The sequence below is a fragment of the Pyxicephalus adspersus genome, chromosome 6, assembly GCF_032062135.1.
Source record: "Pyxicephalus adspersus chromosome 6, UCB_Pads_2.0, whole genome shotgun sequence".
In the NCBI taxonomy this organism is placed as follows: Eukaryota; Metazoa; Chordata; class Amphibia; order Anura; family Pyxicephalidae; genus Pyxicephalus; species Pyxicephalus adspersus.
In genome coordinates this window covers 64,924,267-65,068,445 of record NC_092863.1, presented here as the reverse complement: position 1 = coordinate 65,068,445, position 144,179 = coordinate 64,924,267, and the positions used below count along the sequence as shown (strand labels likewise).

Below are 144,179 nucleotides of genomic sequence, written 5' to 3'. Positions count from 1 at the left end.
CTCCACAATGTCTAATGCTTGCAGCATCCATTGACTTTTTGAAGGTGAGGTGAACTATAAGCTCATTATTATTACACACTATTCTTTTAGCGCTGACATATTACACAGCGCTTTACAATGTCTATAGTCATGTGAGTAGCTGTCCTTATCAAAGTCATGTGTCATTACCACAACCCAAAGTCAATTTTGGGGAAAGCCAATTAACCTAACTGCATGTTTAGGAGCCTATTCATTTTGAATGGACTGGCTAATACAATGCTCATAAGCACACACAATGTGTGGGATGCAGTGCGTCTACATGAGAATCAGCCCTATAGCATTATGCCAATTTTGATATTCAATCTTACTTCGGACTCTAGGGTCTCAATTATAACAATGTTTGAACATGTCTGTGTGTCTCTTTGCAACCCTAGGACCAAGTTAAGAAAAAAAAAATATGTCTGGTTGCTCAGGTATTATATATATCATAGGTGCTATACTGTTACATAGAGAATGCTAAGGTGAATAAGACAGGTTGTGATTTCAACCCATTATGTAAAGTGCACAAAATAACTGATCTACCATGCATTATCACAGCACAAAATTGGCTGCAAATACACGGTCTACACCAGAAACAGTATTTTTTTAATGTTAGGGTCTAATTTTCCTGCACTGCGCCATCGCATGTGTAATAATGGCAGCATAATATTTTGAATTGGCTATCCACTCACCAATGTAGGTGGAAGCATACAATTTATTTTTATCATAGCGCAACACAACGCACATGGGCTCATATCTGTATATTTATATAAAGCACACATGGGTATTATGTGCACTGCTCAGACGCGTTGAGGTGCAGAACGAAGGGCACTTCAACATACTGAACTTTGTTTTGTAAGCTTCAGTAATGGAAAAAAAAGTGTATTTTGCTGCCTGTTAGTGCTAAACACAGGTTTATATATAGACCTAAAGGCTGATGATTACACAACCATTAGTAATTCCCTTGTACAACAATACCAGACACTGAATCTCTCTACAACACAAAGCTTTAGGCAGCTTACAGTATCCGTTGCTCTTCTTTAAAGGCACTGATAGCATTGTCTACTTCTTCCATCATTTCTCTAAGCTTCTCTACAACTGCAAAATAAAAGCAACATAGTAAGTTTGGCATTCCAGCTACATTTCAACAAACTTACTATACAAATAGGTACATTATTAACAAAATATATTTTAACTAATATAATATACAAAGATACATAAACCAAACAATAAAATTTGTAGGTGAGGTAGTCCAGGATGGAATAAACACATGAATCAAGATGTCCCTCACCAGTGTAAGGAAGGAATAAGGCATATTTAGGGGTTTTCTATGCCAGCGGTGGGGGAGGTTTATCCCCTCTGATTGGCACCTGGCCCCCCGCGCATGCATGGTCAGGAGCCTGTAATGTTAGTGATCTGCTGCACTGAAAAGGTTGGCAAACACTGTTCCATGCTGTACAACCTTTGGTTCTTCATCAATACAAAGTCCAAGCATAGCTCTTTAATATTCACTATGAAAAAGATACTTTCCGTCTATGCTTCTAGGGTGGCAAAAAACAACCTAATTCTAAATGATCTACCCTCATTCATCTTTATAGAGCTTGCAGTTACATATACACACTGTAGCAAATGTGTTAAGGGGTAAATCATAACAAGGAGCAGTTTAAAGTGGGACTGCACCGCATCCATATTCTGTGTATTAGGAAGGGGTTGTAAAACCTGCACATTTTTTATTATCAAAAGTACACATTCTCCATTCATTTAACCATTTCACTGCCGAAGCAATTTGTATTAATACATCTTTGATTAAAACATACACAACATAATAATTTTTGTACACAATGAAAGGTAAAGTTTTGTTGAGTAAACTGACACTAAAATATGTCAGGGTGTTGTTTTAGATAATTCTACATGAACACCAAACTCAAAGAAGTGCTTAAAATTTGACTTGTGTAAGCGAAACACAAGCATGAAATGACATTCTGGTTACATTTTTGTACACCTACAGTGTACAGACTCTGTCCCTAGGTTGCCATATCAAATTTTTTTTGACCATTTTAGAAAAGTCAGACCTCGACAGTTTACATTGGGAAAATGTACAATTAGCAGAAAAGCAGTGTGGTAACAGACAAATCTTTATATACAAAAAATTTTATGTATACATTTCTAATAACAGCCAAACAGATTTCCCTACATAAACTGAAAACAGTGTCCTCTAAAAAAAATAATCTGTTGGGAAACAACATTCTTATTTCTGCTATTGAAAAGCCCAAAGTCTGTGTTTTGATAATAGGGTACATGACACAGGAAAAGATATACTTACACTCTGGAGTGGGCTTGACATCCTTTAATTGGAGTTGAAGTCGCTTAACATGGTTATGGATTTTTGAAAGATGCTGCTGAGTTTTCATTTCTGTTAAGTAAAATATATTACAAGGGTAAGTGCTATCAAACATTTATAATTTATATGTTCTATATTTATTTAATAATAAATTCAAAAAAGTGAAACCAGCAAAAGATCAGTAAATGCCCCCCACTACTCACTTCCTTCTAAAAACAAAAAAGGATGTAACTGACGGATGGTTTATGTTGATTACTAGCCAGTCTGACACCTGCAAGTTAGTTATCTGGTTAAGGTTACAAGGTATCAGAGCAGATGTCCCCAACATAAGGGCTCGGTTTTTACCAATGCAGCTCATTCCTACTTTAAGAATGGTCCCTTAATTTGGCTAATATAGTTCACTGTGTCACAATTCTCCAGTAATCTCGGCTTTACCAACCTGACGCATTCATACTGGACACTGGGGCAGCACACCAGGAATACAAGGGGACAGGGGAAAATGGGTAAGCATAATTCCTATGAAGAAGCTTTGAAGCTTTACTTCATCAGAATAGTCCAGAATTCTGCAAAGCAGGGGGATCTTAAAGCTCCTGTACATTTTTAATTGCACTTCTAGATGCATGCGCTACATGTAAAATGTGAACAAAATCACTTTATTTGGCTATGTTTGTTTTTTAGTTATTTAGATGAATAAACGTATTACTTAGTTATTTAGATGAATAAACGAATTCCTTTACTCTAAAAGTAAAACCAAGAAAAATCATTACTTTCTGTTCTTCTGTTGTTTGTCAACTTTTGCTCGTATTCTTCAAGTGTACTGTACTCAGCCCGGAAATCATTTTTCTTGTTATAAAGAAGCCCATTTCTGTCCTTCTCAATCAGTGTTATTCTGAAAGCAGAAAGATATTTATTTAACAAAAAATAAATCTGAATTTTGTGTGCATAACAACCTTCTTAACATTCTGCTCTTTGCCGTTATTTTCTTTTCTTTCTTTTCTTCCACATAAGAAGAAAATAACCAAAAAAGAAAACTTTTACATTAGCAAATAATTTTGTCTCACTTTATAAAAATTCTTCTATAATTTGTCGCATTTAAAAAGACACATTTCTAGTACACATTTAATCCACAGTAACACTGATCAAAAGAGAAGACAAAATATGTTTGTTTCCTTTTTTGCATTGTTGTCTATACATTACATGGAAAATACAACTGTGTCTTAAGAAAGCCTAGTTTGTTCCAAAACTATCTTTATCTGTGACAATAGCTGTCAACAGTCCTGATTTGAGGGACCTTCTTTCAGAACCTTTGTCTCCCTTTTCATTGTTTCTCTTTTTTTGAGTACAGCGTACAAAGGAGAAGAGGGCACTTTTTGCGTCTGGAGAAAAAGAAGTTTAAACTCCAGATAAGGAAGGGATTCTTTACTGTAAGGTCTGTGAAAATGTGGAATAGGCTCCATCAGGAAGTAGTTTCAGCAACTACTATAGATTGCTTTAAGAGAAAGCTGGATGCTTTTCCAGAAACACAGAATATAACTGGGTATTAGAGCTTTAAAGTAACAATACCAGAAACTGTTGATCCAGGGAACATGTATCTGAAAGGATTTTTTTCCCATTGGAGCAAATTGAACCAAAGTTTTTTAGCCTTCCTCTGGATCCACTATGTCCATACAGTTTTATAATCAGGATATGTTTATTTCCCTAGTGGTTGAACTTGATGGAGTTATCTTTTTGTAGCCTAACTATGTAGCTGCCTATATAATTTATCAAATCATTTTAACAAATTGTCATTAATCACATTTTCACCTTTTGTCTAGGAGGTGTCCCATTCAGTTGTAAATTCAGAAGTTTTTTCTATTTCAAGTTCTTTAAAAGTAGTTAAATGATCACTTACTGATGTTTAAGTTTTTCAGCCTCACGGAGAAAATCTGATTTTTTTGCTTGCTCTGCTTTGATCTTCCAGTTTTGTACATTATACTCTCTCTCCACACCAGTGAAAAAACTCCCGTCATCCTGTGCAAATAAATAAAAAATTTTAATGATGATGTGGTAATCTTACAACACAAAAGTACAGGATCTTCTGTATGGATGTGCCACTGAAATCAACAGGCTGCCATAGTAGACTGGTTGTCACTCCATGATGCCCCATCATCAATAATTTTTGGGTCACTGACATTGAGCAAGTAGGCAGACTTGACAACTTCTAGCTGCAGACATCTAATGGTCCATCACCAGCACCATTTACTTGTCATCTACTAGAGTCAGGATCTCAGTCCAAGAAGTAAAGGCTGATCCTATGTAATGCCTAAACAAAGGTGGCTCCATTCTTCTGATGGTGGGAAAAATGGAACCACCTAACTAAGCATCCGACACGCTATGCTGGATATAGAAGATATCAGGATGGGTAAGTGATAACTCCTCTTGGGTGTCCTTTGTCTAAATTTTATGTGATTAGTGACTTTAAAACATTATAGTGTTTTTGTATTTTAGGCCATGCCAGGCATTTATCCATGCAGACTTGTGCCATCAATAGCTCTGTACATAAAGCTTGGAGAAGTGTTTCCCAAACAGGCTTCTGGGAAACCCCAGGGTTCCTCCAGAGAATATTAGGGGTTCCATGAATAAAAGTTTTATGAATAAAAAGTTTGTGCCTCTCAGGGTATTCTGTAACGGACACTGATCTTTTTGGGTATCTGTAAGGGTGACATTCTTCCCACTGGCAAGCAGTGTAAGAGGCATTATTCCTAATGACCACCACACTACCGGTGTGCATGTACCATGAGCTGTGGATATAGTAATTTTAGTAGGGGTTCCCTGAAGACCTGAACATTATTTCAAGAGGTTACTCCATGTTAAAAAGGTCCAGAAACAATAGCTTAGATAATTGTTATTTAGAATGAGCCCCCCATCAAGGAGAAATTGCAAAGAATGATATAACAACCCACAATGTTATACACATGGTGACAACATGATTGTGGAAGACTTCTCTATTCATTGAATGCAAAAAAATAAATAAAGAACACTTACCTTTACTGGTGAAAAGCCCTGATCCCCCTGCAAACCCAGTCCAGTAGGTCCCGCACTGTCCAAGCTTCTTTCAAGCGTGGATGGGACAGTGGGCACCTCCATCTTCTGCTCATGTTACCAGATCTCACACTGCGCAGGTGCAAGATTGGGTGACATGTTTTGTTGAAAATGTAAAAAGAAAAAAGTGCTGATCTTTCATGGCATGCATGTGATGGGCACTTTGTTCTGTTTAACATTCCAGGAATGGCACATACCCAGTCTAGGGCACTACAGAAGGAGCGGCCTGTGGCCTCTGGAATACTTACAGCTGTGGGTTTCCCCTTCTCTTCACTGAAGTCTCCCCAAATTGTAATAAAAAAACATTTTCTGTAATGTTACAAATGTGTGATAGGTCCACTTTAACACGTGTGATTGTGTACATGATTATTCCAAGTCTATGACATCTGTACAGGGCAGATAATCACCAGAATGAATCATTCACCATACACAAGAATCAATGTGGCTCTTCACCCTTTGACCTCTTTGTCAATATTGACTGGTTTTGAAGGATAATTATATCAAATGTGTAATAATACAATATACACACAACATACACTGCATTACAACACAAGTGTGAATGTGGCAGTCTGCAGACATCTTTACAAACTGTGCAGAACCAGACTTTAGTTTCTAGGAGTCTCATACACTACAATACACATCCCAATCACTACAGAACCCCCTGAACTGACCCATGTACCCCCATACCGGCACCCCCCTCCACACACTGCACGGGGCCGCTCTCACCCCGGACACGGCTCATTATACTCTATGTACCTGCTGGCTGTCTTCTGCCGTATCCCGCACGGTTGCTAGGGCGGCCATGTTTCTCCAACCGTCTCATGAAACTTGATGGAGATGACAACAAATGGCCGGGGAGGAGCAGGAGGAGAGGGGAGGCGGGAGGTGCGGGTTACCTCACACAGAGGTGAATGGGGCTGCTGGGATATGGGACTTCCCACTACTTTTTACTATTATATTTATATTTAAATGTCATATTTTTTATTTATTTATTCAGTATAGGAACACTTTATAACAATAAAGCTATCACTAAAGAGGCCCTAACACTACCCCATGTACTGCAAGTAACAGTATGGTAGGTAAATAAACCACCACACCAAAAAGTTTTCATTTCTTACGTTAAAAAACTTAAATTATGAATCATTTTATAGTTTTTGCTCACACTTTAGCCAAAATGCATTCTAACCACGCTGCATTTGCCAAACTGCACCACACACAACCCTAGGGCTGGATGCATTTTTTAATGCAGCATGTTCCTGTGACAATGACAATGAATGGCATACCAGCGCACCAACACACATGCTATGTACTGCAATAGCACACACATTTCTGCAACGCATTAGAAGGAACAAACCCTGAATGGGCTGCAAAATGAAGTGCACAGCAAACAAAACTAGCACAGTCTGCATGTTTTAGAGCGCTCTGTGTGTCCTGCATGGCGTGTGGCATTGCAACCCTTGGAGTGCCAATACCAATGAATGGCATATCAGCTCATCCAACGTATGTTCTATGTGTTGCAATAACACACACTTTAGTATGAGCACCACATACAAACCTAGCACAGTTTCCATGTTTGAAGCACACTGTGTTCCCATTTGGGGTGCCAATAACAATAACTGCAAAGCAGTGCACCAAAACATGTGTTGTGTGTGATATAACACACACATTCACACAATGCAGTAATATGAATGAGCCCTAACATTCAGGAGTGCCAGTGGCCGGAGAAGTCTCCGGTGATTGTGCAGCCATTACAGATCACACTAAGGTTATAGACACAGGCTGATTTGTAATTCTATTCTGATAAAAATGATCTGATCAGAAGGTAATGCAGCAAATAACCGCTCGAAAGAGACATTTGCAAAAGGACATAGGTTCTATAGTGGGAACACATAGAATTCTGATTGCCTTCTTTCTGGGGAAAACAATTGGTGAGGCAGAATATCAGACTCGTGTGTTCGGTGTTTTGGGACTTTCTATCAGTTAGGGCCATTTCAGACTCATGGTAAATCCACAGTCCCAACCTCTCCTACTCAAGTGAATGGGAGACGTTAGGACCCTTTTTTTTTACAAGCAGCTGTGACCATGGCTGCAACAGATTGCAGCGTGGTTCCAAAAAGTGGCAAGTTGCTTTTGGCTGCTGTTTAGGATTTGCACTGCAGCCATGTGCAAATGTGGTAGCCTGCTATGTGTGTTCCCTCTCTCAGCTGCACTGTTTGAAATATCAGTTTCTGTTGAGAGCAACACAGTGCCCAGCTGAGCAAACTATCAACAGTCAGTTGCAAGAAAAATTGGAATCTAATCTGCATGTGTGTACACTGGGCTTCAGTCCAGGGCCCAAGGTGCAATTAACCGTTTTGCTGCTGTGTTCTTCCCCCTATATTTTTTTGTAACTAAAAGAACTCTACAATACATAAGCAATATTTTTGCAACAAAATATTTGAGCAGTTTATCAAACTTATATTTTAATTAAAAATGGCACCTAGTTTAATTTTCGTGCAGAGCAACACAATACCCCCCCCCCCCCCCCTCCATTTTTTTTTTTAAATAATTTAAAGGTGAGATTGTTTTGAGTAAACAGATACAAAACATATCAAGGCCTAAAACTGTGTGCAGACATAACATGGAAATAAATGTCATACTCAGAAATGTTTCCTAGGTGATGCTTTAAAAGCATTTACAGCTCATCAGGTTAGATTTAGAATGTATGAATAAAGAAAGAAATATTTCTCCCAGACCTGCACTGCAATACTTTATATTTGTTACACAATTGTTGTGCATGTCCTGTGCACATTTGCATTCTTTTTTTAATGTTGTATTTCTATTTTATTAAAAAATATTTTCAATAAACCTTTTTTCTATCACCAGGGCCTCCTAAATGATATACAGCATATATGATGTGACAGGTACTTTCTATGAAGGTACGAGGTGTCTGTCAGTTTTCTGCTCGATCTTCCTTTGAAGGACATCGTGATCTGGGGAGCAACCTAGTAGTACCAACACTGTACATTCTTTTTTAAATTTATAAGAAGTAGAAAGTGTACGGTAGTACTAAGACCTTCCTCAGATCAGACTGTGCCTTAAATTTGGATGGAAGATCAAGGAGGAAGTTGGACTATGGCAGCTTTCAAACAGGAATTTATGGCAAAGATTGGTCATGGTGTGCATGTGACAACAGTGTTACAAGAGATCCAGAAAGGTGTCCAAACGTGTGTTGCCAAAACACACCTTAAGGCTATGTGGAAAACATAGACCAAATGGTCACAAGACCAAAATGGAACAACACCACCAAACAGTACATCTGGACAAGGCAATACAGCTCACCCAAAGACACCATATCTGCAGTAAATGATAAAGGTGGTAGACTTCTGTGGTAGAGGTGTTTTCAAAGGGAAGAAAGTGTATCGTCCTACATGACACACAGTGAATTGACCACACAGAGGCTAAAGGAAAAATTGTGAATTTCCTGGTGCAGCCTAGTTGGGGCCCAGACCATTGGAAATTTGTGGAATGATTTGTGGTCTATTGAGTGGGCAAAAACTGCACAGTCTAGATGTGCAAAAATGGTAGAGAACTGTCCCAGCAGTCTGTAGATATAGAAAAAATGTTCCACAAAGTACTGGCAATTCTTCATTCATTTAGGTTTTTGAACTATTTTTATTTTATTTTGCAATTGGATGGTTTAAGTTGAATTAGGTAAATGCAGCTGGAAAATTGTTGGTGGTGTGTAGACAGGTGTAGCTGGAACACGCGTTCCTTTCAAGTTCCTTCTGAGTTTCTTCAGCGTTCCCCTCATTTGTTTTCCTTTTTTCCTTCACATATCTGTGCCTTTAGATTAACCTGTACAGAGCAGAAAATGTTTGAAATGCATCTGTGTATGTAAGAGGAGCATCTTACACAGCAGTGTTTAGCATTTTTTATGGTTTATACAGACATGGGATGGCTCAAAATGATATAGGCATTTCAACTTTGCAGTGTGAGTTTATACCTACTTGGATGTCATTCCAAAAGGTAAGACCGGCCCTTTTCTTAGACGACCTGGATATTTATTACTATATATATATTTTTTTATCTTTCTTATTATAGGATTGATTGATCTAGGATGCAGTGCCACATATAAAGTGAAGCTCTACACTGTGTGTAAGAATTAAACAAACAGCCACCAGGAACCAGGGCATTTTTGAAAATGGAGACTTTGTATGCCTTTATTTGGTAAGTAGTTTTACCTCCTGGTGCTTTTTTTGCTTTTTTAAGTTTAGGTCCGATTTAAGGACCTGTGTAGGTCTTTTGTTTGCTTCAGATGGATTTTGCAATCCTATCCCCAAATCTCTTGAAGTAGGACAAATGTGATCAGTTGCTCAATTGTCAATGTTCTCTCAATCATCTCTAAGTGATACTCACCGATCAGCGCAAGCCCATAACCCATTGACACAAAACATAAAGCTGCTAACCACAATACAAATGACTAATTGCTGTGTAACTTATGTTATATCTCTTTATAGAAGAATTTGTTTATATTAACAATTTATAAAGCCATTGATTGCCCTGACCCTGGATCCCAGCTTGCTAAGCAGACTTATAATTACATCCACAAAAGAAATCTGCACACAATGATTGCCAGTTTTTAGAACATTTATTGATATTTAAAGCCTTTATGACTAAGCATGCTAAAGTGTGAAATGTGTCACAACAGTTTAACTGTAACAAGCTATAAGACTTCAAAAAACACTGCAAAGTATATGTCACAAAATAGTAGTTTGGGCACTTTTATACAGTTTAAAAGTGGCATGTTAAAAGCTCAAGCTCTTCTTTATGGCCTTGGTTGTCATAGCAAACTAATCTAGAAATGAATAGCTGATCCAGTATCAGTCTGTAAGGTACAAAAGCAACTGATAATTGTCTTTTATTATCATATTTCACTTATTTCATATTGCATTGTAAGAATTATCAATGCATTGGTGATCATTTTCTATCATATTTGATTGCATTGTTTACCATTATTAATTGGTAAGGAAGCACTTTCAAAATGTTCAGCTATTGTTGCAGATGAAATGTGTGTGCTGTTTAATATCTATGACTTTCCTCTTTTTATACAAGCTTATGAAGCAAAAAGTCTTTTAAGAAAAAAATACATGCAAGCACTTACACACATACATACATATGGATCTTCCTTCTTTTCATTTTCCTCCTTGCAATCCTAATTGGCCATCCTGGGATGATACAACTTCCACCCAGTGACATGGGAGTTTGTTCATTCCTGGTATGCACAAAAGGAAGCCAGGATTGCCAGGTTTCCCCGGCAACCACCAGTGTGCTGCGTATGCGCAGCTCAGCAAACATTGACAGCTGGGCAGCCATTATTCCTTGGACTTAATAGCTGGTATTGCTTCCTAAAGAGTTTTTAATAACTCACCACTCGCCACTCTTTGAAATCAAGTTGGTTAAGTTTGTGGCTATTTTCTCATGCAACATTTTTTAAAAAGGTGTTTGCGGGTTTCCTTAGATGTACTGGCAATTCTAACTATTTAATCCCCGCCGCATTCCAATGGGATTCAGGTCAGGTCTTTAAGTAGGCCAGTCTATACCTCTATCATTTCCTCCCATTAAGCCATTCCTTGATAGACTTGCTCCTGTGCTTCAGATGATTGTTCAGCTAAAAGATCTATTTCTGGTTTCTGGTCAACTCAGAAACTACTGTAAGCTGCCCAGGCATACACCTTGAAAGGCATTTTATTGTGGAGACCAAACCAGACCGCCTAGGTATGCCATAGGCATGCTATGCTCTGTCTATTCTTTCATAATTACAATTTGCTGTGAGCTAGTGTAACTTTCACACATCTACTTTATTTAAAGCATGTGAAGCTGAGCTACACAATGCAGCCTTACAAAAGGGATGCTGGGAATCCCCAAAAAGTATTGTATTGTAGAATATTTTTTAGCAATGCATTACAGCTCAAGAACACATCAAAGTACACCAATGTGCCCAGTTCATGCCGCCATGCCTTGTTGGTAAGCAGCATTTAAATGTAACACCGCACACGTTACAATATGCCACAATGCAATGCTATGCTCTTAAAACCTTTTGCTGTGTCCTGTGCGCAATAGTATATTCTAATTGTGATGTGTTACAAAAAAATTATTGCTTAAAATTAAAAATTTGGAACTGTCATGTTGAGTTCTCTTTTGCGAATGTTGTTTTGCAGGCTGTGGAATTGTGGGATTATATACACACCTAGAAGGCTGACATGTTATAAATGACATAGCCATGCAAACAATAAATTAAGGCAGGATTCATAACATTTATTATCTCTGGACATTTTATGCTACATTTATTAGGTCAGTAACTGTGCCCTAAATCTGCAACACAGCCGTACTTTAGGAAACTTTAGGAGTCCAATAGATCTGCAGTATTGTTAGCTTACTGCAGGTCAATGCAGTACATTCAGTGCACCTCTGTGTGTGATAAACTTAACTCTTGTGTTGTGAATTTAGCCTAAAATTTCAAATAAGTGAAACACATGAATTGGAGAATTTCTGAATCATTATGGGTTGTGTTATGTCATGACAAGCACCTGCAACTTTATTTGGCTCTCATGTTTATAAGAAGTAATGCTGCTTCATGAACTATGTTATCAAATAGAACTTCACTGTAGTCTTGAGGCAGAAGTTAGAGATAGTCTATATTGTGAATATGTGTAATAATAATCATTTGAATTGTACATGCATTTGTAGTAACAAGTATTTAAATAACATGTGATTTGGTAAAATTGAGCATCTGCATTTATATTATAAAGTAATCACTTGTGGGAAATGTACAGTACTGTATATAGAAAAAATATGTTTCTTAAGACTGAGCTACTATAGAAAGCAAGAAGTTATGTGGCATTAAGATCTTACATATTTATTAGATATCTTGATTAAAAGTCAATAGTGACAATATTAACAACAATGTACACATTTTCAAATAACACGTGTCACATTTCGCAGGTCACCCGCTTTTTCAGGGAATTTACCAAGCAAAAAAATTGTTTTTCATACACAACCATATGTGTATATGGTTAAACAACATGGCTCCCACTATTTCATGTCTGATTCCACAAATTTCCCTCTCCGCTTGTTTATGAAAAGCGATTTCTGCACTGGGTAAATTCCCTAAAGAAGCGGGTCTCCGGCGAAACACTTCAGAGGCTACCAATGTTATTTAAAAATGTATACATTGTTGTTATTATTGTCATTTATGACTTATAATCAAGGTATCCAATAAATATATTCGATTTTAATGCCACATAACTTCTTGCTTTTTTTAGTAGTTCAGCCTTAAGGAACTATATTTTTTCCTGACATTTTCTGATATTTACTAAATCTATCCAGTTACTACCATTGAAATGCATAGACCTGGAAGATTCCCCATTAGGAAATGTTTCAGTGAATGTCAGATTCACTTCTTTATAAACAGAACCCATGAAGTAAAGATTCCATTAACTGACCCTTCTGTTATTTGAGGCCTAAGTACAGGAGCTGTAATTGCTCAAGCAAAGATATGTAATAGAAAAAAAAAGTAATACGGAAACTAAATATTCATCATCTACTTAAATGTTCTGTACAAATTCTCTAACAAATGCAGCAATGTATAATTATAAGCAGCCACAGATGAAAAAACTGCATACATGCAAAGAATGACATGGGAGGAAGGAAGGATCCTGCCCAAAACATGTAGGGCCCATTAGCATATTTGTTTGTGGAAATGAGCATAACCTTCTGTGTTGCAGTTTTGTTAATTTTGACAACACACTAAGGCAACATACTTGAGTGGTAGCGAACTAACCAACATTGCAGTGCTTTGCTTTAGAAAAAAAAAATGGTCTCGTACTTTTTTAGCATGTTAAGGTGCATAGGAAGCCCATTCAATTTTAGTGGGCTGCTATAATGCAATGTATATTAGCTCACAACATTGGCCCCTGTTTATAAATGATTCCCCTGTCAATTCGCTCTAGATTCGTTCAGGGTTTTCCTTTGTACAGATATTGTACACAGTGCACTTTTGAGATTGACCACTAGGCGGCAGAACAAGTCATTGTTTTTCTAGGAGCTGAAATGAGACGTGTAGAGAGATTCGACCATCTGTCAGAAAATGTCAGAGAAATTGACAGGGGAATAATTTATAAATAGAGCCCATAATGTGCTTCACATATATTGTGGATATACACACACAGCTCTAAACAGGTGCTCTGAGAATTACATATTTTTCATGTGCCTTAATTTATTGTGGTGTAAATGAAAACCCATTTTGCAGTGCTTTGACCCCTAAACAAAAGAAATATACTTGATTTATTTATTTTTGTAGAATGTGATTGGATACTGGTTTAGTTGCCTTTTTGAGATGTAAAAGATCTGCACACACTGCTCTCGATTAGTGACTGTAGATTGTCGCAGGCAGGGGATATGTATAACTCGGACAACTAACATTTTAAGGAGGAGTTTAGCAATGGCAGCAGATGTATATGTCTCATACTAGGTTTACTTAAAAAAAAACAGCTGCCTTACTGAGATCAGTGACATGACCAGTGTAGCTCTTACCTTCTATCCCTTCCCTCCCCCTTCTTTACTCCCCAAATTTCCCCCATCCCCATCAACATGCTTACCAACCACCCCACAACCTCCAAAAATACACAAACACAAGAATGTGAACTTAAATTGGTGGGCAAGCAGCCATTTATTTAACAACAACTAAATAATGAAGCATTCAAATATAAATAAGAAATAAAAAACAACATAAATAACAAATTTAATAACTAAATTTAAAACCTTCATATGAAACAAGCATAAATTATTATAATCTTGATTAAACATAACCTAATTAAATAACACTATAACCCCCCTTTTAACAATAAACCACAATAAACAACAATATCATTTGTCTTTTAAAACTTCACAACATCCCTGTTATACATCCGAACAACCAGGCTGCAAGTCTCAGAAGGCAAATTCTGACCCCTTCAGGATTTTACTCCAACATCTCCAAATTGACCCCTAGCCGCCCAGCACTGCCTCAGGAGCCATGACCTTCAGTTAATTTGTCAAAATCCATGAACAGGATCCTTGCCTTACAAGACCACAACCGCCATAACCACCTAAAAATTCCCAAATTTTCTACCACTGTAAAAATTGGGTGGGTGGGTGGAAACTTTTTCTTTCTAAAAGGGGGCCTCCCACTTCTGTTCACCCCTTTTAAAACTTTCCTTTGCCCCACTCTCCTCCCACCTCTAGCTCCACTCTACTACTGTCCCTCACTAACCATTCTAATTAACCTTTACCATCCCTGGGCTAGCCTCGCACCCTGTCATGCAGGCCCTGCGCCTAATATTCTTAGGGCTACTGGCCTCTAGTTTTAGACTTGTATATATAAATGAAACTAAAGTGAACTTCATGATGTGAGATTCAAGCTTCCTCTCCTTACATTGTTGCTGGGGCTTCCCTCTTTATATAGATTTATATAGATTTTTTATGTTTGGCTCCTTTGTTCTTCTTGATTGCCTTCAAGTGTACAGGAATTCATTCCTCGTTCGACAGCTAAGGCATGCCAAGATGGTACACTGGGTTTCTGCCATAAGAACCTTTTTGCTAGATCCACTTTATTTACAAAAACAGCTGATAAAGCAGTGTCATTTCCAGATGTGGGAATTGCTTTGTTATAATAATTTGCAAGCTATATTGTTTAAGAGGAGTTTAGATTTTCCAGCAATTTAGGACATTATGTACTGGGAACAGAAAATGGCAAACTCCTCTGCTGTACTGCTACCAAGGGCTGATCCACCTGCAAAACAAAGCTCTTGAATACTCATACAGAGTGAAATAAATAACACATTCAAAAAGCTTGGAATCTTTTAGAGACTTGCATGTGTTTATACACAATTGACATTGATTACACTTATTGTACTTTGCTAGACTTTTGTATGGATGTATCAGTCGTAAATGACTAACAGAAAATGTTTCAACTTCAAACGTTTCCATGGGAACTGGTGATTCCATGGTTCTTTGTTCTATAATTTTTTTTTTCTAGGACAGATTATAGTAAATTAAAACTAAATTTAAGACAGATATTAAAAATATACAATGTAGTCATTTTATGTGATCATTAGAACATGACACATATTTTTATATAAGGCTAGTAGGAATAAGTGAATGTATACTGATACTAGTCACCTGTAATTCACACAGCACCAGTGACAATTAGAAAATAAATTCAGAACTGTTTAGAACCAGTCAGAGTTCTATTCCTTTGCTTTCACTGGTTAATTGGGTTATTCTTGTAACAGGAGGGAACAGAGTAAAGACCTCAGAGGTTCAGTCACAAGTTGGGGAGCAAGTGATATAGCTAATGTAGAGAAACCAGAAGGGGTGAGTTCACTAATCTGTCCATGTTCAGATTTTTACTGGCCCGCAGCCTGTCATAAAATCAATAATAGGCGTCCCAGCAGCATTGTTGACCACAGTATAAAATACATGCATACAAAAAAACTATTTTATATTTTATTAGAGTTTATCAACTGCCTTGCAAGTATCGGCCCGCTACTCGGTGGGCATAATCGGCAGGCCGGGAGTCCCCATGTGTGCACAGGGAATCCCCTACGTCAATTTAGTGGGCGTGTGCCGTGTGGGACCTGCACGGACCACACCCACGCTGATTCCAAGAATGTGGTCTGGACGGAGCCCGCACTGACACTGGACTCTGTGCACAGGGAATCCCTCACGTCACCCTGGTGGGCGTGTGCTTTGCGGGACCCGCACAGACCATGCCTAGACTAACCCTGAGTAGTGCTGAATGGTCCTCACCAAATCTGACCCTCTTTGCAAAAAGTTTTGACACCCCTGTTTTAGGGCAACAGAAACATTTGTAGAGGAAGATGGTTGATGCCACAAATTCTTGCTGTGCAAATGGCTTTTTTATGTATCCCAAAATGAGATGCATCTGCTAAATTCCTATAGCTGTCCAGATGGCAGTTCAGTAGAATAATGGAGATATATCAAGCAACAACAAGGAAGAGCAGAAGTGGTTTATTATTTGGTATATTATTTGAAACAGATTGAAGGATCAGTTTTTTTTGTTTTGTTTTTTACTTTTAAGAATGAAATTTACCTCTTGTTTCCCAACTGCCTTAGGTTTAATGTTTATTTATAATGAGAAACCTGTTAAACCGTATGCTCACAAGTCATTCAAGTCTGCATGTGAAGAAGTGTCAAATTTGCTGATTTCCCAAGTCACGCCTTTTATTTATTAAAAAAAACAAATTAGTCTCATCAGAGCAGTTCAGCACAAGCAGTAGGTGAGAATGCTGAAGTCTATGTGGTCCACGGCAGACTATTGTCGTGGTCACCTGACATGTTTAAAGAAAAGGAAGTGGCATTCTATTCTATTCTATTCTATTCTATTCTATTCTATTCTATTCTATTCTGTATAGTGCTCCTGTTCCTGCCAGGAACACACCAGGGACGCTGGGGATGTGGGATATTGGGCCCAAAAAGTGCTTGGCGTTCATCTATAGGACTGTTAGGCTGGGTCTATACAGATGGTTTTAAAAACGCATGTAAACGTTTTTACTGCATTTATATGTGTTGTTTATGCACCTTTACTAGCAATTTAAAGCTTGCTTTAAACCAATGGAAAACGCTGTAAAATGTCTAAACTGTGCTTTCTTGCGTTTTTACCCCGTTTACATTTCAAGCACTTATAAATGCAGGAAAACGCCAAAAAAAACATGGTAAAACTTCCCCCATTAAAATCAATCGATGCATTTACCTGCGTTGAGGCTGGGTGGCAGGACATTGCCAATCCACATGGCTGAAAATCTGACAAGGTGAAGAGGAGTTAATGAAGATTGCAGTGCCCACGAAGGAGTGAGGACAGGTGAGTGTAAATAGAAAATTTTGATCAGGCAAGTAAGTTTTTCTTTTTATTGCAGAAGGGACAGTGCTTTTCCCTTTTGTAGTAAGGGACCTGTCTGAATATTAATATTAAACAGGACTTATATAGCGCCAATATATTACACAGCGCTGTACATAAAAAGGGGATGCAAATGACAGACTAATACAGACAGTGACACAGGAGGAAATGAGTGAGAGAAATAACACACAATAGGAGGAAAGATAAGTACTGGTGGGAAGTAGTGATGGTTTCAAAAGACAAAAGAAGATGGGTAGGCAAGTTTGAAAAAATGGGTTTTGAGTGCTCCTCTAAATGAGCTAAATATTGCAGCCTGCATATTTACATTAGTGCAGTGCTCCTTTATATACCATTGCAGCATGCATATTTCTATCTGTGCAGTGCTCCTTTCATATACTATTGCAACATGAATATTTCTATCTGTGCAGTGCTCCTTTCATATAACATTGCAGCATGCAAATTCCTATCTATACAGTTCTCCTTTCATATTACACTGCAGCATGCATATTTCTGTCTGTACAGTGCTCCTTTATATAACATTGCGGCACGCATATTTCTATCTGTACAGTGCTCCTTTATAAAATATTGCAGCATGCATATTTCTATCTGTACAGTGCTCCTTTATATAACATTGCAGCATGCATATTTCTATCTGTACAGTGCTTCTCCTTTCATATGACATTGAAGCATGCATGTGCCCACGAGTATAGCACTCCTAGCAGTTAAATTGCAGGATATTTTTCCAACACTGGGCTTAGCCAGAAATTCTCAGTGTATGTTTCCACAGGTCTCACTCACCTCTATCACACAAGTATGGGTGAAACAATCCACTTTAAAGATGCTACATGCAGTGTTTCTTTAAAGTGGATCACTCTCCTCCCACGCACTTCTCATAGAACACTATGCTGACACGATGTTGAAGCTTTGCCAAGGTAACAGAAGCTATGTTTAATTTAAAAATGTATAACTTTTAAAACAACTTGCCATCTTTTTTTTATTTATTACAAGCAACATAATAGTCACATACATGTATAGAAAGGCTGAAATGTTCTCATCTTGTTGAACGATGATAGGCTAAGGTAAAATGAGGACGAAGATAAATATAAAAAAAGTCAAAAGTAAAATACAACTGGGAAAGAAATCTCCATGAATAAAAGAAAAGGGGGGGGGGGCATAAATGGGGCTGACCTAATAGGAAAATATGATAATGGAAAAATAGGAACTGTTTTTTTAGTTGATTTTTAAAGATACATTAACTTATAATATATACCTAATTATCTTTACCCAATAAATCTAACCAGCATGCAAGACAGGAGTGCAGACTATTTAGATTTTGCTGTCTGCACTGTCTGTCTTATTGGTGCCCTGAAAAAGCAACTATTGTGGAATTCCTATGTGTAATATCTTCTGGGTGTATCTGCAAAAATTTGTCATGGTGTGCCTAGTACCATGTGCATGTTTAAGGACCTTCTCCAGGTTTTTAAGTTGTCAGTACAGTTAAGCATACCATTGTCACCAGGATTGGAGAGAAAAGACTGCAACAAAAAATATTTAGGTTCCCTGGAAATAAAGTAAATACTTTTCCTGCTTGTGATTCCATTAAAGGGCCACTGAGTGCTGCAGAGGACCAAGATATCAACACTAGAAATGAAACTTTAGCTGGGGCTTTCTCACTAGGGAAATTATATTCAGCATTACTTTCTTAGAGATTGATTATACTGCGAAGTTTAGTCTTTTGAGTTTTTTACACCTACCATTACCATTAGTGGCCATATTATGTCATTGTGAAAGCATTGTGCAATGTAACAAAGCCCTATTGTTTAACAATGATGGTTTTCCATCATAGGAACATGAATTATAAACATAAACATAGGCATTTTTTTTAAATATCAGTGAATCTGACATTCACAAAACACTCTCTGGTGGGGGATCATTCAGGTTCATGTGTTTTTAATTGCAGTAATAAATTATCTACCAAAGAATGTTTGGAGACTCAGATTCACCGCTTTAAAAATAGACCTCATAAATTTTAGGTTGCATACTATCAGTATTTAAAAGTACTATTTATAAAGGTGTATTTATTTCTCTCTTCAAAATATTGCATTGGAAATTCTAGAAAATGTTCACCGATGCATGTATATCAAAAGTTGTATTCATATTTTTTAATCTACCGTTTCCTTAAAATTATATTAAGTCTGGCAAGTCCTATGTCCCTGTCCAGGCACTAACTGTTGTGGGGTGACATTGTTCTATCCCCTTCTTCAATTTATTCTCTTGCATTGTCACCCTGTCACATGTGCTTCCAGTGGAGACCTAAAGGTCACCACACCAATGCTTTCCATTGTGTTTTACTGGTATAATCATCAGGAAATGATCAATCTTGAGAAGAGACACGCAGCTACCACTAGTTGTGATCTCAAAAACTTAGGACTTCTGCCAAACACTATGAGTAGTTGGAAATCACACACTGTATACAAATATTATATCAGTTATACATCATATTGTTTATGCAGCTATAGCTTTTACATAAACATCACAAAAATATATATATATTTATATATACATGATAATATTTCATTAGTAGTTGTCAGGCACAGTACATATGATTATACCAAACATGTGCTGATCACTCCCTAATGCATGTGGAATCTGCTGTGTTAAGCGTTGCAATGTCTTTGCCCGTAAAATGATAACTTATCTGGAATGTTTATCACAAGTGTCATCAGCTATAACTATATAACATATGGTGCCAGTGACTATCATAAACAAATAAGAAGATAAATAGGCAAATATGACATTTATAAAAAGAAATCAGGCAATAATTTGTATTACGTGACATTTAATCAAGTTTGGGTTTTAGAGTATATACTGAGCTATGCAGTGTTTTGAAAAAAGGGTAATTTGGTTAACTTCGGGTAGCCTAGTCTGATACATGTTTAATAAGAAACCTTTGCTTTTTCTTTGCAGTGCCCAGGAAAGATTTTTCTATATTGTAATATCTGGGACCATGTGCCCCTCTCTTCCTGAAAGAGCTTAAAACCTGTTCTCATGCAAACACATGAGTTGGCTGAGTTAAAGTGATGGCACCATAATAACACAAGTATCTTGACATTTTCATAAAACAGAGTTAACACATCTAATATAAATCTCTGAAAGTTGAGCAGGCAGGCCACATAAGGTTGTCTCGCCACCTGTCAATGTCTATTGTGGCCTGTCATATTTCATCCTTGGCCAGTAGCTCACTATTATATTCTCTCTGTAGTTTGTAGTAGCAATCCTGTATGTCAAACTCCTCACAATTTTATGTCTAACCATAAGCCATTGCTTTGGTTACGGGTTATGTTAAGATAACTTGTTTGTTAATGTAAGGAAGGACCAAAATGGTTTTCCACAGAGAACAGACAGAACACTCTGCACAGGCCAAATGCCTAATGCTCGATATCCTCTGCTTCAGTGGGATGCTTCCCATTATACACACTATCCAGCTGCACACTTTGTAGAGCACATGTCAGGCTTTAAGGAAATGGGCAGCCATGGCCCTCTGGAGATGGGCAAGTGGGGCCCTTCACATTCCTGGACTCACCAGGTCAAACTCTTGCATTATATATCTTGGGCAAAAGAGTTCCCTCCCAAAGTGCACTGTAGTCCAGTATGGTGACTCTCAGAACTCCTGCACTTCTACATTCCAAGTGAACACTTTACTTACTTGATATGATTTCCCAAGGTTCAGTTTTTTCTCTGTCTGTCTTGCACAGGAAATTAAGTGAATGTCTACACAGGAAAGCCATTTTAAAATCAAAGCTGTACATACATGTTTAGGAGATTACATTTGTCATCCTTTATTTTCTATAATCTATATACACATTTACTTTCCAACACAAAGCACTGATTTGCAGGGTAATCCTTTAGGAAAGTGGAACATCAAACCAGTTTTCCTTTTTCTGCTCTAACAGGGCTTAATTACCTTGAAAAGTATTACTGAGCTTACTGAAAGGATCTGCAGGTTCCTTGGCTCTATTCCTCTTAGATCTCTCACCATCCCAGTGTCTCGGTGTATCAGAACAGGCACCCGGGAAGAATCACTCAACGACGCATACACTTGTATGGTATCAAGCAATCTTCAACTTTATTGTAACAAACATCTAGTTTTTATAACATAACAAAATATCACTGCTCATGCTCATTTACCACAGTAGAGAAATAANAGTATCCTTGTTCTAATACAAAACTGCTTTGCTACATTGTTTCAGACTCGTACAAGACATCCTGTTATTAATTAATTGTCAGCGATATATGAATTTAGCAGATGTCAGCAAGGACACTTGTTTGGCAGAACAATAACAAGGAATACGTCTATCTCTTATAACTAAAAACTAGAATGGAAAACAAAATGGAGTGTCTCAGGTAACAAAATGGAGTGTCTCAGACCCTTTCACTTACCAATAGAAAACATGCAAGGTGACCAGAACACCACACAAGTTAACACTATAATATTAGATGTGCAAAATGTAACAACAGGCTATCTGTACACATGAACAAGGAACCTTGGTGTTCGCTTCACTCACTGTTCATTAAAATGCAAAGCGGATAATTTCCCTGCCGACATCTGTACTAAATGCACAATATAATCAAAATCATCAGTCAACTGAATTGCATTTGACAGGAATCATAGAAGTATATTCTGTTCATGTAGCCAGTCAATACATGAAATAAAAAGGCAGGTACATTTTATTTGCAATTACCTGTAATATTGCTAATGTGGTATAAACAGGTCTTTAATAGGTAGTGCTTCCCATGTAAATATACTTTTAACTCATTTACCCATACAGAAAACCCATACAGGATTAAAAAGAAAAACAAGAACTGGTTCTCTCCCCATTAAGTTCTTGAAATATGGCAGTCAGCAGGATGGGCTTAAGCAATATAAACCTCATCTAAATTGTGAGTTAAAGAGAAACTAAACTCAAAACAGCAGCAAAAAAAAAAATACACTTACCTTCATACCCGCAGGGCAGTCTGATCCCTCCAGGGGTGTCCTGCATCGGGTCCCATGTCGTCCCAGGCATTTGTCCTGGAGCCAGCGCTCCAGTGCCGCCATCTTCTCTTATTCTTCCTGTTTTTCATCCTGCTTCACCTGACCCAGGCGCAATATCAGGTAACATAGGATGAAATAAATTTTTACCAATCTCACTGCCCATGTGTGAGATTGGAAAATTTTATTTTTGTGCAAAAAGGCTCCTTTTGAGCATGCCCGAGATGCTCAGGCATGGGCAGAAGGAGTGCCCAAGAGCTTCCTGGAATGCCTGACATAGGTATCCTGGGAGGCTTTGCAGTCCCATTCATTCCTGATCGCCTAGGCCAGAGGTAGGCAAACCCTGGCCTTTGACCGGATACGGATACTGGGATCCACATTGAGGCCGTTATGATTTGCATCAATATATCATTCTTAGTTCAAGGTTTTTGATTATGGAATGATATTGAAATTCCCTGCTCTTTACAGAGTGGTCTGGTTGTAATTGATATCCCTGTGTCCTTTTATCATGTCCTCATAGATTAATTTTACATTGCAACATCCCTGATTGTACTTGTTACATATAATTCAGTACACATCATAGTTGAAGTTATGGTTGTTTCTGATCCCGTAATACCGAAAGTTTATTTTGCACGTGACACTTTTGATGACCAATGTAAAATAATAAGATATTGCTATGGCTCCCCAAATGAACATATTTCAGGACAATACTTACATACATACATACAAGACAGAGAAGATTTATGATTTTTCATTTTAAATATTTGACAGACTTGCACTATAACATGTAGATGTCAAACATTCCATACAAATGGCTCAGGCGTAAGTTGACACTCATGAACAAATTTATAGCACAGCTGCGTCACAGAGGACCAGCTTCCTTTCATAGCATTTTTATGGTTCAGGGTTTCTGCCAACTTATTCTGTTACTTGCAAAGTGTGCTTCTAATCAAGTGACATCCTTTGAATCCCTTATTAAAAAGTGTTAAGGAATCGGGATTGAGGAGAATTAAGTTCCCTGAGAGTAATAACACAGCATTACCATTCAGTCATTACCAAAACTGAATACTTTTCTGTTGTTAGCGTCTTTATAGTTGTATAATAAACAAATCCTCTAAATTTGGGTTTGATTGCCTTAACAACACAGTGGACAGTAGTTACAACACCTTCCTAAATTAGACAGTACCGAACAGTACCAAACCAAACTTGCAATGTGATGCACATGCCTAATAAAGTAAAACAAAAACTGAAACTGAAATGACTGAACAAAAATGACTAAACTGAAACAAAAACTGACTGAGCCTAATCTACCTTCATTTGCATCTGATGTGCTTCCCCTCCAACACACTACAGCTGGGAATTTATTAAAAGAGGCTCTGCTGTCAATGCAAAGAGCTAATACTTGTTACATAGTACCTGGTGTGCCCAGGTACTAAGTGACAAATTTCAGGTTTATGACTTGGTAGTAACAATGCTGACATCCACACCCTTTCATCCCACAGTAGTGGAAGGTAAAGCCTACATGAAATTGGCACTGAATTTCAGTATGTAGACTGCACTGGCAGGTATACGTAGCACTAATAGAACATTGTATTTGAAAAATGCAGGTATTTTTTTCTCTCAATAGGCCAAAGTTGTAATTTAAAGGTAGCCGATAAAAGGGTATGACTTAAACTTCAAACTCTTACTGCTGTGTGTCTTTTTCAGAATGGTCCCTTGTGTCACATACATTATATTTCTATGTTATTGAATAACAAAGTGGCACAAATTATAGTGGATATTAGTTTTTTTATGTTTTTAGCAAGACTTTATGAAAAAGCTATATTTTTATTATACCATATTACCTACATATTAATCTAACACACAATGTAATTTAAAAATGTAAAATTATAATAAATAAATAAAAAACTAAAAAAAAGTTAGTTTGAATTTTAACCCCTTAAGTCCTAATTAGTCAATTTTATATTGAAAAACACTGCGTACTTCTGTAAAGTTTAAATTGTGAAACCAGCAGATAATGACTATGCACTGAATAAAGGGTGCTTGGAATGTAAACCCTACAGCAGGCTTCAGAGAACTGCGGAATAATATACCGCCTCCACACCTTGCGGGAAAGGACTGGTAGGCTGAGAATAATTCTGCTGCTAATGGGATCTGCTCCAGTTTTGTGTTCTTCTTTTAGTGTATTAATTTATGAATATTCAGCACACAGCAATAATAAGGATAGTAGTTCTGGACTCATATATGACATTTCAACTCATAGCAACTTATTACATTTCAACTGTCATTTCTGCAGTCCATGTTTCTATCTGGAACAAGGAGAGGGTCTGTTTCAAAGTTAAAATGTTATTTCAATAAATACTAAAACACCAAGTGTGTGCTAAACAATAAAGACCATAACAAAATATTCAGGTTAACTTTTAAACTGCCAGTTTATTTCTATAGGTCACATAGATGGTAAAAAAGAACATGCATAGGAAAAGTGAAGTGCAGAAGAGCTGTTAAGGGTATAATTAAGTCATGATGTTTGTAACCACTCCGCAATAAAATAACATAAGGAATGAGATATAGTATTACAATTAGTGATTGAAATAAAGTGAAGTAAAAAGACAAATAATAAAATCAGTGAACGTTAAAAAAACTAATAAAATATATAACATAAATAAAGACATATAAAGATACAGCCAGTATATAATATTGCATATCCTAGACTATCTATTTACTCGACACATCCCATCTTTAGATATGGTAATTTATTGTGTTGTGTGCCCCAAAATAATTTTAGTGTTTTTCTTACTGAAAATATGCATCCAAGTTGCACAAATATCACGTGACATAAAAATTTGTGACTACAACCATCTATCCACCAAGCCTTCAAAAATGTAAAGTTTGGGTTTTTTTTAATCTGTCAATAAAAATTCACTAATTTCACTAGCATTAGAAATCTATGAACAAGCAGATAACACTGACAAATTGCAGTCTTTTTTGCACCCTACTCCATATAACTACTCTCTTTTTTATTTTATTTTCAGCCTCGTTCAATGTAAGGCATCTACAGGATGTATATTATTGAGGTCAAGATAGCAGCCATATAAACACAGAGGGCCTTGTTTTGATTTATTTGGCTGATCTGTCTAAATAAAATGCAGTGTTTATCGAATATGTAAAAAAAAATTAAGAAACTAATTGCTTTCATTTAAATTGCTACTCAGTCATTTTAAAGGCAATAACGCCTCCAGTGTGGCTAATAAATATAGTTTTTCATTTCTGTACAGAACATTCTAATTAGTTCCCCATTACACTCTGCCATGCTTATAATCAATACTTATAATGTAGGACATTACATAGACCACTGACTATTAAAGCCAGCAAAATCATATGTGGAAATTTGGACCTATATTACAATGATGTTTTTTTTAAACTAAAGAGTGCATGTAATGTAATATAGTGAATTGTTACTAAACAGAAATTATTTCCAATATGCAAAAGTCTGAAGCGCATCTCAGTCTATCCCTAAGCCCAAATCCACTTTACTGGTTTTATCATTTAAGTCCTCCCCCCCCAAAAAAAAAAAAATTAATATAAATGTTTCAAGACACAAAAAAAGTCTGTAGTACTTCTGTATACACGTATCAAAACTGTATCAAAAACAGTTGGACGCTGTTACCTAGTGAGTTGTCTCAGTTATCTTGTTCTTAAGATGCTATGTTCCCAAAGGGAACATGGGAACAAAATATCTATTTAAAGAAAATCATCCAGAAACAGTCTATGAAACTGAGGCTGAACTGACTCAAGAATAGGTGATCACTCCCTTAGGCAAAAAAAAAAAATGTTTGCCTTTTTTTGAAAGAGTCATCAATCCCTCCACCATCCGATTCCAGTAGGTCATATGACATCCTGGCCTCCTTCTGCTTTTTGACCCAGATTGGACAGCGGACTCTCCCATCTCCCTCCCACTTCCGGGTTCTTCTTCATGTCAAAAGGGTGTATTTATATACAATTAGTTAAACAAAAAAGTACAAACAAGTCAATACCCCATACCTGTTTAACAATGCACAGGATATGGGTTGCTTACTGACCATACATATGTATTTCTAGCAATACAATAAATGTAGGCGAAAATAATGAAGGGGACCGTGCTTAAGCTGTAGAGAATCCAACACATTTCGCCACCAATGGGCTTCCTCAGGGATATAATATTAGGCAATCTTACCTGTCTATATATCTACATAGAGATTAAAAAAATTGGGAGACAAAGAAAACGTTTTTTTTTTTTAAAGAAAAAATCAGTAGTATATATGTACATAAAAATTAAACATAATATCATTGAAACAGCAAATAACGTTTCAATCAAATAAAGTTATGTTCAATAAATTAAACATAATGTAATTGAAACAGCAAACAAAGTATAACATGAATGCCACAATAGTCCTAGATGATGTGTAAAAACATATTTTGCACATATACGGGAGAATCAGTGATATTCTTTTAGTACAAATATATATACGGTGTAATCAATTTGTTACCTACGTGCTGATGTGAAAAAGATCAGAAGGTTTAATCTTTAAAACGCATCAGTCCAACACTCACTCTTAAGCCCCAACTAGACTCATCACGACATTCAACCAAAAGCACAAATTCATTTATAGAACTCTTTGTAATAATTGGCATATTCTCCAATCTGACCCTAGAGTCAACAAATTTATCAGTGACAAAGCATTTATCACATACAGGTAATCCAGATCCATAAAGGATCATCTTGTTTCAAGTCACTACCATAGTGACAAAGGTGACTTGAAACAAGACACAGTTCATGGTACTTTCAAATGTGGCTTCTGCAAACAATGCGCTTGGATTAAAGATTCCTTAGTAATTACCTTACCGAATGGCATGAACCATAGGCCAAACCACTATATCAATTGCAAGACAGCAGGTGTAATTTACATGATTACCTGTATTTGTGGCTAATTTTATATAGGGAAGACAAAGCATCCTTTTAAACAAAGAATATATGAGCATATACATTCAATAGAGGTAGGAAGAATTACTACACTAGTATGCCACCATGTTGGCACACGTCACCAATACGATGCACAGGTCCTACAGTTCTCTGGCCTTGAACACCTGCCCAATAATCAGAGAGGTGGGGACCTAGATAAGAGATTATTACAGTGTGAAACCTGTTTGGTCGTTTTTTTTACCAAAAGAAAAAAATTATGCAATCCCCTTTAACTCCCAGTTTTTCTGTCAGGAAAAAAAGCAAAATATTGTACACATGTGTAGTGTTTTGGGGCTTCAGACTGAATACTGATCATAAAACTTATCAGAATTGATAGTCCAAAACTGGCCTACCTGTGAGCATCTTGCCCCTACATGTACTCCCCTGAGACTTGGATTCTTACGGTTTTATCTTTGTTATATCATCTAAGGAAACATGTGTTTTTTGTGTGAACAAACATAAAAAAATAAAATTTAAATAAACAAGCAGATTGCCAGTATCAAAATCATTATGCACAAGGTACAAATTAAGCAATTATAAACATTAATGAGCTTTGAATATTTCATTCAGCACATAATATACTGTATATATATATATGAACATTTGCAGCAGATTTTACTAATGTGTGAATTGATTTGCTTATCTTTGTTCTGGCATGCAACAAGTAACACATGAGGCTGCAAACCCTTATCGGGTTACCTACAAATAGAATAGGACATCATTCTATATTTGTAAGCTAGAAGAGCTCTGGTATTGCTGTGTGAGTCCCTGCTGATTTACTCATAAATCCTGTGTTGGTGACAACGGTAATAAGAACTGTTTACCAAAAAGGGGAAATACTAGAATCTCCATCAGATTAAAATGGCTTTTTGTGTCCCTTTTTGTGTCCCTGCTGAAGATTTCCCTTCACTTTCTGTCCCAGTGACAATGTTGCTACTTACAGTCAGGAGAAAAAGAAAGTACACCCTTTTTCAAAGTATGTATTTTAAGTATCAGACATAATAATAACAAAAATGATCAGGTTTTTAGTAGGTTTTAAAATTACTTAAATTCAATCTGAAGTGTAAAATAACACACGACAGATTCCATTATGTTACTAATAATTTAACAAATCCAAAGTTAAAATAGAGAAGCTAAAAGCAGTTAGCAGTTGTATTACTTTATCAAACTCTCACATTGTTGTGGAGGAATTTGGCCCACTTTTCATTGCAACCTTGCATCAGGTCATTGAGGTTCTTTTATGCGCAGCTCTTTTAAGTTCCCACCACATTTGAATCAGGTTGATGTCTGGACTTTTACTGGGTCATTGCAACACTTTGTTTTTTTCTTTGTCAGCAATCCTGGACCAATTCCACCCTAGTTTACACTTGATAGTCTATCCTCTCTAGTCATGGAGGGCTTTATTAAATCAGACCCGGTGTAAGATATAATTTGTTGTTTTTCATCTGGTGTTATATTTACCTAAGTTTAAGACCTGCAAATTACAATTTTTTTCATGACTGTATATAAGAATTAAGTAGATCTCCTAATGGACCCACAGACAGCAATAAACAAACAAGAATCTACAACTCTGACTAAAACATAAAAAAAAATCACTTGGTGGAATTTACACTCAAAAAACAACATTGTTTATTTTTAGTAATACCCTTGAAATCTCTCTTCCCTGTTTAAAATATTTTTTTTTTTTTTACAATTGTTTATATTGGTGCATGTGCCCCTTGTCTGTGCCCAGCTCCTTGTGCATATTGTACTGTAATGTACACCCTATAGATGGCCAGAATTTACCCACCATAGGCTTCAATGCTAAGCTCCTCCAAGTTTGGCTTTTTCAAACAAGATTTGCCATCACTACTTGTCCTGAAGTTTTACTCACAATTTGTGAGGCCAAAGGAAGATAATCTACAGGCAAACATTTGATGCATTGTATGGCCCTTAAAAACTTTATCCTTGTTTAGAAAAAAAGTACTGCAGAGCTTTTATTTATTTTAAAATGTGAGGGGAAATGTATGTCAGTGCTAGTCAGTGTTTCTTACACTGCACAACACTATATAGCAACATACAAACACACAAAGTATTTGCTAAATGTTAACCTTTCCAACATTACCACTATGAGCTGGAGAGAAAGAATTCATGACGCTAGTTAGAGCCACAGCTGCTATACTGTTATCCCCAGGCCCAATCATTAAAGCACCGTTGTGGCTTCTGGCTCTTATTGACTGGTAACTTAAGCTTCTGTTATTTGAACTATGTATTCTGCCAAAAAGCAAGAGTAGATATAGCAAGGTGTACTTTTCTAGTACTTCAAGCTATAAGTCTGTAACAATAAAAAAAAACATATACTAAATTCTCCTCAAGTATTACTTTCAGGGTTTATTTATATGTAGAGATAGGAAAATAACTTCCAAGCTTCCAAAAAGTTGCCGCAAATTTGGATGGTTTGCTTCAAGGTGCACCACACCAGAAAGCAGCAATTCAGTCCAGTGACCAGTAAAATTGTCTACATAACCATTTATTTCTCAAATTGGATGATGAGTAACTACTGATAAGTTTGTTTAAACTTCAGGTTTATTTACTGTATTAAAAACATTGGAGAGCTCTTCCAACAATAACCTGTGTCAGAGTTGCACATTAGTACAATTATATGGATCAAAAGAATAGACAGAGAACAGGGGTTTTGGCTTGGAGTGATATACAATTCAAATGTACAATTACATTCCTTGTTAAGTCTCAAATGAGCACAATAAAGAGCAAAAAACATCTTCTAATACAAAAGTGTGTATTATCATATTTAATCATGAATAGCATCATATGCTACATAAAATATCAGTATATTGTATGCTGTTGAGGGATAGATTGTGTCACATATTAAATAGATAAGAATCTGGTCTCCAACAGGTTTCCAAAAAGGTATATCAATGAGAATACACTTACAATACAGACTTGACTTATAGTGGCTTATGAAGCAGTGCAAATCTGGATGTTCTGATATACACTTTAAAAACAATTATGATCTTTTTCAATAAAGAGGAAAAATAAGCTAATAGCTGACATCTATTGTGTGTTTAGGACAACAAACTTTGTGTCAATGAAAACTTACATGAATTATTATGTTGGTGTCTGCTTGTATTTGTTCCCAAGTAAGAAGGTGAGTATTGTTATGAATATGTTTTAGAGCATATTATATGAAACAAGAAACTGACAAAATACCCTGTAAGATGAACCAGAGCAAACATTGGAGATATTTCCATGTTCATAAGTCCCCTTACACCCCTGCTAGATATAGTACCTACATGTTTATATGATGCTAAGGATGTTTCAGAACCAATACATGTAAGGGAGGGTTTGTAAATCAGTCTAGAGAATGGATGAGTATTGTCATCACAAAGTTTCGATGGTGGTGAAACTGATTCCTATGGGTGAGATACTCACAGATAGTGGAGGAGGTATCATGTACATCCTACTGGATACCTATACTATCAAAAATGTTTAATCAAAAATGTATATACTTTGAGAGTATTCTTTAAGTGCCACTGGAAAAGCCTTCTATCTTGCTCCTATCCTCTATCTAAGAGATTAGAATATTCCTTGAGTGTTCAGAAACAAATGATACACAGAAAAGGTAGGTGTAGATCCTTTTCAGCAGTGTGAGGTTGTAACTTTAGATTTAACCTGTAAAAAACACAATATTGTAACTTTGTAAACATTAAAAAAAAATGCTTTATTGCGGATGGGAAAGATGAAGTATGCACTAAATATGAGGATATCACTAGTCTTATATATTAAAAAACTTTCAGCCAGATATGGGGAACTAAATGCTGCAGTATGCTGAGCTGCACATGCTGAGCTGCACAAGAAGCTGTAAATCCCCCATAGACTCACTGGAAAACTGAAGCACACATATTGCTGAGTATGGAGATTATGTAATGCAGTCATATGAGGCTGTACTACTCTTAATTTCCATTGTCTGTCCTCATGTGATCAGCATACCAGACTTTAACTGAAATCAAAAGCCGCTGTTTAAACAGGACACATTCCAGAATGCTCATTGTCATGTGTTCTTTTCAACCTGTTGGTAACTAGACTAATTTCACACCATAAACCTATTATTTTTTTTTCTTTTTGGATTCTTTAGGAAATTGCATACATGTAGTACTGAGAGAAAGACAGAGATCGAATCTATAGTGAAAGCATATGTAGTATGCATTTTTCTTTTTACACAAAATGTGACAGGTTGTTCAACAAATGAACCAGGAGTCAGAAATTGAAGTCATTGTGCTTCAGGTTTGTCACATTTTCATATAAAGAAGCAAATTTAGAGAATTATTTGTGCACAAAATTGTAGTCTATTGGATCATCGGTTCTTTAATGCACTGCTTAGTGTTTCCTCTTAACACATGTCACACTCACAAGTTGTCACCATCAACAGGGTTGTACAAAGAGCAACTACTGAACTTGTCCTCTAGCCAGACCAGGGAGGCATTGTTGGTAAAAACACTGCAAAATTCTTCACCAACAAAAAAGCAGCATCCTGCAGATCTAGCCAACCAGGAAGAAACACGGTGGAAACATGTAGTTTATGTATCCTTTGTAGTGACTATATTTGTTACAGAAGTTAAAAAAAAACAAAACAAGAAAACAAGCATGCAAACTTGATTCAGTCATGTAAAATTGCAGTTCACTTTGAGAACCTAATCATGCGTTTTTAGCATGATTTGACAACTGGAGTAAATATTCAATTGATTTGTTAGTTTGAGTGAAGATTCCCAACTGCTTAGTAAATCAGCCACAAAGTGAGAGTTTGTGCCAAGCATAGATATGTTTTATGTGGAACAGTCAGAGACAGGCACCCCATGGTAGTGTCAGCCATGTCAGCTCACCCTAAAATCCAAGTACTCACCCTATTTTTTAGATATAACAAAGAGGGGGACTCTCTGGACTTTAGACTAAGTGCCTCCACACAATGTACAGATCACCCTTGATTCCTTCCATGTACCAGAGACCATTCCCTGCGTATATGCCAGATGACCTATGTTGTAAATGACCTATGTTGTAAATGTGTAAAATGCAATAAATGTTTATTTCACTGATGTGATTACTGTCTTTAAAGGGTTGGCACCATTGACATGACATTGCAAAGGACTACTTTTGTTGTTCTCATTTAATTCTCTAAATGTGGTTCTTTATATACAAATGTGACATTACAAGTGCTGTGATCAGACTCCACAGATGAAGCTGCTGGGTTCTAGAACAGGTTATCTATGGCTAATACACAACACCTCCCTGTCCCAATCTGTATATGGAGGAGGAAGGGGGAGTAGCAACTTTGGTATACAGCCCAGTGATGGCATGGATTTAAAAAAGACAAAGTAATTTCAAAATACTTAGGTGTGATGCATTCTTGATGATGTAGGAAAACCTTATTAAAATATGTAAATATGATAAAATATCTGATGGGCATATGATGGTGAAAAAGTGGTGAGTGACTGACAAACTGGTCATGTGTGCCACTGCCAATATAATATAATAATAATATTGTACAATAAAAATGAACATTCCTATTTGGACACAAATATATTTGCATCTGCATAAAAAGCTAAACATAAAACACTGGCCTACTAACATGCTGACTGAAAAATATGACATATTGGCACATATACCTTCCTCTAGGTTTACTTGGCTGGTGTAGCTGTAATTCTAACAGCTGAATTCCCCATGTCAGCTGTCATATGATTGACATAGAAAACATCTAGAGTGTCCAGTAGTGTCGTATTTGGAAGGATCAGGTGACTGCAAGCAATGAAACTTGTTAATCTGCTTTTCATGTGTCTTTTCCTGAGAAGAGAAATCTCTATCACTGGTGCTGGATAAAATTAAGAGTACAAGGATTAGTATTTTGTACCTTGTTAGTAACCTGAAGAAAATAGCGTGGATAGTTATCTTTATAGAATACATTCCTTTAAAGAGTATAGTAGATTTATATTACTGGAATGTGTGGCTGGCATTTATTGATGACGTTACAGGGCAGTAAGGGATACTGGCTGTGTCATGCACCACTGGACCAATGATAAAATAAGGATGGCAGTAGGGTGGGCTGTCCCAGCTTTCTCCTATCCTAATTGGTGTTTTACTGTTTAGGACAAAGCACGTTTTCATGGTTGTTGGAAAAACTTTTTGAACCCATTGAGATGTTCTAAAGAATATTTTTTAATTAACCTCTTTATTTTCTTTTGAGTGAATGGTTGTGTGATCTAATATTTAAGAAGACTTCTCTACTCCCTACAGTAGGCCTTCATGTACACTATTGATTACGAAAAGGGGGGGGGGGCTATTTGCTAGCAAATAGCAAATGATTTTAAAGAAATCCATATCCAGAATGCCAGATTTGCTGGATCACTTAGATTTACTGATGAAAGTGTATCCTCTCCACCCTTGGAGAATTTTAATATATCTGGTCCATTAATACAGCCAGGGTTCTTTCTGCAGTAATGTGCCCTACCTGCCTGGTTGCTTCAGGTTTCTGGCAATAATGCTAAGCTGTAAGTGTATGCCAGAGTGAACTCCTGCACGGAAGCTACGCCATCCCGGCACAACCAATCAAGACTCATCTCTGGTAATAAGTGAAGAAAGATGGTGGCTCCCATCTATGTTGTGAGTCATGCAACTTTAGCTCCGCTTTAAACCTGCTAGACTGCATTGCATTTTAAATTTTAACTCCACCAAAAACAAGAGCAAATACTTTTAAATTTCATTCCATTCTTTGTTTTTGTGAAAGGGGGAGAACGACCCAGATTTAAAATCTGGGTGTGATAGGAAGAGATGTCAACAGCCTGAATATGACACAAGCCAGTAAAGACTTGGGAGGACCCATTGGTTTTATATTTATTCATTTGTAATAAATCGGTTTGCTGCAGCACAGAGTAGCTGATGGTTCTGCTATGTTTTAAAGGCATTTTCAAAACATAAAATCCTGTATGTTCATTGTTCTATAACCTTAAAGACCTGTAGAATTGTATGTATGACATTTAGTATTCTGACATTTGCCATGGTGTTTTTCTGCTTTTGTTCAGTAAATTATTCTCACTTGTTCAGTATCCATGGTGATTAAAGACATTTCTTGACTATTCAAACCCATGCCTTATTATTAGTTAACAATAATAGCTAGCAATGTATAGAGAAAAAATATATACCAATAATGAACAACTGCATTTCATAGCAAACACATTACATTTAAATGTATTAGAAAAGAACAACATAAATAAACTAATACAATACACATATAAGTGGAAATCTATAGGTAAAAATTTTGTTACAATTATTTTGAGGGATTAAAAAAAAAATTAACCTAACCAGGTCTGGTAACCATCTCTATGTTTGGGAAAAGTCCAGTCAATTTAATTCCAAAATACATACAGATAAACAATGTTACTTTAAAAACATACATAACTCTGTTGAGTTCTCTTCTAAAATCCCTGCCACAGTGTAGACTGGGGAGTGACAGCACTACTGAAATAGAGATTTGTGTCTACCTCTAAAACTCCATGGACAATACATTATCTCCTTGTGGTGACAATCCGCCTGTACTTTCCTTCTTTTGGTAGTTGTCTCTATGGATGCAATTTAGGATGACCTCATTTTGCACGACAAAGGAGCAGGTAGTGCTGGCACTTCCACTCGCAGTCTGATTTCTAGTGAGCAGAGTTTTGTGGTAAGTTGATAGAAAAACAGATTTTAGTTTCTTACACAATTTATGATTTTAAGACGGGCCATTCAAGACCTTAGTAATGGGCCATATGTTGCAAAACTCATGGTGGTTTATCCATTGCAGAAGCCTAGGCCACAATTGGGCGTCAGCAGGAGAAAACAAGTGAAGTTTGGAGGGAACCTAGAAGATCAACGCTACCCGAGGTTGCTTTTCCTGCAGACTTCACAAAATGAGCTTTCTGAATTGAAGCAGTGTTTGGTGGCATGAATAGCAGGAAAGTAAAGTTTTTTTTTCGGTGCAGTTTTATTTTACAGGTATGAAGTAATAAACTACTGATTTCCCTTTACCTCACATAAATATAATATTCCTTAATGCAAATCCGTATAAATGAATATATAAAATAGATTTAATGAATTCCTTTTCTTCTAACAATCTATAAATACTGGTATGTTCCAGAGATCTGCAATCTTGTTATTCTTGTTATATGACATGTCGGGTATTTCAAACCAAGCAAGAAATAAAATAATAATAGTGTAGTAAATGTAATAAAATTACAACCTAAATAAAATAATATTCACTAGATTCAAGTGCACAAAATAAAAATTCACAAAGTGTCAGTATTCTGACTGGCATGTTTCATATATTATGACTTCCTCAAAAGATTTATATAGTTCTACTGGTAAACCTTGACAGGGTAGACTAAGTACTTCGTTTTAGGGTTATGAAAAAAGTTTTGTTTCAAGTACTTCGTTCAAAAACTAACCTGATGTAGAGTAGGTTCTTGGAGGGGAAAGCAAGCAACAACATCACATAACTCCTGGAAGCCCAGAGTACTTTATTCTGCAAGAGTTTACTATTTTGTTTCTCTCTAGCAGTGCAAAAACTTTGCTCATCTTTTTTCCCATTTATTTGGGGTTCAAGACCTTGCTGCTTTGATTGGCTGCAGCATGAATAGACTTCCATTCACTTGCCTTAAAATGCCTTTTCACTTGGGCCTAGTACAGTTCCACCCCAGTGTTCTGGGCTGTTATAAAAAAAAAAAACTTGTGATCACCCCTAGTTAAGGCCTGTAGTGCTAAGGAAGAGAGGGGGTTTGTCTGACCAGGTTTCCTAGATATTAGGCAGTGTAGCCTATTATCTACACTCCCCTCTCTTAGCACGTCAAAGCTTTACAAGGACAGCGTGGTTAAGGAGTATTTTAGGCCAAAAAGGTACCTATCCTTTTGTAAACTTACACTTTAAGTACCCAGGCAACAAACCCATCAATGGCCTTCACATATATGCATAGAAACATTTAGTGAATACACCCTTATTTTACAAAAAAGTGCTATATAAGTGCAAATTAACAATTGAATGTGTTTTAATTGATGATCATAAAAGGTGATGAATCTACTGGAGTCGGTACAATTGTAGTTGTGAAGTTCTTCTAAGGAAGCAGAAGGAAGTAGCTGCGAAATGTGTCAAGAACACATGGGTTTTTGATAAATGTAATTACATCCAAAGGTATCATTGTTAAAGTTATATTATTTTAAAGTTTAGTTTGAAATGAACCACAGTTTTTACCAATTGATGTCTTTATTTCAGGTGCCCCAAAGTCCCACAAACTTTTTTCCATTTCTTGAAAAAAGAACTCATGCTCTGGTACTAAATACTATGTCAATTAAGGTGGTTAGTGCAATGCCTAACAGACGTAGAATCTAATTTCAAGACTTTGGTTGGCCTTTACATTATTTCCAACCACAATCTAAAGCAACTCTGTCATTTAAAGCTCTAAAACTTTCTAGGAAAATGAAAAATCCTCTATTCCCTCCTGACATTTTGCATTTAAATTGGCCGAATCACTATGACTTGCTGAACAATATATTTATATGTGGGAAGATGTGGGCAAGTTTTGACATTGCTAAAGGATCCTAAAGTTTTGCCCACCAGAGCGCCCTGCAATTTGAGCACATCAGCAGGGCCTAAAGGTTGCTGGTACTTTTCCATGATACCTGACAGCAGTATTTTCTTTTTTTAAAAAGCAGAGTTGCTTTTATTCTGTGGCGTACAGATTGAAAGGGCTATGACAATTGAAGATAAACAATTTTAAAACTGCACAGTACCTGTTCTTGCTTTATTCAGAAGTACTTGGCACAAAAACCTAAATTAATTTTCACAGCTTCTGAGTGGGCGTCTTTTTCACAAAAAATCAATCTCTCACAACAGTGTTAAGCAAATGCCCAATAAATAACATAAGTAGGCTACAGTCAAAGCTGCTAATATTCTGAAACTTCACCACCACATGCAAAGTTTCTAAAGCAGCCTAAAATGGCTTCACAAGCTTGTTACAATTTTGAGTTGAAGAAGGAGAATGAAATGTAAATAGGATTTAAATGAAAGTCGGGAAAATTACTATTTTCTAAAAAACTAAAAAAAATACTTTTACAGTCATCAGAAACAGGTTTTAAAACTGAGCAGAAGAATGAAATTGCATAGTATATTGTATTCACATGTGTATGTGTAATGTAATCACATGTGTATTATATTATATGTATTATATTACATAGTATATATATATCCAGAAAAAGCTTAGCATGGTGAATGATGAGCAAGGACAATATTTTCATTAGGACATTCAGTCAAAAAAGTGATATATATATATATATATATATATATATATATATATACATACATACATACATACATACACACATATACACACATACATATACACACACACACATAAAGAAGTAAAATTTTATGATCCAAATGCTGCATTACATCCTATTTATCTCATCATTTAGCTAATGGCAAGGCCAATCACGTGTGACCATGTGACATTCAAGGGAGGAAGGACAATAGAAGCCAGGCTACATTTTCAGCATCCCTGCATTATATTTTAAATCACATGTCTACAAGGAGAAGGGCTAGATTTTTTTAATCATGGGAAGTGGGAGCTGAGCAACTTGTCCGATTTAGATCCAAAATGCATTGAGAGTCCACAATCCAAATTTTAGAGCACTCTGTTTGTACTCCAAAACACCTAACTTGCAGGGGATCAGCAACATCACAGTCAGAAAAACAACTTCAATTTCAGTTTTCTTGCTCTCTCTGACACACTCAAGAGTTGTTGATCCAACAGACCCAATTTTAGACTTCCTCATCTCTCCGAGTTTCCATGGATTTGCACAACCTTCTTTCTTTCATTTAGATACCACACAACCTTCTGCTTCAGCCACCTGGTCTCAGGCTTCAACTTCCTATAGCCTAAAAAATACACAGCCTTTTATCATTATCAGCCAGGTGCTTCCTAGCTACCTTCAACTTCCTATGTGGACTCTGGGACTAGATCCCAAAAAAAGAGCTTTGAATTTGCACTGACACACTTACTTATATCCTTATTCTATATATAATTCTATTGTCATTTAGGATATTGTGGTTAAAGTACATCTAAACTCAATAACAAATTTTACTATATTACTGCTAAAATGTGGTGGCTGCCTTAATACATTTTTCACAGGTACAAAAAAATCTGGACTGAACTGAAATATCAAACAATGTTATCCCGCCTCAAGGTTGGGTACCTGACAACAAGGAAAGGTAGGTGTCCGTTACATGAGGCTAGGCCTGCTCCATGAAAGAGAAGAGCAGGGTAGGAGAGCTTTATGTTTTGAGACTACCACCCACTATTGACACCTCCACTTGGCCCATAGAAACAAAGTGTGAGTAAAAGTAGCTTATCACTGGAATCTGCCTGTTACCGGTGAATGTCACTGCCATTACAGTCTTGTTACTGATGTATCTGCCTATTATTGGTAAATGTCATTGTCACTGCTGGGCCTGCCATTGTTGAATGTCACTGTCATTAAGGGACCTGCTATGGGTGGATATCACAGTCACCACAGGGCCTGTTACTTTTGCAGTACCCTTGCCCACTTCAGTGTGGCAGCCACCAAAATTTTACCACAGGGCACACGTGTGTTTGCAACAAACAGCCCTCCCTTCGTATGAACATGGGTATGAACATGGCAGTGCTTGCTGACCAGGGTGTGATAACTCATCCTTTTCTTTATTCGGAGTGTTTTTGGTAGATCATTTTGGTGTTACCCAGTTTGCAATTTGAGATAGAAAGTAGTTCCATGCAGGTAAAGTTTACCTGTATGGTACATCAAATGAAATGCCTTTTTGCAACTCACATTAAAATAATGTAAATGGACCCTAAGTGTTGATTCTGTTTATTATTTTAACATGAGCTTTACCTGTATGTAACTATTTTCTATCTCGGATTGCATGACTAAACCATATTTTCTGTTTTTGATGTCAGCATTGCTTTAGAGAAAGAAACATTTTTTTGTACAATAACCCTGGAATCTATTCATGACTCAATTTGAAGCTAGAAGGCATATGTTGATAGTAATACAAAATACACATATGAGCAACAGGAACATAGTGTGCAATATAATTATTATTTATTTTCTTTGCCTTCTTACAAAGTTCTCTTTTCCTATGTGGGATAATCCCTGGGGATGCTTACACGAATATACATAAGATTAGGCTTTTTTGCTTGTTCGTTATGCTTGGTCAGATGGAGCAGAAAGAGTAGGCAGTGACTGGCAACTCTGATTAACCATCTCACTAGTACAAGCTGTTTTATGCTCCTGCCTGCAGGAAAATGTTGCAGTTTACAACCCACGTACCCTGGTCTTTCGTCATCAAATTAGTTATTTAACCAGTAGTAGACAGCAACAACACTATCCTTCAGATAGCAGTGTCATTTCTTGACTCTGTGAAGACAAAGTAGAATGGAGAAAAAAATGCTATATTAACCATGATTGCAATTTTAAAGGAATTTTAGCTCCCACTTGCCTGTTACACTATACTTATACACAACTTAAATTTTTTCGTGTGCATAAATTGTACTGCTTAAAAGCTAAACTTCAGGCAGTGTTTTGCAAAAGCATTTATCATCCTAGGTGTTTTCCTTGTTTTATCAAATTACAACCTGGAATTAAAATGGATTTATATTTGTATTTTATGAAATGGACCTAACAATATAGTGTAAATTGTTGTAGTGGAATGATAACAAAATTGTATATATACTTGTTTGTATGTGTGTATATTGCCTGCATGCAATCAAAGAATCAAATAATTTGTCACAATTTGTCTTTATACACACTGTAAATACATATGTTCTACAACACCACTGACACATAATATAGATAAGCACTACAAACAGGTCAGAGACAAAGTTCTGGAGCAGTATGGGTCGGGGTTTGATTATAAGAAAATCACAAACTTTAAAAATCGCACAATCCCACAAAGCCCTATTATAGTCATTATAACAAAATGGAAAGAATATGGCACCACTACAAACCTGAAAAAAGAAGGATATTCATCAAACTCACAAGCTGGGTAAGGAAGGCATTCATCAGAGATGCAACCAAGACATCAGGGAAAGCATTGGAGTTTGCCCAACTAGAAGTGACAGACTCCCAAACACATGGAAAAATTCTCTGGTTAGATGAGACTAACATTTAATTTTTTTCTATCATTGGAAAAGCCATGTGTGTCAAAAAGCCAACAACTCCCATCACCCAAAGAACACCATCCCCATGTTAGTGGCAGCACCATGATGCAAGAATATTATTGATCAGCAAAGGAAAGAAAGAAAAATGGGTGTCACTACATGCAGGGCAGCTTGCTGAGATTTGAGACTGGTTCACCTCTGTCAAACAGGGCAATGACTCTTTTAAAATACTTCTAAAGCTACACTGAAGTGTTTTAAAGGGAAACATTGAAATGTCTTGGAAAGGCCTAGTCAATGCCCAGGTCTCAGTCCAATTAAGTTGACTTGATCGTTGTGCACAATCTTCTTTTTTACTCCGCTTTTGCTTTGCCTAACAATCAAATGTGTAGGATGTAACAAGACTATTTTTTCCATTACTAGCATGTTAGAGAAAAGTCAGGTCTCTAGGCTGGTTGTAATGTGTTCAGGCTTTCTAAATCTTGTAATTAAGCTTTACATGAAAGATAAATATGTTCCTAGGATCATTTTTAGAGGCTTTTTAGCCTCTCATAGCTCTATAGTGAACTATTCTGTCCCAACTGAAGATGAAGGGAAATTGCTCCAACTGAAATGCAGACCAAATAATATGTTTTTTTTTAAATTTTTCCTACTCTGTTCAAAACAAACAAAAAAGTTTTGGCTGAAATCTGCCTTTAATTTGTGCATTAGATAGTTTGATTTATTTAGATTCAGCAGACTTTGGGGGCCTCATTTACCATAGTTTTCTACTGTGCACAAGGCTTGTAGTCAAAGCTAGGAATGCACTGACATACAGTACACGTATAAAGGCTCAGAACCTAGGGCTATACTATAGATCACAGAATTGGCAATACAGACATTTGACCTGCAGGTCAGCAATGTTCACACAAAGAATACAAAGTTGGAAGCTGAACCAACTCAGCATGTATGTTGTGTGCCCTGAGTCAGATTAAATTCAAGGTATTTATTTTTGGCTGATGTATACCTTTAATAACCTGCAATGCCTTTCTTGGGTATAAAGTAATTACTGCTAGGAGAAAGAAGGTTTAAGCATAGAGCATGATTTAACCATAGAAAATAAATCTTAAAAAAAAGCATTTGCATTATTGGTAACACTGGCCAAAATGCTCCATTAACACGTAGACATATGGTTTAAAAGAAGTATGAAAGATAATGTAATTTACCAGCTTGCTTTGTCTTGGCAGCAAACTGCACCTCCTATTGTCAGATATTTGCATCGTGACCATGTTTTTCTTAAGCCAACAAAATATCTCTGATTGTTTCTGGTATACATATTTACTTTTATTGTGGATCCAGACGTATATGAAACAGTAAGAAATATACTCACTTTATTCTTTCATTTTGTTGCTTGTTGCATCTGTAAGTTGGACATTAAACTACCTGACCTAAAAAGTATTTTTTTCTCCAGAGTATGTTCGATGATAGAGGTAGTTATCCAGGCTCTATACAATCCCTAGCTAAAACAGGTGTAATGAATCGGAGTAGTCAGGGCCAGGGGTAAAGTATAAGCAGAGCACCACACTTCCTACAAACTAGACCATGTTGCCAGTTTTAAACTTTAAATTAGAGGGTTTGCTTTTAGTTACTTTTACTGTAGGTAGGGAAGCCAGGGAAGCATAATTATGCAAATATTAAGCATGGCTTAAACAATGACCTATGGCCAGCCCCTACAACAACTTATTACTGGATGCTAAATATCATGGACACCTGACTAACCAGTAGGGAGGAGTAAAAGATAGGAGAAATGGGCCAGCTCCACTTTTTCCTGATCTTGAACCTGTTGGTATTTGCAAAACTGAACAACTCAGGAACATTGTGCTAAAAATGTAAAGTTCTGTACTGGCAATTGAACATGTCTGCTAATAAGTTAAACCTGTCATTATATAAATATGAATATCATACTTTTATTGTGTAAAATATTTTTCTTGAGAGACGTGGGATGTTTTAAGCCTTCAAGTTGTATGGCCACTTACAGGTGGATTAGACATTTGCAAAAAAAAATGAAGTCTCAGTTTAATGGCAAAGCAGAACCAAGACCATGAACCTGTGTCCTAAACAGGTTTCAATAAATTGATTTTACGGTTAGTATAAAAATCCTAGTGTCTTTCTTGTCCATTGAGGGAAACAGGAAGTTTTAAACCTTTGGGACTTCCAAAGTCATTCCAACTGATGGGTGGGCAACACAGCCAAGAATTATCTAATGGGCTCAATATAGAACAAGAACAGAGGACTGCCTACAGCTCAAACAGCAACCTAGAGAAGCGTATGTCTGGAGCTTGTTTTACAAATCATCCACCTGATACAGTTTGCAAAATTGTAGATTAAAGACCACATAGCAGTCTTGCGACCTGGGAAACAGAAGCCAGATGTTGAAACAACCATGAAGCACTAACGGCCCTGGTGGACTGAGCTTTGACAGGAAAGTGGGGAACCGGTCGAAACTATAAGCATGAACAATGGCCTATCTCAGCTACAGGGAAAAGGTGAAACTAAAAACCTTCTTTGGTACATTTGAATGACAAAAAGTAAAAGATGTGGCAAAAGTAAAGAAAAATCTCCTTCTTTTTAACTGGAGCTGGATACAAAGAGAGAATGACAATGTTATGAATAAGACAGAGAAGCATGGAAGGAAAGAAAGTTTAGGTGGTACCACCACTTGGTCCCTTTGTAGGATCAAAAAGTGTTCCTTGCAGGGTAAAGTTGCCAGTATATTATTCACCTAGCCGAAAGTGTTAGCAACAATAGAAACAACCTTAAAGAAGAGCAGAAAGCTCTAATGTGTAGGAAAAATGGGTACATGTAGGTAGGCATACATTATGTCCAAAAAAAGGATTGCATTCAGAATTTTTGAATACACTGTAGGCATTTAGGCGCAGACTAACCAAGTACCAATATGAGCAGCAGGCAGAACACTTCCAGTAAGCCATTACAGCCTGAAAGGATAGCAGGCCCAGTAACACAGCCAGAGGGGACTAAATAATGCGAAACGAGTTCATGCTATGCCATGATCAAGGGGTTTGGTGCAGGTGAACCCAAAACCATTAGTGGACAGTATGTCTTTACACTTTGTCCAGAATTATATGTTGCAGACACAATAATGTAACTAATGCACAAGCTCACTGTAGAAGGTCAAGCCTTGAGTACTCACAGAATCTGGGCAGCTGACAGACGATGCTAAAGACCTAAGGGTCAAGTGGCCAAAGATGACCAAGTTGCTTCCTTAATGCTGAAGGGTGGGAAAGAGAACATGGAGAGTGTGCATATCACTCCACCCAGCATATTGAAATTGGCCTCCAATCACACAGTTTTTACACTAAAATAGAAAAGTATTTACGCAACCATAACTAGTCTGGAAGGTGCTCAAGCGGGCCTGATGCCCAAAGATCACTAGTAGGCCCATCCCATGGTCCAGTTGCAGCTATACCAAATGTCAATACTTAGGGCAACTGCTAGCTGTAAGAAAGTGAAGAGACCTCCTACAGTTACAGGAAGATGAATCTTGATTAAAGAGAAAAAAGGTTTACTAGAAAAAAAAAAGGCTTGAATCAGCGGATCTGAAAAGAAACTGAACCACTGGCAATATTTTACACTACAAACTTTGGAACACATCTACAGATCAGTAAAGGAAAAATAAATTCAGGAATGTCTGCTTGTCAGTCGAAATAAAATAATAAAACAAGGGGGTCAGTATACCAAATAGGCAACTAGCATTTTTACAAGAAAAATCAACATATTTAGTCTACATGTTTCTTTTGTAAGGTTCTTCATGTCTTGCAATGGTTTACTTTGGGTAGGCTAAGATAAACGTAATTGTGTAGTGATCTGACATGACTAATCACTATATGGCCAAAACATGCGATCAGTGTTGTTTTCTAAATGAGAGGACACAGTTGGGCACCTCCCATTCATCCACCCGCCTCCTCTTTTTCTTCCCAGCGCCTAACAATTTTTAAGTGTCTGCAGGTGATAAATAAAGGTCATCCCATCACTGTACATTGGGGCCCTGTGCCATTTCACTAAACAACTTTAATTAAAGGATTAGCTAACCAGTTTTTGCAATTCTAGGTTCCAAATCTAACATATCTTTTCACAAATATAATAGCTGAGCACCTGCATATAACATTGAAGAAATACTGTTTTTATGCCATAAGCACTGTGTATATAGTTTGAAGGTGACAGATGGAAGAAAATATCTGTGGGTTGAAATTCAGTATAAAGCAGGCTTTATGTTAAAACGTATTTCCTACTTTTATTTGTGTTGATGTAAGCACTCCTTCAAACAGCTGCAGGATTACAGTATATTGACCATCACCTTACTTATTACCCCCATGAGACCAGGGTGGATTATTGCCTATTTGGAAGATACCTACTGCAGTGCAGGCTTTTCATAGAATTACCAAACTATTGCCATTTGTTCATAAACTGGTCTGTTATATATAGAAACATAGAAGAATGACAGCAGAAATAAACCAAGTGGTCCATTGCATCTGCCCCTATTTTATTATTTTTTAACCTTTTTACCTAAATATACATCTTTTGTCCCAAACATATTTAAATGAATGTACTGTTACCTCAATACCTCCACTGAAAGTCTGTTTCCTGCATCTAATCTTTCAGAAAAATGTACTGTTTTTAATCCTTAAAACTATATAATCTTCTCTCCTGCTAGTCATGCCCCTGTGTTCTTAATCTTAGCTTCATATTGAAAAAGCCCACCTAAATCTTTTTTACACCTTTAAAGAATACCTTTACTTATTTTCCTCCCTTCTCTGACTTAGAGTAACCCACATTCACTCAGTAGTACTTACCAAGACCCATTGTTTCCCAGCAGCTTTTATCCCTAGGCTCACATTCATCAGCACCTGCATAGTAAAAACCATTTGGACCTTAAATGGACCCATAGGGCCTGATTTATCAAAGCTGTCCAAGGCTGGAGATGATACACTTTCATCAGTGAAGCTAGGTGATCCAGCAAACCTGTATGGATCTAGTGCAGGATTCAAAACATTTGCTAACAAATAGCAAATGACTTTGAACTAATCCATTCCAGGTCACCCAGCTTCACTGATGAAAGTGTATCTTCTCCAGCCTTGGAGAGCTTTCATAAATTATACCTGCTTCAGACACTGGAGTAAGCAAGAAACATCTGTGGCTACTAAAATATTTAGGTATATTTAGTAAATCAGAAGGATATATTTATAAAGTGTATATAATGCAATTCTAATAATGGACTTGGTAAATATCCATATTTATTTGCCTCATTCTTGTGTGGTAAATGTACAATTTGAAGCATATGGTTATATCTGTTTGAGAAATGCAGAAGTTGCTCTTGTCAGAAATTCCTCTTGTCAGAAATTCAAAAGCTGTCCTGTGTTTTGACCCTCTTATCTCATAAAATAGTGCCCATTCACATTTAACTAGAGTCTATTCACAATATTATGTTCCAATAACAGCTGCATTTATATGCCTTCAGGCCACTGAGTTTCGACACACCGCAAGCAGGCCTTCAACATACCTTCTTTTCTGAGAAGCATAACTTAAACTTTATTTCTATGCAGTGTGTTTCTCTACAGCACACTGGATCCAATCAGGTGTCCTATACTGGACAAGATGAAGAATGGAGATATATCATTATTCCTTACTGTTCCAGCACAGTAAGAAAGGTGAGACAACCGTATTTGTTGTACAACGTGTATGCATTTCACTGGTGTATTTAGCTCTGAAACATATGCAGGGATATAAAACTGCACACTGTGCAATTTAAAAAAAATGGCAATCCCATCACACAATGCAGTATAGCAAAAATTCACAAGTCCCTTCTATAGTCATATATCATTACCACTTTTTAAGGGAAAGTCAATTAACCTACCTGTATGCTTTGGGATGTTGGAGAAAACCTTTGCAACCTTTGAGAATATACAAACTCTTTGCAGATGGTGTAAAGGCTGAGATTCAAACCTGTGACTTTGGTTTGCAAACCACTGAGCCAACCATGCTGCTGAGCAATGTAAATGTTCCCTTCAGCCAACTTCTTATCTTTTCAGCTGGACCTAACAGGCCCTGGTATGCCGTCGTGTTTTAAACATATTAGAAGTTGAATTATGACAAGTTTTCTTACCACTGTGTGATGCCCATCACCCATTCACACCATGATACTTGTCTGATTTTTTTCCCCCATACCTTTGGGATCTACAGAAAATGTATGTCTGCTAACACAGAGCATAAGACATGTCCCACTCTATTTTGCTGGCTAGAGCTGCATAGTATCCTGCTACTATAAAATTTAATGCCTCTAATATATATATATAAATAATCAGTGTGTGTAAGAAGCCAGTCACCGGAAACCAGTGCAGTAGGAAGCAAAGGAGTGAGGCTCTACTATACCCAGATACTGTGGATACTAATTTTTGTTCCCAACAACAAATGTAGGGTGGGGAGGAGGGTTGGAAAATAAATCTAAGTATGCACAGCTAGAGAGGATGACAGATTGTTTCTTATTTTCTGCACTGCTAATGCACAGGTTCACTTAAAGAATTCTAATTAAAGTTAGATAAACTTGCCAGTGAGGTTGGTGTAACTTAATCAGTGGGCTGCAGCTTCTGATATGACAGGTTTGTTATTTGGAGGGTAACTACATGCCATGGACTCGTTTTGTAAAGAAACCCTGCTGATGCCTATCCAAAGATCATGCAAACACTACAGTCATGGCCAAGCAACATTTTTAGATGTTTTTGCATGTTTCTATGGTATACTGAAGAACAATTATAAACATTTGTTTAAACTTATATCCACCCATTTTTTTTAGAACTGACTACAGGTTCTCAATTTGGAGTTTTCTTGCCAGGGGTCCATAAATATTTTAAGATCCTTGAGCCACTGCATTATCACTTTTGCCCGGACACATGGTGCTCCATCATGCTTCATTGCAGATCTTCAAAAAATTGCACCTGGATTGTTAGAAGATACTCTTGGAGGCTGTTTTATTCATGGGAGTGTTCTTGGGCAGAAGTGTGAGAGTGCCCACTCCTTGCATGAGAAGAAACTTCACATGTGGATTGTCTCCAGATGCTTCACTGTTGACATGACATAGGACTCATGGTGATGTCACCTCTTCTTCTCTGGACAATTTTCCAGATGTCCCATACAGTCAAAAGAATTCAGCAGAGAAAACAACTTCACACCAGTCTTCTGCTGCCCAATCATTGTATTTCCTAAAGAATTGCAGACTGTCCTTGATGTTTATTTCGGAAAGAAGTGGCCTCTTCTGCCCTCCTTGAACCAAGCAATTGTCCATAGTCTTACTGTACACTCACACCCACCTGCTCCCAAAACTGCAGGATCACACGGTAGCTGACTTGACACTTACTGGACTCTCTTGGACAACTTGAAGCCTTCTTCACCACAAATGAACTTCTCAAGTCTGTGATGATCTGGTAAATGCTTCTTTCAAGTGCAGTTTTCTTAGCAGCACATACCTTGAATGTCAACCCATTATTTTAAGCACATCATATCTCTTTTATAGCAACCAGTCTACCCCTTCACCTGTGCTGATGATATGACTATACTGAAATGAAGTTACCTGGTCATTTTGTGCTAGGTAGGAAATACAGTGAAAACAAGCTTTTGAGATAAAGTTAACATTTTATGCAATACATTAAAAATGCTACCACAAAAAAATGAAGCAGCAATATACAACATTTGTATCAATGCCAACACTTTTGGCCAATATTAAACTGATGCATACTAGCACACGGTAGTTATAGGATACCAAATCACTTCCACTGTGAACATAATACAGATCTATATCTGAGCATTGTGGTCCTAATGGGAAGCTTTGTAGTGCTATGGCAGAGGCGATTGGGGAATGTTATGCAGAACACCAATGCAATTAGATATTTAGGCTTCAGTAGGGCCCAAACTATAAAGATGCAGCTGAAATGCTTGTATTCATAAGTAATAATGATCTTGGTTTTAGGGTTTTATCTTATATAGTTAGTGTTGTAATTGTACTAGCTGGATCACATCATAACTTCCATAGATAGAGCACAAATAGGCTTTTTGGGCTTTGTGTGGGCCACCCACCCAAACCCTCAAGTATCCAGCATTAAATACAGATTAGATAATGTCTCCAATCTAAATAGCCTTTTCAAGAGCTTATGGCAAGCAGCCACTTTTTTCCTCCTTGCCAAAGCTGATAATAGCTGCTTCATAAATCCGTCTTAGCTGTAATGAACAGCTGTGTTGGGATCTCCCTGTTGTTGGTAATACGATTGTTATATGCCAAAAAAGTGTAGCAATACTGTTCATATAAATGTGAAGTCAGTTTCTTATAGCCAGTTATTCTCCGCCTAGGTAGTGTAGATAAATTTCCACGAGAAAACACATTGCCAAGATGACAGCTGACTACAATCAATGTCATATTTTGGCCTGTACCCAGTGAATTCGATAGCAGATAGTTGAAATAGAAAAGTTAGGGCACTGTATTTGCTGCTTGGGATACTGAGATAATATTATGTATTTGCAGGTTGATTGCAGGATGAGTAGCACGTACTCTGCTTATCTGTCACTGGGTCCAGTATCAGAAACTGAAAGAAAAACACAATAGGTAGGGTATGGATGACCATGTGGCAGTGTTGGGCAAATCAATGCTCCTAAACAAGAAGTCAATAGGTAATTGTAAGCTATGACTTTAGTTACTTATACCCAGGACTTTCCATTTGCCCCCAGTGGATGCACAGAGCCACAGAAGTGCAAAAGCATATATGTATATGATGCCTGGGAATGCCAAGGTGAAGTGAATCTCGGCACAGCAAAACATAAGTATTTTTTAGGAGAGACAGCAAATGCCCTAGGTACATACTATTCATTTGGCTAAAACAAGTCAAGTGGGTATAGAAAGAGATTATGGCTCAAGTTATCTGCCTATCCTGGGGGTGGTTATTAGACATCCCACTACCACTGTTATCACAATTCAAAAATTTTAATAAAGGAAAATTTTTCCTTGAAAGGTATCGGCTGTGTAACTTTAATCATGCCTCTTTGTATTTGGTTGTAGACAGCTGTGCAGAGTAACGGGTCTAATAATGAGATCCATATACTTAACAAAAATGGTCTTAGATTGTAAGTAGCTCACGTCAGACAATGCTATAATCCTTTGAGAACTATTCCAGTATCATGAATTAAGATAAACGTTGCAGCTGCTAATGTAACACTAATTCTTGGTTGCCATTACAGTCACAGATTACCATCAGGAAGATGATAATAATCCTAACCAAATGAATTTGCTGCATTCTGGCCATTTACCCATGCCACTTTTTGGAACCATGAGCTGGATTTGAAATTCAGAATTCACGGTTTGATTTAAGAAAAGCAGCTGGTACATTTTGTAAAGAATATCTTTACAAATGGGATTTCCCACAGTGTACTGGGCTTTAGATGCTTTTTCTGTTACACTTTTCCTGTTTTAGTATACACTCAAAAACAGTAAATTCAGAGGAAAACACAACAATTGATCATTATTAGAAAAGCTTAGCTGCCGGATGATTCAGTGTTTCATTCTTGCGTTTTTGCAACCAATAGAGGATGGCAAATCCCTACAAAGATTTTATCTTAGCTGCAATCTGAGGGCTATATTTAAGTAAAAGCAGAACTGTGCCATGTAATTTTGTTATACTTTGATGTGTAGTCTATTAGGAAGTACTGATTGTCAAAATAAATCAATCAATTTGCTAATAGGATATTCCATGATAGGAAAGTAGTAATATCACCAATGTCACTATTGAATAATCAAATATATTGCTTTTTTCCCTACATTTTGCTTTTAATGGGTGCATTTCCAAAAAGATACCATTGAAAGCCTGGTTACTGGCAAGTACCTTTGTAAGATTACTCAGGGGCACAACCTCTAGAATTTGGAATTCACCATATATTTTACCACAAAGTCATAAAATGAAACTAAACTGAGAGTAGATGGCTAGGGATTCTCAGGGTGAGCCCTCCTGACTCTAGTGGTTTCCATTCTTCTAAGCTACTTATAAAATCTCTTTTCACCTTGGCTTACTGATTGCTCTGTTTGTGCTCATTTATCTTGTCTTAAGCGTTAGCCGTAAAAACTTTGCCAGCCTCTATCACACATGGCAATCAGTTTCTTAGCAACATCCTTCATAAAAAGTCGAAGACAATGTTTCTCCCTCTCAGGAGGATTAGGAATTCATGTTTATAAAGCAGGATAAAATGTGCATCCTTGAAAGAACTCCTTTTGAAAAACTTGAAGAACACAAAATCTCTCAATTACTGTGATTTACTTTACAGGACACACTCTCCTCTATCCAAGTGGGAAATGGAACCCACTTTCCGACTTGTCGTAAAAGAAAAGTGAGACAAAGATGCTCCACTAAATTAAATAAATCAGAGCAGCTTCATCTGGGTGAATTATAGCCACAACTGTCAAGTGATAGAGCCTTACTACATGGCCAAATCTAAGCAATGCTTAGGGCAGCACAGTTGGGCTCAGTGGTTAACATTCTTGCCTATGCTTGTGCTAGGTCACAGGTTCCAATCTCAGCCAGGACACTATCTGAAAGACATTTGTATGTTCTCACCATGTTTGTGTGGGTTTCCTCCCACTTCCTCAAAACAAAAAACACACAGTTAAGATTATTGGCTTTCCCTCAAAGTTATCCCTAGACAAATGACTATGGTGGAGACATTAAATTGTTAGCCCCCTAGGGGGACAGTTAGTGGTATGACTATGGACTGTGTAGTATGTCTGGGCTATACAAATACATTAAAAAATGCTTCTGCATGATGAAAAGCATCTGAGTGGAGGTACAGAACTATTGTATGTAGTTACTAGCAATGGTCCCAAGTTGCAGACATCAAATAATAATTAGACTAGTTGATGATTAAGTCTAAACTCTGTAAGCAGAGAGTCACAAGGTTTGAGAAGACATAGTCCAGGCCCATGGCATTATCTCTGACAAAATAATCAGGTTCAAAAAGAAAGCAAGGACCAATGTGGCCAAGCTGTGACAGGTGCACAGGCAGACATTTATAAAGAAGACCGAGAAACTAGAATCAGTGCAGATAAGCAGTGATATTCTGTGTTGCCAACAAGAAGTTATAGGCTTCCACTGGCAGATAGTCTCCTGAAAGCTTTGCAGGTAACAGCTAAAAAAGTTATTGGCGAATAGCAATTTTCAAGAGTTGTAATTGGACTGAACCATTTTTAGATAATAGGTTTCTTGGTTTTAACCACTTGAGTGTAGCTTTGGCTGCAGGGTTTAAATCAATGTTCTACCTCAGATTGAAGGATTGTGAAAACCTTTGTATTACCATTGTGTTTCCAGGGTAATACATAGTGCTGGCAGGCATTCCCCTGAAGATGTTGTTTTGCAATATGGCCCAAGTTACAATACAAGTTTCATTTTGGACCCTTCATGCTAACTTATATTCTTTTAGCATAAATGATTTAGTCACATTTTACCTTCCTTTCGGTCTGACAAAGTCAGGGTTTCTGCCTTTTTGACAGTTGTTCCTTTTCCTTTGTAAATATCTGCTGCTTACTCAGATTTTCCATTGGCCTTTTGGTTGCTTTCATGACTAAAGCCTTTCTAAACTAGTCACCAAGTTTGGGTGAAACACCCTAGGCAGAGCTGCACTTGCAACATGTTACTTTGTTTTTATTTTATTAAACAGTGCTTTGGCCATTGGTGCTTCTCAAGAACTTTATAGACTTGTCTGCTGAATGCTTTTCTGACCAGTGCTTCACTGAATGAGCTTCAGGGCATTGATGTCTCTCTAAAACTTTATCCCAGACTTCTTAATACCTACTGAGAGTCATGAAGTGGTTTCACATGGGAATGAGACCCTTGATAAAATGAAAACACATTCCTTGGTATTAATCATAATAACCTACCAATTTAACATTTTCCCAAAACAGTTACATTAAAGGGAGGACCAATCTCATAAATGAACCATTGTGCAGCACCGTGGCAACTGCAGATCTAAATAGAAGCTAAGATCACACCATTTACAGCCTTACAGGATATAACATTTTAACTCTAGTTTAAGTGAGATTTTCACAACAAAGGTTATATATGAAATTAAATTGTGTTTTGCTATATTTGGTAAAACTGTAATTTTGTTTGTACTTGACATCATGGACTTTTTTTGTTTGGAACTCAGATATCCCAAGTAAATAGTGTTCTTTAAAAAGAAGGCAGAAAGTCAGACACCTTAGTTCACCAGGGCGCAACTTTCAAGGCAGGTATGATTTTAAAGATCATCTAGAAATCTCTAGAACTTAGTGCTGAAGTTATGACAATGAGGATATTTATTGGAAAAAAGATAAATACCTTAAGGTATTTTCCCCTCATTAACCTCCCCGATGTTCTGATAATGTCAGTATTTTTATGCCAAAAGTGGTACTTTGTTTTGCGTGGAAATATGTTGTTTAATATTTTAGGTCTGTAATTCTAGAAATAAATCCCGGGTATGATAAAGTTTAAAACATAAATCATATTACATTATAAATATATTGAAATAATACAACAATAAATAAAAAAAAATGTAAAAGAAATGAAAAAAATTGCCTAAACACAGGTAACTAGATAAACTTTTGAATTTAATATTTAGATGCATTTTTTGAAACTATTACTGTGATCAATGTTTTAAAAGCAGATAATAATGTAGTAGTGTAATCTGCTTTTAAATTTCCCGCGATGCCACATCTTCTCAGTGCACCAACGCTTCACACATCACATCGATCAAGCCAAGGACGCCAGTGGATCGTAGGAAGCAGTTAGGATTTTTTTTTTGTTACCTGGAGTGTGGCTTGGGGTTACTGCTTTTGGTACATAGAATTCACCTCGTGCCACATTTGGAAATAGCGCTGGGGGGGGTGGGTTAAACCTTCAAGAAAGAATAACGAGATATTATATATAAATAGTATTTAGTAGATATTTAACCAAAATGTCTAGTGCAACATACATTGTGCAAATACAGGTTGACATTAAAAAATGCAGCAAACCCTGGCCCTGAGGAGTGCCGGATTTTCGAAAATTCTCCATTTTTTATGATTATGCTATATTTAACAGAAAATGACTACCTGTACAGTCCTTTAAATGGATGCTAAATCCATAATGGGGCTATACAACAGGAAATAAATGAGAATGAGCAGGTAAGCACGTGCACGCAAGACCCAACAGCTAATTCTGGAGTACAGTGCCATCCAAACAATTTTCACCTCCAGAAAACAGTGTAAATTTCAAAATGCACTCAGAAATAAATCCATGCCGGAAATCTGACGGAATTGGATTATCGATGGCCGGATTTTTGAATGTCAACCTGTATACCAATAACGATGGATTAAGAATTAGGGTCACAGAAGCAAAAATAATCAATACTGAATAAGAGTTTTCCAGATTCAATATGAAAAATGATTTATTAATATAGAAAGCCTTTCTCCAGATGACCAAGTAACTAAATTAAACTTGCAAAATGAATATGTTGTTACTGGAAATGACACTGTAAACATATCAAAGGTTCAGGACATCAACAAAAATTATATTCCAGTAATGGATGAAGGCTCACTGGATTTTCTACCTCCCAGAACTCCCTGGGTCCTTGCTACTTTTTCATGAAGTTTCATCTGCACTTTCATTAGGCCCATGCAAAGGCTGTAGCAAAAAGAGAAGAGCTAGAGAACACAAATGCAGGGATCACGCTAAGTGTCATTAATAGGTAGTGGGCAATTCAACTTTTCTGATATCTTCCAACAGCTGAAATATCAGCCTAGGATGGAAATAACCCCTTTATGTTAAACTTGGCAAACCTCAAATATAGAGCTTTACTACAATGTGTACAGGTTTCTTTCTGACATACTGCACACCCAGGTAAACGGAGCTAGACTGCTCAATGGAAATCAGATTTGCATCATAATTTATGTCAAGCTAGCAGAGAAGTTTTCAAGAAGCAGTGTAACTAAACCAGCATGTAGTAGAGCAATCTTAATGGTTGTTCAGTGTGAAAGTCAGCAGAATCTCTAAACAAAATACAGGTAAATCAGTAAACATATATTTTTTATTTCAGATGTGCATTTGGATGTTTGCTTAAAGATCCATTTTACTATGGAAGATTTCTCCAAAACTGATTATCATAAATGTCAGTTTTCCTAAACCAGTGATCAAGGTTTTAATAGGAGATACCATATATACTCCAATATAAAATGCCATTATAAAAAGAATCTTGGTTAATTCTTGAGTTAGACCTAGTGGCATGTCCTGGAACTGCAATAGTCTATGGGTTGACAGATCAGAGCTGTCAAACACAAGCCGTTTGGAACAATATTTTAGGAAAACAATTCAAAAGTACAAAAAAAAAAAAATATTTTTAATAAATGTTTTAATAATAACATACCATATTTATTCAAATTCATTTTGTGCCCTAGTTTTTTTTACTGGAGCCAAAAATTTTTTTCCCAGGCGAAAAGGTACCTAAAGTTTATACTTGAGTATATAGGGTACATGAAGGCCAACCTGAAAATGCTAGGTGCCTGGTTACTGACCTACAAGCATCAATACTTCCTAAGTTCATAACCAAGAAAAAGAATGCAGATCAAGAAAGTCAAAGAAAATAAGATCTTATATGCATACTTTTGCCAGATGGTCAGCATGACATTCAGGCAGCTAGCATTTACAGAACAAGATGTCTGCAATGGTGGCCTCCAAGTGGCAACATAAAACGATCACTATAACACTCAACGATAGAACATGTCCAGAAAACTCATAAATAAGGGACTACCTTGCAAATTAACATTTCTTAATTTCAATTCCAGTAAAAAAAAATTAAAATAGTCAACAGTTTACATTTGAAGCTTTCTAAGTATGCAATATTTTTTTCATATTTTTTTTTTATTGTAAGACATTTGCAAGGCCAAAAATTTTTATTCTGGAGCAACGTTAAAGTGCTGTTTTAAATTAGTCACCTGAATCTTACTCATTTACATTTCTTTCCTTGTGGTTAGAACAAGCCCTTTCTGTTATGGACATTAAAGCAGGATTAGTCGACTAGGTAAAACAAAGGTAAATGGATCTATGGGCTCCATACATAAATGATGTTATTTCTGCTCCTTTGAAAATAGAAGAAAAAAAAAAAAAAAAAGACATGTTGCTGTATCAACACATGCAGGTTGCCTGAACAGAAAGAACATTAATGCAAACTTTAAGAAGTCCTGGCCTCAGTCCAGCTTCCTATCCACCGTATAATCATACTATATATGCATTAGTATTGACTGATAATGCAGCATACCACACAGGCATTTATTATGAATTTCAACTCTTTGTAACTAAAAGAATTTGTACTTTTTATTGCACATTGGTGTGTGTATGTATATATGTGTGTGTGTGTTTTTTCTTACACTCACTCTCCAAGGTCGTTATTTTCAGTGTACAGTTTTGTTTCTACACACATAATGCGTGATTTATAAAACCAGACAAAAAAGAAACTTGAGTGCCAGCCAGCTGCAGAAAGTAAAACTAACCAATCAAAATAGTTATTATGAACAACAGACTTTTTTTTTTTATATTAAAGTCACAAGACTAGACTGGGGTGTGCAATCCTGTCCATACTCTACCACCACTCCTATGTTAAAACTGTTTAAAACATTTTTTCTTGATTGTGTCATTTTAAGAAAGGGTATTTAAAAAGTACAATTGGGCCCATTGAAAAAGGTCTGCAGTAATAAATGCCTACAATCAAACTGCAACAAGAAAGGGCAGCTAAATGTGTTTGGGTATCTGATGGACTGCTACAGGCCAATAAAGCCATTTCTTATTTCTGACACTTTGCTAATTGAGGAGCTATCCGTGGATACACACAGAGTAAGGGGCTCTCTGCACACACTCATTTTAACCAATAATTTAATGCAAAAAGATTTGAAAAACCAGAATGCTTGTAGCCCACAAGACACCTCTATGGTATTTCTGGACCAAGGAAAGGCAGTTGTAAAGTCAAATGTTTTGCTTGCAAAAGCCAGCAAAACTCCTAAAAAATTGCCATGTGGTTTGGTGCAGAATGGAAACTGGAAAAAAACAAACTACAAATTGTGGTCTAATTGGGCTGGCAAAATGCTGCATAGAAGTATGCTAACACACAACAGTCATGTCTAAGCCAGTGCATAGAGGAGATAAAGCACTTATGGTAATTGCAAACATTAACATGTTCATAAAGCTTTTACAAATTAGCAATGGTCCATAGAAAGGTACCCATCCAAATATTGGGAGTGAAAGGCTTGGAGATTAACAAGAGCAGAAATGACCTCAATTCAGGTTAGAAAAAAAAAATCCACAAAACCAGCAAAAAAGCAGGAAGCCACCAGAAAAGGCATACAAGAAGAAAAAAGTGTGCCACTTTCCCCAACAAAATAAGAGGCAAAAAACAAACCAAATGGAAACATAATTTGGCAGATTGTACACGTTGGGTGCAGAAAATACAATTTATAAGGACACAAAACCAAATTTGACATTTTTCAGATTTAAATATGGGTAACTAATCCTGCCAGAGGAGAAGATGCAATGTCGGAGACAAGTGGGTCATGACATTACTAGCTGAAGCATAACTGATACCCCCATCAACAGTGCTTATTAAGAAGCCAACAGTCAATGCGCACATCCTTCAATTGTACTAGAGGTCCAAGCAAAGCATCATCTATGTAGCAAGACAAAGCTCTCCAGCTTTTCAGGAATTTGCTTTCTGTATGGTATACTGTGTTTAACAATCACACGTGCAGCCAAACACTGCAGAGTGGTATGGTTGATGGGCTGGATTAAGTTCTTTGCCATTTCCTTTTCATCCAGCAAATCACAGGCAGTTTGGTTGTGGGAATTTGTAGAGTCAAAATGTGCCCCAGCTTTTATAAGCAGATTCATGATATCTGGGTGGTTGTTGAGAGCAGCAATGTGTAGCGGACTGTTCTTTTCCGAGTCTCTAACATTAACATCAGCACCACACTCCAACAAGATGGCAGTCACCTGAAGAGAAGGGAATTTGCAAACAGGGTATCGGCCGACGCAAGTTGTGTTCTTATCTACAGCCAGGTGAAGAGGACTAAAGTTATTTTTACCTTTGGGTTGCAGCTTAAGGAACCTATATATGTTCTGTTTTTTTAAGTGATCTTGGTCTGGGCTGCAGGGAACCTTCTCCAGCAAACAGATCAAGTGCAAAATTATAGACAGGGCCTTGTTTAGCTGGACTTGGTCAGGAGGCATCAATGTTTGCTTGACTGCTCTGTCTATTTCCAATACACTTTTACACAGTATACCCATGAGGTCATCAAATGTAACTGTAGTACCAAGCAACCCTTTGGCACGATCCTGAAGCATAAAGGAAAATAGCTCAGCAAATGATAACAGGCTGCTGGCTGTCATTGGACTTAAAGGATCCAGGTTATTCTGCTGCATGTCTAATGCGTACTTCCACAGATTGATGCATCGCTTGAAGTTTCCAGAGTCTGCATAGACTGCACCCCGATATCGGATGTAATAGGATGTATCTGGATGTGAAGGACCCAAAATTCGTTCTCTAATTAAAAGGGCTTGCATTCTCATCTCATCAGGGTCAGCAATAAGGTTATCTAGCTCTTCAGCAGTATTTACCTCCTTTGCATAATCATATGCCATAATTAATTCCTGCGGCACAGGCTTGCCAATAACGTTAGTCCTATCACTGTATCGCATGTCCATAGCTCTCTTCCAATACTTTAAGGCACCAAGAAGGTCCCGTTTTTTATCAACAAATGTAGCTCCAAGAAGTTCAAGGGCATTAATACGTTCTCTCTTACTGGTCTGTGGGTGCTGAGTCAGAAAGTCCACGATATTTGTGTGGCCAGTTACACTGGCTGAAAGCAGCGGAGTCATTCCATAGCCATCCTTCTCCATTCTAGCTCCATATTTTAGAAGCATTTTCATAATTTCCAGGCTTCCAGATTCAGCACAGTCATGCAAAGCGGTATTTCCTAAAAAAAAAATAAAAATTGTATGAATTTCAACTAAATTATAAAAAAAACAAAAACAAGCATACAAATGCGATATCATTATCAGCTTGCTTAGGTAGGTAAGCCTGGTGCTGAATGCACAATTATTTACTGAAGTATAGCGGACATACCATTAAGGTGACAAAAATATTGTGATAAATAAGAGCAATATTAACTTATAGATATGTTTCGGTTTGGGCCTCTGATGGAACATTAGGTACAGGCAGGTCAGGGGGCTTTTGGTTTGATTTCAAACCTCTCTACATGGGAGTTTACAATAATAATATAAATACATTTTGTTATTTATGAGCACCATTTAGTTTTCTCCTGACCTAATTTGGCATTAAATTTAAATATATAAAATGATTTTGAGCCTAATTTTGGATAGTCAACCCATGTATGGGAAGCATAGTAAGCAACGGTTACATGAACAAAACTGGATTTTCTATGTTAATGAATATACACAAACATTACATTTAGTGGTAGTGCTAAAAATCAGGATTTGGTCTCCGAAAACCAGTAATTTAATAAAGACAAATTATATAAGTATACAAAAAAAGACCAATCAATGTGATAAATAGTAAAAAAAACAAAGTTTAAACAACTAAGCAACATAATTTTAAAGCTTCTAGGTTGGATTCCCATAGCCTTCAGCCCCCACGTTTCACACAAAAGTGCTGAAAATAGACAAAGAAGGAGCTAAGCAGGAGAATCCTAATTAACTGATCAGAGGTAATAAGATACTGATTCTTAAGCAAGGTCTTATTGCACGAAGGCAGCAGCATGAGTCACTAATGTTGTCAGAGCTGCTATGTGCAGATCCTCTTAGAAACCCATCAAACTGTTTAATCAAACCACACATCACAAAAAGAAGCAGCCACACATATGGAAGTCACACTGATCCCGGATCACCTTTACAAAATGCTGGCTGCCTGGCTTGCATGCTGACCCACTAATGTTTTAAAAGGAGAGAGAAGCAATGAAAGCCTTCATGTATGTCAGGTTGTCCTCACTTTTCTTGTGAACAGAAGTTATTAAAACCTAAATAACTAAGACCACGTTAACAGTATCCATTACCTCGATAACTACCGTACTAGTAAAAAGCCAAACTTTTTCTTTAGTTTACTTGTTTGTTTATATACATAGACACAAGGTTTTTATACATTCTTACTACTATTTTTTTACCACTTTTTTAATCAAACATTTAAAAAAAAAAGTATATAATAATTAATAATAATAATAATTATTATTTAAAAAGTAAAAAAAAATAGTAACATAGTGCTGTTTTCTTGCTTGAATGTTTCATTTCTAAATGTACATACATATGAAAAATAAAGTACATATTCTTTCAATTCTACGGTCGTTAAAAAAATTACCTGGCTACTTGCAGGTCTTAAAATTAAGCTAATACAACCACTTCCATAAAAAGTAAGCAGGTATCACCCAGGTGCTGCTAATTGAATGAACTAGATTAATTCATCATCAGCAAGCATGACCCCCTCTATAAAAGCAGATGTTTAGGCAGTTTGCAGCTCTGAAGCATTCAGGTGTGTTAACAAATCAGCAATCATCAGCAATAATCCAAGAGAAACAATTGTTGCTCCCCAGCAATCTGTGGAAGGTTATGAGGCCATTTCCAAAGAATTTGAAGTCTAGAAATTAAGACCTTGCTATGTTCTGAGAAATTGCAAAATCACAGGAGCTCCATCTCAGACTCCACAGATCTCAGTTAGCATGTTATGTTAAACGTTCATGGCTGTACATTCAGAAAAAGACTGAATAAGTAAGATAGTTTGGAAGGGTTGAAAAAATAAAGCCTTTTCTCTTTGAAAACAACATGGCAGCAAGGATTAGGTTTGTAAATCTGCATCTGAACAAACGACAGGACTTATGTAACAATGTCCCTTGGACAGATAAAACCAAAGTGGAGATATTTGGCAAAAAGCAGACGCTGCATATCACACTAAAGATCAGGTACAGTGGCGGAGATGATTTGTGCTTGTTTTGTAGCCACAGAACCTGGGCACCTTCCAGTCACTGAGACAACCCTGAACTAATCTGTATACCAAAGTATACCAGAGTCAAATGTGAGGCTACCTGTGTGGCCACCTGTAAGGCATTGCTGGAGTTTGTTACATGAGGACACAATGTTTTCTACTGGTAGCTGACAAGAGGTAATTGAAGAGCAAGTGACCCATCCTGATCAACCCAAAAGTAAGTTTCAAGTTTTTTTCAAGTTTCAAGTTTTAAGTTTCAAGTTAAAAAGGGAAAAAGGATAATTGAGCCCATAAAAAAAACAAAACACAAAATGGACATAATATTATTCATAATAAATGTTACTGGAATTTCTGTTGAATATGGTTTTAAATGTTAGCAGGGGTTGTCACATTTTGTGCCCTAGGTTTATACTTGAGATAAGTGATTTTGGGTTGAGTATATAAGATAAAAAAATAAGGTATGACCATTCTTCATTTCTATTAAAGCCTACAGCACTGCACTTGTTCTGCATTTAGCTTTCAAGGACCAAAAGTAGGAAGGTGGTATTTAAAACTTGAATAAAAGGAAAATGTACAACATGATTTTCTTTCTATGGTCAGCAATTAAAAAAAAAAAACATGTGATATGCATCATTTTATATTTAATGTTTTGTAGTCCATATTCCAGCCAGTGACTGGAGTGCAAGGCTCCATAACAAAGCTGTTAATAGAGATCGATAGTAGAGTTAATAATTGGAAGTGTGTACATAGCTTATCGTTTGTAAACGAACGACGAACGATCCTGCACGATATCTGCGAACGATCGTATAGCACCGATCCTGTACATACAGATAACGACACGATCGTTCAAAGATATTGTACACACGTATATATACACACAGTATATATATGAATATAGAACATGCATGATCACTGAACGACCGTACACACGATAGATGGTCAACGATCGTCGTCCAATCCGATCCGCCAGTCCGGTCGTTCATTTCCAACGACTATCCTCGTTCGTCGGCGTCGTTGGTTACTTTTTTTACAAACGATTTTTGGCCAATCGGTCGTTCATTTCCAACGATAAAAATTTTACGTGTGTACGCAGCTTTATTCTGATTTTTTTCTTACTTGAAGAAAAATATAATTTCGATAAATTAATCCAAACTGAAGTTTCAGTTACTGAGTGCCAGGTGTTTTGGGCGAATTATTCTAACCAGCAACACTAATCGACAGCTGTAGGTGCAATTTACCCACAAAACTTAAATCAGAAGAATTTAACCCAAATCCAATAGCTTGAGACAGACTTTTAGCAGTCTCTTTGGCTATTTATAAAACATTTCCCAGAATTCAAACTGATCCAACACAACATTCAATTTTGTTTCCACTGAAGTTTAAGAGAAACCACTAATGAGAAATGATAGCACAACCTGATCACCTCGCCTAATGAAAATTTGCTGACTGGCTATGGTTTTGCAGCCTTATTCAATTTGCACAATGGAATGCCATAAAACATGCGATATTCAGGCTTTGTACCAGACATCTTTAATGTCAAACCTGCTACAGGTGTAAATTATCTATGTGTATGGTGTGCACACCACCATCACCAAAAAATAAATAATAGGACAAAGCTATCTGAATAGCATAGAGTCCGTGTAATGAATCATTCGTTTAGGTGTGTAAATTTTAGTTTGAGGTCTGTGCACAACCTGCTGGTTAGTTAGTTCATGTATGTTTACTTGCTTTATACCCTTTCCTGTCATGCCTTTGAATCTAAAGAAGGGAAAGGTGATTTTCCAAAACAAATTTCCTTTTAATCACCACAATTGGCCAATCTTAGCAATCCTTGTGGTCATAAGACTGCAAACTCTCTGGCAAGGCTGCAAATTGCAGCAATCAGACAGCACCACATAAGGTCAATAAAAACACATTACTGCAGCACACTCCCAACATAAACCACCTATTTAAGCATTACAGTCACCAAATAGGTCAGTATTCTTCACCTGCTTTCAGCTGTATAAGAAATGGTGATTCAGAACACTTGCCGAAATACAAGTTTGAACAAACTCCAACTCCACCATCAAGATTTAAAACACTAATTATATTTTCCATGGGTCATTTTTTTGTGTGTGTCACATAGAAACCAAGAAATCTATAGTGACTCAGTAGTTTCATTGGGTGTGAAGTACACATTGTATGTTACCGTTCACACTTTGAGCCCTGAAAATTCATTTCGGAAACACCCGCATAAAAAGCAAAAATGTTAAAATGCACTTTAATGTAAAGCAGAATGCATTCTAAAAACAAGATTAAAAAAGTATCCCACTAAAATAGATAAAAAGAAAACTTAAAGCTATCAATGCACTCTTGCAGTCCTTTTTTTCCTGCTGCTAAATGCAGCTTCATTCGTCCCACTTCCTCAGGTCATTCTGGACCCACCCAAGCCTGTTACTGCACAGTAAAATGAGAAGCAGCACAGAGGCAAGCTTATTTCTTGTCATGATGCTCCATCTTCCCATCAGTATACTCCTTGACGAAGATGTATGGATTGGTATATTGTACTGCAACTTTCTCCCACACTACAGCCCTGCTCTACAAAATGCAAGGGGCTGGTACCACATTAAATTAAAATACTACACTGCTTGCACCAATTTATATTTTTTAAATCTGCCTAGATTTCAGTTCTAAAATTTGCTTTCTGCTTGTTCTATATTTCTGTTCATCTTCTAAGTGATAGATTGTAACAAAATAATGTATTGTCTTCTGTGAGAAAAGAAGTATATGAAGTAGCGCCCATGTATCCAGGAAAATTAAATACATCCATGTAAGAATGGGCAGATATTTCTGTTTTGGAAGATATATGTAGATATTCAAGCAGGACTAGAGGACAGTCAGATGAATGCTGGCCAGCACATTGTAAAACGATCACATGGTCTTCAGGCCTATATAATAGGGTAGGTGAGACAAGTTGAAGCTACCTCTGGTACTTGCCGTCTAATCAGAAAACAGTGTTACCACAAGATTTTGTAACTTGTCCAATTACTATTCTTTTCCAGTCTGCCTTTGTCCAAACACTTACTGCAGATGTCCTACAGGAGGAGACCATAACCTAAACAAGCAGAAAACAACCTGAACCAATGTATCCAATGTCAAACTGCAATTTTAAAACTAAACTTGCTTAGTGCAAATACAGAAGTAGAAATACTGACAGTAGGTATCTTATCTCACCCAGTACTCAGAAAAAGGTGCCAACTGCACAGGTATGACCTGCAGATATAAACCCTAAATGGAGAAATCTATAAATCTGTATAAGAAAACAAAGTACAGAAAAGTTTATCTTTGCAGCCTTTGCAATTAGGGTTATAAAGTGTATGCAACAGGCACTCAGCAGCACCACTGAATGGGGAAATGCCGGAACATAGTTAAACAAGTCTGAAAACTCCCCAACTATTCCACAGCATTGGCTATAGCTGGGGGTGTGAATATGTCACAGATACAGAGCCATCACATTTTAATAGCTTCATGTTCTATTTTGAAAGACACTTTTTGTTTTTGGGCATACCTCTACTGTCAATAAAGGAACAGAATTTATCACAGTGATAAATTTAAAGAACATTACATGCCTGTTTACTGCAAATCCTCAAAATAGCCCAAATGTGTATCAGATGTTTTGCAGCAGTAAACTGGTAGATGCCAGATACATTTCAGGTACAGCTTACTCCCTACTCCAGAGGAATAACACACAAGAAGAAAGCTTGTACAGATGCCTGTCCGGAAGTTATTTTTGAATTTGCTATTGCTTTGCAAATCCATGTCAGGTAATGGTACTCAAAAAAAGAAAGAGCTGATCCCTGCTGGAATCCCTACAAAAGTTTCTGAGTGTTCCAGCCTTAGACAGTGCAAAAGTCTGCCTAAAACCAAACATGAACTTAGGGATGCAGGGGCCAAGAAAGATTTTCATATATGTTTTGTTACAGAAGGTAAAACAGTGGGGAACCCTATGGATTAAAGATACCAACTGCGCTTTTTACAGTTCCAGAAACGGTTTAGAGGAGCAGTCCCCAACCGGTGGTCAGCGGCTCTGGCCGGCGCACCCCCAAGCAGGGTCAGGAGAGGGACCCCGCTGGGGGGATGCAGCAGCCAGAGCTGCAGACCATGTCCCCCGTGCAGATCTCAGGCTCAGGAAGGTGGGCAGGCTGTGTCCCTGGACACAACCCGCCCACTCCCCCATTGCAGGCTCAGATCTGTGATGGGAGAGTGGGCGGGGTTATGTCATTATGACGTCACTCTGGGGGAGGTTTCTCCCCCTTTGAGCGAAACACGGCTGACTGCGCATGCGTGCTCAGAAGGTGATTTTAGTGGTCCGCAGAAATTCAGGAGGAAGTTCAGACAAAAGGGTACATTTTTAGGGTGCTGCTTACGCACAATTAACATTTCCAGATGTTTCCTATAAAATATAACAAGTCTTCACTTATTGAGCCACAAAATTTCCCAGGACTGTAAGCAAACTTGTTTTTCTGTTGTAGGGAAAAACAGATTTAAAATTAAAGTGGTGCTGCTGCCTTTGCAAGACCCAGCTAGATAATATAAAGGCAAACCTGCTGCTGCATACCAGCCAAAGAAGTGGATATAGTGTTCTGCTCAGAAATTTTTTTTCAGCTGGGTTGGGGGAAACTGTAGCCCGGTGGTAACAAAGTGGGCAAGGCTAGACACAGCAAATTTGGAGCTCCTAGTTATTTATGCCATAGATATCCAGTAACCCCTGCTATTGTGTCAGTGTTCTACCTAACCCCTATATTTTGTTCCAACATTCTAATGCCTGGCTTGTTAGAATGTCTAATTTTCCATTTTTTTGTATTATGCCCCAACAGTCCAGTGCTCTGTATTTTAATTCAACTGCCTAGTTGTCACGAATGACAGGGAGGGGAGGGTAACAGGAAGGTGTATAAACTACTAGGCCTCAAATACCTAGGGAAAAGGGAATGGTCACCCCTTGCAAAACCCTAATCCAGCCCTGACTCCTAACCATAGGAGCATCCCCTGAAGGTAGGGATACTCATACTCAGGAACCTAGGCCCTACTAGCCCTGCACAGCCCTAGCAGTAGTGTCTGGCTTGAGACTGCTGGTCCCTTCCCCTATGAAGGACCCAGTGTCTCCCTGAGGCCTAATAAACAACAAATACCTAAACAAAACACCAATACACCAAAAGAACCGCAACTTATCTTATAAGCAGAAATCAACAGGAACTCAGAATGGCAGGACACTCCAGCTATTCACATCCCAGTAGTGAATATTAACCGCACAGCATGAAGTGTGAGGCCAGACTAAATGGAGGAGCAGTAATGACCACCAGCTGCACCTGACACAAGGGGAGTGGTCATTACAAACAACAACACAGAAACAAGTAAAAACAAAGAGACTGTCAGATAATCACACATGCAGCTAGTCTGACAGATCCTCAAACTTCTGTCACGGAAGGGACCGTGACACTAGTGTTCCATGTTTTAATAGTGTAATACCTCGCAGTAGTGTAATATTGTGATCAATGTGGCTTAACAAATTAGGCTTAGTTCACATAAGCAGTAAAAAAAAAATGCCCCTCCTGAGTGACTATTTGGCAACTGCTGGGCACCTGGGATTGGTAACAGGCGGTAAGTGCTGGGCACCTGGGATTGGTAACAGGCGGTAAGTGCTGGGCTTTTCAGGCCTAGCGGTTATTCAAGCAGCATTGGTTCCTGGCGAGAAGAATGTGAGGGGTAAACGCAGCAAATGCAACCTTACTGCCAATGTGAAATCAGCCAGACTTCAGATGTCACCTCCTAGCGCTATACCTAGGTAACACAAAGAGCATCATGCATGTGATCGCAGATGGGGGCGGGACAGCCAGTGCCCTCCTCATCACTGCAAAAAACAAAAACTTCCTGTGAAATTTATCCACCCGCAGTATGACAGATCTGTGTGTGTCAAGTCTGCTTGTCAAGGTCTGCAGCCTTACAACTCATTGCGTTCAATCCTTTAGATCTCCTAAATTGTTGGTTGTAATTACCTAAAATTTTTAGGGTACACAGGGGACTCTCATAGCTACTAATAACCATTTCTTTTTTTAATTTTAGGAATTTCAAAATATGGGGATCACAAGTTTAAAAACTTGTGGAAATTGAACATTTGGGTTGCCGTTTTATAAAAAAAGTGCACCTATGAGCCCAAAGTTGAAAATGCAAATTAAGGACTCCTGGAACCACTTACATAGCAAGAAGCATTGGGTTGGGGCCACCTAAATATTTTTCCTACTTTTCACCAAACTATAATTGTAATACTATGCTGCCCTTTCTGCTTCTGTTCTTTGAATCCCAATTTATCTGAAATGGGAAGGTGCAGGAAACTGAAAATGTAGGTGCAAGTGGGGGACAGATGTAAAAACCCCTAAAATTTCATTAGCATGGCATTATTAGAACATAAAAACCTCTGCCCATCAAACTGTCCGCTTCCCTACCTTTCTAGGGAAATTGGGGTTCAAAGAAGAGATGCAGACAGGGTAACATAGTATGACAGTTATAGATCTGTGAGAGACAAGTATAAATTTAGGGGCCCTTCCCCAATGCTCCTTTCTAAGTGGCCCCGGAGGGTCCCCAATTTGGATTTTTAATTTAGGACTCCAAGGCGCACTTGCTTTTAATACTGCAACCCCAATGTTGTATTTTCACAAAAATTTTACCAATTCTGATCTCCATATCATGAAATTTGTAAAAGCTGCGGTGCCGAAATTGTGAATGGTGCTAACTTATAGGTGTTCCCTGTGCACCAGGAAAATTAGAAATCATTATGACATACAATTTAGGGGATATGAAGGTTTATACACAGAGAGCTGTAAGGCTGAGGAATGTGACATGCAGCATTTACACACACTATCAGATCTTATCAGCGGAGAACAGAAAGAGCAGAGCAGCCTCTCTGTTGTCCGTTCAGAACTGCTGAAAATATGACGGGCAAAATATTCACGGCAGGTGGGCAGCCGGCCCCCCAAATATGGACTGGGGAGAACTATGGGGTATACTAAATAGGTAAGGAATGTCTACACAAATTGCATGAAAATTCAATTCTATTATCCAATTTTGTAAAACAAAGTCCCTGCCTATTTCCTGCATCTGTACACAATTATCATCTGTCTCCAATTCTATGATTAACTCATAGGAGGAATGCAATATCTGTGAAATCCAAATGTACTAAAAGAACAGCGGAAAAAAAGGCTACTGGTAAATGTATCTGCAACAATTATTCAGCGGGAAATGTATTGATGTTGGTTGTGCTCCCCATTCACTTCCTGTCCCAGTAACATTTAGAACTGGAGGGGAAATATTCACGTGGTTCCTTTCTAGTGGAGGACATAGAATACAATGTTTTTGTAGAAAAATAGTAAAGGGGAGGGATTAAAACTCTGCCGATTTTTAAGAGCTATTGCTCTGAAGATTTTTATTTGCAGTGACCCTATTGTAAAGCTGAACTCCAAATACTTATTAACCATTTTATGTAATAAGTTTGCCAGTATCGGCCTCCCAAAATCCCCTGCATGGCAGGACTAAAGCAGAACATGCTACTGTTTTACTGCTGATGTTTCTTGAAAAAGTTGAATAGCTGTAGTGAATGACCTTGCTAAACTGTCTGGTAATGGTGTCTGCATCACAAAGCTGGCTGCACAGAAAAATAAATACTTTGTCAAGTAAACTTATTCCAGTAGGTCTATCTCAGTATTGTATGTGGTAGCTTGAGCTTTCTCTAGCTGCCCAGGCTAGAGAAAATGTCATACCTGCCTTGCAACACAAATTACAAAATCTGCTCCTATAGTAGCAATACAAAACACATAAGGATATGCTTGTTTAAAGTGCATAGAGAGATTATTAATCTCAAAAACATTTATGAGTGAAGTTGCTTTTTTCCTTTTCTCTGGTACAAAAGGAATTCCAGGTCTATGATATTTAACAACCATCTGAGTCAAGGCATTATATGCATTATAGGCATTATACGCCCCTTTTACTCACATCATATGGCCTCCTGGTTCTGTACTGTACGTTATGTCTGCTAGAAAGCAGAGGTCTGAGGCAACTGACGCCATTGGATGGTTGGTATAAGGAAAGCTTAGCTTAAGTCCCAGAAGAGCATTTCCATAACTTGTGCCCCTGTTTCAATAATGGGGTACTTTTGTTTATACACACCAGGTTGGAAGAAACTGAAGGTGGGTGGCAACAAGTGTATTGTGACCCAACTTTTCAGTAAGCACCCAAAAGCACCCAGGTAGTTACAGAAAAGTGCCAGATGGTGCACCCCAGGTCATAGGGGCTGGGGAAAACACTGTACACACAGTAAGAAGTGTCTCTTCAGTGTGGTTTTATACAAAACATGCACTGTCGGTGGGACAACAAAGTCCTAGAAAAGAAGAAGCATTTCCATTCTCTCTCAACAAATGGTTATTATATCCATAGAGGGAGTCTAGTTTGCCATTCACTTCAACTTCACAAGTCTCTCAACACACAAACCTAAACAGTGATAAGGAGCCAAAAAAAAAAAAAAAACACGATTATGTAGCACTGAAAAATGTAATCACAAAATAGACACACACACAGTTATACAATGAATTAGGGGAATAAATTATTAAAGGTTGTTAAAATATCTTACATCAAGCTCATGACTTCTACATGTTTTTTTATGTAAAAGTACTTCATACAAAAGACTAGGGTAAATTCATAAACCAGCGAATGCGACCTTCACTCCAGGTCCATCTTTCTGGTGCTTGTGTTTTAAATTGCGGTTAATTAATTCACCAGCAGTGAACGTTTTCATATAATGACATTCATGACTTGCCACCTGTAAATTCCCTTTAGGAATACTTAAACTGAGTTTTCCCTGCAGTGTCATATAGTGTATTTGCAAAAGGAACAAAGCTTAACGTTAGTACATAAGTATATTGAGCCAATATACAAAATACAATTTAGTATTTTATCAGATACATCACTGGAGTAGTCTAATTGCCCACACTTATGTTAGGCATACACCAGGTAATGTTCTCTCAATAGTTTCAATCATTACAAATCCATCCTTTCCATAAACTACGCACCATCCACAGTTCGATAAGGGATTAAATTGATCACAATATGATGGTAAACCAAACAAAACAAGAAATGAAAAAATTGAATCAAGTGAAGTCAGAGTAAGGTCTGCATACTCGTTCTGCATCGGTGACTCAAGTACCGAAGCCGAATCATCACCATGACAGCAGAACAAGCAGCATTTTCAGAAGTCATCTATGTCTGTCTACATACTTCCTCACTGCAGGTTTCCATTAAAGGAAACCTGTAAGAAAAGAAACATTTTACATTACAGAAATATTCCTAATATAAAAAAAGTTACCTGGCTGTAATGCCAAGCAAATAGTTTTAATATTTTAATCTACTTATTAGATTACCAATTTTGGTATCTGTACTAGTTTATTTGAAAGCAGACAAATAAAAAATAAAAATAAATAACCCCTTACAAACTAAAACAATAAAACTAGTTTTGGTACAATATTCACTTTACTTGATGCTCTCAAGCTGACAGCAAGCATTATTTACCCTACCAAAGCCTAGTCTGGTAGTGAACAGTAAAACAGTGAAAGAAGATGCAGCAAATTGATGAGTTTTGGATTGTATCCAAAGATACAAGGCACTGGGTAAGCTTGTCACCTTGGGACAAAAAAAGGGTTAAAGCTTGGAAGGAATAGAAACCAGTCAAATCTAGGGTTGACACACTGCAATATAATAAATTGTTGTGTTAGGCTTAGGTATGCACTAACATTCCTACACTGAATCTGAAAAAAGTTCAAAGTAGGTTTTTTTTTTAATTAACAGCAAGAAACACACTTTGTTTGTTTTTATCTCAAATTTAAAATATTTTTTGGGAATGCCATATATGTCCTACAAATTCATTTTAATTGTGGCCAATGAAAAGGGGCAAAATACAAAACCTGTTAAACATAGAACTGATTGGCACTAGGGTATAATTAGCACAAGGGTGTTACATCAACTTTAACCTAGAAGCTTCTGTACTGCATATATGTCAAAGTTGAGGTAGGGCTACAAAAGTTGGTGTATTGCCAATTTTGACATTTCAGATCAAAAGGTCATTGCCAAAAAAGACAAACAAAAAAAACAGTAATGCAAAGTACATATAAAAGCTTGCATTAGTATTCTTTTTTTATTGTTGTTTTGCTGGTGTACGCCTTGGTACAGAGTCTAACTTTCTTATTTAACTTATGTTCTTGTATAGTCGTTTCAAAAGACTATGTATACCTTTGTTTCTGATTTATATTTATTTGTTGTATATTTAATACATTTTGAATAAAAACCTAAGGAAAGAAAAGCTTGCATTTATATCAATATGGTCACAGGACTTATTACACATTTTAGTTATAGGATTCCTTCATTTTACAAAGCAAAAGGCAGCTAAAACCTTTTACCACTGATTTTGTTATTTGCAGCATTACAAAGGCTATGGTTTTAATAAAAAACAGAGGGATGGTGACAGAAGCACATAAAATGCACCTTCTATTTCTGAATGTCAGTATCATGCCAGCACAGTATCATTTCTTCCATTCTAATAACTTAAAAACAAATAAGGGGTGCATATGTGAATAGATTACTTCGAAGAAAGTGTTCATGAAGAATCCTCGGTATCAGGAATATGGAATAGGACAAAATGTTTTGTTTCTTTAGACAACAATTTATGGTCAGTTCTACTTTCTAACATTTAGTAGATGACTGACAACAGGGTTTGTCAGAATTGTGATCTCATACACTTGAATCCCGACAGCTGACCATTACAGAACATATGCAAACCCAAACATGTGTATGATTTATGATACTAATTTGCAAAAAAAATGCAAAAAAAGATTTGTAAATCTGTACAGCCACTCTAATGAATTTCATACATACATTACTGAATAGCACAGTCAACCAACTTTTTTTTCTGGTGGAATAAAGCAGCTTCCTAGTACACCTCCAGCCATCTCAGGAAACACACATTATTACCTTCATCCAAAAAGAGTGATCAGGAAGGATGACTCTGGAAGTAGTAGTATTCCACCAGGAAGTAACAGAATTACATTTCAAAAATGGTTGGCCTAAACTACAAATACCTTACCCTACCTGTCATATAAACAGTAAAAAAACTATTTTGATTGTATATTTGTTTGCCGGGAACTCCACTTTATTCTAGACCCATTGGTAGCCAGTAGAAGAATGAATCTCCTGAAATGGTCCACAGTCCTTGGATATCATACTGCTAGTTTAGGTTAGGGTTAGTATGGGATGGAATAGTTGTATGGCTTAAGTCTTAGCCCAGCATTTTATCTTTATTTTTTATATTTAATCAAATAGCCAGCAAATCTGTAATATAGGGGAGTGGTTCCCAACCCCCAGCCTGCAGACCGGTGCCGGTCCGTGGCTGGTGAATTGGGGGGCTGCAGGTGACGGGAGCGCGGGCATCTTCTCTACTCTGCCGCTTGACAGCAAGCCAGCTTTCTTACGCTGCTCTGCTGTTCTCAGCTAATGTGCTGGCAGCAGGGGGAGTTGCTGGGGGTGGCAGAGTGGTATAGGCGGTACATTTACCGGGCAGTAATAAAAAATTTTGTGCTGTGTTGCCGGGCCCTGCTGTAGGAAAGATTGGGAACCACTGATATAAGGTAGCGCTATTTTCCGTTCTGTGTAGCGACTGGCAACTTAGGTAATGTACTCTTTTTGCTGATGTGCTCCATTAAAGCCTACGGAAGGTGAACATTATATGAAAAGCAGACCGATAACCCAAATTTTTACTTTATATAAAAGGGTAGATAACCCTTTTATATGTAAAGTAAAAATTAGCTTGCCCCCCTCTCAAATGCCTTTAAACAAACAAAAAACAAACACACAATGGTAAAGACTGAATGGAATAGAGTATAATAGAGAATAGAATAGAGCCTCCTGGGATACCTACTTCACATATCCCAGAAGACTGTGGGCTTTTTCCCTCAATGGGAAAAAAATCCTATACTGCGCAGTGCAAGAATCCAGAACAGTAGGGGACCAAATCAAGGCCAGTTGTGAAGGGATCGAGGGATCTATGGAAAGCTAAGTACACACATGCAATAAATATCGTTGGAAAATGAACGATTTACAACAGATCAACGATTATGCACGATTATTTTGAATAATCATATAGTGCACGATTCTGTACATGCTGAAATGATACGATCATTCAAAGATAATCCACCAATAATGTACACACGCTAGATATGATAGTTTGAACGATGCAGGAAGTGACATGTACTGGAGAAAGTGTACTGCAGAACCATGCACAATCACTGAACGACCGCGCGCGCGCACACAAACACACACACACACACACACACACAATAGCGAGCGATTGTCGTCCAATTATATCTGCCGGGATGGTCGTTTGTTTCCAGTGAAATTTATTTGTTCATGGTTGTTCACTTTTTTTGTTAGGAATTATTGGATGATAGATTGTTAGTAAATTGTTTCCAACGGTAATTATTGCACATGTGTACATACCATAAGGGTGAGGCGGTTTTTTTTTTTTTTTAATGAAAGTTCCAACTTTAGTTCCATTTTTAGAGTAAGGCAAACTACAGTTAAAAAGAAATAAGGAGATATTTTACCCTTGTCTATGCATTTTATTTCTGTTTTGTTTAATGGAAACTGTTTTGAATACAATTTGAAAAGATCCTATGCCAGGAATTCCCCGCTTTTCCTTTCAATACCCATATTACTAAAAAAGTAAATTTTCTTTTGTCCTTTTTTCAATACTAGGAATATGGCTTTCCTGGTATCTTACAATCATTTTTAGGGGACACATACACGTACATGCCAACTAACTAGCTACTAACTTGAGTAACTTATGTTAAAACTTCAGCATACTTAGAGAAAACTTTTTCCTCCTACAAAAGGAGATTGCTAATCAGAAATGGGGAACTAAACCACTCAAATGTTCAGCTTTTGCTTTTGTTCTCAGCCAAAGAGAACCAGAACGCCAAGACAATCAATCTCTCTCAGACTAAGAAGATCTCTGGAAAACATGAAAATAAGAAATGTTCTGCCATCTGACAGTTTGTAAACAATCAGGTCCTTTCATATATGCTTACCTTAATAGACACAAAAGCCAATATAACAAAGCAGAACAGTGTCACATTTCATTACTTTTATACAAGGGAATTGGGGGAGGGGGTCCCATTCCTCCAATCAACAACTTACAAGCTAGTTGACCATCTGTATGCAAAATTACCTTTTACACTTTTCCTATTAACATCTGCCCCTTTTTCAAGCAGGAACTGGGCTATCTCTTTGTGACCTTTGTAGCAAGAGATCATCAAACAAGTGTGGCCATGACGGTTAGCTACCTCCAAGTCTGCTTTGTGCTCAACCAGATACTTAACAATCTCCAAGTGCCCATCAAAGCAGGCAGCACGCAAAGGCGTAGAGTTGGTGAGGGTTGTGTTGTTCACGGAAGCGCCATGATCCAGTAGTGACTGAACCACTTTAAGGTGGCCGGCTGCAGATGCAGCCCACAGTGGTGGTGCTCCTTCTATGGTCTCCCCATCAAAATTGACAGATCCACCAATTTCCACAGAGGCACTGCATTGATCCAGCAGGTAATCTACCATGTCTAGGTGACCATATCGGGCTGCCATTAAAAGAGGTGTTGCCCCATTTGTTTTTTCCGACATCAGCAAAACTACTTCATCTTTGGCCTTGTTTTCCAGCAACTTGGAAAGAAGACGTAGCTTTCCATCACGGGCAGCGTTGAACACGGCCGTCTTAAGATCCATGGTTGTTCCGCTTTGACAGTCTTGTGTGTGTGTCAGATAAGTGTAGATTTGTTGATGACAGCCACAATTATCCAAGAAAGGCACAAGAAAAATGAAGTTCCTCCACGTTGCCTCAAGAGAAGCATAAATATGGACTCACAAAAGCATAACGCTGAAAAGTGAGAAATAATAAGAAAAATGGTTAGTATGTTTCATATAAAACTGATCATCTAGTCATCTATCTAATATTATCACATAACAGAACAGCCCCATGCAAATCTTTAGAATACAATCACGACTTATGTGTCACAAAACTCCCAAAGCAATGTGTTCAGATACTGTAAGCTTATTAAAGGCATGGTGCAGGCAGTCGATGCCTCACATTCTTGTTCCTTCTTTGTCACACAAAAGCTGCCATAAAATATCCAACAAGGATAGAAACACAATATCAAGCAATTAGTTGCAAGCCAGGCTTTCAAACTGCCTTTGAATAAAGCGCTACATATTCCAAATCTGTTCAAGTAAAAATTGCAGTAATATATTTCCAGTATGGCAGCAGCCAATAAATAATATAAAAATGATGTACACAGTAATTCCAACATAACATCCAATCAAGTGTGAAAAGACTAGTGACCTCACAACCTTTTATCAGGTCTTTTAATCAAAATTTGTCTCAACACAAGGCAAGGCTGTCGGTTTCCAAAACAGACAAAAAAAAAGCATCCCTCCCATGCTCACAATAACCAAGGCTGGGGGAGAATTACTTGCAATGATTTTAATCATTTTAAATGTTGTATTTGTGCGTCTATAAAGCAGTTTGTTTTGGCTGCTATACCAACAGGACTAATCTAAGCAAACACACAGCAACATACAGCAGTCCTTGCATTAGTCACATTCTTTATTCACTGCTTCTGTATTGTTTACATGACAACCAGTGTGGAATGTTACATGGTTAGAATTGGCTCAGGTGTACACATTGCCACCAGAAGCATGAATAAATTTATCAAGGGAAAATTTGAGTGGAAGACTTAGGAACACACTTTTTCGAATGACACATTGAAATCAGAGCAACACTTATCTAGAACATACCGTGCATGGTAACATGTATGAGAAGCACACAAGTAATAAACACGGTGAATGACACACACATTTCCCATGTAATGATTTTACCTTGGGCACTGACACAAGCACAACTATAAATAGAAAAAGGACAACTGTCAGGCCATAGATAAAACTTCATAAAGCGGCGACTAAAAAAATTTAAATTAAAAAAAGACTGTTGAAATATAAAATGTAAAAACACAAATACAGCACAAACTAACTAAATAAGTTGTGTGTGTGTGTGTATATATACACTAAGGAGTCCACTAAAAATGTATACACTCATCAACATGAAAATATCTCCATGAACATTTTTATTACTCTATGTTTACAAGTTGACATTCAAAAATTCGGTTCATTCATATTTCCGGCATGGATTTCGGAACGCATTTTCATTTTTACACTGTTTTCTGGAGGCAATGTTTATGTTTTGATGGCGCTGTACAATCAGCTGTTGGGTCTTGCTTGCATTGCTTTCCTGCTCATTCCTTCTCATTTATTTGTTGCTGTAAAGCCCCATTATGGATTCAGCATCCATTTAAAGGTCTGTACAGATAGTCATTTTCTGGTAAATATATACAGCATATATAACTGTAAAAAATCCAGAATCTTAGAAAATCTGGCACTCCTAAGGTTGCCGGATTTTTGAATGTCAACCTGTATAGACATCAAAGGGTAGTTGTAAGTCATGTTGGACTTTTGCAGTCACATTTGCTGCTCTATTGGTCACCATTGGTATACAGACACTTCCTATTTTACTGAAGAACATAGAGAACCACTATTGGAGTGTGAATGGATTTATTGGGGCCCCTCTGTATATCTATTTCTATGGATATTCTATGGGTTCCTGGTACTTTTCCTTTGGGTTGGTTAGATTTATCTCCCCCACCGGGTATGTAAACAAATGATAGAAATGATGTAAAAGATCAGGTGTGATTAACAGATGGACTGAAGGGCCAACACACAGCATGTGAACCCAGAGATCTCCCTGATAAAGGTCCCCAATGTGTGTTCAGATGAGTTGGGTGTATAATGAGGGTCTGGGATATGAAGCCATCACTGAGCAGACGAGAAGAATAGCTGATGGTCACTATTAGCTATGTTATGGATAATGGAAAACCCCCACAAGGTGGACATAATGGAACTCTGACAACAAGAACACCAATTCAGCAGAAAGTTGATAAAATAACATACCCCCTCCCTCCTCCATGGGTAGGTGTGATATACAGTAGCAGCAGCCATTGTTCCTGCAGTCATACAACACACTGCTAAGTACAGGAATGTCAACTATGGCGGCTCACAGAAGTTCCTGACAGCACACACAGCTACACCTCTGCCTCTCCTGGGCTCTTGTGGAACTACAAGCCTCAGCATGGCAGGAAGTTGTAGTGCCGCAGAGCCATAGGTCGCTATAGACAACCACACAGGACTAGTGCTGCCGTACACAAGCCACACAGCGTAGGCGGAAGCAGTCACACACTACCCCAGCACACATATGTGGACAACGTTACCGCGGCCATGGTTGCTGCCTGTAGCCCCGACTTTTCCCCCCACGTCACCGTGAACTCCGAACCAGCCTGCGCCAAGCCGCGGCCGGTGTGACGGTGCAGGCGGGGCTCTTCTCCGTCTGATAGCTGGCTCACCTAACCTGCTAGCTAATGTTAGTCACTAGCAGGACTGTCAGCAGCCAATGAAAAGCGAAAGGCGTGGTAGCAGAGTGAACCGCGGATATGCGCATGCGTACTGCGCCCAGCGTTTGGTTGAGAAGACAATAGCGTCGAATGGCTGGGCGGAGGAGGACCGACAATGGTGTGGGTGGTACGCGGGTGACGTGCCGGAGAGGCCGGCTGACAATAGCTCTGGAATGTTTGGGCTGGTTGTGTTAGTCGTTCCTAGACGAATAGAATGTTCTATGTGCTAGGCGTGCAAGCTAATTCACCTCACAGCCGGTGTATACAGGAAACACTGCACACTGTGCTGGGGTTAAGTGTGACACAACTACCTATTAAGGAAATTCATGGTGATCCTTCGCTGGTTATATAAACTCAGACTTACATAAACCCTGGGAAATAATAACTCCTTGTCTGCCATTATAGGTAACTCAGAGCTTGTCAGGCTTGCTGATACATGGTGATAATAAAATAAAAATAATCTGATCATAAATACAAAAAGAAACCATGGATTTACCTCGCCGCTGACGTTCCATGTGACATTTCCTTGGAAACTCATTTCTTGTAGTGTCTGTCTCTTGCGTCTGGCTTTGTGGATTCCCCCGCCAACCCCCCGAGGCACTGCTGCATCCTGTAGTGCCGGGAGGAACAACTGAACGTTATAGGGCCACAGGAGATTGGCATTCCCAGAAAATCTTTATGTCAGGGATTCCTCTAACTGGTGCGGTGATCAGCGGCACAGGTGGTGGTATTTTGTTTCTTTTTTGTAGGGAATCTGATCATCAGTGCAATCATGTTTGTAGTTTTAGAATAAATGGCCCAGCAGCACATTACACATCACAATATGTTGTAGTAATGCACACAGTAACATGCCTAGTGATGTAAATTCATCTTTAGATGATATATTTATTTCTTTCCTAGCTTCCATAGTGCACAGGATGTCATTTTAAGGCAGAAATAAACCCTGGGGATACTCAGCTATCTCCCTTCTTCTCTTCCGCATTCTGATCTTTAGCCATTGTGATTGGTTGGGCCAAGATGACGTAGCTTCTGTATGTCTGCACTCATTCCTGGCACCCCTAAGGAACGCTGGGATTGCCGGGTATGCCTGCCAACCAATTGTGACAGATGGGCAGTGATCACACAGGTAATAATACTGATTATAGAAGAAACATTTCCTGTCCTTTTCTGCAATATGCACCTGTCTGATGCCAAATTTTGGAATGGAAAGTTAGTCATCAGTGGCTTTCCTATAATGCAAAAAAAAAGCGCTCAATCTTACTCAATTTTTTACACTTTTAGGAAGACCCGTCACCCAAATAAGTGCCTGCATAGATTAGTGATGTGAGAAGAACCTGAAAACAAGAAGGTGGTCTCGCTGGATGCTACAATGAGTGCAAGAAAAAAAGAGGAAAGCTGAGTCGTCTTGGTTTGTGGATGGATCAAGGGCTTGTAAAGGTTAATTTTTTTCCCCACTAAAGTTCCACTTGAAATGCAAGCCAAGCAAAAGGTTAGCCATCCACCGGTATTTTTTGTTTACAATTTAATTCAACGTTTTAGCACACTCAGAACTCCTGTATACTAGAACACATGCATTACCACACATATTACACTTGAGCTACTGTGTATTGTGAACATTCATTGCATTTTGGATGTCCCAAATATCACTACACATTTCTTCTTTTTTTAATTTATTCCAGGTATCATTTGGAGTGAGTTCAGGCCATCAGCATATGACAATTTAGGCTTTGCAGTTTTTGTAAGCCTATCATTCCCTTAACCATGGCTTGCCAATTGACATTGGGGCAGCGTTGCAAAATTGCTGCTTGGCAAGAAGTTTTCAGTACCCAACTGCAGTTTAGTGCAAGTTTGAGAAGCTCCAACACATAACACAATTTACGCCATACATGGCAAGTTTATCAAAACAGGACACAACTGTGGAATTTGAGGAAAAAACCCAGCAAAAATTCTTTTTTTTTGTGGGACTATATCAGAAGCAAGGTGTACGCTGTTGCACCTCAAGATAGATATGTATATGTATATAGAGGTATATATATATATATATATATATATATATGCATAGGTATGTGTGCATCCCAATAGTTAAGCTGCGTACACACCTGCAATTTTTCTCGTTGGAAAGGATCTTTCACGATCCTTTCCAACGAGAAAAGACTGCACGATGCATGAACGATGCTGTACATACAGCACCGTTCATGCTCTATGGAGAGGGGAGGGGGAGAGCGACGGAGCGGCACCCTGCTGCGCACTCTCCCCTTCCCTTTCATTAGGATCGGTCGTCGTCCATCGTCCATGGATCCGCCAGGACGGTCGTCGGACGATGGACGACGACCGACTGTACACACGGCAGAGAAAAATTTGCCGTGTGTACGCAGCTTTAGACTGTATCTAGGTAGCATGACACAATACAGGAATACAGTACAGGAATGTTGTGTTTAAACATGAAACCTGTGTTATCTTGATCTGGCCATAGGGCCCTCCTAGGGGGTCTCCAAGTGTAGGACTTCACAGAAGTAACAAACAGGTGATACAACAGCTGCCCGGAGACAAGACCTATTTTCCCATAACAAACAGATCACCAATATGGCCTTCAAGGGACAATACATCCATCTACCTGAGTAAACAGAAGATGGAGGCATAATTGAACAGATGGACTGGGGGGATGAACCAGCTGAACATTTATAGACCCCTAAACATAGATTCCAGCTGGGAATTCATATAGCAAATTTAGTTGGGAGGTCCATCAAACTACATTAACCAATCCCAATCTAGTGGGGTGTGTGTCAACCGATGGTCATCGTACAGAACACAGCCACTAACCAATCCAAGAGCCCCATTTTGGAATATTTATTGAATATCTATATGTATTGATAGAGGATATAATTTCCATATTTATGCAGATAAATATTCCTAAACTAACAACGCCACTAAGCCCCGTAACCTGTCACAACTTGAGGAATAAATCCGCACAGATTGCAGTGAGGTAAGGGAAGAGATGCTGCAAAACGTCAGAGAGGTGGCTCAAAGTTGTTGAAAATGGAGGCGCTCATGTGGAGGTATACAACTGGTCTTCAAGGTGTTTGAACAAGACGGCAAGCCTAGCAAGTAAGACAGCAATGACTTATTTGTTGATGCTAAAAATATGGATAAACTGCGTTTCTTGTGTGAATTTTAGGAATTCAATAAAAGTGTATAGTGACTTTTGGGACACCCTGTATATATGATAATATAGTGACAAAGTGTTTCCAAAGCCTTCTGGGGAAAGTGCTGGATGGGGTGTATGTAACACCCATTAAAGGTATTATATGAATTAGGGCTCCAGGAAATGTTTGTATTAGCTGGCTTTTAAGCTGGGTATATGGAAAGCTGGAATATTCAGGTCCTGGAGCTTGATCAGGGAAAAGAATTTCCCTGTTTTGATGTTGTTGAAATTTCTGCAATAAATATAAAGGCCGGAGCCTGCATTGAAATTTACGTAGAAGCCTGCTGTCTCATGTTTTGACTAACTTTAGTGATATTCTGACACCCCATTGCTACAGGCGATCCCGGACACTCTCACTCTCTCTCTCTCTCTCTCTCTCTCTCTCTTTTAGTGCACCCCAAAAAATTGAAGCCATAAAACACAACATAAATGGCTTTGTTCAAGCATTAGTGCAATAGCCAAGGCTGCCCAAAGCTGCTGGTGTGAACGAGCTCCAAATAAGGGCACCTTTGCTGGGTCAGCTTGGTGTCCTCATTATCTGTTTGGACAGTGTGCAAAGAGCAACAAACTGATAAAGTAATTTGGCCTTCTTCCAGAAATGCACTTCCAGCATGTGAATATGTAATCACAAAAGCATCCATAAAGAATTGTGAAATGCTGAATGTCCTTAAAACAAGGTTACGGTATATTTGATTTTCACTGGGAACCATGGCAAAATATCATTGGAAACGTGGACACTACAAAGGGCAGCAGATACAGGGCAAAGTTTATAAGTGTAGTGTAAGTCACAAAATTACAAATTTTTAACACGTTATTTGTACCTTGTACCTTGCTCAGTGTGTTTATGTCAAAGACCCCAAAATACATCCTATAGTAAAAGACTGTGAGTACTTACCTTATCAGAGGGTCGGTAGTTGGAAATTCTCTGCCTCCCTAGTGCTGCAAACTCCAGCAAAACCCTTTAGAATTTAATACTAATAGAAGTGTAAATGCCTGTGTTTCCTAGCTCACTCTGTGGTTTCATTCATCTATCCCCACATTACTATAGGACACAGTGGTTACATGAATGTCAGCAGAAGTATCCAATAAGCCCTGTGGGGGATGTAGGACAAGGAGGCTGCACTCAGTAACATGGGCAGCAAAAATAGGTAAGTTATTGACATTTCTTTTTCATAGCCTTATGTTTTAATTCAACAGTGGGTCACTTCAAAGAAAATGGGTCGCCTTGGCCCACAAACCACTCATTAATTTACCCAACATTAATGCATTTTGGAAACTCATATTGGTAGTAAATGTTAACCTGTATAAATTAATTTTCTTTTTCACATACTCATCCAAATTTGCAGGACTTTTATCAGCTAAGCATTCGACAAACCGATGGAGCAGGTGTCATCACCTTTTTTCTTCAATGGCCAGAGAATGAAGCTTACTTTCAATCATGGCAGTTACCCACCCATATTCCTGCACTTGCACAGTGATGCACAGCACGTTTGTATGTTACAGTGTATATACATTTTATATGCACATGGACAATAAGGTCACCTGCATTACTGGGCAGCTGTATCTCTGATATTGCTACTGAGGTGAAACCAGTAGAGATCTGTTTGCAGGGAATCTCTAGATTTCCCTGATGGTTGTTTGTAATTTCTGTTTTGGGGCTGGTTTTACTGGGAATCTGCAAGAATGGGGTGGGGGTGGATCCTCAATTTCAGTTTCCATGTTTTTTGGAGGCCCATACTTATTTAGCACACCTGGTGCTAAGCAGCAGTTGCTGTGTCTGAGCCATTTTATCTGAGTTTTGGCCTGAGTTGAGAGAAGAACTGGTATTGAAGCAGGCCTGAACATCGGTTTGCCATTTTTTGGCTTAATAAATATGGGCATAACCCCTTAAGAAATGCTGTCACCTGGAGTAACCTCATTGCCAGCCTGCCATTTAAAGGTAATCCTCCACAATATTATTGTAGTATGGATTAGGTAGAGAACCTTTTCTTTGGATAAGGATGTTTAGTCTTCTGTCTGGAGATTTGCAATTAAAAAGACTTTTCTGCCTAGACATAGGGACTCTTCTCTACTTGGCATATTAAAAGAGATCTTTAATGACTGTTATCATGGTCAGGCCAGGGCCTTATCTGTGCAAATCAATAAGAGTCTTACATGTTATTGTTAGGAGAACTGTCCATAAATAAATTAACGTGCAGGAAGGATGCAACTCTTTATTTCTGTTGCTATGAAATCTGTGGGAAAAGGAGGATCACCTAAGGGTATAGTATGTTGAAAAAGGCATTGGACCAGGGAGGACTTTTGGTTAGGCAAAAGGAGTCATTGATCATACGTATAAGGCATGTGGCAGCAAAGGAGGAGGGACACAGAAAAAGACAATGGACCACAGAGTGGAATGTTACTATTGAACTAAAATTAATATTGTTAGCTGTGAAAAGGAAATGGAGATGTCCTGTGACTGGTTATGGACAAATAAAGGTATGCCTATAATCCTGCTATAGAGAAAATCATGCACTTTTTTTTACATTTGGCTATGGCCCACATCCCAAATTTCTACTCTAAGCTGTAAAAAAGGCACCTCAAAAGAAAAAAAAATGTAAATATACTTACCCCACCGTGTTTGTCTGTGGTTCATAGGCAAGGATGATGTCACTGTCCTTCAGGAAGATTTTCTGTGGGACAGCTGTGAGCAGCTAAAATGTTACAAAAAGACACACTTGCAATTGACATTGTGTCTTCCCCTTGCTCTATGTTCCCTAAGAATCCTGAAAAAAGAGCATTGAAAAAGGGCAGTAATGCCTGGCAATGGGAAAGAGTGCAGTAAATGTGGTTAAATTCTAATATTTGACTGCATTTGTCACCTAGAAAGAGTAGGTGATTTGGAGAGCGGGCCTAGAGAATGTAAGTGGACCTTCCACTTTAGTGGACAGTACATTTTAAAGAACCAACTGATACCATTTCCAAATTCTCCACCCTATTTTTGTTTGAGTCTCGGAAATAAATTGTTCCAAAAAACAAACTTTTTGGGGCCTTAATGTTCTCAAGCCCTGTCTTTGAAGTGGAACTAAAGTTACAATTTTACTTATTTTGGAACAGGCAGGGCAGTATTTCAGGAAGGGACAGGCAATGTCCCTTTTGCAATAAACATTATTAGCTGCCTAATTGATCTGTGGTTACCTGGCAATCACAGGTTTCCCTTGCCCCCGGCCAATCATGATTGCCGAAGATCAAATCTAGGAAGAGAATAAGGAAGAAAATGGCGAGCCCTGTGACAGAATGGGGTTAGGTGAATTTATCAGTGTTTTCCTCACCAGAGCAGTTAATGGAATTTTATATTTTATAACAGTATAAATTATTCTTTATCAGTGTTTTTGCTAGATAGATAAAAATAAAGATAGATAAACAGAAGTTTTGTTTTACAAATAAATACCTGTACCTTTCCAGAACCTGAAACCTAAAAAAAATCCTTTGTAAAAGAAAATATCTACGTAAAACTGTTAGTTTAGAATCTTGTTGACCTTCGACAGTGACCTTTAATTATGGTGGTAAATTTGGTGTTGTCATAGATACATTTTTTGTTATCTGTGTAATTGTATATTTGATGCACTAGGTTATGCTTTGGTTATAAGATTTCTCACTTTTAGTAAGGCTGAAAATACAGAATAAAAAATATTTGAAAATAACTGAACCTGGTATTAAAAAAGAGAAAATTAAAAAAAATTGGGGGTAAAAAAGCATGGCAACATGGCTCCTTAACAAGAAAGAGATACAAGTGATTGTTTATATAGATATAAACCCAGCGCTGCCAATACAAAATATTACAAAAAAAGCTAAGCTAAGTAAAAGCCTTCTTAGCTGATTAATGTTTGGGCTTTTTTTTGTTTTTTTTAACCCTTCTAAGGACCCTTTTATATGATAATTCTCTGAGGGAAATACACAATGTCTGCTTCTATAATTTGTCTGGAAATGCTTTTATCTAAAAATCAAGTTTGTCAATTGTTTGTTTTTTTTTTTTTTTTGCATTATACAAGTAACCCTAAACCTTACATCCAAAAAGGTTTTCTAATTCATGAGAATCATATTTCAATATGCAATATCAGTATGTAATAAAAAGTGGCATGATAATTAATATAATTAACAGATATGTTTAGGTATTGCATGATTTGGTAGAGGGGGAAGGGAAGTTTCCTGAATTATTAAAGAATATGTTTTTCATTTTGGTTTTAACACTTAACTCACAAATCTGGGTGTAAATGTACATGTTAAAATTCACAAAAAAAGAAAATGTTTGGATAAAGGTATGCACACATCTCCACTCTAACATATAAAAACTATTGACTGATTTTTTTCTGTGTTTTTATATGAAAGTTTAATGTCAAATACTGTACATTGTTTAAAGAAAATAGTAATTATTACTTACATAATTGGAATATTTAACAATGTTTATCTGAGTGACTCCACCTTCAGTTCCAGACATTCAGTGTTGCATAATCAGCTATTGCTTTGTGTGGGCTTTACATATGACTCCATTAATTTTTATATGAAATGGAAGAACATCATCATGTTTGACATGTTCCTACATCTACAATAAAAAGAGCATTGTTTGGAACCTGCGGTAATCTGCTCTCTGGCATCTATATTTAAATACAATGAGGTCCAAAAATATTTGGACAGCGACAACTTTTTCTTACTTTTGGTTCTGTACATTACCACAATTAATTTTAAATGAAACAACTTAGATGCAGTTGAACTGCAGACTTTCAGCTTTAATTTAGTGGGTTTAACATTGGGTTTAATTCAGTGGGTTTAAATTGCATAAAAATGTGAGGAACTAAACCCTTTTTTTTACACAATCACGTCATTTCAGGGGCTCAAAAGTAATTGGACAATTGACTCAAAGGCTATTTCATGGGCTGGTGTGGGCAATTCCTTCGTTTATGTCATTATCAATTAGGCAGATAAAAGGCCTGGAGTTGATTTGGAGTTGCTTGTATGTAGAAGATTTTGCTGTAAACAGACAACATGCGGTCAAAGGAGCTCTCCATGCAGGTGAAACAAGCCATCCTTAAGCTTCAAAATCAGAAAAAACCCATCCGAGAAATTGCTACAATATTAGGAGTGGCAAAATCTACAGTTTAGTACATCATGAGAAAGAAACAAAGCACTGGTGAACTCAGCAACGCCAAAAAAATTGGACGTCCACGGAAGACAACAATGGTAGATCGCAGAATCATTTCCATGGTGAAGAGAAACCCCTTCACAACAGCCAACCAAGTGAACAACACTCCAGGAAGTAGGCGTATTGATATCCAAGTCTACCATAAAGAGAAGACTGCATGAAAGTAAATACAGAGGGTGCACTGCAAGGTGCAAGCCACTCATAAGCCTCAAGAATAGAAAGGCTAGATTGGACTTTGCTAAAAAACATCTAAAAAAGCCAGCACAGTTCTGGAAAAACATTCTTTGGACAGATGAAACCAAGATCAACCTTTACCAGAATGATGGCAGGAAAAAGTATGGAGATGGCGTCGAACAGCTCATGATCTAAAGCATGGCTGCCAGTGGCATTGGGACACTAGTGTTTATCCATGATGTGACACAGGACAGAAGCAGCCGAATGAATTCTGAGGTGTTCAGAGACATACTGTCTGCTCAAATCCAGCTAAATGCAGTCACATTGATTTGGGAGGCATTTCATAATACAGAAGGACAATGACCCAAAACATACAGCCAAAGCAACCCAGGAGTTTATTAAAGCAAAGAAGTGGAAGATTCTTGAATGGCCAAGTCAGTCACCCGATCTGAACCCAATTGAGCATGCATTTCACTTGTTGAAACAAACAGACAGCAGCTGAAAGTCGCTGCAGTAAAGGCCTGGCAGAGCATTAAAAAGGAGGAAACCCAGCAATCCTGTGATGTCCATGAGTTCAAGATTACACTCTGGCATTGTCAGCAAAGGGTTTTCAACCAAGTATTAGAATATACCATTTTATTTTCAGCTTTTAAATTTGTCCAATTACTTTTGAGCCCCTCACATTTGTATGCAATCTTTTTGTTTAACCCATTGAATTAAAGCTGAATGTCTGCAGTTCAACTTCATCTGAGTTGTTTCATTTAAAATCAATTGTGGTAATGTACAGAACCAAATATAGAAAAAAGTTGTCTCTGTCCAAATATTTATGGACCTAACTGTATATTATATATATATATATCTGTAACAATGCAAGTAGCATGGGCACCTGTACACTTTATAAGGGCTACCTTATTCTATGTTTGCAGGCTTATCCGGTAGGCACCTGGTCAGCACCACATCTTCTCTGAGGTGCTTCATGCAACAGTGACAAACTGGCATTATCTCTTTCAGTGCAGGACCAGTAGCCCTGGATTATAAGATTGTGGGGTCTACCCACAACCCAGAGTGTCAGAGGGAAAAGGAGCACTCCAAGTTCTGAGTGAGTAAGAGGTAATGATGATTATGGTTTGTATGGTGAGTAAGATTATGATGATTAAGAGCTGGTGCTAATAAGCACTGAACTCACTGTCAGCAAGCAAAATTATTTCTCCATGTTCTTTTACTCTCAAGCTTCCAACCCACGCAGCCTCTTCTCAACAATTGACTCCCTCCTAAACCCCACATCTACTCCCTTCACAACTACCTTCTCTGCCCAAGATGGCCACCTACTTTGGGGATAAAACTGACAAATTTAGACATGATGTCTCTGCTCACCGGGCCACTCCAACCATACCCACCCCTTCCACCTGTAAATCATCACTGACCTCCCTCAGCCCTGTTACTGTGGATGAAGTCTCCTCTCTTCTCTCATCATCTCCATCTACTACCTGTCCACTTTTGCCCAATTCCCTCTGATCTACTCCGTGCCCATTCCTCCAACCTGGCCCCCACCCTAACCAAACTATTCAACCTCTCTCTTTCTACTAGTATCTACCCCTCGACTTTCAAACATGCAACATACCTTCTTAGCTACTGTCCTAACTCCCTTCTCCCATATGTTTCCTAACTTCTTGAGCACCTTGTCTACAAAAGAATCACTGATTACCTGAGCACCCACTCTCCCCTTGACCCTCTCCAGTCTGGCTTTCGAGCTGCCCATTCCACTGAAACAGCCCTTACTAAAGTGGCCAATGACCTCATCAAAGCTAAGTCTCAAGGCAACTTTTCACTCCTCCTTCTCCTTAATCTGTCCTCTGCTTTTGACACTGTTGATCACCCCTTTCTTATACAAATCATGCGCTCCATTGGTATCAGTGACACTGCTCTCTCTTGGTTTGTTTCCTATCTGACCTATCTATATTTCAAGTTTCTTTCCATGGTAAGTCCTCCTCTCCCAATCTCCTCTCTGGTGCTGCTTCCCAAAGATCAGTCCTTGGACCGGTTCTCTTTTCTCTGTACACCTCCTCCCTCGGTAGTCTCATATGCTCCCTTGGCTTACAGTACCATCTGTATGCTGATGACACTCAAATCTATCTGTCCACCCCTGACTTGTCTCCCTTGTCCTGGATAAGTTCTCGTGCTGCCTGTCAGCCATATCATCATGGATGTCTGACCGATTCCTGAAGCTCAACCTGGATAAAACAGAACTCATCCCCCCTTCAAATTCCAAATCTCCCCCTGACAAATTCCTAACTGTTAACAACACTGTTATTCGTTCCTTTCCCTCAGGCACATTGTCTTGGCATTACCTTTGATTTTGCCCTCTCTTTTACCCCCCATATTCAGAACATTTTCAGGTCCTGTCACTTTCACCGCACAACATCTACAAAATTCACCCCTACCTGTCCCCAGAGACCACCAAACTCCTTGTACACACTCTGATCATCTCTCATTCCGAACAACTGTAACATCCTCCTCTCTGGTATTCCACTAACCCGACTCTCTCCTCTACAATCTATTATGAATGCTGCAGCCAGACTAATCCATCCTTCCCACCGCTCTTTTTCTGCTGCATCTCTTTGTAGTTCCCTTCACTGGCTTCCATTTCACCTTAGAATCAAATTCAAGCTCCTGTGCTTTGCCTTACCTTTCTGACCTGGTAAAAAAATACTCCACTATCTGCTCTCTTCGCTCCTCCAATGACCTACTACTGACTTCCTCACTCATAACCTCATCTCACACACAGCTCCAAGACTTTTCTAGAGCTGCCCCAACTCTCTGGAATGGTCCTCCTCATTATATTCAGCTTGCTTCTACTTTCTGTAATTTAAAAGACCACTCAAAACCCATTTTTTCAAAGTTGCGGACCCATCTTCTCCGGTCTCCTAAAACCCTCCTTACTTCCCACTACTATATATCTCCCCTCCTATTGTGTGTTACTTTCCCCACCTCCTAGATTGTAAGCTCTTCGGGGCAGGGTCCTCTCCTCCTGTGTCGCTGTCTGTATTTGTCTTTAATTTGCAACCCGTATTTAATATACAGTGATGCGTTATGTAGGCACTTTATAAATCCTGTTTGGTAATAATAATAATATGTTCTCATTATAGATGCATGATCTGCTTTCTACTTTGCAATGCTACACAATGGTTCAACTTTATTGCTGCCTCTCATGACACCACAAATTGGATTAAAAGCCACACTCCCTAGGTGGCTGACATCTTAGACGTTGTTACCCAGAGTGATGGGATGATTATGGTGGCTAAATTCATGACTTTTTCAATTAGCCAAATTGGAAGAGCAAGTATCTAAAATGTGAAAGTCACTGTGAAAAAAAACTTCAATGATACCCAATGAATGTTCTCATAGTATATTTATACTTACCCTTTACATATTTGAAGAGCTCTAGTCCAGCTGAAGGACTCACTGCCGGTCATTCAGCTAGAGCAATAGGTCAGTGTAGGAATGTGTCACTGATAAGATTGTGAATTATTGCTTGGTCCAGTAGTTAAGAGTGTCCAAGCGAAGTTTATGGATTATTGCTTCAGTAGTCAGTGCTTCGTAAAAAGTGCTACTTTTACAGGGATGATTTACTGTTGTTTCCAGGATGGGTAGTCTGTCCAGATCATGCACATAGAGAACCAGGGAAGCCCCAGATCAGCTAATAAACTGCTCTTTGGCACAAACAGCCTAAACATGGTCAACTGAATTGGAAGGAGTTGCAGTTTGCTTTTACTAAGCACTTTTCTATTTTTTAATAAAACGAAAGAGGATTACAATGTCTCCCAGTTGATTATTGCTAGTTATGCCTCATTGGAAAACTTTCCCTTGACAGTTTTGTGCCAAAATAATGCATTGAACATATTTCAGCATAATCTGTGGACCTTCCCCCTGTGCCCTTTATATTGAAGGAAAACTACACTCTGTAGGCCACCAATACTAACCTCGTACAAGTGGTTAGTCTGTTACTTGCCCCAATACTTTCTGAGCCACTGACCCAGACCTTGGGTGAGGACACTGAGGACAAAACTACCTTTAACACACTTTTGTTTTGGGTCAAACACTCAGAAGGCATTAGAACCAAAGAGAAAGCACAATAGCCAGGCAACTAGCATTTTCATAAGGAGAGATAATCATTAACAATCTGCATATTTTAAGTGTAGGTTCTCCTCAATAGGGCAGACGTTTGTTTTAAAGGTAAGAAGGCTTAAAGTTGTTACAAATAAATTAGCTTATTAATTTACTTTTTTTTATTTTTATTTTTTTTTAACAGTGATATACTTCATTACGTGTATAAGGAATCTCAACCTTTCCTGCCACGATGCAGTGCTTGATACAAGTGCGAAAACTGGCCAGTGTGTTAGCAGATAGGGGCAGGGGAAGAATTTCATAGCCCTTTGTAAACTCCTTGCAGTTTCTGAATGTCTTTTTTATTTGGCTTTTGAGAACAGGTTATTGTTATTATAAATACTTGATAATTACCATGCAAGTATAACACTAGTTCATTCAAAAATATTACAGTGTTCACAATACTTGCTGCCCTTTACAAAGCTCTTGTCTGCATTTTTTTATAAGGATGGAGCCATCTTTGTTTAGGCATTATCCAAGATCAACAAGGTAAACTTCCACTACCTGTACATATTAATAACTCAAAGATGCCATCCCCTAGATACAGCTTCTTACTTTGTGACCTCGTACAAAAGTACAATGTATAGTCTGATCATTTTCTCCTGCCTTTAGCGGAATGATAGCATCACCTCAGTTTAGGCATAGTTAGTTCTTTAATTTTTACCCTATTAAACTTTAGTTTAAAAATGTGTCATTATTATTCTTTCAACATATGCTTTAAATTAAAAACCCTCACATTCTTTCTTCTTAAAAGAAACCCTATTATTTGTTCCAAAAATACATGATAACACCCATAGCCTGTCAGCTAAATACAGAATATTTACATTAGATATATTGTATGGCACATAAAAGGCAAAGTGTATTACTGAGCTTCTTGAGGGCTTTTGTAAGGCCAATCAAAAATAATGAAGTTGCTCCATATTTTTAGATGTCCCAAAATAGTCATGGGCTCCAGCTTGAACAGAGAACACCTAGTGCAGGCCTGGTGAGCAAAGCAGAAAAACAAAACACAAACTGCCAAGCAACCAGCTGAACATGATCTGAATATTTGGAACTATGACAAACATAGCAGATTAGCCGGGGTAGATATTGCCAAGATTCTTCAGACTTTGCAGGTTACAATTTCATAAATGAACAAATCAGCATTGAAATAGAATGGCTCTTACTTAATATTAGCAAATTCAGCTTATCTTGTCCCAGACACATGAAGAAGGATTAATTGACAACATTGCCTGCCTGTATACTATGTGCTGTTTTTCACCACCAATTACAGTACTTAAGATTCTTTCCACAGCCTTAAAGTGTGCCCTTTTCCTTCATACCAAAACAGAGTGATCAGTCAAAACATTAAAACTGGTAAAGTAGGTTGATTATCTTATAAATAATAAAATGTAGTAAATGAACAAACAGTTCTTGAAGGTGGTATGTCGAATGCAGGAAAAATTGCCAAATCTGAGTGAGTTGGACAGAAGCCAAACCACTAGATCTAGTGGGGTGTTTCTGGTATGCAGTGGTTAGTATCTAAAGTGATTCAAGGAAGGAAAACTTGTGAACTATGAAGAGGTTCATGTATGCCCATGCTTATGGAACTAGCTGCAAACTAGTCATGCCATTCTCTATAAAACACCAAAAAAGGCCTAATATGGGAAAATGAGCAGCAGAACTGAACCACTGAGCAATGAAAGACAATGGCTTGGTCTGATTATTCATGTTTTGTTTAAAATCAGGTCAGGTGCATTAGCATTGTATATCTGGAAAGAGCTGGAAGCAGGATCCACTATGGTAAAGAAGGAATGACGATGAAGGTAGTGTGCATTTAGAAATCCACCAGCCACCTTCAGAAGTGTTGATTTCAGGCTTTAGATGAATAAATCTATTTTGATGACACAATGTTAAGCAGATGAATTTATGTTTTGGCTAATTTGGGTAAAGGAGCCCATATCAAACATTTTATTAGAAATAAGGCGTAAAACATAACCCACATATTGCTGTTAGTACTTTCTATTTAGGTTAAGGCAATTTTTAAGCACCCTTAGATCTGAATATTTCCTGGACTTCAGTGTTAAGCTTTCCTGTAAGGTAAAGTCAAAATAAGGTACAGTATTTATTCTAGCTGTGTCCTATTGGAAATATTTACCTCCACTTCTTATCCTGTAAACAATTTGGTCTTTTACCTACCTTTGCGTTTTTTTTTTTTTGATCCCAGTAGCCACTAGTACAGATAGAATAATTCTCCCTAGTGAGGAAACAGACAATAAAAATCTAACAAAGCCCACCCTCCTATTGTGTGCTGCTTCCCCACCTCTTAGATTGTAAGGTCTTCTGGGCAGGGTGCTCTTCTCCTCCTGTGTACTGTCTGTCATTTAATGTACAGCGCTGCATAATATGTTGGCGCTATATAAATACTGCCTAATAATAATAATATTAATTTCTCACCTACTTCAAATGAAAAACTTTGACATTAGATACAGTATAAAAAAAGTTCCCATAAATTACAGAGAGCAAAGCAATTAGCATGCAGACCTCCTGTGTACTAGAAATAGTTAAAAGGAAACCTGGTCCACTGTTTATTATCCATTCTACAATGTGGTTTTCTATAAAATAGAATGGAAATAGAATAATAGAATCGCCAATCTTGTAAAGAGGTATTTCATGCAATTTAAGCAATGCTTGTGAAAGTACATTATACACTTTATACGTTAGAACAATTTATTACAACCTAGTGATAGATTTGCTGGAATAGATGATTCATTTGTATAACAATATCCTGTCCACAACAAATATAGATATGTATGTATATAATGTTCAGATACAGTTACATGTTATGTTTCCCTTTGTTCCATGCTCTCTTTTTCAGCCTTCCATGTTGCATAATGCTTCTGATATATAGACTCCTGAAAGGTTCTTTCAACTAGACAACTGAACTCTGGACTCTTTTCTTCCAGAGCGTTAAAGAGATTTAGTGGAAAAGGTGTCTTGTCTCTTGGCAGGTAATTGTCTTTTGGTCTCACAGGGATCACCGTGTTATATTTATGATACATGTTAATGGAATTGATTAAGGTGGCATGGGACTGGAACTCACACCATGTCTCTTTTAGGAAGTTCTTGGTAAGTAGTATAATAGTCCAGGCTGATCCATTCACTGCATTGTCCAGGGTTTTTAGTAGATACTGCCCTGCAGGCATTTCTGCAAATATAATTCCTGGCTTAACATTGAAATTGTCTTGCAGCAAATCTTTCATTCTTATGGCCTCATTTATATCTGTTTCAGCATGAAGAATCACAAATTTGTAAAACACTTCTTCATTGAGTTCAAGAGAAGAGCACATTTGTGTTGTCAAAACTTGTGCTGAATTATGTTTTGAGGAGCATGTGGGTTCTTCCTCAGTGATCTGAATTTTATCTGCTCTGCCATCATCTAATGGAGGTTTTCTTCGTCGATTTACGTTTCCCATTATGTTATTTCATTGTCGGCTGCTAATGTGTCCTAAATAGACAAAAGTTCATTTACTTTATCAAACTAGATGTGGAGAAGCGTAAAGTAAGTGCAATATAGCAGAAAATCTTAGACAGAAATTATATAGGATAAATATTTGATCAATTTAGATGCTATGAGTGTATAGGAAAACATGTTCTAATACTAAATGTGAAGAGTGATATAAAAAGGAACTGATCCCAGAATGTATTAATTTAGGTAGGGCCCGCCAAGGTCAAGTTCCAGCTCATTCTTGACCCCTTCTTTCTGAATGGATGCTATGGTGAACATTAATACTGTTTTCTAGCTAGAGTCCAGTGAGACACATGAAAATATCTTATATAAACACAAGAGTTTATACTAGGCAGGATTTATAAAAAGATGTGATATGTCAGTGTTGGCTCACTACAGGAAGCTAAGAGCTCCTGGATTTGTGAAAGTGATTGCAAATATTTTTCTGTACTTAGCGATTTTTTTGAAGACAAACTTTTTAAAAATTGTTATGTATTACAAAGATTTACTGAACATGTTTCATTTTATTTTTCCCTGAATTACACATTAGCCTCTTCCAATGTGCAATCTTTATATTAACACCACCTGATACAATGCCACATGCCAAATATATATCTATATACACTCTACACTTTAAGAACCAGCAAAAATTTGGGAAACCACAAGGGCTGTGGGTTCTCAATCTTAGCTTTTGACTGGGGTTCCCATTGTCACAAGAGTACATATCAGAGTAGCTCCTAGTTTTGTGGTCACTGGGTCAGCTCTCCCTCCAGCTGCTGTAGTTCTTCCTGCTGGCTTGTACATCGATGCAGGTCGTACAAACTAGAAAAAGGAACCACATCAGCCAGTAGGACAAGCAAGTATTCAAATTTTTGATAGTGAAAACCACTTGAAATGAATGGGATGCATATGCCACTTTCAAATATGATATAATTTTTTATGTGTGCAAATTAGTCATAGTGATTTTGTAAAGCTGAAACCCAGGTTTTTTTCCTCTACATTTGAAGCTAGTACTCACCTGCCATGAAATTGACTAGTCCTATTGCCCTGCACACTTCATTCTTCACATACGACCATTAGAAACATGCGACCATTAGAAGCTATATTGGGTATCCAGAGCAAATCTCATGTCTTGTGTGATAGGGTTCAAGAAATTGCAAGTCCTCTCCATTAATCTCTGGCTCTCCCCAAATAACTATTTATTTTTTTAGTCTAGTCTTAGGTTAATGGCTGACCACCCTGCCAGTCTAACACATGTATCATAATACAAGGAATTCCTGTGATGTAATGGTTGTTGGAGCATATGCCTATGGTTGTGGGTTCACAACTGGGCAATGTTTTACCTTGGGTCAGTTTTGCTTTGCAATGAATTTGTTATTTGTAAACATTTTTGTTTTCATCTAATAACATTCTATATTTATTAGTCAACATTTCTTGTGTTCTGAATATTGCTGGGCCTGTCTAACCTACCTCTATCCCTAGTATGACCAGAGCCATTATTTACAGGACAGGAAACAGCAAATTATTACAATATGGTTGAAAAATAAAATAAAAGTTGACCTTTATGATCTTTTTACCAAGAATTACATTTAAAATACCAATGGACAGCCCTAAACTCATGGACTAGCATGGACTACACAAGAACACTAAACATTTGATTATAAATGATTCTACATGTATCCTCCTTGACTCTAGGCTTAAGGTAAACAAAATTCTATTGGCAATTGCTCTATTGAACAGTATATTATATTTAATGGACTGTACATGAAAAATAAAATGTTATCCTGAAGTTCAGCTTTTGTTTCTAAATTTGTCCTGGGTATCGAGACATCAATGACCACAAAAGGGTTATTGAAGGTTACAGTAAAAAGGAACATCTGGGAAAATACTTTAAAAACAGTTACAATAAAATTGTCTAAATCCTGCATTCTCTCTTTAAAGGCTATAATTTAGATATATAAAACTAGGCAATAAAAGGATTATGCAGTTTTTATTAGGAACATTTTCTGTACTGACTTTAAAGTAGGATTTAGTGTGATAAGTTTTCTCCAAAACCAATTTTATAGAGCTTTATGCAGTTAAAGCCTGGGATTCTCACATTAAAATGATATAAATATTTTAAACAGCTGAAACATTTAACTATTTCTGAATTAGTTGTAAAAGTATATCTTAAACCAAAATCTTCTCTCCTTTTGAACTATCTGTGTACAAACTGCAAAGCATTTCTAACTCTGTCCTGTCGACAAGTTTCACCATGAGAAGTTTATGGTAAATTCAATACTTTATCGATGGCACCGAAACGTTCAGTTTGACCACTACTTTATTATTTGTGTTTGACCATTACTTTATTATATAAAGTGCTTGCCATAGGTCACAATATATATTTTTCAAAAGTGGCAACCATGGTTGCAATGTAAATCTATGGTCTCTGATAGTAGTAAATAAAATGGCTTTTAGTTACTCCATTTAAGTTATTAGAGCTTCTGATCAGCCAATCAGGTTAAATATGATAAGGATGATTCATGGATTGCCTGGTGATTTTAAAAGTAGCAATGAGAAAAAAAGGCAAGGAACCTGTTATCTGATCATCACTTATCTTTAAATAAATCCCTAGATGTTGCAGTTCCCTTAGAATTCCAGTGATGTAGGTATGCAGAGCTCTTATGTAAAAGCCTGCTGGTTTAAACAAAAACAGCCAAGTAAATCAATAATACATATGCTACAGTTGGGAAAAAATGTACAAATGCACAATTTGGTACAGATTTAGCTAATGCTCTTTGCCTATTAGTCATTTAAGCAGAAAGGGAGAGCAATGGTTCTTCTAGAGTGATACAGAGTATCAAACGCAACTATCAGTCAGTTATTCACTGACTTTATCAGATTGTGTAATATTTTTAGCTTTAAATTTGGGACAAAGTTGACTGTTTCCACTGTATGCAAAGTTCACACTCATCATGCCCAATATAAACATGAGTACCAGACAGGTGCTTGAAAAGTTATAACTGAAATCTTAGTTGTGAAGGCTGCTAGACTATTTATACATTGTAAACAAATTGCATTTGATGCAGTACATAGTCCTAGGGAATCCATGGAGTCTTCATGTCATCTGTGTAATATAATCCCCGCTCAGTATCTGCTGGGCTGGCCCTTGGGCTTTCTTACAGACAGAGGTGCTTAAAAGTACTCCAGTGGGAATCACACCGGTAGTAAATGTGGAAAATCCTCTAATCATCTAAACAACGCTTTATCCATTTAAACAGAAAAAAAAAGATTTACCAAGCTCCTAGCAGCCTAAAAGTTCCATAAACCTGGAGATGACCCTGCCTATGCAAATCCCTTATGGAATAATAGATTCAGATATGTGCTGGTTGTAGATCAGCAAGAAGTTTTACATGTTACCATTGTAGTGCATGGTACACTTAACTTCTGTGAAGATAATATGGTACAGATGACTATACTTGTTACGCAACGTAAAACTTTATACACAGAGCTATAAATACATATACTTAGTATTATGAAATATAATTAGGGCATGTACTGACTTAATATTGCTGCTACAATATTATGTATGCCTTCTCATAAAAGGTACTTTTATATAACCTTTCATGTATATCATTATGTGTACAATGTATGTTCTTTCTTACCAGTAACTAATCATATGAAATACTTCCATTGTACTTAGTTTTTAAATCACCTTGTAATAACTGCATTTGTGTTCACATATATGAACAGTAATTTACATTTTATAACTTTAGCACACAATATAGTGGTGTTCTGCAAACTATACCTGAGCTAAAGAAAAGCTGAAAAATCTAAATGGATGGTATGTTCTTATGGCAGCTCCTTAGTGGTTGACTAGAGCTTTATCAAATAACACATTTCAGTCCTGTATTATTTTTAGGCTTTATTATTACTTGATAATCCTGTGAATAGCACTTTCTGTTCCTGGGCTATGCTCACTCTTCCACTATATTTGTGGTGGGAGACACCCAGGCTGGACTTCTGATTATGTTCATCTCAATCTCATGGAGGAGCTATAGGATTAGTAACGTACCCAAAACAGGTAGGATTGCTTTTATTTCTAGATCATCTGATAGGAAGTAACAAGAACATAGCCTGAAACAATATGGCTTATGAAGGAAAGATAAACAGCAATACAGTGCATTTTTGTACCCAGGTTTAGTTATCTTTTAAGGGCTGACACACACACTCCAGATTACTTTCTGAACCAATAAAGTGATCAGATCAGTCAATCTGAAGTAAAATGTACAGCCACTGGTTACTAAACCAATTTTCTGCACATTGGCAGGTTGTGTTGTTTAGTATACAAATAAATTCTGTAAAATTCTTCATCTTTTTTATTATGTGTTTGTTTTGCAGTGAAGCACACAGCTGCCATGTCTACTAAGCAACAAAAGAGTGCCCACCATGTACCTAGGAACCATCTGATAAGTACCCTAATTACCATTCATTATGTTACACACTTCAGTCGTATGTTTAGTAAACATATGAATTTGACATTCACCAAAACATTCCCTGGTGGAAAATCCACTGATAAACAAGGATCTGGAAGATTCTCCACCAGAGAATGTTTTGATGAAAGTCAGATTTACTGAATTATAAATAGACCCCATGGTTATGCTTTAGATGCCAACTTTGTCTCTTTTGGCAATACACATACATAAAAAAGAGAGAAAAGGCAATTTAAAGTCAAAAGCAACTATTGGGTACCTGAAGTTGTAAATAATGTTCTGACTCCAATTGTAATAAAATAAAATAAATAAACATTTCTGATTTCAAAGATATTATTGATTATAAAGGGGTACTCTGTTACAGGGTTGAAGCTCAGTGAATAGTTGTTGAGTGTAAAGTCTGTCTGAGTTGTTATGCAATCTAATATTCATGAATCATTTTAATTCAGATTATACACTGTGTTGTCATTTCAGTTGTCATGTGTTTAAACAAATCACTCACATGTAAACATGTGTAAGTGTTGTCATTCAACTCTAAGACCAAATCCACGTGAGTTTAACCTCCTTGCAGTTAAGCCCGACCTTCGCTCGGGCAAAAAAAAATTGCAAGGATGGTTAAGCCCGAGATTTTTCACTTACCTGGTCCCCCTGTGCTCATCCAGCGTCGTCCTCCATCGGTCATCGTCCGCCGATCTCTCCAGCGTCGGAATGATTGTGAAATTATTATGATTTATTTTTATTCAATTTGCTTTTGCCATTTATATAAATGAATCTGGAATATACGGTACTACAATCTACATATACATTCCATGTGAATATTTAATGAATCCCCCTAAAATGTTGTGTATATAGAACACAATGGTGATGTCTCTTTAACAAAAATCCCTTTAAGATAGTCCAAGGGAATTGCATAAAAGAGAAGAATCCCCTTCATTTCTTTTTTTTTTTCTTGTGTGAGGTAATTTTATCTCCTTAGCATTTCTTAGCTCACTCATGTTGAATAAATTTACTTTCCACTTCAACTCAAATTTCCTGCTAGCTGAAAATCTGCTTGAAAAATATTTTTTTCTTTCTGCTTTGAGATTTGTTTTTTATAGAGACTTTAAAGTATAGCCAAAACTTTTTATAGGCAAGTAGGGAACGATTAGTAATCTTGACAGGTTTTAGTGTCATCACCAGGGCCGGTTTTAGGGTAGAGCAAACTAGGCAATTGCCCAGAACAACTTGCTACAATTTTTTTTTTACGTACAGGAAATAAATGTAACTTCCACAATTTTTAGTATTGTTAACAAAGTATATGATAGCAGAGCACCCCCTTCTGGTCTTTACTGCTGTTCATTAGCAAAAAAGAACTTGCAGTTGTAGGTTGTAGTCATAATTTAGAAAAATCTGTTCATAAAACCTGAAACAAATACAAGGGCCACTATTAAAATGAATAGTGCATTGTAATAAAAAAAAATAAGTTTATATTTAAATTGTGCATGCAATTATTTACATTTTTTAGACAGGCTGACTGGCTTTTGTGTTTTGCACGCTGGTGGCACAGAGGGGACAAAGCCTGCAAGACTAAGGGAAAGTCATTTTGTAATCGTACTCTAGACGAAAGCAAGCATTCACCCCTTGCTGTCTGCGGGGGAACGGGGTGGGTGATGGGAGGCCCCATGCAAAGGTAATTTTATCATACTTCCAGAATTTAGCATTAGACAAGCTAAACATCTTCGAGTAAGAAGAGTGACATTTATTTTAATAATAATCAATGTAAGTAAAAAATAAAAACATACAGCCTAACAGGACGTCATCAAATGGTACATTTGCACACCTATCTAACATACAACACATTATATCTTTTTGAACATCAGGTTACCTAAAACTGATGTTATGATTTTCATGGCCTGAATCAATACCCAAATTGTCATATCTGTCCAGGACTTTCTATTCCACCTGCTGGAACAGAATTCTTTTGGCCTTACTGCAGTCTTTGCCATGTGAAGCACGTGACCTCACATTGATTCCAGACTGTAAGATTGGAAGCTGTAATAGTTATGCAATGCCAAAGGGAAACCCAACTCACCAACATCTATGCTGGGCTAAAATATCAGATTTAGCTGCACATCTATTCAGAAAATAGCCAGACAAGCCCTTTTTCTTGAAAATAAAACTCTTTTCCTTACTGACATGCATTAGGTGAGTTCTGTTACATTTAAAGTCTTTATTTACAATATAAATCTCCATTGATTAGTGTCTAGCTGAGTATCTACAGACAGTTATGTCTTCCAGAATGCTGTGCAGACCTTAGACAGAATCCCTGGCTACGGATTTGAAAACAGTTGGCATCAAGCTGAACTAGAATAATAAAAATTTCGGGGGGCTTGTTTTTGCTTATGGTGCCAAAAATATTAAAGCACTTTTAGGCTAAACTCAGACCTGCCATTGATCGTAGTGGCCTTCACTCTGACACAGAGGTTAATTAAATGCAGATGAGGTTCAACTGTGGTTGGTGCAATGACTGCAGTGTTTAACCATACGGTATTAAAGAGGGGCAACTAACAACAATGGTTTGCAACTGTTAGTTCAAAAGGGGCCTCACCTTATCCCTCACACCTGTAACAGCCAACACTATCTAATACTTCAGGATGTGGACAGACTCTCGGGGTCCTCACATACAGTGCAGGACGTCTGGTCCTACATTTTCATGTGATGAAGTTAGATCCTGCATCTAATGGGTGGCTCTTCAGGGAACTGGTCACACAGAGGAGTCTTAAGAGGGAACAGAATAGGCTAAATAAAAGTGTTTTCTGTCAGTTTAGGGGACGACAACAATGCAAGGGTAATTTTTAATTATCTAGCTCCGCTACCAAAGTGGACACTAGACATTGAAGTATGATTTTTCTCTCATTGTGCAGATATTTCAGTGTTGTGTATCCTGGCAGTAGGTGAAGCGTATCACCCCAGTAGGGACACTGACAACAATACAAACCTGACAGTGCTTCTAAACCTTCCCACTATATCCAAAGCAGAAAAAAGGTTCAGATGAACACGAGGAATACATAAAGTTTGCTTAGAGAAAATGTACTGACAGATGTTTTTTTTAGAGGCAGAGGAGACTATCAGGTCTCTTCTGTCCTCATATCAGGACTTGTGCATACACATGTGCTATGCAATTCCCTCCTGGCCAACAAAGGTGTCTGAAGACTTCAAAACCCCCCAAAAAAGACCAGGCAAAGATGACAACAGCTGTGACAAGGGACATTGCAGCCACCCACAGCTGGGGGAAGGGGTTTGGGCACTTTGACAGGTAAGTTTGCCATAATGGGCAAATATGCTTACAATATTTGCTTATTGTAGCATACTCTGAGTGTTAGCAGTGAAATTACTTTTACTTTAATTGTTTGATCTCTTGATCATGGTACATAATAAACCCCAATTACAGTAAATATTATTAAATAAGTAAAGGTTCACTATAAAAATTAGGAAAGGCATCAGCAGTAGTAGTGATGTATATATAACACACAGACATTACATACTTCACTTGATTATAGCCACACTTACTGGAGCTAAAGAACACTTCCATGCTTTGTAAATGTTTACTTTAACCAGTTATACGTATCATGTATGGAAAATACTGTACCACATATAGGTAAAGCAGGCAACTCTCAACCCACAAAGTTGTCTGTCTATTACACATGTTGGTACAAGTGTGAATTCATCTATAGACATCCTGGCCTTCTGGTGTGACTCACCTGTATTTATGCAGCTCAGTAAGATTACATACTCCATGTGCTCCACCCAGAGATCACAGACTTTTCTGGATTTGATTTCACAGTTGATACAAAGTAGGAAGAAATTATTTGCTTCCTCTATTAGTGGAAAAAAACTGACAGAACTGAGCAATTATGATCTGTACACGTAGATCTTGTGAAGAGGAAGAGGAGTGGCTCTGCTACCATCACTTTTGTTTTCACTGCCATTCAAAGCTGCACTTAGATGAAGAGTAAATTTATGATAAAACAGTGGTTTGTGGTCCAGTCAGACAACAGAGTAAGATCCATGGCCTCCAGTGTTGTTAAAGAAAACTTGTATGATAGTGTATGATAGTCTGATTTTTGTGATGGCCATACTCATTCCACATCAGTGACAATATGGAAGACAGTAGGTCAATATAATAGCCGGAGAATATGTGTTTTCAGAAGGTCAACATAGTAGCACCAGCATTTTAAAGTTTTACTTTAACCAATCCAGCTTAGTCAGTGGCCCACGCTGAGATGCATGGTGAACGATGAGAGAGCAATTTAATACAATCTGATAAGGGCGTCACAGTGCAGTCCCCTAGTATAGGAATTGTTAGACTGACAGCACACTGAAAAGTTCCAGAAGGTCAGAATTCAAGTACTGCTACAATACATAGGATATATTTCCTTCCTTAAATTGGGGCTGCAATTGACCTCCTTTTTTTCACAGAATGAATGACCTCACTAATTGAACACCACACTGCATTCTTTTCAAATTCTATTTCTTCATTTTCTGTAAAGGAATAACAAATTTGATACATTTTGTTTGTTAAATGGTTTGATTTGGAATAGAATATGCACTGTTCCCAATGCAATTGTGTGTATGGAAATAAAAGCTATTATAAGGATTTGAGCTTTATTCCCTGTTTTAAACACACTGCTATTATTCTGAACACAACTGTACGTATGCAGATTCCAAAAAGATACTTTCCATTACTGTATTGGCTGTATATTATTAGGATGCAACTAGAAAGCAGTACAATGCATCACTGTGGGAAAGAATAAACCTGTGACAGTAAAGCAGGTTACTTTGTATCTAAGTAAAGTGTAAATTCATAGAAGATAATTTCCAAGAAAACTTGTCAGTACAAGCCCAAGCAGTCTTCACTTTTTGTACTCTAAGCTAAGTACAAAAGCTAAGCTAAGATTGTTTTTTGATTTGGTGTAGCATTATGGGCTTGTCACTGTTTCCCATGTTTGAAGAAGAGGTAATTAGGTGGTTCTCTACCAAATAAGTACAAAAAAGGTATTTCTAAAATATGGAATACATGGATATACTCTTTACTAAATAGTGTTCCCCTTACACTACGATATTCTTTTTGCTACAGACACTAAGACAATGTGTCAGATTCCAGTTACTGGAAACAATCTTTTGTGATTGTTTCTAGTAACACATGAATGAATAAGCACTGTATACACAATGCTGTTCTGGAAAACAAGAAGTTGGGCAAGGGAGCAGCACCCCACTGTGCTCTTCTTCATAGTAGTAAACATCAGTCGATCCTAATCAGTCGTTCCAGTACAGATTGCTAAATGATGTCCGGGTACCACTGTACACATGCCAGATATATGGCCAAAACGCGCTCAACCATTCATCTTGGGTGACATTATTGATGCCCTCTTTAGCAATGACAAAAAGCAAAGACAAACTGGGGGTAGCATAGTTTTTTCCACATTTTCAGGATTTGTATATGATATGGACTGTTGGCAAGGTAAATTGTGTTACAGCTGTTTTTTTTTTTTTTTTTAATAAACAATTATCATACCCAAGAGTTACAATAAAATGTAGCAACCTATAGATTTAAACTATCAGAATCTATCTTGTTCTGAGAGGGGGATTTTTCCTCAAACCAGCAATGCAAAGTATTAATGTCCTGACCAAAAAGTTTATTTTTCTTTTCAGTCGTTTGGCGGTGTGAATTGCATTGCAGACTAATGAACATAGAACAGGTGCTTTGCCGCAATACACAAGTATGAATGGTGTCTTTCATTTTACAGTCTGTGAACAATGTGATCCTAATATTTTTTTTAAAGCCAGAAAAGCTTTTGTAGTATCTAAACATACCCTCTGCTGGTGAGGGGTTTAAGAGCAATCTTTCAGCACATTAAGAACCAGTAAAACACACACGCAGAAACATATGGGTAAAAGAAAGGGTTTGATCTCCTCCCTTTTCTCCTGTACCCTCATAGGCAATAAAACAGTCCAATGTAGCCTTGTCTCCTAAACCAATTATTGCAGCTGGGAGATAAGCACATGCACAGCCTAATTCTGTTTTTATTTAAGGGGTAATCATTTACATTGCCAGTAATTTTTTTTTAAATTTTAAGCAGGGGCTTAAATTGTGCAAATTTGAGTATTTACGTAGACGTGCAACCATCTTTCAGTTTATTATATGAGCCTGTGAGATGTGAACCCCAAGAGATGCTTCAAGGATAGTAGAGAACAGAACCAGAGTAATGGAGCTTGCTCAAAATTTTTTTATTTCTCTTAACGTTCACCCTTCCCAGCATCACTTATCTATGGACACCATATGTACATCCAACACAACCAGCAACACATGGTATATTTTACTTTCAATATCTCTCATTTGAGGGTAAAATGCCATGCTTCACTTAGGTTCTAGGTCAGGTCTAATAATTCTACCACAAGGTGATGAGCCAGCAGTAGTCACAAAGCTATTGAATGATGCCTTTTTAGCAATAGATGTCTGTTTCCTCCTTGACTGGTAATTTCAACAGTTGCTTTCTTTTTGCCAAACCGACAGGGTTTATTGTAAAAAGGGACAGGTGATGTCCCATTTTGTATAGGCATTCCTACCTGGCTGATCATTCTCTTCTACTGTCAAAAATCCCAGAGATTGGCATGTGTAACTCAGCGTTTGTTGTTGGGATATCCAGTACACCCCAGCTTTCTCTGTGATTGCTGGAAATGCATGGGAGTTACTTCTCCCGGGCCCAGCCAATCAAGTTGGCCAAAAATCAGAATGAAGAGGAAGAAGAATTGGCATGCTTGTTTGTTGGGTGGATGGTGGGACCAGGCAGAAGTATGCATATCAAACAACCTTTGATTCACAAAGGTTGACATTAATGCAGAGCTCTCCATAATACCTACCTTTTATGCAGTATGGGACTGACCAGGACTTTAACATCACCTTGGTGCTTTGTATGTTTGTTTGCTTTTTTGTTTTGCTATCAAGTCCCCAGAAGAAGCAGCTGCTGCAGAGAAATGCATTGGGATGCAAAGAAAATACGTTTCATAGTTATTTATTGTAAATGTGCACAAATTGTGAGGTAAAGCCATGTGATAGTCTTTTTATTGATTTTATGTTGTATATGTTGACATTATGTTTTATAAGTACATTTTTTAAATAAAATGTAATTTTTATTCTTTTGATATGGGTATACAGTAATTTCCTAGGGTCCACTTATGGGAAGTAGGAATAATATTTTTCTCTGATTATTTAGGAATATGGCATTGTTTAATATATGCATTACCTTTGAAGGGGATTTCTTTTTGTATAGTTAGAAAGATCAGAATAAGTAAGAGAAAAAGGAAAATGGCCACAATGGAATAGGGTCAGGCGAGTATAATTAAGGGTTAGTTCCACTTTAATTCTCTAATACTTTAGGTTTGCTATTTTTGAGACACAGGCAGAATACTTCAAAAGTCACTCACAAGTTTTGGCTTACTATACTAAGCTCCATTTAGGGTGTGGGCTCTAGGTAGATTTAATAAATGGGTACACCGTTTCCTAACTGGTATTGTTTTTTTTTGTCATAGCATTGTTGGGTGCTGATATAAGTGAAAAATAATGTCTTGATATTCTCTACACACTGACATCACGTGAAAGAGCAAAGCCTTTTAGAAAGGTGCAAAGAGCTACATGAACTTTGGTCCTGCTTCTGAATAGCATGCATCTGTTCTTAAAAAGCCAATTACCAGTTCATAATTTAGGTAGAACTGATGTAGTCAATATTGTTTTTGCTGATTATTTTCCTGACAATCGTAAATGTTACTTACCTGGTTCATACATCTTAAATGATTCTGTAAAAAAAATGATGGATAAATATATAAAACTATTTGGAGCAAAGATTTGTATGTAGGAATGCAAAATGACATATGAAATACAAGCAGTTGACAAACTGATTTCAGAGCTAATGCAGAGCTAACAAGTTATGGAAAAAAAAGCAGAAAAAAAGTTCTGTAGAGAACAAATGCCTTTATTTGTGTTTATACAGTTTGTTTTTTTGGGCAAACATCAAAAATGTTACTTTTTACAAAAAAGGTGTGCAACTAGTTGGACAATGTTAGGCAAACTTTTTGACTCAAATGTTTTGTTTTCTGTGTGTTTTTCTGCAAAACACAATATGTGGCCCTCTCTAGCTGTTTTTTTTTTTTTAAACATGTGATGACATAAAGATGTGAACACAGGTACACATCATAAAACAAAAATCTCTATTTTGGGTCTGCGTTTCTGTATCTCACCAACTATACTACAAGGCAGGACATCACTAAGGTCTGCCTTGAATGCAGCCAACATTACATACAAACTAGTTACAGTGTTAAGGAACCCAATCGAGTTTTTTTGACACATTTGAGACAAATTCCCTGTACTCATTAGAAGCAGTCTGCTCAACTGTCCATGCACAGCCATGAAACAGAACACATTTGTTGTATAGTTTGCACACAGGCCTCATTATCTACAAAAGGTATTGGTATTAGAAGCAGAATGTTTTGTTTTAGGAAAGTAGCAGACCCCATCACCTTAGGGAAATAAAACAGTTTATATTAAACTTCTGTGTAAACACACCAAAAAAACAAAAAAAAAAAACAACATAAATCCATCCTTAGCTGCAGATTAGTAGCCTAATTCCTTGATGTCTTGCTTGTTTAATTTCTTGGACTATTTTCTAGCAAATATCTTTTGTTTCAACCCATGATGTAAATGAGAGATTTCCATTTTTAAGTGGAAGTAACCAGTTTGATTGAAAACAGGTTATACTTAGCCACCCAACTCACTATTACAGCACCTGCAAATGTCTGTGCAAATTTAGACTTTGACAATTTAGCTACAATAGTGTCTGGTACATGGCCATTTACAAAACAGGCATTGCACTGTAGGAAGAAGTGGTGGTGGTGGTGGTGGTGGTGGGGGGGGGATTAACTCTGCATTTCCCCATTGAGATTATAAAGTATGTCGGGGGATGCCTATAAATACCCGAAACAAACACAATCGGAGTAGTCAGCAAAAATCTAGAGCCTGTGTATGGATACCAACTTTGTCCAAGCTATAATAAATTCTCACTTTAAAAATGTGCATCAGGCAGCCCTTTATTGCAAAAAGGGACAGGTGATGTCCTTTCTGCAATAAGCATTCCATCCTGCCTGATCACTCTGTGGAACTGAAAAATGCTTGGGATACCCAACAATCCTGGCTTCCCCTGCAGTTGCTGGGACTAAATAAATTCCTGTACACCTACATGAGAGTTATGTCATCCTAGCCTGGCTATTCAAGATTGTAAATAGCAACAAGAATATGGCAGCACTCTGTGATGAGGGGCAGGTGAGTTTAGCAGGGTTTAGTTCCACTTTCAACAATTCAAATGCATGCAACATGGATGAAGAATACCAATTATCTCTTAGGAAATAGGCAACCAAAAACTCTAAGAATTATGGATTTATATAAATATGGATTGGAAATGGATTTATATTGTTGCAATGACCACACAAAATAAAAAAGAAATGTGTGCAGCAGAATTTGGAGAGCACGGACAATAAAGTTTGTGCCCACAACTAAACATACTAGAACTTGTGCGTCTGTAAGGTCTACATGGTGCTAAGTGTACAAAACTCCACCAAAATGTAGCAGATGGAATAAACAAACAAAATATTGGTTTTATTCATTTTTTACACTGTGAAAGAAGTAGGTGTAAAATTCAGGGCTGCTTGAAAATCCTACCCTACACAGGAAATACACCTTCTTCCCCCATTTATCAATAGTCAAACACAAAAAAACAAAATAAAGGTTTAATTATTTAGAATAAAATTATGTCTATAATTTTACAATTGCTACAAACTCATTCATAATGAATGGAATGATTTATTTTGACCGAAAACCTAAAACTGCCTTATGTGACATGAAGCGGCACTGCAATTCATATTTTTTTTTTATCTTCCAAATGAATAGTTGTTGTTTAAGCATTTAAAAAAGGCATCGATGAATGCAGCCAGTGGAATTATCTGAAAATGGCTGTTGACTACACACAGCTCTCTAAACTGCCCATCACTCCCGTAACTACATGGCAGTTTCACAAGAAACAAATTCCCATCTTTAGAAGCTGTCAGTGGTGTGAATTCCTATTCCCCAATTGTTAAGATGGGGGACAGCTAAAGCTGTCAAAATGTGCTGGAAACTTTGTATAAAGTAAACAGTAATCAAGTCACTGTGATAGTGCCACCAGGTTAGTGGCACCACTAACACTTATATAAATTAGCATTTTCCCAGCTTTTGAGCTTTTAGGTTTGCCAATAAAAAACATTTAGCAAAGAAGACTGATGCAGGTTTAGTCCTGTGCCAAGTAGTGGGTAATAATTTACCCTACTGCCCCAGGTAACCTGTAGATGTTTACCATCCAGATCTGCAAGACATTGTTCCCAGGACTGGACAGGGACTATAAATGAATCGTTACAGAACACACTCACCTTCTCCACTTCAGCTAAAAAAAAACATTTAAAGAAATTATCCTTTAACTGAGCTCAGACAAACTGAAGAGATCATTTTACTAAAACACAAGCTAAATGCCATATTACTGTAAATGTAAGAGGTCAAGTGCATGGTAAAAATACAATCTACTAATAATATATTTTATTTCATTAGAACATGTTTCAGAGTCCAGCCATACTGCTGCCCTCTGGGGCTGTATATCAAATACAAAAGTGTGTAGTTGGAGCTCTCATAACAGGACCAACAGACACTTTGTAACTGATTATTGTAATTGTGTATACACGGTTATCCAGCCAGCATTAACCAGCTTTCAGCATTACATTCTCTCTATAGTTCTATGGGGAATGCTGGTTAAAGAGAGCTAGTGGTACTATTAAAGATTAAAGTATTTGGGAGAAAATCATCTTCAGAAAGAAATAGGTAATTTTAAATATAAATGGCTGTCATTATATCCAAAATATTCAAATAACTCCAAATCCCCCACAATATCTTTAAAACAAACCATTTCATTCCCAAAACTCCAACCTTTTTCCATTTTTTTTTATTGTTCAAGGGTTTCTTTTTTGAACTGGAGCTTAAAAAGTAAAACATAGCTTTACCGATATATACAGTCATTTACCTACAGGTAATAGGGGGAAAAAAAACAGTGAGTCATGTAATTCATCAAGCATCCCGGAAAACACAGGTTATGATCCGACACGTGTTGTGGTGGTTCTTTTATCTGAGAAGAAACTTTTGAGCAGGAACACCTGTCCAATGCTTACAACTAATAGAATAATAGCCTCCCCTATAGACCAATAGGCTACTCGTGTATTAAGATCTTCTGCACGGCTTCGACCTTGGGCCTCCCTTAAACGGAAGTGTGTCTGGTAGTCAATGACTGACTTCAGGGCTTCATGGATGGACACGCAAGCAGATTCCATCTGTAGAAGAGCAAAAACAAAAGATAAATATGATATATGATAAAGGTTCAGGTCATGTTTAGACTCGTGGTATTTTAATGCATTTACTGCTATTGGGCACCTACTGGCAACCATAAGGCACCTGGGAGTGGTAACAGCCAGTAACCTGTGCATGTGTTCACAGGCAGCAAAAGCCTAGAAGAGCAGTGCGCATTTCCCCACTTTCTTTGTTGAATTGAGACCACTTAAAAGTGCATAAAAATGCTTGCATAAGCACTGAAAATATGTATCTACTGAAGTCTATTCAGGCAACAAATTGCCTTTGGAATCTGTATGCAGTGTCTGAAAAAACTTTGTGAACATGCCCTTAAAGTGTAATATTATATATATATATATATATATATATATATATCCAAGCCCAGTATCCCTCTCCTTGCACATCACAGCCCTTTCTGAAATCTGTTAAATAGACATTGTGAACTACTACTACTGGGAAATTTGCTGGTGACAGGATCTGTTAAATATCTGGGTAGTATATTGAAACTATAAAATTGAACTTCCCTTATTTGTTCCCTTTAATATACCAAGGTTTTGTTAAATCTGCTTGATAAATACAAGCAATGCCTGTTGAGCTTGTCAGAAATCTTGTCAGCCAACAACTTTATGTTGGAGAGTTTTTTGGCTACATTATTTAAGTTCAGATATGCTTTAGGTTTTCTTGTCCTTTGTCTCTACTGCAAGCGGTGTGTCTATTTATGAAAATTAAAAATATATTAGCCCCATATGTGCCATCAATAAGATGTACTACAGGCTTCTTTGTGTAGCTGTAAGAATGCAGAGTTAGTACAGGAACCAGTATAATGAATACTGCCATAACATGATAAACTGGCTTTTATACAACACTGCATTTCTTTTATCTTTTTTGAAAAATACGTTTCTGCATTTTAAAACAAACAGTAGTAGTGCTTCGCTTTCTGTGTGTAAAAAGGGTATTATGTGCATGTATTTGATCATGCAGAGGGTAATATAATTCTTGTGTTAAAATTGTGGTCACACCCATTAGTAGTATCTACCCTAATCTACCTTATTTAAAGTCTATATTATGAACAAAAATGTGTGTGTAAATTATATAACCCTTCCCTATATGGCCCATGAAAGACTAGTCTGCCAGGCAAATGTGCCATCTTATAACAAGCCTACTCAAAAGGATCCCATAAAAAATATAGTTATTCTGTAGCATTTGTTTTTTCAAAGCAACAGCAGCCCCACTTGAAAGGCCAATCATACTATACCTGAGTCAGTGCAGTGGCTCTGTTCTCACTTGGGAATAGTGGAGGATCTTCTCCAACTTGGAAGTCAAAGTAGACGGTCTTGTGGGTGAATGTGGAAAACTCATTGCTGAAACAAAACTTGTATGTTCCATTGCGGGAGGCTGTGAAGGTGAAACTGTCATATTGTTTCTTCATTTCCTTGTACAGCACAATCCCATCAGGGTCTTCAAGTCGGCAGTCCACATCATAATGGCCACCTGTAATTACCTGTTGTATATTAAAAGAAAAAAAAGTTACATTCAGAACAAGCTTTAAAAGCACTTTAAAACTCACTTTCATACACCCTATACCTATAGAAATAATAACGGATTTAACCTTCAGTGTCTACAAAAGAGACACAGAAATCTCAGTTTTGTTTCCATTTACTTTCTCTAAAGCAGTCTCGGCAGACTGCCAGCAGCTTCTAATGTGAACACACAACAGGTCTTTCTAAGATGCTAGAAGCCCACTATGACAACTTTAAGGATCATAAGAACAAATAGAAAGACTGCTTCCTTGTCAGACACCATCACCTTGATTTTTGCAAAACATTACTCACCAAGGCCCTGGCTTTCTGAAGGTGTGGGTGTAATGTCCCCATATTCTCATGGAGATGCAAGTTTTTGGGAGAATGATTGGGGTGGCAGGGAAGCAGACTTTCCACTTGTATGGAAGGTCCTCTGTATTTTTTATGTGCCAAAGCATGCAACCACAAGCTATAGCATTTTGGTACCCAATGCAGTCCAATGCTACTGGTGTAAACCACCTTAAAGGATATCAAAACCTGAGAAAAAACTGTAATACATTGCAGCTTACCAGTCATTAATTGTGGTGGCTGCATTCATTGTTATTTTGCAGACTCTGAACCTGTTCATTCTGCCACCATGCAATGTCCTTGTCACTTTCTGTGAGCTGAGGCTAAAACAAAGTTATCTTCCTTTTGTAAACTACTAATCCCTCAATCTTTAGGAAACCGAGGAGAGAAAGACATATTTATGTCCACCCTGGGTGACAACAATGACTCCCTCCAATGGTGAAGGGAATGAATGTAGTCACACTATGACAGAAATGTGATAAGCAGAAATATCAGGTATAAGCAGTAATATCAGGTAGGAATATAAAGGGGAAATAAGAACACTAAATCTGCCCCATCATCTGAAGACTGAAAAAGCATTATATTAATTTTTATTTTTTGTTTAGATAAGCTTCAGGCCTTTATAAAAAGCCTACATATTACTGCAAGATAAACTGTGTATTTAAATGTCAGAAAACATGTCTTATTAAGCGGGGGAAAGAGAATGAATTATTTAGATTCAGCAGCAAAATGCTCAAACTTTCAAGTGAGTATGAAGTTAAACAAACAAAAAAAAATGGATTACTGAATCATGAGAGTACTAAGCGATTGTTGACAAACTGGGCTGGTCCTGGAATGTATGATAAGTCTGTTTCAGAAAGTAAGAAACAGTTTCCACTGGAACAGTTGTCCCAATTAGAAGATGTCCTTCTCTATGGCTGTTCTACTGACAACTGTAAAATGCAGGAATTCCCATTACTTGATGCCAATAATTACAGGTTGAGCAGCAAGGAAAAATTTCCTTAGTAACTACACAGTCAGCAATAAAAAAATAATTTGTGTAAATAATTATTTGACAAGGTAATCATAAATGCCAATATATAAGGGACCCACACATCATTGAAAAATAGACAAATTACAAATGCTGTTTGCAAGAGAACTTTGTTCTTCATTAGAAATCAAGATGTGCAGGCACCAGCAAACATGAATAGTAATGAATGGATTTGTAAGAGTCTGCTATAACCAGTTTGACAGGTTTGCTTTCAACCCACATAAAACAATCGCTGTGGGATGAGTGAAAAATAAATGCCAGCTCATCCAATGAAGGAGTGTGTGTTCAGCAAAACCAAGCCAACAACATGCAAGCCAGGTGAATGGCGAAAATAACTGTCGAGCTGTAGGACCACACAATCAAAAGGTATTTTAGAGATGTAAGAGAAAAGTCAGGTACTTTTTAAGTCACAAATCTGAACACCAGAGCAGAAAAAAAAAAAAACTTCAGATGGAAGCTTCTTCCATGTTTTCATGCTGTATACTCATCTAAGGACAATGACAACTGGTGGGGTAAGATTTATGTTGTCACTTATTTAGCTCTAATAGTTCTGCAAGAATCTGACTCTTCCCTGTAGAGTTTGGGAGTCAGTTCATCTACAACTAAATTCCTATATTGGAGTAAGTATATACATTTTTTAATCACATATAAGTCTTCAAATAAGTTTACTCTCACTTGAGAGTCAAATAAGTCAACCTTGTTTTACATTGTTCCAAAAAAAAATACAAGTTGACAGATCAGCTTTGCAGGATAGAACATTGTCGTGGACCGTGTTGTTCAATTTCCATTGTAAATTTTTTAAGTGGAATGTTTGCTGGCCATGTTATTGAGAGCCAATACACTTTTTCTGAAGAAAAGGCTCTGCGCTCTGTGGCAAAATGAATTGTTATCCTAAAAATCGACTTCATCACCAAACTTACTTTCAATTGATAATATGAGAAAAGTGTCCAACATTTTATTATGCACCTTTGTGTTTACTGTAGAGGTAATGACTGCCATCTCTATTGATCTTTTACCTGACATGCAGCCCTAAGTCATTAATAAATTTAGAAATGTATTTGTTTTCTTCAGGCAGTTATCTTTATATGTTTCACTGGAACAGCACCAAACAAAATTTCCAGTATTATCCCCGTGGCCAATACAGATTTATAACACTGAATATTACTTTCACCTAATCATCCACAGTCCATGACTGTTTCTCTTAAGCCCACTGTAATCTTTTCTTTAAGGTGGTAATGATGGTTTATGCTTGGCTTTTCTGTGAATCTCATTTCTTTCATCCAATTTATTACAGTTTGTATATTGACTGGCCTTTCTTCCCTATAGTTTTTTTTTCTTTTGTTGAGCATTTTCTTATTTCCAGGCATATTGCTTTGGGTTTTCAGTCCTAATGTTTTGACACCTTCCTTGTATCTGAAACTTTCTCTTTTTCAAATTACAAGGCGATATTTTTTTTTTCTCATTGAATGATTCCATAATTTTTCTCCTACTTAGTTTGAACAAAACATGTGCCAACAAGTACAACAATTTCATTCAATTTTTGGAGGGATTCTTTACAATATCAGACTGTTTAGCTGTCATAAAAATAGTTTATGTCATATGTGTGATTCGTTTTTTTCCCCAAAGTAAAACAGCTGAAAAAGGTCAGGTAAGTGACATGAAAATAAATAACAGGTGAAAATAACACCCAAGAGACTCTGCAATGTATATTAAGTATTGGCAAGGCCTCACCATGGCCATAATACCACATGTTTATAAAGCCTTAAGCTGCGTACACACTTGCAATTTTTGTCGTTGGAAAGGATCTTTCACGACAAAGGACTACACGATGCATGAACGGTGCTGTACATACAGCACCTTTCATGCTCTATGGAGAGGGGAGGGGGAGAGCGACGAAGCGGCACCCTGCTGCGCGCTCTCCCCCTTCCCTTTCATTAGGATCGGTCGTCGTCCATCGTCCGTGGATCCGGCAGGTCGGTCGTTCGGACGATGGACGACACCGACTGTACACACGGCAGATTTTCGCCCGATATTTGGCCGATGCCGATTATCGGGCGATAAAAATCTGCCGTGTGTACGTAGCTTTACACAATGTTAAGCTCTCAGTTGGTTTTGAGACTTTGAAGCCAATTTCCCTACACTTGCAAATCCCAGGCTCCACACCTTGGTCTGCATTTTATGAATGGACTGTAAAAAGCAAGTTGTGATGTGGAATAACCTAGTGGTACACGGGGCACAGACACAGAGGGCACATACCAACAGTCATTCTCCGTTACAAATACCCCCACGTATCTACCGTAAACATCAATGACTGTGAATGGCAAATTATTTAAAAGTTTGCCAATATCCTTCCACAATCTTACATCCCAATCACATAAGAGCAAACCAACTTAGAAAGGAGATCACAAAATATAATTATTTTCCACACATGCATATTTTGTTTGCAAGTCCTAATTAATATGGGTGATGGGAACAGCAGTTCCCAAGTGATGCATGGCTAGAATTTTTTTACCACTGGCAACTCCAAACTAGTTGTGTGCTTTCCAGCATTGATTATATTGTTTACCCTTGCCCCTGGGTAACACTACATACAAAGAATAATCATGTCTCATGACTCACTAAATGAAGTAAACACAACTTAAGTACAGAATGCAAAAGCCAACTTGTGTTCTGGTATAAACAAAACAAGAGAATGGTAAATTGTTTGGAAAATGAATACAGAATCTAGTCAGGATCTCAAAAAAATTGTACAGTTCAAGTGAGCACTACATGATGCTCATCTCCCTCACCTGGAAGAGGCTTAAAAACTCCAGTTGTATGTATGGGGCCTTTTTATATACACCTAGGCTGCAGATATGGCATTAGTTAATTCTTCTTTAAGACAGCCACTAACATGCAAAGGCTGGAGCTAATAAGTGGTGTTCACTCTTGGTGATATGCATTTTACATGTTAATAAGAAAATCATTGGTTCTCTTTTATATATAATTTCTAAAGATCTGAACGTTACAGGGTAGGATATGCAATGTTACCAGAACAAAGACCAAGCAATAGATTTCCCAAGTCACAGTTCTAACATGCTTCCTCTTACATCACAAAAACTATAAGACACAAAGAGAGCATGTTTTGTTCTTCATTATTAAAAATCTGAGATATGGATAGATCGTTTGATGAGGACTGTTGTGCCCCAGGATAAGCTTCACTACAGCAAATATCTCATATAAAATAGAAGCATGCATAGAGGTGATACATCATAGCTAATGCCTTTTAAAGTTTAGTCCTACTAATCCCTTGCATCAAAACTGCCTTTTTTGTCCACTGTGGTCCCAAGAAAAAGCACAGAATACCAGGCTGTACATGGTAAAGATCATCCATATACCCCCACTTTACAGCATCAAGGCAATTTAACTTTAGATTCAGGCACCCAGTGATGCAGAATGGTAGAAGAGGAGAAAATGCTCCCTCAAACCTGAACATACCCGGTTCTACCCGCAATACTCACGTATCTCCATTCCGACAGAGAGAGACGCCATCTTTCTTCTTATTTTCTACCTGGATGTGATCTACGACCATTTTGATTGGACATAACAGGATGACATGATCAAGGTTTTTTCAAAGTGGGACTTTAGTTCCACTAAATATCGGCTACAGAGGAGGTGGGCTAATAAAATATTCTGTTGCTCGATGGCTGAGGTAAAGGTTTGGTTTAGGTAGCTGCCTTTCACTCCTTACTTGGAACCAGTGAACCTTGTGTATTAAAGTGTGGTGGAGGTTTTATTATTTGTTTTTTTACTAAACTGATTGGCTCATGTTAATTGCACTCAAGACAGACAGACAGTAAACATGGGTAGAAAAAAAAAATGGTAAAGTTTTCCTACCTGAAACTCTAGTGTACATTTGGTTCCCTGAGTAATATCTTCATAGAAGCACTGCTTGGCATTATCAGGCAGTTCAAAGGTGATTTCTGATGCAGTGGAACATCCTATAGTAAGGAGAAGAAGCGAAAGCAAAGACCTCCAGTTCGATTTGTACCTCAAGCCCTGCATCATTAGGTTTTTACTGGCCACGGCTACAGCAGCAATCACCTCCTGCAAAAACAGTTTACAAAACAATAAATTAGTTCTTCACTGAAAACTACTAATCATGATCAACTATAATCACAATAAGAGTGCATTGTAATCATTTGAATCTATGCAAACTGTGTTTTGTGGTAATAAAGCTTAGGATCCTAGTACTGGCCCTTTAGTCACCTACAATACAGTGAATGGTGAAAATAAAGGGTATAGGGAGCACCAGGTACCTTCTATTAACACAATGCATTATTTCCCACTCTTGCATGAGAAATTTTAAACAATATCTAATATGTAACATCAGCTAACTCCTTGGTGGTTTTTGGTAGTTTATGACGGACATTAACATTTGGAATTAGAATATAACCTTGAAGATATAGGATTTTACAAATAGTTTTTTGACCAATATGTTTTTTTTTTTTTTTTTTGCTCACACTCAGCTTATAAGGTCTTGGACTATGCAATAGGGTGTTTTACCTTCCTCTGGATTAGCTGTGGGTTCTAGATAAGAGGGGTTTTTCAATGCATTTATTTTCTAGAAATGTTTAGTGTTTTAGCAAACCTAGCTTTAAGCAACTGCAGTCTGGCTGACTTCAGTAAACCTATGGAGAAGGGAGGAGCCCGTTGCATCCCTTTTCATGGAAAAAGACAGCAGTTGTCCCCAGTTGGTCCCTTAGGGTTCTCCTGTGGCAGGGGTCGTCAGAGGATCACTAAACACACACTTAATTAAAGTTAAAGCGAAACTAAGGGTACACGTGCAATATTTGTTGTTGTAAAGGACCTTTCATGATCCTTTCCAACGGCAAACGACTGCACGATGCATGAACGAGTTCTGTACATATTGCACTATTCTGCTCTATGGAGAGGGGAGAACAACAGAGCAACACCCCTATATGCTCTCTCCCCTTCACTTTCATTACAATTGTACCTCGTCCGTGCATCCGCTAGGAAGCACAACGGAAGCTGAGCGCTGTTCCACTTTTAAGAGTTTACGACCCAGTGGGTCAATATTGCAGAAAGGGACTGCAATAATCCCTCCTACCTGCTTGATCACTCCTGGTATCTGGGAAAAAAATCTGAGCTGTGCATGCATAGCGTTAGCTTTGGTTTCCAAGATAGCCAGCAATCTCTACTTTCCCTGCACATGTCGAGAATTAATGAACTCCCACATGACTGCACTGAAGAGAAGTCCTCCTTGCATGGCCAAGACAAGCTTATTACACCGAGAGATCAGATCACCAAGACCTTCTGTATTATGGTCTATTAAGACTACTGACTTCTGTAAAACAGGAGTTTTTGTGTACGGAGGTACGTTGTGTTAAAGCAGCCCATTCATTGTGACCAGGCTGTCAATGCATCTCAGCACACAAAGAAATACACCTGCACTATATTTAGCAAAGCCTGTATATATGTGATTGTGTGAAACATGGAGTGAATTGCGACACACTGCAGAACACCTTTACATTACACCACCATACACTATAGTAAACAAAATATTTGTGGTGTAAATGTGGTGTTAAAACTTCTATACTTCTGATCTGATAAAATGATTGGATGTGTAGAACAATAGGCAGCCAAGGGATCATTCAGGGTCCTATTGCTTGTGTATAGATCAGATGTGTTGCTAAAAATATACAAGCTGTATCATGAATGCAAACAATTAGGATTCCAATCACTTTCTATATAGGGGGGAAAAAAACAAATGAAAGGGCAGAATCCTTTACGTGAGTGTACAATGTTTTGGGACTTTTTTATTCGTTAATCACTAGATTGTCAGCAAATCTTTGTCTGTACTTGGCCTTAAAGAGGAACTAAACCGAAAAGTGTCGCCATCTTCTCCTCTTCTTCATCCTATGTCACCTGACCCAGGCGCGAGATCGGGTGACGTGGGATGGAAAAAAACTTTTACAGCAAGGTATCACAGGAGGCTTTGCGCTCCCATTCAGTCTCGATCACCTAAGCCAAGGGTGTCAAACTTTGTCCCCCCCAAAGGAATTTCTAAATATGAAATGGAGCTGGCCAGGCGATGCATTGAAATAGCTGCTACAATTCCCGGCATCAGTCGCGTCTATAGACCAGCGGCCTCTCTGCCTATGCGTGGCCCCACATTGGACTGTTTTATATATGCAGGGAATTGTAGTAGCGGGGCTATTTCAGTGAAGAGGGAGTTCCAGACACTCATAACATAACTCATAACATTGGACTATTTTCCTGACGCAGGGAATTGTAGTAGTGGTGCTATTTCATTAATAAGCTTATTCCAGATTGAATGTGAAGCAAAACCTCTTTGTTTCCATATGAAAAGATTTTATATCTAATGAGAAGGAAAAACTTCCTCAATTTTTTCAATAAACTTCAAGTTTGGCCCGCGACTTTGTCTAAGTTTTTAATTTTGGACCTCTGTGTATTTGAGTTTGACACCCCTGGCCTAGGCAAAGGAGAATTGGGGGAAGGTGCTGCAGCCTTTTTTTTTTTTTTAAAGGGTGTTGCAATTAAAAAAAAAACAAACAGAATTTTTTTACTTTACATTGAAGGGTTGTCTACCCTTTCATGTAAAGTGAAATTTCTGAGTTTAGGTACGCTTTACATGTCTGATGACAGTCATCCAAGATGAGCACAGCCCTTTCCTATGCAGATGTAAACCAAATCTGACCAAAACTGTACTGTGGTACAATAATAGATCAATGAATGACCGTTGTACACTCCTATGGAGGAGATTACAGTGGGTATCCAATTATTCCATACTAAACCCCAATGATTTTAGAACACTCAGCATTCTAAATGATTGCAGTATATTGTACAATGGGCTAACTACAATGAAAGATTTGGCAAACATTGTACCCTGGCCATGATATCAATCTGCAGCGTACTATACACATAGACAGGGCGCTGTATAATATGATGGTCATTATGACAATGTAGGGAGTCCCATCCCCCGGTATACACGACACAACACACCACACTACAACACACCACAACACACACCAATCCTGCACAGAGCCCAGGGTGTCCTGGATGTTGGTTGCTCAGGGTTACAGGAGTGTGGTGACATTTCCTGTGATATGTCAGTGCTGGGTCTGCCTGTACTCTATGACAATGACAAGCCTTCCCCATAACAATCCTCCATTGTTCTCTGTGCTCCCCCTGCACAATACTAGGCCCTCGCCATACACCTGCCGTACCCGGCGGCCATAGCTCACCCCCTTCGGTCTCACTCACCCGGCTCAGTTCCGGATGTAGTCTGACAGACGACGTCCTGCAAGCGTGGCAGAGGAGGAGGATGATGGGGCGATGGAGTCTTGGACCGGAAACCGGTGACTGCTGCCCCGGAAACGCTCAGTCAGTGCATACGTGTTCGTCACACAGGGGGAGGAGGCGGGAAGAGAGAAGAGTTGTGTGTCCTCCATAGTGGGGAGTGTTCTGTGCTCACTATTCTGCTGGCTTCTTCATTAATTTCTATCGGTTACACCAACTGTCACTGAACACAAACCCTTCCATGGCTTCTCCTTTCCATACATAATAATCACTGTACCATGGAAAATATGCTGTGTTGTCTCCATTGGGAAGACACTCAATCATTTCCTGTCAGTGTGCTAAAATGCCCTCTTTGGTGTCTCTGCACCTGGTTGTACCCATTATATTTCCTCACACCTGTAATGTTTAGGATTTCCCCCACTCAGGGTTACATTTCCAAAATAGGAACCACTCCTGGATTGTAAGCTCTTCTGGGCAGCATCCTTCCCTCCTGTATTAATGTCTGTAATAGTCTGTCATTTACAACCCCTATATAATGTACAGCACTGCGTAATATGTTGCCGCTATATAAATCCTGTTTAACCTCCCTAGCGGTCTAGTTGCGTCCAAATTTCCATGCCAGACAGAACAGCTAACCTTTCTCCACTCTGCACAACTATAGCAATTTTTACACTACCACCGCCATATATTGTACAATAGCAGCTGTGAGCTAGAGAAATGTGAAGGAACCATGATGGATTGCCTGCGTGATATCTGCAGCAGGTGGCACCAGATCTGGAGTACAATGCGGGGGCAGCGCCAGGCTGGTGAAGGGACAGTTCAGTCCTGCTGGACTGTTCTTGACTCTGTTCTCCCTATGGAGTGATGGTTGGATACCTTCTGTGCCAGGGGGGTGCCTGGCCATAGCAAACCAATCAATCACTACTTTGGTGCTTTTTTCTGTTGGTGACATTTAGTGCATTTTTTCAGGTTAGTTGTGTGTGGATCTGGGATTGATAGGACCTTACTATAGATGACTAAAAGAAGCTAAGGTAGTCAGGGTAGGTTGGCCTTGAGGCTAATGGACCACTGAACATAGGAGCCTGGTTCCCAGTGTTAGGAAGCTTCAATGGGGAAATCCCTTAAAGAAGGAACCCATTGAAAAAAAAGTTTTTTTAGAACATGTGGATGCCTAAAAGGGGAGATGCTTTCCTCATTGCTTGTCTTGGATAGAGAAGTTCGGAGAGGATACTGGAGGTTAGCTGTCAGTGGCGATTATGATCTAATGCTACTGGATCTGGACTGGCAAAATTTGACATTCAGCTGCAATAATGTTGCTGAGCAAAATCTTTATTCACCAGACTATTTCTCACTAGATGGATCTCCGATTTGAGTCCAATTAGTCAATGCCATTACCCTGATTTGAATCTTCTGGGAAGAAAAGAAGTCTTGACTGAAGAGTCATGTTCTGGCATTTTTCAAAGTGTACATACCGTGACAGGGTTTAACAACATTTGGTTGGAAAGGCTAAAAAGCTCAAGGGAAGGTAGGCTAGTTTTCCACTGTGGTGTTGGAAAAACTGAAAAAACAGTCTAGGGTCTGGCCTGGATCTAGTCAGGGAGGAGTCTGGAAGGTTCCCTGGCCATGTCCACGTTCATGCTACTTGTGGAAGATGAGCACAGGCGTGGTATTTAGACTAACAGGCATAAGGATCAGAGAGCTCTGTATCCAATGTGTAGCTGGCGGATGGAGCTCTACACCATTTGTTGCCAAGGGAAATTCCCAAAGACTTTAGGTTTCCGTAATCATGCTTGTGGATTTAGTTTTATCCCTTTTTTTCTCCAGAGAAGAATTTGGGCTGCAAAGTGAGCTAAGAAAGGAGTTAAGAAAGATTTTACAGCAATTACCTATACTAGGTCAAGAGGGCCTGGGCATTGCCATGGGCAACACTGGGGTAGCTCTGGCAAACCATTTTTTTTTCAGAAGATGAATCCATATGATGATGTGGAAGCCTGCCTCTATACCCAAGAACACACTGCCCTCCTAGAGGACTGGCCCAAGGCACAGGGAACAGACATAATTACGTAATTTCTAACGAGATTCAGTAAAAGAATATTAAGACTTGGCCCCAGAGGCTGCCCAGGATTTTAAAAAGCTAAAGCTAGAAATCCTTTGCTGTCTGGGTTGTCACAGTGCTGTTCAGGCTTAAAGAGTTTATCCCTGGTCATACCAACCCAAGAAATCCCAGAGGTTTGAAATGCATGACCTCTGATACCTAATTCAGAAGTGGTTACAGTCAGAAACACTTTCAGCACCACGAATTGTAAAGTGCATTACTATGGACCGCTTTCTCATAGCTCACAAAATGCCTCACAAAATGCGAAAGTGTGTCAGCCATGTTGATCCAACAATAGCAGATCATTTGGTGGTGATGACTGAACGCTACCTGAAGGTTGGAGAGTACCTAGCAGGTGAGCAGCATCATGAGAATACAGTTCCAAAGAGATGGTTACCAGGGACAACGGAAATATGCAACAACCTTGGAGACTTCTCCTGGTCAGAAACCAATGAAAAGAGTCAGCGCCTCTGCAAAGGCACCGCAGAAATCGCCAGGACAGCCTATCTGCTGAATTTGTCTGGTATCAGATTGTGTGGCAGCTAATTGTCCCTTGGCTGGTACTTCAGTGGGATGGGACATCAGGTGTCATTCTTTGCCTGAACAGCATATCTCTCCATACCTTACATTCATGTGAAAAAAGTTGGAAACCCTATGAAAGCCTGTGTGTTTTTGTAACATTCTTGGACGTATGGATATTTAATCTAAATTTTAACAATACTGAGACATTCAAGTAATATAACTAAACAAATAAAACTGAAGAAAACATTTTTCAAAATTTTCTGTAAAATGTAATTCTACAAAAATGCAATTTCTGGTGAGGAAAAATTAGGACACAATGTGTATCACATCAGGTGTACAATGATAAGAACATTGTAAGTCAGCATTTTGAAGGAGGTTTGCCCTCCTTAAACCTCAGACATTTAGTTTAGTGTGCTCCTGACTGTTGAGGTGAGAGTGAACAACATGGTGAGATCAAAAGAGCTTTTTGAGGCCTTCAGAAAGAATGTTGTAGCAGCTCATTGGTCTGGTAAGGGAACCAAAAAGATCTCAAAAGAATTTAAAATCCGTTATTCCACTATCTGGAAAAGAGTCTACAAGTGGAAGACTTTCAAAACAGCTGCGAACATGCCCAGGTCTGGCTGATTAAACAATTCACCCTGAGAACAGACTGCAAGATGCTAAAAGAAGTCTCCAAAAACCCTAAAATTTCATCATGGGAGCTACAGAAGGCTCTTGCTACTGTTTATGTGAAAGTGCATTTCTACAATCAGAAAGCGACTGCACAACTTTAACTTGCATGTGACATGTGCAAGGAGAAAACCTTTGCTCTCCAAGAAGGCCAGACTGAAGTTTGCCAGAGAGAACGTAGACAAAGACAGGGACTTCTGAAAAAATGTTCTTTGGACAGGTGAGTCCAAAATTGATCTAATTGGACACAAGAACAGAGGACATGTTTGGTGTAATCCAAACACACAGTATTCCAGGAAAATGATCATATCAACTGTGAAGCATGGAGGTGGAAAGGTCATGGTTTGCAGATGCTTTCCTGCAGCAGGAACTGGCCATCTCACTATCATAGAATCAACCATGAATTCTACTTTGGATCAGAGGGTGCTTAAGGAACTTATAAAACCTGTACAATCTGTAAGAAAATTAAAGCTAAAGCGAAACTGGACCCTGCAACAAGACAATGACCCAAAACATTGTAGAAAATCCACCAAAGACTGCCTGAAAACTCAGAAATGGAGAGTCCTGGAGTGGCTGAGTAAAAGCCAAGACATTAATCCAATTGAGATGCTGTGGGGTGACTTGAAACGGGCTGTAGATTGAAGAAACTCTTGAAACATCACACAGCAGTAAGAATTCCGCATTGAGAAGTGGGGCAAATTTTCCTCAGACCAATGTCAGAGACTGGTAGATGGATTCAAGAAGTGTCTCACTGCAGTTATTTCAACCAAAGTCTGACCTATTAGGGGGTAGGGTGTCCTACCTTTTTCTTCAGCTAGAATACACATTTTTGTTGATATCTTTTGTTTAATTAGTAAATCCAGGTAATTGTTGTTGTTTTCTTGCTGGTTCTAGTACCCACAATAGAAAGCAAGTTCTGAGAAAAGTGGCAGGGCCCCTATGAAATTCTGAAGAGAGTTGGGGAAGTTAATTATAAAGCCCAGCCTGCATTGCTCAGACAAAGGGTAACAATTCATAGGAGGCCTGTTGGTCCCTGCAGGACTACAGTTTTTCAGTTGAACACAGGGCTGGTAGACTTTAGGCCAATTCTGTCTCCCCCTTTAGAACATTGGTTGCAAAAAGTGTCTGACCCCCATGAGCTTGAACAGGAGACATACAGAATGTGACACGGTGTCACAATAGTTGAAAATATGTGCAATATTATCACACCCAATTTCAGGCACTTTGTGTGTTAAAAAGCTCCAGGGAGGGACACCTAGATTTCCAGTGTGGTTTTGAAAACTGGAATACCAGTTCAGAGTCTTGGAGCTGGTCAGGGAGGAGTTGGAAGGGTTCCCTGACCAACTGATGCTTTTCCAGGTTTTTGCTATCTGTGCAGGCCAAGCACAGGTGTGGTAGACTATGGGCCTAAGGATCAGAGAGCTGTGTATCCAGTATGTAGCTGGAGAGGTAGTGGCTCCACTCAACTTGTTGCCAAAGGAAATTTCCAAAGACTATAAGTTGTCTGATTCATAACTATTGACTTTGTTTTTTTATTTTTGTTTGTCTAGAACAGTGAGCTCGCCAGACACCTAACATTTATTTTACTGATTGTTTTCTGGACAACTTGCAATTAAAAACAGGCAAATGTCTGAAGATTGAAGTCTTGGTTTTCTGGACCTTTGTTCATAGTGTAGGTCATTGTAAATGGTTTCCCTACGGTCATTGTTTTACCAGAAGATGAACAGGTTGTGCCTAAATCTGTAACAACCAATGCATGGTATCAGGTTTTTCAGATTTAATATAACATGGAGCAAGTTTTATCCTGGTTGCCATATGTAATTGCATCAAAGAATTCTTAAGCTGCGTACACACTTGCAATAATTATCGTTGGAAACGAACGACTAACGACCGATCGTCCGTTAATCATTGCCAAAAAAGTGCACAAAGTCTGACCAATGACGCCGATGAACGAGGATTGTCGCTGGAATTGAACGACCGTCTGATTGAGGGACGATCGTTCACTATGTATTGTGTGTATGGTCGTTCAGTGATCGTGGATGTTTCTGCAGTACACTTTCTCCTTTACATGTCACTTCCTGCATCATTAAAACGATCGTATCTAGCATGTGTACATTATTGGTGGATTATATTTGAAGGATTGTATTGTTACAACATTTACAGAATTGTGCACAATACGATCCTTCAAAATAATTGTGCATAATCGTTAGTCGTTCATTTTCTAACGATAATTATTGCAAGTGTGTACCTAGCTTTACACACTCTGCTTAATACCTCCTCTACACTATTTTTCCTTGTCTACCTTACCGATTGAAGGCTTAAATGATTAGAATCTTGTCTTAATCCCTGGGAGGTGTAGGAGAGGGTAGTTTGCAGATTTTAGTAGTCAATTCATTGGTTGTCCAGGCCTACTTCTTTTTAGGTTGTAGTATCTATACAAAAAAGAACTGCAGCTAGAAAATTTGGTCAAATAGTGTACATTTTATGTCCATTTACTGACTGTAGTAGTACCTGATCTGATGGTTTTCCTCAGGTTGGCGCTGTATGTGTGTGTTTATACTGTATTCACTACACTTTAAATATGCCACCTAGTGTTACTGTAGCTAAAAAGAGAGACTGCATTCTATGATTTGTTCCTTTTATAATGACAGGCAACTTTACCAAAGAAATTAAAAAGAAAGAAAGTAAAAAAAATAGTATAAAAGAAAAAACACATATAAAAAAGCGGCAAAAAAGTGGCAAATCCATCGGTCATTATACAAGAGGATTATACTTGGTGGAATTCAAATCACCTATTTAGCCAAAACCCTAAAATGATGATGCTGTACATGAATTGGGGAATGCCTGACCTCCTTATATTATGCATGGGTGTCTTGCTTTATTTATTCTAGAACTCCTATAAATCTAATCACAGAAAAGAAATATAATAAAAGGGTAAGTAAACTGTACCCACTTTAATAATGAATCATAAATTTTAGATTTCTGACTACAGGTATTCCTCATTTAACGACTTACCTGTTTAGAGACCGCTCACACTGAGGACTGGCTCACTGACTAGTACACTGTACAAGAACTGTATAGTGTACAGCCTTGCAGCTTCTCCTCTTCATTCTCCTTGGCGTCATCTTCCTTCCTGTGTAGTGTTCTTTCTCAATCTGGGTCTGCAGGCTGTTGGTGAATCTATCAATGGCACACGCTGCTCGCTTGCAGCTCTGCAGATTGGCTCTTTTCTATGCACCTTGCTTAACCTCCAATTCACTTTATGACCAAGTTGTTGGAACCAAAAAACAATGAGGAGTATCTATATTGGTGTGATTTTGCTTTTTTTGTGCAATATCACTTTTTCTCTCCAGATGATGATAATACATTTAAAAAACGAAAAGTTGGGGTTTTTTATGTTCATTTGCAAGTTGAATATGATTATAAACATAAATTTTAAACATAATTTTAGTGCCTTCCAAAATAGGGAAAATTGCAGAATATTAGTTGCTCTTTTTAAATTGGGGCTGGGAAGTTATAAACTACCTTAGTTTCTAAACAGGAGTAAAAACATCCAACATTAATAATTACAATATTGTTAATGTAAATCTTGCCCACTTTACCCTCACTAAATTATTAAATCACAGTGGCTACTAAGCCATCAACACATCAGACTTTAAGTTATACATGCACATGTTGTTTCCCACTACTTCCCCTCTATAAATATTTTCATGAACCAAAAGATTGGAGTTCTAGGACCAACAAAGAATAGCTCTTTTCTACATCCTGTCCTGGCTTGATATTGATCAGCCATAACCTTACAACTGTCCATTACCTCTTTGAGTGGCCCCTATCTAATACTTTGTGGAGCCCCTTGTGCCTCCAAACCAGCTCTGACCCATTGAGACATGGATTTACAAGACCACCAAAGGATCTACTGTATCTGCACCACGCTGTTAGTAGCAGATCCATCAAAGGATATCTTCCCTTTTGTTAAAAAAAAATGTAACACTATTGCTTAAAGTGTAATATAGCATATGCAATCGCTACACACTTTATTTTTTATATATATTTTTAATTACCTTTCCTTTTCAATCTGCAGCCACTGTAATCTAAAAACTGTCCAAAATAAAATCTCAACCTGGAGGGATTCCGTCCAAAAATGAGTTACTGCGTGGTTTGCTTATTTTCTAGAAATTAGTCTTGGTGAGATACAGCCTATGGGTTAATAACTTCTAGAGAAACAAAAGTGGTGTTACATCAGAATAGAATTACAATAAAAGGATGAGTAAATTGCAGCCACTATGGTTCTTGAATTTTAAATTTTTACTTTTACTTTTGTTTTGTGCAATATGAAATGTTAACACAAGATGGCAATAACAAACCGTTTTAAAAATAGAAAATAGAAGCAGATTATTTAAATGAGAATTTGGAGGCGTTCTATAGAAAAGTATAATTTTTTGTTTGTGTTGTTGGCTTTGGGGATTTGTTCCTTAGTTCATTCCCGAACAGATTTTGTGCGGTTGAATGTATTATCCCAATGAGATGCCATTTCCATCAGATAATCTCCTAGATTGTAAAATCTTCGGGGCAGGGTCTTCTCCTCCTCCTGTGTCATTGTATCGGTCTGTGATTTGCAACCCCTGTTTATTGTACAGTGCTGCATAATATGTTGGTGCTATATAAATCCTGTTTATTAATGATAATATTACCATTCCTATGAAAGCTAGTAAAATGTTTGCAACAATTATTAAGTAGTTGGCATGTAACATCTACATCCAGACCATGACCCCAAGTTTCTCAAGTGAACATTAAGCATAACACTGCTTTTAACAGCCTGCATTTTCCCAAAGTTCCCACCTGCTACCATTTCTTCCCCAGGTGAATTAAAGATATACTGGGCTATCCACATGATCCAAAATAAAACATTATTCATTAGAACAAGCCAAACTCTGTACAGTGGGGGGTCCCGCTCTTGCTTCTAAGGGGCTTATAAATTCAGGGGACTGAAATATGGGGAGCAGTTTGAAAAAGCTCTTTCGGGCATTACAATAACCAACTCACTGATCTGGAATTCTGACATAGCCAGGACCAAATGATGTAAACCTGACACACCATGAATTTCTTCCCCAGCATCCAGGATAAATGATAATGTGTTTATTTGCTGTGTTGTTTCCCAAAGAAAGAAGGTCAATATATAGACTGAAAAAGTTGCCTGTGAATGGCCGCTAGAAGCAAAACATTAAAAGCCTCTCACTTGGAATAGTTAATCTTAAAAAGAGACCCATAAAAACATTAGATCATCTGCATAAGCCACAACTTTCTGATGTTACTCAGCCAGCTGGAGGCTGTAATATCCTGGTCAGAGTAAATTGATGGCAGCAAGGGCTTCAAGATCAGTATGAAGATAAGGGAGAGATAAAAGACATCCCTGGTGGGAACTATAAAAGGTACAGAAGGTATATGACAAGTATTAGTTCACTGGGACATAGGCGGTAAGTTTGAAGTAAACAGACCTAATCTAAAATGTTAGAATCCCAAAACAACATGATCTAGAGTCTGTACCATAAATGTCCGCTGGGGTAAAGGCCTTCTTTTAATCACCTCCCTTTATAGCATAAACTCCACTTAGTTGTAATGGATGAGTTTGCATAGGAGGAACCGGTAGTGAGTGCCAAGTAATCAAATTCAAATCTTTGGTAAAAATAAAATCCGTATATAGTATGAGCAAACAGATAGGTCCTTACCCTCTGTAGTAAATATAGTAATGTACGCTCACAAGGAGTTCAAAGGTAATTCCCCTGTCAGAGAATTAAAAACCATCAAAGAGTGGCGGCAGTACATCCAGGACAGAAAAGTCCAGAACAGAAAGTGAGGTAAGATAAGTAATTGTATTATTCAGAAATATTTTCTTCTTCTTCTTATTATTATTATTAATAATAATAAACAGGATTTATATAGCGCCAACATATTATGCAGCCCTGTAATCATAAGGTCCTCCACACTCGACGGTCATGTAAAACTGTTTCAGTCTTACAGGCTTGCAGGACTTTTAATGTTTGGGCACATTGCTGCCTTTTAATCTGTCTTCTTCAATATGAGGTCAATCTGAGGTTTGAGCATGTGGTTTGTATGTGCACACACTGTTAAATGAATATTCTGCTGAGGGTTTTTTACTGCTTGGGAAACAGGTGGCCTATCCTCTGCTGCAAGTTATTTAGATAAAAATCTGTGGGCATTTCTAGATTTTTTTGCTAATTAGGTAGCTTTCCACCTGGCCTGGTTTGTGGATTGGTGCCACCACTCAAACTTAAATTTCCAATTTAAGCAATGTGTGTCAGTCAAGCAATCACTTTGTGGAATCCCCTTACATTTTTTTACATTGGATGTTGGCTGTAAATGTGCTTGCAATAAAAAATCACCCCGCATCATTTTTTAACATTTTTATTTTTAACATTTTTTAATTCAACATTACTGGGTCTCTGTGGCTGAACTAATCTACTTGAATTTTCATTTTATCTTGGAATTCTTGGATAGATTTCAAGCTCTCCAAGGTCCTATAGCTTTTAATATTTCCACCCTATTTGTTTTTTTGCCACCCTTTCTAGATGCATGATAATCATATATATGGAACACTTTCCCACCATCTTAAACAGATGTCTCAAAAATCCTCAATTAGTAGTAGGTACATAGGCAGTCCAGGAACTGGACTATAAAATAGTGTCTAGAGGGTACAGACCACTGGAGGGGGCTTCACTGCTTCTACCCAATGGTCCTGATCTCCTGAGATGCAATGAGGTTGTGGGTATGGTGCTGCATATATTCTGGTCCTGTTCTGTACTGTAGCCCTTCCGGGAACACACAGATATTTTCAGATTCCCATATACCAGAGAATCCTGCCTTCTTTTTGCTATATCACAGTATATTTTCCCTAAAATTTTACCAGAAATCAGTACTGAGATATCTCTTGCCAGGGTTTCCCTGTATCTCCTTGTTCTGAAGGAAAGATGGACCCCCACTCCAGTGCCATTTGTGGTTTCCTCAGGTCGATGAGATCTTGGAAAATCTTACATCTAGCAATTATTGCTTAAAAACTACATTTCCCAGTGTTTCTACTGGAATCAAATTAATTTTTGGATTTTCTGGAATATAAATCACACGGGCCTGACTTCCGGAATTCACCTGATTTCAGCCTGTTTATTGTATTCCTGAGAGGAACCCCTACTGTCCCCTCTTCCCCTATTTTCTTATATGCTTTATTGAGAACCTGTGACAGGCCTGAACCTGTTTTTTGAACTGTTATATGGGTGTCAGCCCTTTTGTTGTTTCTGTTGTTTCTGTGGCTTTCTACAAATCAGGGATGTAATAATAATAATAAAAAAAAAACAGTAATTATGTGTTTCCTTTTCTATATAGTGATTCTAAACAGAATCTTTGGTTATATTTGTAACAGGATGCAAAGGAAAATATATGTTAAAAGGGTTCTTAAACTCTACCACCTTTACCTAAGGAACAAGAAAATATGGTGTAAGAAATCTGATCTTTCCTTTACCTCTTTGGTGACATTTAAATAGTTTTCAAGTCCATTTCGTAGCTGAGTTGGAATAACAGTCTCTCATGCCCATTATTATGTTCAAAATCCACAGTGCATGATATACAATATGACATATAATATATGTTCAGAGCTATCTTCAGAAATCAAGAATAATTTCCATGAATGTTCCTCTAGTACTGGCAAAGATGTATACAATATCCCAGCTACACACCAATTTTACTACAATAATTATTTATTTATAACAATAATAATTTACTTATTAAGACATTTATAATATGATTCCATTTAAAGTTTAACAATACTATAGGGCAAAAAGTAATTAGGATATTAGTGAGAGAAAATCCAGTTCAGAGATTGAAACTTTGACCTTTAGTCTTTGTGTTCTGGCAGGACAGTTGCTGAATGCCGTCATAGAGGTTATGTGCGTAGAGGTTTTTTTTATATCTATTTACATACCATGTTCCCAAAATCTGCTGATCTGCAACTTTTTTTTAATTTGCAATCCTTTATATAAAGCTTTTTGGGATTTATAGAGTAAAAGTTTTAAGAGGTAAAGATAATACCAAGAAATTGAATATAGTTAGTGGTGGGAGCTGATTGAGGGTTGAAGGAGGTTAGGGAGGAGTTACAAGTGAAAAAATTGAATGGTTTAGGATTAGTATGGTAATTTTGGTAGATCGTGTTGATTTTTACTGTCAAGATAGCTATTTCATGGGTAGAGAAGGTAGCTTTTGAGGGGAGGAGATGGCAAATGTGGCAAAAAGCAGATATCAATGATATGCAGATTTTGCCTACAAACAGGTAGAAGATATTTACATGCAACTATCAACAAAAACAGGCAAAAAGTACTATTAATAGGCACGTATTACCGCCAAATGCGGTAAATAACAGCAATATTCAGATTCAACTATGACCAGCAAATATCAATGACATACAATCATTAAACCCCTAATATAGAATATGTCAGGGGTGCCCACACTTTTTTGGCTCACAAGGTACTTTTAAAATGACCAAGTCAAAATGATCTACCAACAATAAAAACTTGGACCTAATAACTCCTGTGCGCTGTAGAGTTTATTTTGAGAGGCAGGGCTCTGTGATCTACTCGTGTTGCCTTTGCGATTCACTGGTAGATTGCGATCCACCTGTTGTTCACCCCTGGATTTTGTAATGTACAACCATATATACAGTGTGGTAGTTAGGACTATATAATGCACAATGTAGCATAAAGTATGGATTTCAGCAGTCACTGCTATGTCATTTACAAGGAAGCATAAACAATGCAGTGGCCCAAACTGTAAAATATACAACACAGTTTAGAGAATGTAATAGTCGGGATATTTTGTATTGCAAAATACCTTACCTGCCTGATTGCAGTTTTTTTTTCTAAATCACCTGTACTAAGTCTGGCATGGTTGCCACCGTTTTCCTTCCATTGTCATCCTGAAGTCGAGTCATCCACCATTTGAAGAACTCTTGCACAGATGCATGGGGGTTTATTCAGTCCTGAAAGCTGTAGGGGAAGCCGGATCTTCTAACATCCCACGCTAAGCTGTGCTTGTGCTTTCTGCAATAAAGATTTGCCTCACCCCTGTTTTGCAAAATGGAACCCCCAATTATTTTGGATTGGATACAGGAGTTTGTATTCAATCCAATACAAAATGAGAGTTTGAATTTACCAGTTACATACTTTGTATTTATTTTATATTATTTTGTATTGGATTGGATACAGGAGTTTGTATTCAATCCAATACAAAATGTGTTTGAATGAGTTTGAATTTCCTGCTGATGGGCACACGCGCCGACGACCTCATTAGGGATCGCCGAGGGACACGTACACGCTACGCGAACGGAGATGAAGAAGCGGGCGGAGAAGACAGGCACCTGACGCTGGAGAGGGAGATCGACGCTGGAGAGGGAGATCGACGCTGGAGAACGACGCTGGAACAACAGAACACGGGATGATCACAGCGGGACCAGGTAAGTGATGATATTTAACCACTGTAAAAAGTTTGGGTTTAACGATTTCTGCAATTTTTTTTACCCCAAACCAAGGTCAGGTTTAACGGCTGGGTGGTTAATAAATATTTTTGTTTGTTTTCTAAGGAGCCTGTGTTATTTCAAGGAGTGCATTTACAGTTTGGTGAGTACTTTCTGGGATATAGTACAGATTCCACCAGAAGCCCCCACAACAATCCCACACATACATTTTGGGGGCATGATGGGGTGAAAAGTCCCTGTCACTATGGGACTCCCCAGTGTTAAGAGAAGGTATGGGATACAGAAGTGCAATTCACAAAAAAAACCCAGTCAGGATGTTTTTTAGCACACACCAAAACCTTTTAAAGTTTGCCAGTTAAAATCCTCACATATGTTTACAGAAATAGTAAAAGACAGATGTTTTAATGGTAACCACAGTCAAAATTCAAGTCAAACCCACCTCATAACATACAAAATAACTTATAGAGTAAAGAGGTTGGCACTAAGTAACATATAGAGTGCAAAATTTAGGACTATGTAATGTACAATATTAATTGTTCATTGTGCCCTATGGTCAGTGACCAGCGCTTAGTATGCCCCTTGCAATGATTTTCAGTGTGCCCCCCTCCATATTGAGGGGGGGGGGGTCGGTGCCCTTTTCCATCCGTGTCAGAGTACAGTGCCTCCCTACATAGGTGGAGTCATGTCAAGTTAAAATTAAACCAGATTTTACACCAGTTGTCTTAGTCTTTCATATATACATATAAGCAGCAGATAATTTAAAACACCAATTATCAGTTCCCTATATCATTTATTATAGAAAGTGCCAAAATTTGCTGATTACATTGTATGTTACTGATAACAGTTACACAACCAATACTGTTCTGATTGGTTACTGAGGCTTTGAACCTTTTCGGTTATAATGACCTAAAGTTTGTTGACCCACAACTTCCTTTCAAGAACCCTGGATCTGGCAAGAAAAATACTTTACCTATGAACTATAATGAACATAAACCCTTTGTACAGAGTGGGCTAAACAATTGTTATGTAACCATTTGTAAACGTACTGAGAATCACATAAACTCAGTCATGTAATAGAAGAACAGGTATTTAAACAGTGGGCATAGTAATGGGGTGTATTGGTCACTTGGCAATTTTGAAGTGCTAATGATAACTGTGGTTCACAGAACTGAACAAGGAATTTGAACAAAATGGAACAGCCACTGGACTTTGCTGCTTCTACAATGAATTTAGAGAAATGAAGATGGACTCTGCAACATTTTGGACTGACTTCTAATCTTTTGCTAATAGTATTCACTTCACCCAGAACTGGCATTTACTTCATGAAAGGTCACATTACTATTGCCAATGTATTTGCTTACTGTGCTCCTTTAAAGTATTATCACAATTGGCTGCCTCAATTTAGTATATCCTCTGTTCTCTATCCTCCCCCAAACTATTCCTCTTTTTCCACTTTTAACTCCTCGTATGCTTATTCCTATTATGGATGAATGAAATTGGGAAATTTACACATATTTGCACAAATATATTTTCTTGTTCAAATACCTATTTTGCTAAATTTACAAGTAAAAGAAGCAATAGTAAAAGCATTTTTAAAGTCAACTTTTTATGTTATTGCAATGACCCTGAACATAGGATTGTGTCCTTGGACCTTGGACTCATATCCTTATGGGTTTCATATCCTATTTCAGCCTAAAATACCATTTTGATAGTAAAAAAACTGACCTGTCCATATCATTACAAATGACAAGGTAAAACTAATCATCTTCCCCCTACTTACTTTTAAATCATGGCACTTAAATCTGTCTTGGTGTCTCTGCACACTTCTTTCACACCTCACATCTAAAACATTTCTTGATCCTACCACTTCCACCTGTGTAAGTATAAATATATATATATATATATATAAATATAAAATATAAATTTAAACTATAAAATACAGCCTATTGTACTCCAGGTACACACCTATTAGGGATGAGCCTCTGGCATTCTCGCAAAAATTTCCTCGAAGTTTCGATTGATCCGCAAAATTTCGGCGACCTGTAGTGCCCGGGGATCTCTCACTGAGAGGAGGATTATCGCGACTGCATTCATAAATACAGCCGTGGAAATCCTCCTGTCACTGAGCGATCCACAGGCACTACAGGTTAGAATCAGGGCAAGCCCTCATTCTAACCTGTAGTGCCCAGGGATCTCTCACTGAGAGGAGGATTCTCACGGCTACATTCACAAATGCAGCCGCGATACTCCTCCTCTCAGAGTCCCAAGTCATGCGGCTTGCGTTTATGAATAAACGCGGCTGTGGGAAAAAAGAAGAAAAAAAAAGAAACCCTATCCAGGAACACATAGTACAGGGCTGCAACAGCAATCAGGGGAGCGGAGCTAACAAAGTCGGTCTTACCTACATGTTTGGTAAGCAAGAATGGCCCAATTCGCCATATATTTTAAAAATTCACTTGCTCATCCCTAGTTTCTATCTGCAAGTCTGGTTTTCAATTCACTGGTTTCCAATTAAATTTAAGCTCTACTTTTCCTTTAAATCCCATTACTTCTTTTATCCCATGTACATTTCTCGCCTTATAGATAAACACACCTCTAGCATCTCCTTCCAGCTACTCCAATGACCTATTAGTAATTTCCTAACGCATAACCTTCTCCCACGCAGGGCTCTAAGACTTCTCTCAAGCAGCTCCCATTCTCAAGAATTCTTTTTTTTTTATTAGGTTCCAACCTTCAACACATTAAGCCCTACAAATCCACCACTGTACACTCCCCTAATTATCTTCCTCTCTCTCTCTTAACTGTCACTAATTAACCATGGTTCTATCCATACTTGTTTACTATGTGCCTCCATCTCCTAGATCATTCTTTCCCAATCTCTTTGAAATTGTGGAATCCTTTAAATAACTTTCATGGCTTGGGGAACCCCTGATACAATCACTATATCCACATCTCACCGTGCCTTAGTGTGGTGATCAGTTGGAGATATGCCTCTTATATTGAAGATCAGTGGGAAGAATGCCACCCTTACACACATTTGCAGGGTGAGGTTTATTTTCCACCCAATATCTAATTTTTTTTCAAAAACTTTTTTCAATTTTTTTTAAGTGCATTTTTTTTTATCATTGGTCTGGTAGTAATGTTGGACCATTATTGCTGTTAACCTAAAGTTTGTTGACCTACAGCTTCCTATTAAGAACTCTTTATCAGGACAAAGATACACATTATCTATAAAATACAATAAAAAATACATCAATAGCATACAAGCAACTGTAACATTAGGCTACATAACATTCATTCATCTATGTATACATGGGAGATTTTCCTCTTACTTATTCTCTCAGTGACAACTTTGTCAGCTGGACCACAATTTCAGTAAAGTCTTCCAGCAGGGCAGTAGGCAACATCAAAACCTAACAAGGTTCTAAACCTTACCTTATGTGCAACTAGTTTTGGCTTGTGTTATGCAGCTAAAACAGAGATAATAAAGCATATTCCTACAATTTCATTCACATAAATACAGAATGGGGAAGGACATTTGATTAGTCTTTTCTGTCTCGGTTGCAGATTTTCTCTCCATTGCTGTCCTGGAAACAAATCAAAAGTGAACCAGAATCTACATAACAAAAAAGTAGATTTTGAGGCAAGATATAATAAAACACATACATTTTTATATATTAAAACAGTATCAAAACCATAAAATGTAGAAAATAGAACCACAATGGCACATACCATAATTATGAATTTATAACTAAAGCATATATAGGGCTTGTTTTATATATCCAAAATGGACCAACTGATAGATCTCCAAACCTTAATTATCTTCTAAGTACATATTAAAAATCTTCTAAATACAAACTTGTACTCTAAAGTCCATAGGAATAAATGGGATTAAATAACACATGTATCCCTGGCTGGAAAGTTTCAGAGCTGCCAAATTACATTTTGACTGCATTAGGTCAAGAAATATTTTGGAATGAAAAACATTTCATGCACAATTTTTTCATTTGTAACTGTAAAAAGCAAACATGTTGCCCAAGACTGGCTATACTCTAGCAAACTGATTCTAGAATTTCCTATAGTTCTACTAACACCTATGTAGTAAACCTGACTGCATTTAAATTGAACAGAATATTTAGGTTGGAACTATTATTTCTTTGATATAGTTTGTTATAGTTTAGCTGGCAAAACACAACATGATTTGACTGTGGATCTAAATGTGTTGTGATGATGATTTATACCATTTTGAGCAAATTTACATTTGATAATTGAATTTGTGCCAAGTTTGGTTAATTTTCAGTTTATTAAAGCAGACCTGAACTAAAATTTTTACTTTACATAAAATGGGAGACAACCATTTTATTTGAAGTAAAACTGTTATTCTTTTTTTTTCTGCAACAGTCCTTTTTTTTCTCTAAAAAAGGGTTAAGCCCCCCCCCCCCACCCCTTGTTCCTAAATCGCCAAGATTGAGTGTTATACTCACGTCACACATCCCAGGAGGCTCCTGGCTGCTCCTTCTGCTCATGCAGAATTGCTGCATGTGCATGCCTTCTAATACATTTAGGGGAAAGAAATGCAGATCTCATGCATGCGTAGTGGGATCGGCACTCTTTTTTTCCTCTTTACAGCAGACTACATTACACGATCGCATGCCTGCGCAGTGCGAGATTGGGTGACGTAGCCAGAAGAAGGAAGACCAAAGACCAAGATGGCAGCGCCTGGTGCTTTCTCCGCGCCAGGATGAAGAACCATTTCAGGACAGCGTGGGACTTCACCAGCGGGATCGAGGGATGCGGAATTAAAAGTAAGTGTAATTTTTTTTTTTTTCAGTTTAGCACCACTTAAATATGATGCAATATCATCATGGTAATTGAGATTGCCATTATGTGGGGGCAACAGCTTCCTTCTTACCACATCCCTCACTTTCCTTGCTTTGTAAAAGCTGTGTCATTACTGTAACCTTGGCCTACCTACCACAAAAAAAAAAAAAAAAAAAAAAAAAAATATATATATATATATATATATATATATATATATATATAAATAAAATAAGAAAATAGAATGTTTTATTATTTGTTTTTATATTTGGTATTTAGTAAATATGTTCACTCATTTTCACTGTTAGAATGTGAATTTTGGGTAACAACTTTGGTAAATAGACTCCAGTCAGTTGCAATCTAAAAACCAGGTACACATATTCTGGATTGAAAGGACTGACCTATAGTCAAACATTACCTAATGTACCTATGAGAAGAGAGATTTAACACCAGTCATTTTTACAGTTCCAGTCTTTAGGCTGACTCCAATGCTGCATGCATAACTAAAAGTCTAGGCATTATGTTACACGATTTGCTGACAGAGAATATTCTTTGATCCTTCAGCATAAATCACATGGCTGAACACCTAGAATATGGGTTACGTGAGCAGCACTGCAACTCAAATCATGCAAATTTTTCTCCAGTTAAAAACAGAAACCTCATTCTAAAAGTTGGTCCAAAAAAAAAAAGGTAAAGAGAAAAAGACTGGCTGACAATATTTCCTGTGGCCACCTGTGGCAGATTTTTCCCTCAAAACTGAAATGACTTCCTTTATTTGATATATGTTGCACTAAACCTACTGCATTTATTCCCTGCCCGTGGGACAGTAATGAGCTTATCCATCTGTTACTTTGCTGTCCTATCAGCACAGTGCAAATGATGGACTACTTGTTCTGTTTCTCCTTCCCCTTTCATTCTCCATAGTATCCTATGCATAGGGAACACCTACCTGAAAAGGTCCTTAGTAACCATCTATTGTTCTAAAAATGGCAACTTTGGCATTCGCTATGCCCTAAATTCTCCCTGAATGCCCACTCCTCTCTATCTCTCCCACTTGGAGTAATGGTGAATTTGCACAAGGACCACATTGACATTGGTTTAACATTGGTTCACCTTCTTATAAATCCAGCTTTGCACAAGTCACACTCCTTCTACTTAATGAAGAGAAAATTTCCATTTTGTCCAATAGAATAATTCTGCTAATTCAAACCAAAGTTTATAGCACAGGAATTGCTTGATTATTGTTCCCCACCAATTGGCACAACACTTTATTTGTAATGATATTGAAGCCCCCAGCCCCTTCCGAACCCATTTTGCATGTTGACCTTGATTACACAGAAATCAAGCAGTGACAGGCGAGTTGGTAGTGATACTTCCCTAGCTTGGAATTATCTATGCTTCTCAGGATATATTGTGTTTCATGAAAAGCCTTTCCCGTAGCACAATGGTTTACCTACCACATGGGTCATTCAAACTCAGATTATTTACTAAAATGTGGTACTCAATCAGCAACCCTTTAACCCTTTTTAATTTATGGGAATGTCTAGTGATAAAAAGTTTCTGGTGCGTGCTATATTTAAACTCATCTTTTACATTTTCTAGAATGGGTCATACTGGGTATGGTTGAGAAAGGCAGCATTCGCTTTTCAAAAGGAGCACGAGAATTGGCACTGTTCCTATCTGTGGTGGGTAGAAAGACTCCCTAGTTGTGTCCGAACAAAACTTCAACAATTGTTTAAAATGGAATGGACTGGGCTTCCTTCATCAGGATCTAAAAACATAACTATTCTTCAAAACTTGGGAAAGCTTCATAAACACCTTTAACCACCCCCACTAAATCTCCGTTATATAACTGCTTCCAGAATGACATGATCTGTAAATTCCATTGGTTGCATTAGGGGACATCCTAGGATTACACCATTGTTTAACATACTTTAATTGATATATTTTCGGACTATACAAAGCGCTTAGTGTATTTTTTTAATTATATATTCCTATTGTGTAATGAAGCTTATGACTTTTATTTACATATGCCTTCTTGTTTATATGTAATATTGTAATGCAGTTTCAACAGTTGACCGTAAAAAATAAAATATTTTTTCAAAAGAAAACAGAATGCAGTTTTCTGCACAGCTGGACAGTGTTCAAATAAAAAATTTAATGATGTGCAGTTTAATAATGTAGTTAACTAGTAGAAATAAGAAAAGCAGTGAAGTATACTTTACTGACTCTATATGTTTTTGTGATTATTTTAATTCCAGAGAGAGCAGTCAGTTCCTAGCAATTGGTGGACTCAAACACCTGTTCAGATATACAATCTACTGCTAATCAAGCACAAACTGACAAATTCAAGAACACTTGCAGGAGTCTATCAGTTTCAGGGTCAGTCACCCTGAAGTGGCGTGTGTGCAGCTCACCTGCCTTTTTTCAGGCTATTGCGACCTTTAAATTGTTTTTATTGTGTCTAAGACCTAGAGTTCATTGATCTTCCATTTCACAGATCAATACAGTATATTTCTTGATTTTTTCCCAAAATATTTTTTTGCATAAGTAACATCAGGTTTGTAATGTATATGAAATTTATTTTTAATAGATGTAAGGATCTGACACAATTAATGTTCCATGAAGCTCTTTTTGTTTTGGTAAATAACCAGTATTCTGTATGTTAACCCATGTCAACCTAACAACTTTCAAATATATTAACTAACTCAGATAACACAAGACAATACAACAAGCACTTTCATTGAGTTATTCAGTATGAAAAATGTTCCTAAATATACCCCTGAGTAAGTGTTGCCACTGCTGTACTGTGCGCACACCACTTGTTTTGGATATTTTTTTTTCAGAGATGCAGGAATGGTTTTCCAGTGTAGGAAAATGTATTTAAAAAGTTTTGGATACATTTCTTATATATGGATTTGCTAAGAATATATTGTTATATAGTTTACAGACATTTACAATTAGCCTTTAGATTGTAGGCTAAAAATTTATCCTGAATAATAAATAAAATTCAAAACCTCCTTCTGAACCTGTTGCCAGAAATCACTGCCTAAGAGCTTGTTTCTATATCAGCAGTTGTGCATTGAGAATAGTTATAAATGTCATGGTGACATTTAAAAGATTGCCAGAGCCTTTGATGGCATCCATTTCCTCCTGTGCTGTCCTTCTAGGGAGGCCTGATACTAAAGTCAGTACCTGGCATCCCTCTAAGGCCTGACATTTGAGGCTGTACTTGAGGCTGTACATTTCTGAAAAGTATCATGTACAGTATACAAAAGGGTTTGAGAAATATTTTACTGTAAGTATTTCTGCCAAGCATTCCGGTAGGAAGGAAAGCTAATGTACAGTACTGGGGAATAGGTCTAGAGTAACCAGACACGTATGTACATAAATTGACTTATTTAAATAAGATATTAGGAAGAAAAAATGTGCACAAACACAGATAGCTGAACTTGCAAGTTAAAACAAGACAGAATCATAAACTTATTGAAGAAACCTCAACTTTGTAGGCATATTAATTGCTTTAAGTGCATATTGTTTTATGCAATCTGAAAAGGAGTTCAGTACATTTTAGACACCATTCAAATTAATATAAATATAATTTATTGTATTCAGTAATGTATTATTATTACAAATTACCTTTACACATGCTGTGCACACTAATTTAAAAATTACTGAATTCTAAATTTGTTGTAATGATACCATTTTGTACACATTACATCCATCATTCCCAACCAAGGTTCCATAAATCCCTGGGGTTCCTCCAGAGATTGAGGTTCCTAAGTGGTGGCTGATTGACAACTTGCCATTGTTTTTTAACAATAGATTTAGTAGCAGAAATGCTAGACCTAGTGTATCTTAAAAATGTGTGAAGGTTGAACATACACATTTAAAATATCAAATCAAAATCAAGAGAAACATTACAAACTCTCAATTAAATCACATAGCACGTGAAATGTTTAAAAACACTAAAAATCAAATGTGGAGTTATACCAGTTATTCAGCCATCCTTTCTTAGCTATTGTTCTAGGTTTCTCTATGGGTTTCCATGAGTAATGGCTGCATCCTCATTTGGCAGACCTAGGTAAGTGGTTCTAGTAGAACATCCATCTGTTAGGTGAACAACTAATAATTTTCAAGTGTTTTTATGGCACCATTTTTAATTTCTTGTTTTTAAGGGCAATTCTTTCCTTGCTTACAAATACAAGGAATTTTCCTCCCAATACCCACCTATGTAAGACTCTTTCTTTCCAATAATCATTAATGAATAGGATATCCCTCCCAGTGCCCACCAATGTAAAGGTAATTCTTCCCAGTGACAACAATTGCAAGGCGCATTTTCCCACTGATCACCTACGTAAGCATACAGTAATTCTTCCTAATGTAAGGATAATGCTTTCCAATGATCGCCAATGTAACAGGGCATCACTAATAAAAGACCCTCTCCACTTACTACTTATACAATGGGAGGTGTTTTTCCACTGTTACATTTTTACAGCTTGCATTTTTTTCATTATACAGTACAAATGATTATTTTTAAAAATAGTATGCCATTTAGAGCTGTAGGGAAAGTGGGGTGTTAAAATTAATCCACTCCAAGTGTCAGATGGGCTATTTCTACCATATTTATTCTTTTATTTATTGTTTTTTTACCACTCCTCAAGGTGCTGTACCATAAATAATAGATATCATTTAGCAGAGTTTGCCCAAGATTCTAAAATGTTTCCTATAATAAAGGCTGAGAGAGGCTGTAGTACACTGTAGAAAACAAAATTCATTGCCAGATGTTCTAAATTTTTTGGTCTTGAAGCAGAATAGTAAAAATAGAGTTAAATTTCAATGGTAACCTTTTTACACAGGCTAACAATAATAATAACAATATTCTTCTATGAAAATCCAACCATTCAAGTCAATGCCTTGGAGTACCAAAGGAAAAGTACAGCTGAAGAGGAGTGGTGGAAATGCCAGATGTGGCCATTGCGGAGCTATATCTTATGAGTGGCCCGCCGCTGAAACTCCCTCTTCATTGAAATAGCGCCGCTACTAAAATTCCCGGCATGATTCTGAAAAATGAAGAAAATGTATGAATAAAAAGAAGGCAAAATAAAGTTTCATGAAAATAATGCTACATTTAATAAAAAATACAAAACATTGGTGCAAATAAAAATTGATAATATTATGCTTTGTTAACATTTGTTATTGGTAAAATCGTCTATTCCGATTCCTGTATCACAAGAACTAGAGCCAATTCAAATAAACTGAAATCATTTCTGGATTCAGCAAACCTGACTAACTATATTGAAACATCCTTGACAAGAGAAATTTTTTTTGCTGTGATGTGTTAATATTATCAAACAGGATTTATATAGCATTAACATCAACATATTACGCAGACCTACTGGGCCTAGCTTGTATTAGCCAGGTTTTTTTTTGTAAAAATTCAGTATGACAAACTTTTGCCAACAAAATTCAATTTGAGTAGACTTTTGGTCCTGTTGCATGACAAGGGTTATGAGGTTTATTTTCCCCTGTTGCATTACAAAGGTTATGATGATTATTTTCTCCCTTTTAGGTCAAAGTGGCTGAGAAATAATGGTAGCAGTAATGTTACATTTTTCATAGTATATTTGATTTCAATAAACTTTAAAAATTCTAAAGCAGTCTAATATCTGATCTCATGCCACATATACTGATGTCTGTAACATTCTACATTGGTGATACCAGTTCCCCTCATATCATATCCTGATATTGTTGTCTACTGCCCCCCTGGCCCAGTATCACAATTTGTGGATAACTTTGCATCCTGGCTCCCACACATTCTTTCCCATGACCTGCCCACCCTAACCTATTTATTGTACAGCGCTGCGTAATATGTTGGCGCTATATAAATCCTGTTTATTAATAATAATAATAATAATAATAATAATAATGTCCTGGAGGGGAAATCCAGAAAACCAACAGAGTCAACAATAATATTGTTTCCTATAAGCCTATGTGTTGTGCATCGTAGCTGATTGACTTTTAGAACCATCCCACTCTAAGGTCAAGAAGCTTATAGTATAACTGAATAATGTCCACATAGTTATTGCATCCAAAATATGTTTTAACTATGTTTTTAAAACATTCATACTTTAATTTATTTGTGGGTGTTTTCATATCTCTGCTTGAAGTTCAACTTTTCATTCAGGTATTGTCTCCATTTCTTATACTAGGATCATATATCTACAAGCATCTCACAGCAGTCTGCAATTATATGTTCTCAGTATTCCTAAGAAGTAAAATACAACACATATGTTTGGCAATTGTGTTGGAAAAAATACCAGAAAGGACACAAAACCAGTTTAAACAGGGGGAAAATTGTTTTTTTTTATTACATACTCTTTCGTTATGTTATGTAATGCATATTTTTGAACTTGCGTTGTGCAGTTTAAAAAAGCACAAGCTGGGAGGGGGAAAGTATTTTGTAGCCCTAACAAACCTCTAGTAGTTGCATTTAAAAATAAATGAAATTGGTAGTACTTATATTGGTGTACCCCAGCTACTAATATATGTACTAATATGTTATATTAATATATTTTCATAATGAATCTTAGCCTTTCCACATTCTGTTGCAGGAATTTATATCAAAACTTTGATAATTTATTGAGGAAACTCAAGCCTCAACTTTCCTCTTGCACATCAGCACAGATTCTTCTCCTGTACTGATTTATTTTTTAAGAAGTGAAGATGTAGTTTGGAGAATACACTATGAAGCGGAAAAACACGTGACAGCACAAAGGCTTCCATTAAATTTTGAGGGAAGTTATAGAGGTAAGAAGTAACCAAGCATAGGGTAAAAAGTAAAGTCTACAAAGAAGAAACCACATATATAAAAGGATTAATAGGTTAAAAGG

At 37.6% G+C, this 144,179-nt stretch overlaps 4 protein-coding genes and 1 long non-coding RNA gene across 5 annotated transcripts in view; 1 reads left to right on the top strand and 4 right to left on the bottom strand.

Annotated features, from left to right (window-relative positions):
• The window catches only part of CCDC112 (coiled-coil domain containing 112), a 12,334-nt gene extending 6,049 nt beyond the window's left edge, over positions 1-6,285 (bottom strand). The window contains exons 1-5 of the mRNA XM_072416069.1: positions 6,197-6,285; positions 4,251-4,369; positions 3,127-3,248; positions 2,342-2,431; positions 1,041-1,116 (exon numbers count right to left, since the gene is read on the bottom strand). Of these exons, the coding sequence (XP_072272170.1) occupies positions 1,041-1,116; positions 2,342-2,431; positions 3,127-3,248; positions 4,251-4,369; positions 6,197-6,244 (455 nt within the window). The 5' untranslated portion in view covers positions 6,245-6,285. The remainder of the gene's footprint in view (positions 1-1,040; positions 1,117-2,341; positions 2,432-3,126; positions 3,249-4,250; positions 4,370-6,196) is intronic.
• A 47,787-nt stretch (positions 6,286-54,072) lies between these two features.
• FEM1C (fem-1 homolog C) lies at positions 54,073-77,264 on the bottom strand. Its single transcript, XM_072416068.1, has 3 exons — positions 77,117-77,264; positions 73,982-74,676; positions 54,073-58,669 (listed from the first exon to the last, which is right to left on the bottom strand). Exons 2-3 carry the CDS (start codon positions 74,523-74,525, stop codon positions 57,360-57,362), a joined length of 1,854 nt encoding a protein of 617 aa, XP_072272169.1. The 5' UTR covers positions 74,526-74,676; positions 77,117-77,264; the 3' UTR covers positions 54,073-57,359.
• A 162-nt stretch (positions 77,265-77,426) lies between these two features.
• On the top strand, positions 77,427-81,428 carry LOC140332567 (uncharacterized). The gene is made up of 3 exons (XR_011921174.1): positions 77,427-78,422; positions 78,578-78,785; positions 80,890-81,428. It is a non-coding gene; the product is annotated as an uncharacterized lncRNA (long non-coding RNA).
• Positions 81,429-92,648: 11,220 nt separating this feature from the next.
• On the bottom strand, positions 92,649-101,837 carry TICAM2 (TIR domain containing adaptor molecule 2). Its single transcript, XM_072416067.1, has 2 exons — positions 101,715-101,837; positions 92,649-93,502 (listed from the first exon to the last, which is right to left on the bottom strand). Exon 2 carries the CDS (start codon positions 93,468-93,470, stop codon positions 92,838-92,840), a length of 633 nt encoding a protein of 210 aa, XP_072272168.1. The 5' UTR covers positions 93,471-93,502; positions 101,715-101,837; the 3' UTR covers positions 92,649-92,837.
• Positions 101,838-109,013: 7,176 nt separating this feature from the next.
• Positions 109,014-119,748, bottom strand: TMED7 (transmembrane p24 trafficking protein 7). The gene is made up of 4 exons (XM_072416066.1): positions 119,612-119,748; positions 116,201-116,410; positions 110,682-110,927; positions 109,014-109,410 (listed from the first exon to the last, which is right to left on the bottom strand). Exons 2-4 carry the CDS (start codon positions 116,369-116,371, stop codon positions 109,174-109,176), a joined length of 654 nt encoding a protein of 217 aa, XP_072272167.1. The 5' UTR covers positions 116,372-116,410; positions 119,612-119,748; the 3' UTR covers positions 109,014-109,173.
• Positions 119,749-144,179: the final 24,431 nt, after the last annotated feature.

Bases quoted from the DNA above. Each gene is read 5' to 3' on its own strand.
- FEM1C (XM_072416068.1), bottom strand. From the start codon at position 74,525: ATGGATCTTAAGACGGCCGTGTTCAACGCTGCCCGTGATGGAAAGCTA. The intron at 58,670-73,981 runs GTAATTTTGCAT...TTTTTTTTTTAG, and splicing joins TAATAGGAAAAGTGTAAAAG to GAAATACCGCTTTGCATGAC.
- TICAM2 (XM_072416067.1), bottom strand. From the start codon at position 93,470: ATGGGAAACGTAAATCGACGAAGAAAACCTCCATTAGATGATGGCAGA.
- TMED7 (XM_072416066.1), bottom strand. From the start codon at position 116,371: ATGATGCAGGGCTTGAGGTACAAATCGAACTGGAGGTCTTTGCTTTCG. The intron at 110,928-116,200 runs GTAGGAAAACTT...AATATACAACAG, and splicing joins AATGTACACTAGAGTTTCAG to GTAATTACAGGTGGCCATTA. The intron at 109,411-110,681 runs GTATAGTATGAT...GCTCTTCTACAG, and splicing joins GAGCCACTGCACTGACTCAG to ATGGAATCTGCTTGCGTGTC.